The sequence below is a fragment of the Sarcophilus harrisii genome, chromosome 1 (genome assembly GCF_902635505.1).
Source record: "Sarcophilus harrisii chromosome 1, mSarHar1.11, whole genome shotgun sequence".
Lineage (NCBI taxonomy): Eukaryota > Metazoa > Chordata > Mammalia > Dasyuromorphia > Dasyuridae > Sarcophilus > Sarcophilus harrisii.
In genome coordinates, this window is record NC_045426.1 from 388909219 (window position 1) to 389053397 (window position 144179).

Consider the following 144179-nt stretch of genomic DNA (forward strand, 5'->3'; position numbering starts at 1 on the left):
CATTTAAAGTGTAATCTAAATAATTCATTCCCATTTAAACATTTTGCTTTAATAAGGGAGACATGGGAATTTGAAAGGGGAGGATACCAGTTACCTTCTTCTTGTACTTTTTTTTTTTTGAGTGGAAGAAGAAAATAGAAAATTCTCCAATATTTCTTGATTTTTTTTTCTTTTTTCCTCTCTCTCTTTCATTTAGTGGTGATCTTGATGGTAATTTTCCTGTCCAATTTGCTTGGTTGCCTAAGAACACATGCAGTTGTCTTTAAAAAAAAAAAAAAAAAGGAAAAGGAAAGGGAAAAGATAAATGATATAGATAATGATAGATGTAACCCCAGAATCTTCCACACCACTTATTAATTTATTAACTTATTAATTTAATCTCAAATTCATTTTCTTAGTCTAGAAGTCCAAAGAGCTCAATCTGCTTTTCCATATGGATGAAAAATTAAATATATTTGGAAAGTTTGGCCACTGGTGCTGTCTTCATGGGCTGCCATATCTCAGCCTACTGAATTAATGAATGATTTTAGTTTGGCTTGAAATTTAAGTTCATGTCCTTGCTAGCAAGCCATTCCCCTCATTTTCAAATTAAACTTATGTTTGATTCCTGATTCTCCTGTCTCTAGCTTGCTCTATTTGGCTCTGGCCATCCACATGTTAGAGGCTGGATAGATCTGGTTGACAGTTAAAAAAAAAAAAACACTTTCCAAATAGGAGTTAGAAAAGGTATACGTGATACAATTTTGAGCTTCCATTTGGACGTCATACCGTTATTGTTAATGTTATTAATGTTTTATTAGGTATTGATAATAATATCGAAGAAAAAAGCCACATGTCTTATCCTTTAATTGATATTTTCTAACCATAAGAGGAAGATATCCTTACTACCCAATTTTAAAATGTTAAATAATACAAAACCATTTGTATTCTAAAATGATTAGTAAGATGAATGACCAAGAAAAAAATGGAGTTGGGGGGACAATGGGTAGGAAAGAAGATTCTTCTTGACATTCTTCAATTGAGGATCCTTTCTGGTCCACATTCCACTTAGATTTTGAAGGTTTCAGTGCTGTGTTGGGTAGTTATTATATGAGTGGAGTGTGTGTGTGTGTTGTGCAAAACAATGTGTTTACCTCACCTTTAGTTATTTATCATCTGGTAATGGGACACGTCACTTTACTAAATCCATTAGTGATTTTTTTAGAACCTTTCTCCGTATTAATATTAGTCCCCTCTCCTTTTTTTGAGAAAAGAGTTGTCACTAATGGGGCTTTGATGGTCCAGAGAGAAATATGGGAAGGGATGGGTGTGAAAGAAGAGAAAGCATTTCTCTTTGGGATTGAGTGGGAGAATAGGTTTACTTCCCCTCTTGAGAACTATTCCGATTACAAGAAAGAATTTGTGTCAGTTTCAGGGGATTTCTGAAGATTGAAGGGAGGGGGGGGTAATAGATTAATTGGAACTATGAGAAAACAAAAACAATCCAGAAGAAGACACTCCTCAGATCAGAGAAATTAAAGCCCGATTATACCACTAGCAATTAGTAATTACTATTATGGACGTTATTATTGCTAATTACAGGAGGTGGATCCATGTATATCCTCCAGCCACAGAACAGGAATTGGGTGCTTTAATTATTCACCATAGAATCACCAATAAGCTGGAACAGACTACTTAGGTCTTTAAAATATAACTGCTCACAGTTGTTTTGGGAAATTAGCATGACTTGAAATTTACATCAAGATCTCGTTATTTAAATCTCGTCAGTCAAACAAAGATTGAATGAATTAGGAAATTCACCCTCAGAAACTGAAGATCATTTGTCCTGCCTTAAAAGTTAGTCTTCCTTTGAGAAAAACAATCATGCTAGATGCAGTTTTTTAGAAAGAATACAAAATAAAGGGACACGATTTTTCGGTTTGTTTCGGCTCACCTCACACTAGCACATGTAGTATAGACTAAAATGCCCTGGTGGTTGGGCAAAGGAGTGGATTCCTAATGATTGTGTCTTTTCTGCTCTTCTTGATAGAGGAGCAACTTGGTACAAGTTGCCAGAAACTAATGCAGGTGAGGAAACGGCCTGGGGCACCACATGGTATTAATTCAAATTTTGGACACTGTGTGCACACTCCCGGACGCAGGGGGGAAAGATAGTTAAACTAAAAAAAATCCCACAATGTTTTCAACTTAAACTTACGAAAGTATTGCAGCTGGTGAGGAATGCGAGGAAGCAGTCAAACGAGAATGGGAATGAATTCAGCTAGTTTTCTTCTCCCTTTAACTTTATCAATAGAAAGTCATAGTTATGAAGTGAAGTATATTTTTTCCCCCATTCCTCCGACCCCTCCCCAGGCCAGTTATTGACAAAAATAAGGATCTCCCCTCCTTTTTTCGAAAAAAAAATACCGTGCTCAAATGTAGTCCTTTCTATGACAATCAGAATTGTAAGGATTCTACGAAGCAGAAGGGGGGGGGGGGGGGGGGGGGGGGGGAGGGAGGGGGAGAGAGAGAGAGAGAGAGAGAGAGAGAGAGAGAGAGAGAGAGAGAGAGAGAGAGAGAGAGAGAATTGTCCGCACTTCTCTAGATCCGGTTCAACAGCTTGGAGCAAACCCCCAAAATTAGTTTCTCTGATGAAGCCAAGGTTGATCTAGTCAGTTCACTAGAGAGATGACAAAAAAGAAAGGAGTAAGGGGAGGAGGGAGAAACTCGAGAGAGTGGAAGGGGGAGGGGAAAGGACTAGGTAGGATTTCGAAGGGGAAGAAAAAGAGAGAACTTGAATAAAGAAGAGGATAAAAGAATGGAGTAAGATGAAAGAAAGAACCAAAAAAAAAAAAAAAAGAAGAGGAAAGAAGGCAAGAAGACTAGAGGATATTAGAGGAGACAGGAGGAGGAGAAAAGATGAAAGGAGAAAGGAGAGGAGAGAAAAGAAGAGAAGAGGAGAGAAGAGGAGAGGAGAGGAGAGGAAAGGAGAGCAGAGGAGAGGAAAGGAGAGGAGAGGAGAGGAGAGGAGAGGAGAGGAGAGGAGAGGAGAGGAGAGGAGAGGAGAGGAGAGAGAGAGAAGGTTCTGGTAGACTTCCTGAGTCTTGCAAGGCTTAGACTGGAAATTCCAAAACTTTGTTAAGCAGGCAAATTCATTTTTAAAATACCGAAAATAAAAGAGATAAATAATAGTCCCAGCTTTAACGAACACACAAGGCTGAAATCACAAACTCAAAAGAAAGGGGAAGGAAATCATACTGTTTTCTCCTATGTTGAAATTTTGTTTTCTCTACAAATAACAGGTTAAAAGGTAATTTAAGTATAAAAAGTATTCAATTTGAATTAGAAATTCCAGAAGCACTTTCAAAGTTTTGACAATTTGAAAAAAAACATTTCCTCATCCCAAACTACAGCAACTTGTTTATTTACAAGATTATCTATTAGTGATGTTTTGAATGTTATTGAAATGCTGCCGATTCTCACCCTGGTGTTTATCAGGGGATATCAATTTATTCGCACGATGATCGAGGTCTACGTATACTAAAGATTTCTGGGAAATGCCATAAGAAGAATTTTGTCTCTCTCTCTCTCTCTCTCTCTCTCTCTCTCTCTCTCTCTCTCTCTCTCTCTCTCTCCTCTCTCCTCTCCCCCCCCCCTTCCCCCCCCCCCCCCCTTTTTTGGTAGCAAGTTGTTACCAGTGAAGAGACTGTAAAGCCTCCTCTTCCTCCGACGACCATTCTCATTTGTTCCCGAGCCGATCGACGACAAGGGGGACTCAGTGTTAAAGGTGGAAAAAATAGCAGCACAGTTGTTTTTGTTTAAAGGGGACACACTAAGGCTGCAAAACAGCAAAACCCCAATGTTGGACAGCTGTAAAATCGTGTAGACAGGTTGTCATACAGCAGTGGGGGCTTTTCTGAAAGGAGCCCATTGCTAAACATTAGATACACACTCACAGTGGAAAGTGGCCCAGTCAGGGCTGTACACCACGTGTTTCACCCAGGGAGAAAGGAGGGAGGGGGGAAGAGGAGGAAAGGGAGGGTGAGAAAAGGGGGAGGAGGGGAGAGGAAGGGGGGGAGAGAGAGACAGAGGGAGAAAGAGACAGAGAGAAAGAGACGAAGAAAAGAAGGAGGAGGAGGAGGAAGTAAAGGAGGAGAAAGAGGAGGAGGAGGAGGAGGAAGAGGAGGAAGAGAAGTTAGAAGAGAAGGAGGAGGAGGAAGAAGAAGAAGAGGAGGAGGAGGAAGAAGAGGAGGAGGAGGAGGAGGAGGAGGAGGAGGAGGAGGAGGGAAAGCGAGCCCGGGGCGGGGCTTGCAGCTCAAGTGGATGCCAATCAAAGCATCAACTTCAAATTGTATCTGAAAGATCAGCCTAGGACCTAAGGGCAGACACATCAGTTGGAGCTCAATTGTTGATCAGATCACATCTAAGGGATTTAGGAGCACAGAAGAGCCGAGATTTGAGGAAAGACACCCCATTGAATCCATCCACTCCTCCACGTATAGATCGCAACACAGACCTTTTGACTGAAAAAAATAAGAACGAAAAAGAAAAAAAAAATCTCTCCAAATCTCTCGTCTAGATTTGACTTCTATTACAAAAGCAAAATACGTTTTTTCTTATTTTCTTCTCTCCCCCCCCCCCCTTTCCATTGCTTTCCCCACACCTTCTTGGGCTTTTTCTCCTCCCCCATCCTCTTTTATTATTTGTCCCCCTCCCCTTTCCTCCTCCTTCCCTCCCTCCCTCCCCCCTCCCCCCCTTTAATACTTCGACTTCTGCTGCCTCCTCCGCCGTTGCCGCCGTCGCTGCTGTGTTTGCGCCTTGGAGATGTCCTTCCCCCAACTGGGCTACCCGCAGTATCTCAGCGCCAGCCAGGCTGTGTACGGGAGCGACCGGCCTGGGGTCCTGGCCGCAGCCGCAGCCGCTGCAGCAGCGGCAGCCGCCTCGGGCCGGCCCGGGGGCGCGGAACTCGGGAGCGGCTCAGCCGCTGTCACCTCTGTGCTAGGCATGTATGCCAGCCCCTACAGCGCGCCCAACTACAGCGCTTTTTTGCCCTACACCGCCGACCTCAGCCTTTTTTCCCAGATGGTAAGCCTAACTCACACACTCTCTCTCTCTCTCTCTCTCTCTCTCTCTCTCTCTCTCTCTCTCTCTCTCAACTTGCAGCTTTAATTTACTTTTTCTCTTTTTCTTGTCTTTGCTCCTTTTCTGTGAGTCTATAATTTTTTCTTTGCTTTGGGGATTGTCCGGGTGAAAAAGGAGAGAAAGGGAAGGGGGTGAGGAGAGAAGAGAGTAGGTGATGTGTGTGTGTGTGTGTGTTGTCTTTGGAGTTGGGTTGAGAACTAGAAGAGAGAAGATGATGATAAGCGGCTGGCTTTTGGGTAGCTGGATTGTTGCAGCAGCTTGGACCCCACTTAGCAGATTGTTCAGAGCGATTGCGGCAACAGCCAAAGGGTAAAGAGGGGGGAAAATCGAGAATCGCAGTAGGTAACCTCCTGCACTCAATGCGATTAGATTCCGTCTCCATTTCTAGCTATGGAGAACCCTAGAGGAAAGTGAGGTTTGTTAAAGGCTCGAGGTGCCAGTGTGGTGAAGGAAGGGGGGTGTGTGTGGGAGGGAGTGAGGGTTGTCTGCTCCCAGGACCCAAAGCGCAGGAGTGGGAAAGAGAGTGAGGGGGATGGGAATCTCTAAAACGGATCGGGGAGTGGTTGTTGTGTGTCTGGGTCTGGACATGAGACTCATCAACCGATCCTTCCGGGGGGGCTGTGGCTACCAGGAACAAACTTCAGTCTTTCTCTTGGTAACTGAGCTAGTGCTTCTTATTCTTATTTTCCTGTCAATCTCGCTTTCTGTTTAAAAACACTTTTATATTTCTCCTCCTTTTCCCCAAATTTGCTTTCTGCGTTTCGCTCTGTTTTTTTTTTTTTTTTTCTTCTCTCTTTCCTGGGTCGTCTTTGCTCACCTTTTAGAAATCTAGTTTTATTTTATGTGAACTTAATCACGCTAGACTTTTATCTGACTAAAACCGTCACAAAATAAGAGAAAAAACTAGGAGAACTGCTAAGCATGTAAGAAGCTTGATAAGGTACCTTTGCGAACTTGAAATACTTTTGAATTTGGGATTAATATGCCTTATTCCGTCTCGTGAACTTTGTTTACATTGGCTTCTCTAAGTTGCTAAAGTTTTCATTTGAATCTTATGAAAAAAACAGTTCATATTGTATTGCATAGAGAGGGAGAGGTGAAAAAAGTATAACTTGTTCTAAAATAAATTGATCTTTCCTTAGGTTTTTTTTTTTTTTGAGGGGAGGGAGTTTAGAAATTTAATTTATGGTTGTGGTTGTTTTTTTTGGGGGGGGGCAAGAGAAATAGGCCAATCTTATCTAACACATCTATTTTCATTTCTGAATAGCTAGTAAGGTAGAGGTTTAAAAGTGTATATGTGTGTGTGTGTGTGTGTGTGTCTCTACTCCAGCACTTGTATTTAAAATGCTCGGACCAATGGATAATAAATAGGAAGTTTAGACTACCGCAACTACTGGATTTAATTTTTAAAAAAAGATCTCTGGGGGTTAAACCTATCCTCCTAAAATGTCAAAAATAAATATGTGCATAGTGACACTGTTGATAGTTCTATTCCTTTAATTATTGTTGTGTCAAGTTATGAAACTAAAAAATCTTCGTTTGCACACAGACAGCCCTTCAAATTTCTCATTACAAAAGCAAAACAAACAAACAAACAACAACAACAACAAAAAAAAAACCCGCGAAACTTACCTTTTTTCCCTTGCAGAAAAGTTGCGGCAGAAAACGATAAGAAATTGACAAGTAGTCTCTTCAAAAGATAACTCGGGAAAGATGAGGCAGAAATAGCATTTTTAAACAACCCAAGCTAGAGGATAAAGAAAGTGCTTGGAACTTCATTCCTGTAATAAAGTATTATAAAAAAACAATGTAGTTTAGCTCTGAAATACCTTTCTGGGTGTTTTCTGCCCAAACCTCTAGTAAAATATTTTGGGGGAAAAATGCATCTCTTTGAAACTTTTTCAAAGTCTAGAAGCTTCCTTTACCAGTAAAGTTATTTTTAATTGACAAATGTTTGCTGAGTGAATGAATGTCATTAATTTTCCCTCTTAAATTAAAGCCTGATTCAAATGTATATCATTTAAGGAAATGCTATGGGCATTGGGTGATCAGTAATCCAGTGTACTGCTCTATTCTAAATCTGGTGAACTGATCAAAGCAGCATAATTATATTTGGGGTTAAATGAAAGTCTTCCTCTAAACACTGTATCCCTATCTCTGTGTATTGTGTAGATTGTTTCATAGTCCTCAGAAAGTGTGTTTCATATTCTGATTCAGTGTCTGTGCTTTTATTATCAGGTATTTAGAAATCAGAGGATAAAGTTGTTTTAGAACGTCTGGACAATTTGCAGTAATAATGAGGCCTAATGAGGTTGTTAGAAAGATAAAATGTTATTTACCAAAACACCTGATGAGATAATTTGACTTGCTGTGTTTTACTACTGATGATAAAAAGAATATTGATTGCAAATAAATCATGGTCTCTAAAAGCTTGCAAATGGTTTGTGTTTGCTCTTCCAGATCAAAGCCAAACTTAAAAGATAAAGTATCCAAATAGCATTTCTAGTAAGACTGAGTCAGCTTTTATTTCTTGAAGCTTATTTTCTCTTTCTTAGAGTTAATGTTTTACCATATACTTTCTGTTTATATAAAAAATCTGTAGATTGGATTTTGTGGAATTTTTAAAATTTATTTTTGTTTGTTTATTGGGGGAATTTGGGGAGAGGATTATAATGTAAAAGTATCTGTCTTCTTTAGAATCTTATTTAAATACTTGTTAACTAATTCCACCAAGATTATTTTTAAGCTAAAAGGAACATGCTTTCTTTTTTAATTTGGACTGGATTTAAAAGATATATAAAGAGGAGTCTGGCATTTGTCTTCCATCCTTAGGGTAAAATGGATATTGAGGGGGAGGGTATGAACTGTTTGTTTTGTTGCTTGATTAAAAGAAAAAAAAAACTTTCAGTTTTATAATTTCAGGATATTCACTTTAGTTGAAGATGAACTCAACACTCATCTATGATTAAGTACTTTGATTCTTTTTAGGTGGGAAGGAGCTGAGGGTAAAAGGGAAGGGAAGATAGGTGTAGTGGGCTGGCTTTTCCCCCACCTTAAAAGTGTAGAGGATCTTCAGGAACAATTCTAATAATGTATCACGATTAGTAGGATTCCTCCCCCTTCACACACACCTCAGAGGTTTTTGTCTCCCCCCAATTTCAAAAAGAGTTAAAGAGGTAAAATGGAGGAGGAAGGGAGGGAGTAGGGGGATGCTAAATGCTTCCGAAAAATCTAAGGGTATGCTGAGTGACATTGAATACATATAACCTAACCTATGAGATGGAAAGAACTGCAACCTGGTTATACTTATACAGACTCAAAGTCTCTCTCTCTCTCTCTCTCTCTCTCTCTCTCTCTCTCTCTCTCTCTCTCTCTCTCTCTCTCTCCTCTCTCCTTTCCTCCAGGGTTCTCAGTATGAACTTAAGGACAATCCAGGAGTCCATCCTGCAACCTTTGCAGCTCATACCGCCCCTGGCTATTACCCTTATGGACAGTTCCAATATGGGGACCCGGGGAGGCCCAAGAACGCCACTCGGGAAAGCACCAGCACCTTGAAGGCCTGGTTGAATGAACATCGCAAGAATCCTTATCCCACGAAAGGGGAGAAGATCATGTTGGCCATCATCACTAAGATGACCCTTACTCAGGTCTCCACCTGGTTTGCTAACGCCCGCCGAAGGCTAAAGAAGGAAAACAAAGTGACTTGGGGGGCAAGAAGCAAAGACCAGGAGGACGGCAACCTTTTCGGTAGCGACAACGAAGGGGATCCAGAAAAGACAGAAGATGATGAGGAGATAGACTTGGAGAGCATAGATATTGACAAGATTGATGAGAACGACGGAGAACAGAGCAACGAAGAGGAGGAGGATAAATCTGAAAATCTCAGGACCAGTGAAGAAGACAGTCTGGACAAGGAGAAAGAGTTGCCCTTGTCAGGATCTGAAGGACTTAAACCCAAAGACTCTCTGTCCCTGTCGAAAGACATCTCTGACAGTAGCACACGGATCTTGAGCCCTAGCGGACAAAGCAATTTGCAGGGGCCACCTCACAATAAACCCAAGATCTGGTCTCTGGCGGAGACTGCCACCAGCCCTGATGGCGCCCTTAAGTCCTCCCCGCCTCCTCCACCCCCTCCTTCTTCCCAGGTCAATCACACTTCCCAGCTCCAGCACCCCGCTTTCTTGCCCAGCCACGGACTCTACACGTGCCAAATTGGCAAATTTCACAACTGGACAAACGGGGCTTTTCTCACTCAGAGCTCTCTCTTGAATGTTAGGTCCTTCTTAGGAGTAAATCACCACCACGCAGCACACCACAACCACCACCTCCAGGCCCAGCAAGCGCCTTCCGTCCTCACAGCCACTCTGGGAGCGCTCAATAGCGACAAAGCCTCCGAAAGAATCAGTCCTAAACACACAGGTAAAATGGTTATCTAGTTTAGCATGGTGATTAATAGTTCTCTAGTTCAGTATGAACTTTGCCTCTTTTTGCCTCTGACTCTTCCTCACCCAGAACTTTAGCCAGTAAGACTGGGAGCTCTCCTGATTCAGGAGGGAAAATCCTTTCCAATTCAAAGTCCATACTTCTGTGGACCTTAAGGGGATCCATTTGGAGACTCCAGAGATGAGGATAAGGCACCAGGACCCTGGGTTTAACAAAGCACTCTAGGCCATTGTTTTCTGATATTTCCTAAATCATTTCGGAGAAAATCATTGTCGCTGGATAATCTGGGCTAACCACTCATTTTGAAAATACGGGGGAGTAGTATAAACTTACTCAGTTGGGAGAGGAGGTTCTTGAAAACTGTCTCTGCTTGGGGTTGTGGGATTGTGGCCTTCTCTTTTGAGTTTTAAAAAGGTCTGCTTTTGTTTTCCTCCTCCTAGAAAGAGAAAATGTACCCAGGACGGATTCTCCTCCTCAGCAGTTAAAATCGCCCTTTCAACCTGTCCGCGACAAGTGAGTTGTTGTTTTATTATCCTAAAGTAATGTTAAATCTGATGGGAAAAAAAGAAGGTGAAGGGGAGAATTCGGAGGATAATTAGAGCTAATCATAAAGATTGCGCCAAAAGCGCGTTACAATAGCCCGCCCTCATCGAGTCGTAATCATTTGGAATAGACTCTAGGGAACTGGTAACTTGGGGGCAAACTTAGTACAGAGGAGCTTCAAGGGCACTGCTGCTGCTGCTGCTGCTGCTTCTGCTCACACGCTCTGTCAGTTCCTTCCTTGTTTAAAAGGGGGATGTTGCTCCCCAGTCGTTTTAATAGCCAAACAAGCTGAGGTAATACTTTTCAGTTGGTCTTTTTACTGACAAATTGTTACGTCTATTTTTTCCCCTACAGTTCTTTGGCTCAGCAAGAGGGAACACCGCGAATTTTAGCAGCTCTCCCTTCCGCTTGATTAAATGTTTTTGTTTGTTTGTTTGGTTTTTGTTTTGTTTTGCTTTGTTTTTTGAGGGGGCTTAGGGGAGGAAAAGGGGGTGGGTGGGAGGGGACACGGGGGAGTAATAAAAAATATTTCAGAGGCTGGTGTAAAGGACAAAAATGGAAATGATATAAACGATTCCCATCAATCACTTTTTTGCAATAAGGTGCAAACCCATAAAAGCGATTCTTCTACATCCTAGTTGGATCCCTTCTTCTTTGTACCATTTCAGATCGTGTTATTCTAACCATTCTTCGATTATTTGTTTGGTAAATGTTCCTCTTGTGTTTGTACGTTTTTTTTTTTTTTTTTTTTTTTTTTTTTTTTTTTTTTTTTTTTGGTTATTTGTTTTAATTTTTTTTTTTGGTTTTTTTTTCCTTTTTCTTTCTGTATATAGTGATTTCGGATTGTAAATAGCGGGTCAGCGAAACTTGTTTAAATCATATATTTTTGTCTAATAAACTAAATGAAATTATGGACTCTTCTCTTTCTGATGTATTTTGTGTATGAAAAATCTAGAGCTGAATTTTGAATCCCTGTTCAAAGCTTCTCATTTTCCTTTATTATACCTTAAGAGAAGTCTTTAATGACTTCTTAAGGTGCTTGTAGTTTAAAAGTTGCCAAACTATGTGCTTGGCTTATTGTTACTGTCATATGTGAAGGGAACAAACATAGGGAATTTTATAGTATAGATGTTTGAATTTTAAACATAGGCTTTTTTTAAAAAGAGTTTTTCTTGTTGGCAGTTAGATTAAAGTTACTCTTTTAAACTCTTACACTACAGAAATTTCTCTGGTGCATTACTTTCTCACAGCATAAGTGAGTTCGATTTCTAGAGTTTATAAAAATGATTTTTTAAGTGAGAAAAAAATGAAAAAGGCAATTTTCTATCACTGCCCCCAAACTATAACTTCGGTTTCTAAATCAATTTATAACTAGTTGGCTCGACAGTGAATTGTGGCGCTAGTCCGTTTTGTGGGCAGAGTGGAAAAATAATGGAGTATGAAATTGTATTTTGAATGTATTTTTTAGTTATTTAGTTAAGCTAAACGTTGAAGAATTGGAAGGTTCTTTTAAACCCTAGTAATAGGCCAGTAGGAATAAAATTTGCCAGCAAGCTTTTCTCGGGGTTTAAGACAAGAGGTGCTGTGGAGATTTCTGAAATGATGAGAAAGAAGTGGGGGGAGGGTGGTAGAGGAAAAGCAACCAGCTTATAAACGTCATGGTTTTATATAGGCATTAATCTTCCAAAGACAATCCGTTAAAACTTCTAATATTTTTGAATGTTTCCTTTTCTCCCCTCCCAAATGAGAACACTAAATGAGCATTGAGGTGCTAATAAGATACCAGATGGTTGTTGATGGTGGAAAATGGAAAGAAGCATCTGGGAAAGTCATTAAGAAATAATGTGGGGACGCCCAGTCCAAAGTGAACCGACCTCAAAAGAGCACTTGTCGGAAACAAGACGAGAGTTTCAAATAAAATATTAATAAAATCTCTATCAAGGTTACAGTTATTGGTTTTAATTTTAGCCACAATATTACTAAATAGAGAAAGATTTTTTTCTTATGTCCTTCAAATGAATGGAGAGAATTGATTTTTAAAATAACTTAGTATTTTTAAATGGTCACAGAAGACTTATACTGTTCTTTTTAATTTTTAAAATATTTTTCTAGGTTTTTCTCAAAAGAAGTGTAGTTTCCTTAGTTGTCAGTATTTAGAAAGATAGAATATATAGTAATGTATCTCACAAGAATTCACATTTCTAATAAACTTTTCCAACTTCAAATAAAATAATTATTCCAAAGATACTTGGAAACTTAAAAGGAGATGTCTTGAAATAAAAATCTGAGAACACTTAAAGTTTCATAGAATCAAAACTGCTACCAACTGTTAGCAACTTGTCCGTATAAAATACTTCCCCGTTAGCGGTTAAGAGAATCAGAAATAGCCTCAGCTGGGACAACTACAGTTTCCGAAGATTTTCTCGTTTCTTCGGTCACGCCCCTTCCCCTTTACCTCCCCCCCCCGCCTCATTTTCCTTTGCTGCCCACATGGCGTTCATAAACTGGCATCTTTCGTTTAAAAGGAAAGATTACATTTTAAAAGCATACAATGCTGTTCTGTGAGGCTAAGCAAACAAAGTGGTGCCAAATTGGCTTAAAAGAAAAGGGTTTGGATGGGGGATGGAAAGGAGAAGAGTGGAGGGAGGAGGGAAAAGGATTACGAGACACTTTAAAGGAGACCTTAATTGTTGAAAGTAATCTTGTGTAGGAGAGAGGCAGTGCGTGTGTTTGTGTGTGGCGTTAAAGGTGTGCCTGAAAGTGAGCAAGGGTTTGTAGTAGAAGAGAGCGTGGCTGTTGGTGCACTTGAGTGGCAGCGAACCCATTTAGAAAGGCTTGCAGCGCCCTCTGTGGATCTAAAGTAGAATAGGAAATTTGTTACAGTTTATATTCCCGTGGTAGACTATTGAAATCTGGGAATCCTTTGACTTCATCAAAGATTTGGAAGAGGCTGGGGGAGGGGAATAAGGAACAGAGAAAGGAAGTCTGTAAGAGTCTTACGCTTTCTCCTCTCTCACCCCCCAAGAAAGTTTTACCGTAGCGTTTGCTCCTGAAACTACCCATCCCACTAGGGGGAAAGTGTGTGGTTTGGGAACGAGGAGACTTTTAGTTCAAAATATTAAGATTAAAAGTTGTTTCATTTCATCGTCTTGATCTTGAGCTGGTGACGGAACCTACTAATTCTGTGAGCGTAGGTCAAATTTAGTTGCAGGGAAAGGATAGAATCTCTGCAGGAAGTGAGAATGGAGTCATTGATGTCCCGGAATGATTTGTAACTAAACCATTTTCGCGTGCTAATAAAAGAGGGGCATAAAACTCCGTTCTTGATGTTCTTGTTCATTTGTGTCCAAAGTCTCATGGTATTTATCTGTTTTACTGAAGACTAATTTGTTGTATGACACCATTCATTTATGAAAAGAGTCGTACTTTTCCACCCTAAACGGCTTAATCAACCTTGTTTTTAAAGATTTGGATACACAATCACTTACAAATACTGCTTTACAGGTCAAAAAAAAAAAAGCATTAAAGGTTTTTTTTTTTTTTTTTTTTTTCTTTTATCCTACCATGTGAAATTCTGAGGATTTCACAGAGCTAAAAGAAACAGGTATAGTCAGGGCAAATGAATTAACGTATCCTAGTGAAAGAGAAATCAACAATACCTCTATTGGTATACAATTTTCACAGAACATAAGTGCTTCCTGTCTGCTTTTTGTTTTATTTTTATGTCCTATACTTCGATTCATTTCCATTTTCTGTAAGATTTTGATGCAACACGTTTGAGAAAAGTGGACATGCATGCAGCCAGATTTAGTTTGGAATAAAAATGTATTGCATGGAGATGTTTACAATAGGAAGAACCTAGATGAGAATTTAAAGTTTTTTTTTTCAATTTTTCATTCAAGGTGTCCTATTTTTAATAAATGAATTCCCTCATGGGAAAAAAAAAAAGCAAAGCCAGTGAGTCTGTATATGTGCATGTGTTGTGTATATATATGTAAAGATACAAATATTTATGTATATTATCTATATGTACGATATAGATAATATATATGAATAAAACCATATATAATATACATTATGTATACATATATTTCATATATTTAAATGTGTATGTATATATGTCTCTGTGTACATACACATATATATGTATATATGTACACATATACACACATGTTCTTCAGGATAATGACACTGAAATTGAAAATTTATTCCACTATTTCTGAAAAACCTGGATTAATCTGTTCACATCTAACATGCTGCAGCCACATTTGGATTAACAACCAATAAAAAAGGGGATACAAATCCTTTTGGACAAATGTGTCAAACAAAAACTTATCCTACTAAGGCTTCCAGCTCTTTTGATGCTTAGTCTAGAAAAGTAGCATTCTCCTGCAAGGGACAAAAAGGTTGGTGCTATTCTAGCTAACCCTTCACATTTCCAAATGTACAAATGTGCTATCTTCCATCTTCTTTTCTCTTTTAGTAGTTAAAGAAAGATCAGAAATAGGAGGCAGCTGTGTGAAATGGACACTGACACTCTAAGAGAAAAAAAATTAAATGCAACCACACATAAGGATCAGCAACTTGCTGCAGGGCTTAACCTTTTCAGATGGGAAAATATGCCTGAAATGAAGAGATGCACAATTTTCTCTGTGTATACTTATAGCATATCTATCTGCATGAGATTTTAGTCTCTATTCTGCCTTTGGCATGGGTGATTATTATTCCCCTGAAAGGCTTTACAAGGCATAGGGAAAGGGTGTTTGCATAAGTTAAAATCAATCTGCTTTTCCCATGATTTTTGTATCTTTTTAAAAAATTTCACCTTCACTTGGATAGGATTTATTTATATTTGTTTTGGGGAAGGAAACAACCATTACTACAACTTTCATGATTTCTTCACTTCCAGAACCAAGAGATAGTAGTGATGAGGTAACTTACAATCCTTATGGAAGTACAATACTTAGTCCATTTCTTCACAATCCCCTCTGGTCCACCTTGTTGTCTGGTATTAATTGACTTCAGTTCTTTCCTGAATCAGCTGTCTAAGGGGTAGAAAGGTTAGAGGTTCATTCTTTCAAAGGTGTTAATGTCCAGCTTCAATCATTGATCCGATTAAGCTTTCCCCTTTCCCTCTTCTCTTCCCTCCTGTCCTCTCTCTTTCTCTCTTTCCTTGTCTCTTTTTCTCTCCTCTTTTTTCCTTCTCTTCTTCCCTGTCCTTTCTTTCTTCTCCTCTGTTCTCTTCTCCTCTCTTCAATGAACAATTATTCACAAGCGAATTTATCTCCTCTGCAATACAGAAAATTCATATTCATATCTCTTTTTTTTTTTTTTTACTGCCCTGACACTGATTAATGTAATATGCACCATGACTCCAAGTACAGCGCCACTCTATGAATCATGCACTATAAAGTTTCAATCGTCCTTGTAGATGAGACTATTACAAAGAGGGAGGAAAGTGTGAGAGTAAGGAGGGAGGGAAGAAAGCGAAAGGGAAATCAGAGAGAGACAGAAAAGGGGGAAAAAGAGAGGGTCCCTCCTGGCTTTTGCATGGAATTGCTTCTTTTCCCATCATCTCCATTAGAACAAGAATGAACAACAATGGAACTATAATGAATCCATTGGGGATTTTGGTCTCTGGGTGTCCCCCTGTCCTAAACTGAGAGAAATGTGTTATTTGGGACCAGAGTCTGGTTGTTTTCACCTGAACTTTTTAGGAAAATACAGTTTGCATGCCTCAGAGATCTAGCAGTTCCTTCTCTTTTCCTAGTGCTCTTGTTTTTTTCCTCCTGTTTCTCTGTCCTTTCCCTATGCCTGGAGTGGGAGTAGGTCTGGGGCTGCCTAATCCAAAGAGATTGGGGAGGGATGGTTAGTGGCTATGATTTATATATCTGTGCTTAATGTAGATTAAATTAATTTTGAGAAATGAATCTGGTCGGGAAATGGTTTAGAATGAAAGTACAGTTTGTATGCCTGGGTGCTCATGGGATGGTTTAATCTACTGTGGTCTTTCAACTATTGGGTAAGTGAGTAGGGGAGAAGGCAAGAGTCTTGATGAAAGCCCCACTACATGTTTTGATTAGAAGGCCAACCTTCGAACTATCCATGAAAGGGTTGTATGGCAGGTTAGTGAATCTTGAGCACAGTGCTGGGAAGAGTTTAGAGTGTGTCTGTTTGATGTGATCCGGGAAGTGTGGAGGAGTGGGGTAAGGGACCCATACCGGCAGCTGAGTAAGAAAGACCGTATGAGACATCTCTCCAAGACGATTCTCAGAAAGCGTGGAAGGATTGAATTCAAACACTGTATATTTTTAACAATCACATTTCTTTTTCCTTACTTTACAGAAGGGGAGTTCGATGAGATTGGCTCAAAAAACAAAACAAAACCTTTTTTCTTATTTAAATGAAGGGACTTTTTAACAAAGTCTCAACCTTGAGGTTTAAGGCAGGGCACCACCATACCATACGGTCTCTCATGTTCTTCTAGTCCCCTGGTTTTGGGTTGGCTGTTCTGCAGCCTTACAGCCTTACAGGATTGGAGGATCAGAAGCAACTCCGACCTGGCCTATATATTCACTTAGTCTTTTGACTCTAGGGAAAAGCAAAGAGGACTGACTCAGGAATCTGGCTTAACTACAAGACAAAGCCAGAGGGAACTGCACTTAGTTCTTGAGGAGACTCTGGGATCCTCAAGAGGGAGGAGGTCTGGGAGAAAAGAGGTGCAAGTGGGACTGAAAAAAAAAAAAAATGGGATAGCTGATAAGTTTGTTAGGATCTAAATCTAAAGGGTTAGTCTCCCACGCCTGCTCCCATTTCTCTCCAGAGATGCACCAAACCTTTGGGCCTAGGGGACTGGGGTGGAGGTGGGGAATCCACAAAAGGTTCTGCTTGTCTCACGTAGGAGGAGCTGAGCAGTGAAGTACTCTGCTAGTGCGACCCTAAACTACGGAGTCCGGACATCTCGTTTTGAAGGAGAGGCAATGAGAAACGAGAGTCGAACCTGGAGGGCTCCAGATGGGGGAGGTAGGGAAAGAGGGAGGCAGGGAGGGAGGGAGACAAAGACAGAGACAAAGAGAGAGACCTACAGAGAGAATCTTTTAACCTGTATATATATATATATATATATGGATATGAAGAACATGACGCCTTTGGCAAGAAATTCTCACCCTGATTAGATCACTGAACATGGCCTGGTTGGGACATCTTGGCTCTTCTCCTGCCCTGTTCTGTCCTGTCCTGTCCTTTCCTCACCTCTCCTCATTTCTGCCTGAAGCAGACTGGTACTCAGTTAAATGGTTCTTGAGAAGGTGAAGGGTGCTGCCCCAGGGAGTGATGGTGACATTTGGGCAGAAGGGCAGAAGACTGCCTTAAGGAGTTAAAATTGCAGTCGATCCTATAGTAAAATGAAACCTCGGGAGAATCCTCTGCTTCATTCTTTTACCTCTTGTACCTGGAAGTTATCTTGGGGATAATAGACAGGTGAAAATTCTCCTGTAGCTAAATCCATTGAGAATGGGAGAAGGCCTCTAAAACATAAGTAGAAGTGGTGGTGGGGAGAGGGGAGGGAACAGTATCCTAAAAGCGTGTGTGTGTGTGTGTGTGTGTGTGTGTGTGTGTGTGTGTGTGGAGAGAGACAGAGACAGAGAGAAATCATATAGGGGACAGGACGATTGTCCATTTATCAACTTTTAAAAAAATGATTATGGTATTTCTTCTACCTAACTTCCTTATTTACTTACTTATCTATCTACCTACTTATTTATTTTAACTCAAAGAGTGCTTTAGAACTAAGTGTCTGACTTAAAGAGATTTCTTGGAAACTAAAAAATAGTTGTCTGGAGGACAGCTAGCTCTTTTTAGATATAACATGGAAAAGAGAATATCTGAAGCACCCCCTTTCCACTGTTGTGTGGGAGTGCCTCTCAGCTTAGAAGGACACTAGAGTAAACTTCATGCGGAATTAAACCCAATTTTTTTTTTTATAGTAACATTTATTTTTGTTCCTTATTCTCGGTGTATTGTTGAGCCATAGATAATTAAAGGCTTTACTTTGAGTTGTTGGCCCCACACAATACATTGTCCTTTTGTGGCTGCCCAAGAAGGGAAAGCCCTGTGCTGCCTAGGGTTCAAAAACAATGAAGCACAATCCATTTATTTTGTTGGTGAATTGCCGCACAAAGTGAGGTGGTCAGTGTTGAAAGTTTATCACTGTCTTGTCCCTTTGGCGGAGGCAGAGCATTCACACACCCTCTGCCCCAGTACACAAATGTCAGTCTCTTTGCAGACTGCTGTTTTTCTTTTGAAGATGCCGATAGTATCTCTGATCCATTAATCCATTTATCCAGTTTCATGAGTGCATTGGCTGAATGAGTACACAATAGCCTTGCCCAGTTGGAAACAACAAGTCAGTGAGCAGAGACGGCACACCCACTAACACTAGACACTTTCAGTTGTGTTTTGCTACTTGTTTCAGAAATATAATGTGTACATGATATCTTGAGATTTTAGTCCTTTTAAGGCATTTTTAAAAAAAACTTCCATTTTTAAAGTTTTTTTTTTTTTTTTTTTTTAACACACCAGAAATCTATTTTATGTAGAGAGAATAAATAAGGGGGGAGGAGGGAGGGAGGGAGGGAGGGATATCTTCAGTGACTTAAAAAAAATCAATGCTAATAATGATTCTAATAGTAATAATGAAAATGATGGTGATAATGACAATGGTAAGAAAAACCAGCCATTTCTAAATTTGAAAAAGAGTCCTACAATGTTAGTTGTCCTTTGGTTATTATTTGCCATTGTTGTATTTTAAAAGTATGCTTAATTCCGAGCTCCTTCAGTAATAGCAGAATGTTTGAAAATATTAAATACATCTGTGAGATGGTGGGCAAGAGAAGTTAAAAGGTGCTTGGTGCAGTGAATGTTAAAAAGATCTCACAATGAAGTGATTAACATTTTTATGAATAAAATTAATCACGCATTAACTCTGCAGCTCAATACATCTGAATGCCAAATGTTGCACAGCAGTCCCAGTTCTTACACCCAAGAATTCTTGATGTGTTATTGGCTTACATCAAACATTCATCTATTAGGAATTCTGGAATATTTATGAGGAAATCAGTTTAATAATATATATTTAAATTGGAGACATGAGGAAAACCTCCAAAATGCCATCACCACTTACCAGCCTTCCCCAACTTTTTCTTTTTCTTTCTCTTTCATGTTCACAGAGATAGTTTAAAAAAAAAATCTACAGATATGTCCAAGGAGCATGTTAGAAAAGTTGTCAAGAAGAAGAACTATAGAAGAAAGCAAAAGAAGCTGATGAAGAACTCTGGGAAATAGAAAAGTCACCAATATATGTAGTTTTTAGAGAATGATGCTTTGACATTCTTGGGTACTTATTAGTGCTCTCATTTTGCTGGGCAAAGCTTATTGGGTTGTAAGATGAAATCTTAGCCATTATTAAAAATTTCCCTGTGTCAGATAAGGAAATTTGATTTGCTTTTTGTCTCTCTATCTCTCTCTGTCTTTGTCTCTGTCCCTCTGTCTCTGTCTGTTTGTCTCTCTCTCTCTCTCTCTCTCTCTCTCTCTCTCTCAGCTTTTTTCTAATCTCTTGCCACTGTGGTTTTGGGATTATTCCAGCAGGCTGTACAAAGGGAAGCGAAGGCATCTGAAGTGTCACTCTACAGCTGTGGCAAAGTAACAGAATTTCCATTTTGTTGATGCTCCCAGCACATGTGTGCAGCAGAAGGTGATATCAAAGGAGCCGTTCTTCCTCAGTTCTGCACATTATTTTTCACTGCTGTGGCGAATCTCTCTGAGCTCCGTGAACCAATAAAACAACGGTCCCTGTTTGAGTTGATATATTAATATTTACTGAGGATTTGCAAGGTCGGGGCTAAATGTCAGCAGATTGCTGGGGCAGTACTGTGGGGAATAATTAAACAAATCTCACAGCAGTTCAGCCTCCTAACATCTTTATTAATCTTCCTCCCCCAAAACAGTTACACTGAAATATTGCTTTTGCAACCTTAGAGAAGATTCAGAAGAAGTTTAATAATAAAATACTGTATTGGAAATTTTTGGTTTTTGACAGTTTCTTGGCCAATTTGTGGGCAGATGTTAGCTAGTTGGGAAGGCTATGATGTGTGAATTATCACCAAGCTGTTGGGATTCTCACCTGCCTCTCTATCAAATTCATCCTGGCCAATTTGCCAAACACAATAATATCATTCCTATGAATTGATCCCAAAACTGGAGATCTGTTTATGTAGTCAATGCACTTTGCTAGAGGAGTGACTTCTGGATGCCTATTCAATAGGCATCCTTTCTTTAACGTGATTATAGCATGCATTTTAGTACAAGTTATACAATTCTCTTTAATAAGCTTCATAATTAGTGTTGGGATGCCTCATTACAAGTCATTGCCTGTAGCACTCCTAGGCCAAACAGCCCTTCTCAATCTGATTTATTTTTTATCAGGCAGCAGGAGCTGTCTGGAGTTTTTGTTTGTATAATGGGGACCTGCATTAAGCCCCTAGTGTAAAAATACCACAAGGAAATTAATTGCTTCTGTGTGGATTCACCACAGATGTGTTCTGTTGATCAGAATGGTATATTTTTGACATTGGTATCCTGCGGTGAGTTGTAAAAAAAATAAAATGAAAAGCCAGCAATGCAAACATATTAGCATCAATATAGATTCAGTATAGCATAATTGAAAACACTGGGATTAAAATAAGGATGTGTAATGAAAGTTCAAGATTTCTGCTAACATTTTTCTCCATTTCTTTTTTTATGCAGTTTTTTTTAACCTCCTAATAAAATACACATGGCTAGAAACTCAGTTTTGGTTCTGGCCGAGAGATAAACTACTTAAAATAACACACCCTCCCAGTGTGGTGACTCAACATAAGGAGGTTGACACACAAAGTCACCCCCAAGGTCAGTAGTTTGATATCTATCACTACTGGTCAGGCCGGGATTCACAGCTGCAAGCCTCAGCAAGTTAAGAGGGCTGTTTAGATTGCTTGCCCTCAGAGTACATCGAAAAGAGAATCCAGGTCGATTATAAGTAGTCAACTTTTAAATAACTCTCTACAGTTTATAGATACTATTCATTTCTGTATCCCTGAAACTTGAAGAAAATTACTTCCATCTCATGCTCCTCTACCTTGCACTCTGAATACAGTCACAATACAGCGCTGTGGTGAAAAATCGCTCCTCTGCATTTCTTTTCCTACCCTCCTAACCTACTTCTCCTTAAATTCTATTTAGATTTAGATTTCTGTTTTTTTTTTAATGACATCCTTCTCAGACTGCAAGTCCGTGGGCAGTATTTCACCTAATTTTATTATTATAGTTTAGACATTATATAAAAGTACCAAAAAAAAAAAAAAAAAACCCTCTTAAGATAATGATATACAAAGTCATTCAACAGTAAAATGAAAAAAAAAAATCTAAACAACCCCTCAAAAAGTAATGATTTTAGTGACCCTTTAATATATAACCTAACAATTGTAAATGATCCTGAAGTCTGTTCAGAAAAAAATTAGTTCTTAGAACTAGAAGACAGATTTAGAAATAGAAAGGATCTCAGAAGTCATTTAATATACCAACTCCATTTTACATATGAGGAAACTGAGGACTAAAGAGGTTAAATGCTATCTGGGGATCAAGTGCCAGGGCTAAAATTTGAATCAAGGTCTTCAGACTCTAAATCCAGTAATCTTCCCACTAGAACTAGCATAGTGTAACTATATATTCCATGTTTTTGGTAGCCTATATTATAAACATTTCAAGCTGCATTGGTTAAAAACCATCAATGGGGAAAATGAAGGAAGACTCATCTGTGATTAAATACCATGGTTAGTATGTTTCTTCAAAAACATATTCAAGCTTTTGTAACTTACTGCTATGTTTGAGTTTGAGTTCTCTACATGAGATATACTTGCAGTGAAAGGCTGGTTACCTTGAAATCCTTCATTATAAAAAGAGGTATAGTTGAATGAATTCAACAGTAGATATACTATTTCATCAGAATTGGACATTATAGAAAAGTACATTTAGACTAACTCACTATATTTTGTTAAGATAATTATAAGGTTTTGGGGACCTTTATTTTGACGGCTGGGACTGTAGTCTGGGAGACTCATCATCCAGAATTTAAATATAGTCTTAATCACTTACTGTGTGATCTAAGAATGTCACTTAAGCTAGTTAGTTTAAATTTCTCATCTGTACAATGAGTTGGAGAAGGAAAAAGCAAACTACTCCAATATTTTTGCCAAGAAAACTCCAAATCAGGTCAGGAAGAGTCCAACATGACTGAACAAAAAGAGAAAGACAAAATGAGAGAGAGAGAGAGAGAGAGAGAGAGAGAGAGAGAGAGAGGGAGAGAGAGAGAGATGTGTCTTTAATATCAATTTAATGAACAGAGAAGGAAGAAGATAAACAGCCTTGCATCAGATATTCAATACACCTAGAACCTTGCTTTATAATAAGTGAATCCAAATTAATGTATTTGTTGGTGTTTCTTCATGGGATGGGAGGAGTATGGGAGAGCATTAATATATTAGCAGAGAATAGAATACTGAAAAGTCTTCAGGACACCAAGAAATGTTTCTTAAACTAGAATTTAATCAGTCAACACAAGTAATGATGAAGACATTTTAGTTTGAGGGGGACTTCCCAAAATTTATGAAATAAATCATGTAGGCAAAAGATCCATCCTATTCCTAAGTCCCTGTTTATTTTAGAGCCTCATAGTTAAAGTTGGGCTTACAATTTTAAAAAATATACTTTTTTGGTTGCCTCTAAAATCTACTGTAATTGTGCAGACGTTCTCAGTCAATAAATGTTGGTTTCATTCCCTATTTCATCTGTGACTCACTAAATCATTTACTAATTCTGGGTCCTAATTTCCTTGCCCATTAAAATTAAAAATCTTTTTTGCTCCAGAACCAATGGTGAAAGATTAATTTCTAAATTAGACAAGAATTTGTTAAAAAAAAAAAAACATTTTTTTCCCTAGTATACTGCCTTGAGAAATGCCTGTTATATATTGTGAGGAGTCCTAATAACTTGAAGTCCCTAGAAATTGTTTGATATGAACACTGTCCTGGAAGTACTCTGAACCTCGAATATTTTGCATATGCTCAAGGTGTTCCTTAAAACACTCTCTTTCAATATAACATGGTATTAACTATTTATCTTGATCCATATACTCTTCCTAAGTTATTTGCTAATTGCTATCAACTTTATTTCTGTGCTTCTATCACCTATTTTTTCCCCAATCAAAAAGCATTTGATGTATACCACGAGAAAATTTTAGATGGCCTTTACTTTTTTTTTTTTTTATTATAGCTTTTTGTTTACAAGATGTATGCATGGGTAATTTTTCAGCATTGACAATTGCAAAACCTTTTGTTCCAATTTTTCCCCTCTTTCCCTCCAACCCCTCCCCAGATGGCAGATTGACCCATACATGTTAAATATGTTAAAGTATATATTAAATACAATATATGTATACATGTCCATGCAGTTATTTTGCTGTACAAAAAGAATCAGACTTTGAAATAGTGTACAATTAGCCTATGAAGAAAATCAAAAATGCAGGCAGACAAAAATGGTGGAATTGGGAATTCTATGTAGTGGTTTTTACTCATTTCCCAGAGTTCTTTTGCTGGGTGTAGCTGGTTCAGTTTATTACTGTTCTATTGGAACTGATTTGGTTCATCTCATTGTTGAAGAGGGCCCCGTCCATCAGAATTGATCATCATATAGTATTGTTATTGAAGTGTATAATGAATTCCTGGTCTCGCTCATTTCACTCAGCATCAGTTCATGTAAGTCTCTCCAGGCCTTTCTGAAATCATCCTGCTGATCATTTCTTACAGAACAACAATATTCCATAACATTTATATACCACAATTTATTCAGCCATCCTCCAATTGATGGGCATCCACTCAGTTTCCAGTTTCTGGGATGGCCTTTACTTTTTGAGGCAGAGGAGTATAGTGGGAAGGTCCTTGAATAAGGAATCAAGAGACATATTTTGGGCTCTCAGTTCTGCCATTTGTATAATCTAGCCAATTACTTGACCTTTTCAGATATCAGTTTCCTTCTTCATAAAATAAAGGGATTGGACTAGAAAATCTCTAAGATCTAGTCTAGCTCTAATATTCTATGGATCCTTTGGGACTGCATTTTATCTTCCCAGGAGCAAGTGACTGAAAGTTGCTGATATCATGGATGCTTTCCTAGTTCAACATGTAAAGAAGAGAGGTGAAAGATAAAGTGTTCTCTTTCTTTTCAGTCAATATTTTACCTGAGTCATGAGATGATGTTGAATAGTCAAACAAAGGTGCTGACCAAGACAACTGTTTATACATTTTCCCCTGATTATTAACATGTCTACGATAGACAAATCCTAGTCTTGAATTACCCTTTCTTGTAGAAATCCCCAAACTGGTTTTTAAAGGGAAGCCAATGAAAGGAAAACTAGTTATAATGAAATGCCAGGAAGGGGGGAAAATAGCACAGTAGTAGCAATGGAGACTTATTCTTAATTTTTTCAATGCATAGATTTTTGTTTGTTTTTTTGTTGTTTTTAATAGCCAAGTTTTAAACCTGCTTAGGCCTTGTGGTTTCTTGGTTTTGTATTAGGCTCAAATCTGAAGGAAGTTGAGTTCATTTTGCCTTGGAAAATATTCCTTCCTGTTTCGAAGAATGAAGGTTTTAAAAAGGTTTATTAAGAAAGACTCGAAAACTTCTTGGACATCAAATAGCTGTTACAAAACAAACAACATTTTGATGAGCTCAGTGTAAATGAATCAAGAACATATGGATTGCATTTCCCTTAAAACACTCATGTTGAACTTGAACATTTTAAAAAATAGTTTGAGGTGTTCAAACCCAAGACACAGCTGGGCATGCCCATCCCTAATTTTAGCAGGATCAATTTAATCCATATGTTTCTGATTCATTTGCAATTATCACAGTCAAATGTGCATTTTGAAAAGTTGTATGATGCTGAAGAAATCCTCTGAGACTTTTAAAAGAATTTTAAATCTCCTCCCCTTTAAACATAGTGAGTTACATCTTGCTAATATTAAACCAATAGGCAACATTTAAAATTTGCTGCAAACTTTTAAGCTTGAGAGATCTGGGGAATTTGAATTTTGCAAAATGCTTTTTTTAAAAATGTAGATATAGGCTCAGAAAGAGATATTAGAAATAGTAGGCCAGATTGGTTAAATTACCTCTTTGGCATATGGGAGGGGACTAACAATATTCCTGCCCTCTTCCACCTTCCATGCTTCAGTGCATCTGGCCTTACATTTAGATAAGGTTGTGGAACTATATAAATATTATCTGGACCTGAAGAAGTGTGAGTGGGGGTAATAGTTTTTGTTTTGTAAGGGAGCTCCAGCTTTGATGCAATATGACAAAAATAGATTCTTAATATAAATAATTAAAACATTATAATTGCAAAACTTAACAGGAATTGACTTTCTCACCTTATATAGTCATAGAGTATGTATGTGTGTAGGTGTATATGGATTTGTATACTTTAATACTTTATTTCACTGATACCATGATTTCACTGGTTTGGACACTTTATCCACCGATGTAGGATGTAATCCTTCTACATTTAATCAAATACCATTACTTTGAAATTCATCATTTAGCAGACAAGTTCCTCGTGATGAACCTCTAAATACCCATTTGGCTGTTCTTCATATAGCAACAAACTATTTTTTCCTTGGCTTCTAAAAACGTCCTTTCTCTCTTGTTTTCTACTGGTCTGACCTTTAGGAACTCCAGGTTATCTCCAACTAGCGAGGATATAGCTAAAGACTTCAATGTGATATGTAAATAGGCACATCAACATGTGCAGATATATACAATACAACATAACATAAATGAAAGACATTCATATACAATATGTAACCTACATATATATTCAAAAAGTATAACATATTTAATGCAATAAAAACACAAGTTTTAATCACTATTTAATCTCAGCTAGAGAACACATAATACCCCCTCCCCCCATCATTTCTCTTATCATTAAGATATCACACTTGGAATAAATGCTCACTCTATCATTTTATACATTTAAAAATCATTTTATTCTGAACTCAAGAAATAAAGCAAGCATTTCCATAATATAATAGAATGGGGAGGGAAAAAAAGATTGCACATGAAACTTCAAATTGATTATTAATCACTTGCTATTCCTTTTAAATATATAATAAAGTTATCATGTAACTTTCTTTTCCCTTCCTTTTTTCTCCTCATCCCCCAAGGCCACCATTATACACAAATATGTATGTAGTAATGTATATATATATATATATTCCTAAAATCATCCTATACATTCTTCTAGTTAATAAATTCTTTCCCTGGATGCAATAGTGTCATATGTCCTTTGTAGCTAATTTGGGTGTTTATAATAATCAAAATGATTTAATCACTCAAAGGTGTTCTTAAAGCAATGTTGTTATTACTATGTACAACATTTTCTTGGTTCTGCTCATTTTGTTCTTCATTATTTTTTGCAAGTATTCATATTTTTCTCAGATCATCCAATATACTTCTTAAAGTACAGTAGTATTTCATCATGATCATATATCACAACTTGTTGTGAAAGCACATAATACAAACCTATCCTTTATATTCCAATATTCTCATTCTCTTCTTGAACCAGGATTTATATTTATCATAAATTTCTCTAAGATATAATCAACATTTTATGCATATTTTTTATTATGACATTTCCCTGTGTGTGTGTCAAAATGAGAATTTTGCTCCACTTCTCAAAGAATGTCCATAGCCATATGTTTTCTCTCTCTTAATGGGAGTAAAAACCTACATTAGAATCACTTCATTTCTGGAGAGAAATTTGTAAATTCTTTATCTGTGTCTAAGAGAATGTGTTTGAGTGTGGAACATAAATAATACTTAGTATAAAATTAAATATAGTTGGGATTTTTCTTAAAACATTTTTATGCTATACCAAAAGAAATTAAAACAAACGTAAACAAAAGCAATTCAGAATTTTTTTTGTTGTTATTGTTTAGTCCTGCATAATATTTTGTAACTGACACTTGGAGTTTTCTTAATCAAGACAGTAGAATGGTTGTCATTTCCTTTTCTAATTCATTTGATAGATTTTGCTTATAGAAGTAAACAGCATTAAGTAATTTCCTCAGTGTCATACAACTAGTAAGTGTCTAATGCCAGATTTGACTTTCTTCCTGATTCCAGGTCTTGTAATCTATACACTGTTCCACTTAGTTGCCCCAGAAAGATAGCTCTTTTTTTTAGCAGTTTTATACTGTGAATGAAGAAAACTTGTACAACTATTTCTTAAAAAACAAACAAACAAAAAAAGCAGTGACTTGACCTGGTTGATAGTAAACTGGATTCATAGTCAAGAAAACTGGGTTCAAGTCCTACTATTCACACATTCTGGCTGTGTGATCCCTGGAAAATCATTTAACTTTAACTGCTCAGTGCCCTATGACTCAGTAAGAATATTTAAGTTGTAGAGGAGGTGTCAATCTGCATTAGTGGAGGAAATTTTTTCTTTAGGAAATCCCTCACACCAGTGAAATAGCAAGTCATCCTTGTTGCTTCTTTACAACCAAACCAAAGCAAAACAATAACTGAGAGCTAGTTTCTGTGTGTGGTATTTGATCTAATATCCTCACTAGAATAACATAAACTATAAGTAGCTGAATAAATAGGTCCAAATTCCTAGGTATTTTACCTGTCTGGAAAATTTTTAATTTCAGTTATGTGTGACACCATCTTTTTTTGATTTCCAGACAGAACCAACTCTAAAGTTTTCATAGCTTGTGAAGTTTGGTAGGCTAGAATGCTGACATGTTAATGACATTAAAAAAAAAAGTATTCAAAAGTAGGCTTTTACTTTTTGCTAAATTCCCATCTATTAGACATCTGCCTTTTTGACCCTTTATAGATACCACATACATGATCGCCATTTATCTAGTTCTTTTGTTAATCTTAGATGACGTCTTCATTATACAAAGTAAGATGGTAGAAATGATTACATCTGAAACATGATATAATTAGGAATTATAACTGGGGACATTTAAATTGAAAAAGAGAAGGCTGAGAGGATACATTTTAGCAGTCTTCAAATATTTTAAAGATTTTTTTGGTGTAAATCACAGAATATAAAACTGCAGACTTAGGATAAATCATCTTGTTCAATGCCCTCAGTTTGGAGAATAGAATATTGAGGCCTAGAGAGGTTAAAGGACATGTTCAAGTTCAAACAGAGTCAGGGGAAAGATTGGAATGAGAACCTTAGTTTCTGAACTCTTAGTTTAATGTTTCTTCTGTGTTTCTCCAAAAGAGACCAGAACCAGTGAGGAAGAACTATCAGAGTTTAACATATAAGAATTATATTACTTTTAGGTAGTTTACTATTACTAAATAATATTTGAGAATTATCAATGATTGAATAGCTTATTTTATAAAATAGAAAAATACTTGTAATTTAGGTGCTAAATAAACTCTTTGGTAAAAATACTATTGAAAAGAAATCACGTCCTGGGTTAGAGGTTGGACTAGATGATTTCTCAAGTTCCATTCAACTTTAAAATTTATGAATTAAAAATTTATAAAAGTTAATTTAGATATATTGGCTTTGGTTTTTCAAATTGTCTAATATTTATACCAATTAACTTTTAGTTCTCAACTTAATACTGATATTAGAGTATTTGCAAAGTAATAGTTCTTTTGCAATATATACCAGCCCCAAATTGATTAAGATGATGTTAAAAACATTCTGTCCATCTAATATCCCTTACCTTGTCTTTCTTCTTTTCCTCTTCCCTCTTTCCCTCTCTCCTTCCCTTTTCCCTTCCTTCTTTCCTTCTTTCCTTCTCTCCTCTGTTCTTTCTTTCCTTCCTTCTTTCTTTCCTAAGTGTCTTAGACACTAAGACACTTCCTAAGTGTCTTAGAAAATAGGAAACATAGTAATAATAAGAGAATCCATGGAGAGATTTAGGATTAATTATAAAGGGTTTTTGGGATGAACTTAGAGAAAAGTTGACCAAAGAATATAAGCAAAAATTAAGACAGGAGAAAAAGTCAATTCTAATCAAACAGCATTTATTAAATGCCTAATATGTGTTGGGCACTCTGCTAAATAATGGGGATACCAAAAAAAAAAAAAAAAAAAAAAAAGGCAAAAACAATTCCTGCTCTCAACAATCACAGTCTAATGAAAATCCCAAGAGGAAAAGGAAGAGACAAATATGGTCAACTTTCAAACACTTTCTTGTAAGAAATAAGTATTTTTTTTTTATTTTTAGCATTTTAATTTTATACATTTTTGTTGTTGTGGGGTCATTTTTTTCAGTAGTGTCTGCCTTTTCATGCCTCATTTGGGTTTTTCTTGGTGTAGATACTAAAATATTTTGCCATTTCACCTGTCAACCAAGGTGGCAAACCAAGTTAAGTGACTTGTCCAAGATCACACAGCTGTTAAGTATTTGCAGCCAGATTATACTGAGGAAGACTAGTTTTCAGATTCCAGGCCTAGTGCTCTGTGCTATATGGCACCACCTAGTTATTGTATTACATACTAGTGGGAAGCATACTGATACTAATTCTATGTATTATTTTGGGATGCACAGTAGAACTTTAATTCGAACGAAGTCTTTATAGTATTTGAAATGAATAAGTGAAGTAGGGTAGTTGGCAATTATTTAGTTGTAATGGTCTGAAGCTCGAATTGATGCACTGAGGTCCCAAGCACGTGAGGCTAAATAGTAATTGGATTATGCTCTATTAATATATATGCTTGGAGAAAGAATGGCCCCCGCCCACTCTTTGTGCAAGTCCTGATGTGTTGTATAGGAAATGGCGATTTTGGTGGGTGGAGGCAGAGGGGCGGAGAGATTGCTGGCTGGCTTCTGGTCTGATGACTTCTGGGCTGACTTCTTGATGCAGCTGCTGACATTGCTAATCTCCCTTTACCTCCGATCCGCCTTTACCTCGTATCCTTCTTCACCTCTACTGAGAATAAAGATTGAAGATTTTCCCTTAACCTGAATTCCTGACTCAGGCTGATTTTAAAATACATGGTTATCATATTTAGTGAATTTAGTTTGTGGGGTTAGCTATGGTTTAGGCTGTCCAAGCCTATTTTTAACTCTTCTAGACAGTCTATATATGCAAGGAAAGGCCTATATGAATTCTTTTTCATCTACCTATGGACTATCAAACTTATAATATTTTTAATTCTGAGAGAGATATTAGAGATCATTTTATTAAACTTCATTTTATGTTCAAGGACCCTGAGTCTAAGAGGCAGGTTAGGTAACTTTTCTACATTGACATAGTTTATTGTCTATATGAAGTGGGGAAAATGTTTAAAAAAAAAAAGAAGAAAAAGAAAAAGTTATTCTTGGGAACAACAGTAGCTGAACAGATCAATTTTGCCTAAATTCAGTAGTAGTTTTATGGGGAAATTAGTTAGCATCAAAACTCCTGATTAACATTATGCTGTTGAACTTTGTTCAAATGGAGAAGGGAATATTGAGTGAAAGAAGGGCATAAAAGGTGGAAGAAAAAAGATGGGGAGAATATCTGACTGGGCCTAAGAATTCATCTAAAAATTGCTGAGTAACTCAGTTGACATATCCTTCTTATCTTCAATGCTACTAGCCCTTTTATACCTATTTCAGGTCCCATCTCTACTCCCATGGAACTCCCATCTCCACATTTTGTTTTCTTATAGTCAAAAATTCATCCATGAGTTCCAGGACTCTTCCTTTAAAGATTAACTGTCAAAATTGATTGTAGGCAAAAGCAGATTTTCATTGTAAGTTAAAATGTAGACAAAGTTCCTGCTAAGGCCAAAAGGTGCATTCTTTTTTACAACTGTGTCTGAATAGCTGATATTTTGCAGCAGTCTCTCCAAAATGTCTTGCTAGGCCAAATTAGTTTTGCTTTTAGAACAGTGAAACTTATGACCTTAAGCCCACTCAATATAAACATAAAATGAACAATCTGAATTATCTTGATATTGGGGCAGGATCAATTTGATCATCACCTCTTTCTCAGAATGTGACTTCTTCTAGGTGATATTGCATTGATAGACTTCAGATGAGACTATGGACTATGGATTTTTTTGTTGTTGTTCTTTACTTTTCCAAAGTATATTGAAATTTATTCTTTCAGAAAGCAAGCTCTGTGACTGAACTTCATTTTCCCTCCTTAAGACTGAAATCTCTTGGAATATGGAGCCACATTTTCTCAGAAGTCCTTAAACAGGACCATGAGCAAGTGGATATTCCACAAATACTGTTGGCGACAGTTTGATTTTCTCTGCATTATATCTGTTTTAAAGTTGTACTTTTAATGTTGCAAAATCATTTTTCTATGGCTTTCCATAAAACAATTATAGACATTAGGTCTTCTTAAATTTTACACAATTCCCTTTTATTACAAGGAGCTTTTTATGAGACATTTTAAAACAACATTATCCTAATTATTTGAATTATAGATTTCTGTAGTAAGAAGCATCTTGGGATACATAGTATGAAAGGGTGGTGTACTTAAGTGGTGACTAATAATTTTGGCTAAAAAAAGGTGCATGCAGTTAACTAGCTAATAACGTTTTCTCTTGTAACATTTCCCCACTTATAATGTTTACCTTTCAAATAGTCTACTGTGCACATGTGCAGTGTTTCCCACTTAAAACCGTTTCCTTCTTAGAGTATTTTGCTTTTTTTTTTTTTTGGTCTGTTGGAAAAGCATTATAAAGGGATTTCCCTGAATTATAAATATGAACACATGACTTAATAGTCTGCATTTGCGGACTTTATTTCAGCAGAATTGATCTGTTCCACATTTCAGCAGATGTGGAGCATTCTATGGTAACTTTCCAAGAGTGTGTGGTGGTTTGTCTTCTCTTCTTTTGGTGGGGGAAAACAAATTAAACAAGATTATTTGCCTTTGGCCTATTAGTCCGTCATGATAACATTAGTTGGCTGAGTAACTGCCATCCCCTGGGGCCTGGGAAAGAGTGTGGCTTAGAATGAGATTTTGGAGGGTTCATAGTGATATATCACTCTTTGTAGGATCATTCCCTATTTTCTTCAGATGAAATGTTTAAAAAAAAAAAAACAAACCGGTTACACGGGCTGTTCACTGTTCCTGGTTCAAATCCCTTCTGGTTAATGCTGTCACTGAGAACAATGGACTTGTGTATATTTCAAGTTACAGGCAGAACCTTGTAGGAATCTTATTTAATTATGTGATATATTAATGTTATATTGATTATGTTATTGCCTGTAAATCCAGTTGCTTAATAAAGTTGCAGTCATTTTGCAATAAAGTTGTGTTTGCAGTCAATTAATGAGTGTCTGGGGGCAATGGTTTCTGCAGTGGGGGCTCTGGTGTTCCGTAATCTATAAGGAGAGGTACAACATGAATTGAATAATGAAACTGAGAAAATAAAAATTATATAAAAGTCTGGATTAAAGAAAAGGGTATGGGGAGGTAAGGAAATCCCCAAACATTTATTTTTAGCATATCAGACTCCAGAACGAGAACATTTATATATGGTTTTCTTTAAGATCCAACTAAAAAGCAGCATTGTATGAAGCATCTGCACACAAACACAGGAGAGGATAATATTTGATTTAAAAAATACAAGTAAACGATAACTGCCAATATTGAGACCATGTGAAGGCAAAGGAACAAAGCATACTTTCATTGCTAATCATGTTAACATCAAAGTTTGAAGAATACATTCGCCCATTCAGAGGAAATGCCATCACACTTCTGATGATCACATCTGCCACTAATATCATCCGGCATGTGGTCTTACTTTTATCTCTTTACCAAAATTTCATGTCATGATTTTAACATCTGATGCTAAATTCAGGTCACTACAAAATAAGTACAACTTTTTATTCATTTTCCACTTTCATGATGTATGCAAGATGTGTGTTCTAACATCAGAACATGTAATATGAATTAAATATTAAAGTTTTTTCATGATTACTATTATTTTTAAATAATGCTCCAAGGCAAATTGAAAGTAAAGCATTCTCTAATTCAAATAGGGTATTGATCCTTTCCATAAATGAAAATCAATTGAAAATTCATATACTGATTTCTGGGAGAGTTATATTTTAAGTGACCTTAATGACATAAACTTTAAAATATTGGGATAGTATTAAGAAACTCTTGAAAGGGCATAGTGCTAAATATTTCTTTAGTTATATGGGAATAATTTCTAAGAATACACTTTCTAATGATGTGTGAACCTTTACAACCATGTCCATTATGTGTTTATGTCATATAGATTTGATCCTCAATTTATGCTTTCAAGTTATTGCTTTTTCTCCATCCCAATCTGTCAATAAGATCCAGAGAAGATTAGTTTAATTTCTTTGTGGTAAACATATTAGGTTTAAGATAATAATAATAATGATTGAAAATGTGAAATAGATACACTTTTAGATGATTCTTTTAAGTATTAAACTAAAAGCAGCCTAGTTCATATATTTGGAACTGAAAAGGACCTCAGAAATTAATCTCCTTCTTTTATGATGGGGAGGAGCAGAAAGGACAAGTGATTTGTTTAATGTCAGTCTGGTAATAATTGTCAAATACAGGATCTGAATACAGATTCTCTGGTAGCCAAATCCACAGTAGAGGTAAGCCAGTTGTTTTCTTGGTCAACATCATCTTTGAAAAATTAGACAGTAATGCTCAGGGTCTACTTCACATGTGGTTGTACTTTTGAGATATGTATTAACCAATGCTCCTGAAAATGACCTTTATTTGATCATTTGGTCCTGAAACATTTGGTCAATGCTCCTGAAAATGACCTTTATTTATCCTGTATGACCTTTGTTTGGATTTCTTCTTCTTTTTTAATATTTCATTCACACATATCCCTGTTTGTGTAAAAATATTTTTTAACATTTGGTTGTTGTTTTTTATTTTGAGTTACAAACTGATGATCTTTTTTTTCTCCTCTCTTTTTCTCCTCTTCTCCCTCTTTGAGAAGACAGACAATTTAATTTGTTTTATGTGTGCTGTCATACAAAACATATTTCCATATTAGTCATGGTATGAATGAAAACAAACAAAAAGCATCTGAAAAATAAAGGAAAGAAAAAAATAGTATGCTTTTATCTGTAGTCAGACTCCATAAATTCTTTCTCTGGAAATGGATAACATTTTTCATCATAAGTCCTTAGAATTGTCTTGAATCTTTGTATTGGTATGAATAACTAAGTCATTTACATATACTTATCATAAAATTCTGCATTATTGTGTACAATGTTGTCCCAGTTCTGCTCACTTCCCTTTGCATCAGTTCATGTAAGTCTTTACAGGTTTTTCTGAAAACATCATGCTTATCATTTCTTATAGCACAATAGTATTACATCACAATCATAAATCACAACTTGGTTAGCCATTCCCTGATTGATGGGCATCCCTTCAATTTCCAATTCTTTGCCAGCACAAAAAGATTTGTACCATATATATTTTTTGTACATGTAAGGGCAGAGGATCACTTTGGCATACAGATCTAATACTGATATTGATGGATCAAAGATTGTGGAGTTTTATGGCTCTTTAGGTGTGGTTTCAAATTGCTCTCCAGAATGGTTGGATTAGTTCTGTTATATTAGCTAATTTGATAGATTGTAAGATGGTACCTCAAATTTGTTTTAATTTGCATTTGTCTAACCAATACTGTCAGAGCATTTTTATATGGCTATAGATAGTTTTGATTCCTTCTGAAATTATTGTTTGAATTTCAATTGTAAATATATTATAGAGACTAGCAATAGCCCATGTAGTTTAGTGGAAAGAACTCTGGATTTGGGATCAGAGAAATTTAATTTACTTCTGCACTCTTCTAAACACTGGGTTGACCCCTATCTTCTTAGCAGCCAGTACCATGCAAACCATCATTATTCCTAAGAAAAGGACTGCCATAATGACTGTGACCACACTGCTGGTATACAGGACCCCAATATGGGATAATTCAAAAAATTTTTTTTTTGTCTAGAGATGGCTTTTAAGTCAAGGGCAGCAACAGCAGCCAATAGATCTTTACATGTGATCTACAGGAGGATCAGAGCAAGATTACTATAGATAATATTTTGCTGTTGCCTGTGGATTTCAATATTAGTGACTGCGTTACCCATCTGTAAAATAACAACATTGTACAAGGTGATTCCTGAGATCTACTCTAGTTCTAAATATATGACTGAACACTTAATAATGTAATAATGACTGAGTACTTAATTTATAATAATATTGTAATAAAATTAATAATAATATAACAAACATGTAAAGAGTTTGTAGAATCCATAGTTTTCTACTATGAGATCATAGAATCCATAGGAAGAAAATAAAAGCTTAGAAATATATCTTAGCATCTACTATGTGCAAAGCACTGTGCAAAATATAAAAAATAGCTAAGGTCCTATTTTCAAGAATTGTGTAGTCTAGTTGGACAGAAAAGACAGATACATGTAACAAACTAATTAATAATTCAAGATTTAAATAATTTTTTTTACAATAAGATGTCACAAAGCAGTATAGCATGATAACTCTTTGAATGATATCAATAATGAATGTTATCCAAAAATGCCTTGAGGAACGACTATTTCCTTTTTTATTGGTCTTTGCATTCCTAATAAGCAGCCTACTGCTAGGTAGGCACATAGTAAACTTTTAAATATCCCTTGAATTGAATTGACTAATAATTTGGAATATTACCCAAGAGTTTCTGGGAAAATCAAGTTAATTTAGTATGCAGTCATAGGCAGTTAGGTGGCAGAGTGTATGGAGTGCTGGGCTTGAAGTAAGTAGATTAATTTTCTTGAGTTCAAATCCAGTCTCAGACGCTTACAGGTGTGTGACCCTAGACAAATCAGTTAATTCTGGTTGCTTCAGTTCCTCACCAGCAAAATAATTTGGAGAAGGAGATAGCAAACCACTTCAGTATCTTTGCCAAGAAAACCCTAAATGGGGTCATGAAGAATAAGACATGACTGAATAACAATAGTATGCATTTGTAGGTCATGTTATTGTACATATATGCATGCATGTCTATACCACATAAAATGATAAAGTCAGGGTTAGGGTTTATTATTAGAAAGTAATTTTTTAAATAAATTTTTTTATTTGTTATAAACCTAATAATCAGCATCAAAACAATCATTTCCATAGAAAAAAGAATAAGAAATGATTGTTCAAGAAATTATATAAATAATTATATTTTCCTATTATTTTCCCTAATTATGGTAAAAAAAAACTGAACTTAGCATCTTTCAAAGTCTTTTTTAAATAAAAATTCCTTAAATTTAGAAGAAAAAGCATTTTATGCATAATATCTTTTCAAAACAATTTCTCACAATTTTGCAAATATCTCTCTTATGCACAATTATAATTGTCACAGCAGTGAAAACTTTATCCAAGTATCTCAGTGAGGCTTACAGGTGACAACAATACCAAGATAACATTATTTCACTGAAAAAAATTAGTTTTAAGGAAAAACAAAACTTATTATTATAATGTTTGTATTTCAAGTCTGAATTTTATTTAGATGAATAAAGAATTTTCTAGAAGTTTTTGCTCATAGCTACCGAGTCTGGATAAGCAGACTCAGAGAAAACTCCACCCCACTTTGTGTTTCATTAGATGTCCCCAAATATCTTAATCCCATATTCTCTGGTCCACTATCTCTCTAGTTTCAGTTCTTTTTTTTGCAATCTCCCAGAAATGTCATCACAATGTAAATAAGCACTTCATTTGTTCCTCCCTTTACCCCTTCCCCCAGTTATGAAACCCTTATGGAATGTTTAATATTTGAAAAGTGATTTATTCTGAAACATCTTAATAGCCTGATTGGGAACTCAGAAGCTCCAAATTGTATTTCTCTGCCGCGGGTTTGGAGGTGACCTTAATTGAATAATCACATCCTGGGCCTCAGTTTATCCAACTGAGAAAACAGGGCTTTCATCCTAGCTCAATAGAGGTATTGTTAAGATTAATGAATGAGTTAATGACTGTCAAGTGCTTTGTGCTTCTAGTGAAAGGTACTCAGCCTAGAGAAAGAGCACTAGTGTAGTTGCCTCTTAAAAGAGACACTGATCTTAAGTAAATGAAGCATAATATTCAAAAACACAATGAGACCCAGATGTTAGCAATGAAATGGGAATATAAATCTTAAATTTAAGTTTAATGGGGTACATGTCTAACTCAGTAACTTTGAAGTGCTCCTCAAAAAATGTTTTCTCTCCTTCTTCTATTCCTCTTGTAGAACTGAGGGTGCTTGGTAGTTGTTTCTAAAGATCAGTCTTGCCACATTCCTTTAAAGTAAGATTAATTTTACCTTACAGTATTTATCAAGTGTTAATATATAAGGATTTAGGTATTTTTATTTATATTTTTAAAGATATCTAGATCTTTAGATCTCTATTTATTTATTAGACATGCTTGGGTCCTTCTTTTGTATTATAAGTTCAGTCCAGTGATTCTTGTAGTTGAAAGTTGGGATGGTAAACAGGAGAAAAATGTGAAACCCTTAAGAAGCACCAGCCTAATCATTTTATTCTCTCCCCACTCCTCTAAAGATATATATATGCATTGGATCTTTCAAAATATGTAGCAAACCTATTAATGTGTCAGAAATGAATATTAAGAAAGCAGCAATGGATAGCAATTAGTAAGTAGTAGGTGACCACTTCTTGTTTAGTTATTTCTATGATCAGACTCCAAAATATAATTTTTAAATAAAAGTTACACTACACTGTAGTGATTGCTTTTTCTTTTTTTATGAAACCTTGCTCAATATATATATATATATATATATATATATATAACTGTACATAGCCTTTGACGTAGGAGTGTTTCTACTGGACTTGTATGCCAAAGAGATCGTATAGGAGAAAAAGGGACCCACATGTAATTTTTTTTTTTTTTTTTTTAGCATACAGAGGATAAAATCAGATTTTGCAGCTGTACTAACATAGGTACAGACCATTTTCTGTCTATATTAAATATAAAACACTACATTAAAATAACACTAAGTGTCTGACTTGGCTGACAAAAATCCTTCTAACTCTCCCCACCAAATCACACACAGAAACAAAAACAACCTAAGAATCATGCCAAAAGAAAAATAAAATCACTTCTCAGAGAAATGGCATAAGATTCACGCTTTGTTGGGATATACTAGAAGGTGGCTGGAGGCCTTTATGACATTCCTGTGATGTAGGTGTGTTATGGTGAGTTGACTGGAGATTTCCATTAAAACTGATCAGTGAATTCCTCACACATTGTCCTGATGAGTTGGTCACTTAGATATAAAATTCCAATGAAGTCATCCTTTCTTTGTTTATTATATTTTTTAGAACACTAAATATAATGTGGGAGAAATGAGGTTACAGAGAAATAACTACATGATGTTGATAATCAGTTTGAGAAGCAAAACTTGAAAATCAAAGCAAATAATTCAGGACTTTTAAATTCTAGATCTCTGTTTTCACTCAGCTTCTGCTCAATTCAATGGAAATTTTCTAGCTGATTCAAGAATTCCTAATTATTCATATAAAATATCCTTATCTTAACTTACTTTTGTATCTATTTCCAGAAAAGGACAAGAATTTCCAAAATTTTATTTTTCTTCTTGTATTTGTTCTTGAAGGGGGAGGGGGGGAAAACCCAGTCATTTAAAGACAAAATAGTCAAACTATAGACTTATCAAACATTTAATTTATTTTAAGGTTGAAATCTTTGCAAATTTGAATTTGAAATATTTGGGATGTAGTTCTACTACATAAGAAAAAGGACATCCGCAAAAATTCAAAAACAGAATTTGTAGTTGAGGGTCATTTGGACACCTTCTGATATGTTGTACTCTTGAGTTTCAGCAGACATTTAGTAGCTAGACAAGGGAATAAAGGTCTGGTGTGCAATTCACTGTTATCATACAGTGATTGACCTTTCAAAATGCATGAGAAGTCAACAGCTTTCTAATCATCTATCAATATGATTTCAGCTTTGAATTCTCTCCCAGACTTCAGGAATTGCATTTTAGCTTCTGTCTTCTAATCCTGCAGAAATGGCCTTTCCCCTAAGGCAACAACACTAATTTTGACTTTCAAACCCAAGGGCAACCCAGGGGCATTTTTCCTATTTATAAAAAAGAAAGAGAAGAAAAGTAACTTTTAGCTTAATATTTTTCTAAGGTCTGCTTGACATGCTCATCTGTGGGTAACTATATTTAACAGATAGAAAATGATACATAGGGAATAAAAGTAGAGATAAATATCAAATCAATGCACACCAGTTACATGATACTTCAACTGCTATTAATTCTAAAGGTTTATTCTCAGTAGGTTTAGGTGAGAGCCACATAGAAATTTAGTATGTTAAATTCATTATGTAAATCTTTTTTTTTCTATTTACATTAAGAGAATTCACTGCTACTCATTCATATTATATTGACTTCAAGAATGACAAAATAGATAAATATGGGGTCAATGATAGCTCACAACAGATGCAATTGTGAACTTATTCTTCATAATCTTTTACTTTTGACACAAACATTATTTTATGATTTTAAATTGTTGCTGTAGAGCAATCTGGTTAAAATATAAAATGGTTCTTAAAAATTTTATAATGCCTTTTTTTAAAAAAAAGTACAGCACAAAGGTCAATTCTATGGAATGGAATGGAGAATTCTAATGAATATGATGAGATCAGAAAACATCATTTATGAACATTCAAGGAAAAGGATTGCACTGTGTGTGATGTGGCCTCAACTGCAAAGCAAAATTTCTTTCTTTGGAGTTCTTTAAAAATTGGGCAAATTCTCATCTGAAGAGGAACCATGCTCCCTCCACCCCCATGTTCTTTCTGAAGATAATAATGTAATGATGCGTAACTCCTCAAAATCTTTTCTTGTCTACATATGCCAAACCATTATCCTATCTTCTTTCAACAACAACAACAACAACAACAACAACAACAACAACAGCAACAACAACTGAATAAAATGTAATCTATTGCTTTTGAAATGGAGAAGGGCTATTATGAAATCTATATATTCTATTCTGTACATTGAATGAAATCAGGTCATTTTCTGTTTGGTTTGAAAGGTTCATTTCTGCTCTACTTCTAATACTCAGTCTTTCTTGTCTTCCCTCATTTTACTGCAATTATTTTTGAAGAGATAAGAATGCAGAGGGAGAGTGTGTTTGATTTTAATCCACACAGACAACTTCCAATAGAATTGAGGATTGTCTATTTATGTGTGAGATTAATTGACTTGCCCAAGTTTTCATAGCTGACAAGTGTCAGTAACAGGAATAGATTCCAGTTCTTTTTGATCCAAAGGTCAGTTAAATTTTGTCTATTACATCATTGCTATTGAGATGATAGATGTAAAATTTTTTTTGGAAAAATTTAAATCACTATACAAGACATAACTTGATTATGTCTACAATGGTGGTAGTGGTAATAATAATGTCTCCTCATCCTACCTGCTTCTTCTCCCAAATACCAAAGTGATAGTTATATGTCGGTTTATGGTCAAGGTTGAAAAACACTGGAACACTGAAGGGGAATTATCCTTACCCTGGTAAGAAGTGACAGGTCCCTTCTGTGAAACCGTTGTGAAGAAGGAAAGAAAATTTGTTTGGATGGTAGATACTGGGAGAGCATATTTCAAAAGACCCAGAGAAAAGATTAATAGGATCCTATGCACATGCTACAACGGAAGTCAGCCCAGGAGATTTAAGAGATTTTCAAGAATAAAATTATGAAGACTTAAAAAGAAAAAAAAAATATCATAAGAAAGAAATGGAATTTGTCTATGAGAACATTGTGGATACACAGGAAATTTAGCAATAAACAGATTTTAAAAGAAGAAATGCACAAAAGAGAAAAGCAACAACATGTAACAGAAGATAGCTATAACGATATGTAAAAATAATATTAGGAATGTTAGATCTCAGATTGTGCTGATATTGAATGGTGCAGTGGTTAGACAATGGTCCTGGAGTCTGGAGGACTAGTGTCAAATCTTAGCCTCAAAGACTTGACACTTACTAGATGTGTGACCCTGAGCAAACAATTTAACCCTTATTGTCTTGATCAAAAACAATAACAACATCAACAACATGAGCAAACAAACAAAAAAACCCAATAAGAATTGATGAGGAGGAGGGAAGCTATGAGTAATTTAATTTTTTCCCTATTTGTTTGGATAGGACCTTTGCTTGGTCAGAACTGGTCAATTCTGAATTTGATTCTGTTGTCTCTGCCAAGTACAATAATGTTTGAATTAGATATGACAAAATAAAAATGACTAATAGGGAACTGATAGTCAGAATCAGAAAGCAAATAATAAGGAGACCCTTTACTGCTCTTCATGAATTCAAGTCACCTGGCCTGGATAAACTACTGCTTACATCCTACTGATAGAACTTGTAATAGTAATTTTGAAGTTGATATTAGTGGCATTTGTAAGAGCAGAGAAAATGAGAGAGGTGAGATTTTCTAGGTTTCAAAACATGAAAAAGGATAGAATCTGAAAATTAAAGGTAAATGGGCTTCTTTGATTCCTGAAAAAAATTCTAGAGTTCTAGAATGATTCTTTATGAGATGATTTGCAAATATGAAGAAAGGGAATCGGTGATTACAAAGATCAAAAATGGCAACATCAAAAATAGGTCATTCCAGTCTCACCTCATTTTCATTTTATAATAGTGGATAAAAAAATATAGATGTAGTTAATAATTGGCCTCAATTATAGCAAAACTTTAGACAGTATCTCATCCTATTTTTATAGAGAAGATGGGGAGATAGATATCAAATACAAATACATTTAGGTGGATTCAGCACTAGTTGAATGGCCAGCCTCATAAATTAGTTATTAATGGTTCCATGTACATGTAGCAGAAAGTTCTGGATTATTAAACATTTTTATCAATGAGTTGGATAAAGGCATATGTGACATGCATCTTTGTGCAGATGACATAATGTTGAGAGGGATAGGTAACAGAGTGGATGATAAGGTCAGGATCCAAAATAACTCGACTTGTTTAGAGCATTGGCTGAATTTTATAAGATGAAATTCATTAGAGATAGCAAAGTCTCACAGCAGAAGTTGCTCTGAAAGGCATATGAAAAATTAAGTGAATTGTAAGCTCAACAAGATTCAGGAGGGTGATGTGGCAGACAAAAAATTCAACACAATCTTGGGCTATATTAGAAAGGGAACAATTTACAAGAATTGGAAACTCAGAGTGCCATTGTATTCTGACCCTGTCATATTACATTGGAAATTCTGTATTTAATTTCTGGGCCTCACAGTTTAAGAACATTGATAATTTAGAATGTCCAGAAATGCATAACTAGGACAGTTAAAGGGCTTTTGATTTCATGACATATAAGGATTGACTGCAGGAACTGGGCACATTTATCCTGGAGAAGAGTAGGCCCCTAGGGGGGACGTGATATTCTCACTGAAGTATTTAAAAGGCTGTCATGTGAAAGAGGGACTAGACTCATTCAGTTTGGCTTCAGAGGGCAGAACCAGGAACAATGGGTAGATGCCACAGAGAGAGGCAAATTTTGGCTCAACATCAGGAAAAACTTCCTAACAATTTATATCTGTCCAAAAGCAGTATGATGTGCCCCCAAGGGATGGTCATGTCCTGACTTTGGAGATCCTTGAGCAGGAATGTAACAACAAGCATATGTTACACTGGGGACACCCTTATGGGTTGGACCAGATGACCATTTCCTAAGCTAAGATCCTGTGACTGGCTGGGGGAAAGGAGAAGATGAGGACAAACTATTTCCTTTTTATCACTTAAGTCACCTTAGCCTGGAATTTTTTCTCCCTTGGCTTTGAAAAATAAGTTCTCACCCCCACTTTTATTTAATTAAAATTCACATAAAACAGTGTATTAAGGTTGTAACTCAAACCTATAAAACTAAAACCATACACAATTAGGGAAACAATACAACACATACCTTCCAAAAAGCAGACAATATGTTGGTACCTCTATAGTTAACTATTTCCCCCCCCTCCCCATTATTTAAATATTACATACCTTTATATCTAATTTAGGAGAGTTTAATAGTTTTTGATACTTTACAGAGAATAAAGTATATAGTCTGATTGAAAAATTGCTATTTCATGGTTAAAAAAAAGTCAAATCTATAAAGCATTTTGTATAGACCTGGTATCTTCCCAGAGGTTTTTTTTTCCCTTTAAATATACATGCCTAATTAAACAACTCCCTAAGAAAAAATCCCCAGGACCAGATGGATTTACATGTGAATTTTACCAAACATTTAAAGAACAATTGGCCCCAATGCTATATAAATTATTTGATAAAATAGGGAATGAAGGAGTCCTACCAAATTCCTTCTATGACACAGACATGGTACTGATACCTAAACCAGGTAGGCTGAAAACAGAGAAAGAAAATTATAGACCAATCTCCCTAATGAATATTGATGCTAAAATCTTAAATAAGATATTAGCAAAAAGACTACAGAAAATCATCTCCAAGATAATACACTATGATCAAGTAGGATTTATACCAGGAATGCAGGCTGGTTCAATATTAGGAAAACTATCAATATAATTGGCCATGTTAATAACCATTAACAAAAACCATATGATCATCTCAATAGATGCAGAAAAAGCATTTGATAAAATCCAACATCCATTCCTATTAAAAACACTTGAGAGTATAGGAATAAATGGACTTTTCCTTAAAATAATCAGCAGCATCTATTTAAAACCATCAGTAAGCATCATATGTAATGGAGACAAACTGCAACCATTCCCAATAAGATCTGGAGTGAAACAAGGTTGCCCACTATCACCGTTACTATTTAATATTGTATTAGAAACGCTAGCTATAGCAATAAGAGCTGAGAAAGAGATTAAAGGAATAAGAATAGGCAATGAGGAAGCCAAATTATCACTCTTTGCCGATGACATGATGGTATACTTAGAGAACCCCAGAGATTCTGCTAAAAAGTTATTAGAAATAATCCACAACTTTAGCAAAGTTGCTGGTTATAAAATAAACCCACATAAGTCATCAGCATTCTTATATATCACTAACAAAATCCAACAGTCAGAGTTACAAAGAGAAATTCCATTTAAAGTAACTACTGATAATATAAAATATTTAGGAATCTATCTGCCAAGGGAAAATCAGAAACTTTATGAGCAAAATTACAGACCACTTTTCACACAAATTAAGTCTGATCTAACCAATTGGAAAAATATTAAATGCTCTTGGATAGGGCGAGCAAATATAATAAAGATGACAATATTACCTAAACTAATCTATTTATTTAGCGCTATACCAATCAGACTCCCAAAAAACTATTTTAATGACCTAGAAAAAATAACAACAAAGTTCATATGGAAAAACAAAAGGTCAAGAATTTCAAGGGAATTAATGAAAAAAAAATCAAATGATGGTGGCTTAGCTGTACCAGATCTAAAATTATATTATAGAGCAGCAGTTACCAAAACTATTTGGTATTGGCTAAGGAATAGATTAGTTGATCAGTGGAATAGATTAGGTTCAAGGGATAAAACAGTCAACAAATATAGCAACCTAGTCTTTGACAAACCCAAAGATCCCAGCTTTTGGGATAAGAACTTACTGTTTGATAAAAATTGCTGGGAAAATTGGAAACTAATATGGCAGAAACTAGGCATTGATCCATACTTAACGCCGTACACCAAGATAAGGTCAAAATGGGTTCATGACCTAGGCATAAAGAATGAAATTATTAATAAATTAGAGGAACATAGGATAGTTTACCTCTCAGACCTGTGGAAGGGGAAGGTCTTTATGACCAAAGCAGAACTAGAGATCATTACTGATCACAAAATAGAAAATTTCGATTATACCAAACTGAAAAGTTTTTGTACAAACAAAACTAATGCAGACAAGATTAGAAGGGAAGCAATAAACTGGGAAAATATTTTTACAGTCAAAGGTTCTGATAAAGGCCTCATTTCCAAAATATATAGAGAATTAACTCTAATTTATAAAAAATCAAGCCATTCTCCAATTGAAAAATGGTCAAAGGATATGAACAGACAATTCTCAGATGAAGAAATTGAAACTATTTCTAGTCATATGAAAAGATGCTCCAAGTCATTATTAATCAGAGAAATGCAAATTAAGACAACTCTAAGATACCACTACACACCTGTCAGATTGGCTAAGATGACAGGAAAAAATAATGATGATTGTTGGAGGGGATGCGGGAAAACTGGGACATTGATGCATTGTTGGTGGAGTTGTGAACGAATCCAACCATTTTGGAGAGTAGTTTGGAACTATGCTCAAAAAGTTATCAAACTGTGCATACCCTTTGATCCAGCAGTGTTACTACTGGGATTATATCCCAAAGAGATTATAAAGAAGGGAAAGGGACCTGTATGTGCACGAATGTTTGTGGCAGCCCTTTTTGTAGTGGCTAAAAACTGGAAACTGAATGGATGTCCATCAGTTGGAGAATGGCTGAATAAATTGTGGTATATGAAAATTATGGAATATTACTGTTCTGTAAGAAATGACCAACAGGATGATTTCAGAAAGGCCTGGAGAGACTTACACGAACTGATGCTGAGTGAAATGAGCAGGACCAGGAGATCATTATATACTTCAACAACAATACTATATGATGACCAGTTCCGATGGATCAGGCCATCCTCAGCAACGAGATCAACCAAATCATTTCTAATGGAGCAGTAATGAACTGAACTAGCTATGCCCAGAAAAAGAACTCTGGGAGATGACTAAAAACCATTACATTGAATTCCCAATCCCTATATTTATGCACACCTGCATTTTTGATTTCCCTCACAAGCTAATTGTACAATATTTCAGAGTCTGATTCTTTTTGTACAGCAAAATAACGTTTTGGTCATGTATACTTATTGTGTATCTAATTTATATTTTAATATATTTAACATCTACTGGTCATCCTGCCATCTAGGGGAGGGGGAGGGGGGGGTAAGAGGTGAAAAATTGGAACAAGAGGTTTGGCAATTGTTAATGCTGTAAAGTTAGCCATGTATATATCCTGTAAATAAAAGGCTATTAAATTAAAAAAAAAATTAACAGATTGAAAAAAAAAATAAATAAATATACATGCCTAGATATTCCATGGGCACATGTAATGAAATGGGCACGTGCATTCCAAAGCTGCTCACATACTGCATTCTGTAGAGAATTCAAACTTAAATGTCTGTCAGTAACCTGTTCTGTAGCAAATCACAGGAAACGCATGAAATTCTTAGGTAAGTATACATACATACATGTACACATTATTAAAGGCAATAAGAAACAAACCATAGCAAGGCCTCACATAGACCTATATACACATGTGTATATATCAAGGACTATATATTTGGAAACTAAAAAAATGAATTTCTTATTGTTAATGAATACCATTAAATACTTTCATGCTTTCCCCCAACAGAATCCTCACAATAACAATTGCCTGTGTCCTAACTGTTCAAAAATTTTAGCTGCCAGTCAGCAGATTTATGTTTTAGATAAAAATCACCTAATTGCATTCCTCGGTTTGTAAAAATAAACTTACCAAAAAACTCATGTGTTGACTACAAAGTGAATTTTTAAAAGTGCTTTAGCAAGAAAGAAAAAAAATTACTGAGGATGATAAAAAGTCTTATTACTATAGTATTTATATGATAGACTACTTTTTTTTTTTTAAATCACAAAGGCCTTTTGTTTCCTTGATTTAATTGTATTAAGACTCCTATTGATGCTAATGAAACTATTGTGGTTATATGGAAAAGAACAATGACCTTTTAGAGATTATGTCACAAATACTGAAGAGCAGGAAAATATGCCAATAAAAATTGCTGGTGGAAATTGTAAACAATGATATCAATTAAAATTTGATTTGAAAAATTCCTTTAAATTTAAGAATACAAATTCATCTTCCTCTCTGTACTTTTTTGGGACTACTAAATTGGGAACTCCATCTTTGCAAAGTTAATTAAATATATAAGCCACATCACATTTGAGAATTAGTTGAAAGTCTCAAGAAGAGAAAGGAGAGAAAGTTGCATAATTATTTTCTTAAAATTTTTAAAGCTTATCATTTGGAAATGGGATTAGATGTATTCTACTTTTCATCATAAAACCAAAATTAATGGATAGAAGTTTAAAAAAAAAGAGTAAGATTTGAGCTCAGAAGAGGAAAGAACTTTTTAAAAATCATGTTCATTAATACCTTTTATTTCTACATAACATTAATTTCCAAAAGCATTCCTCTCTTTTTTCCTCTTTTTTATAGCAAAGACTATACAAGAGAAAGAGTAATGAAGAAAATGTAGTTCAGCTAAAGTACAGATCAGTTGGAAGTATATACAATGTTCCACATTCATACTTTCCCGACTAGTCAAATTTCCACTTAAGGGGTTGGGGAAAGTGTGGAGCTGAGTGAGATAAGCATTTATTAAGTATTTACTGTGTCCCAAGACTTCTGCTACATGTTTTTAAAGTATTTCTCATTTGATATTCACCACAACTCTGACAAAAGTCGGTCCCCAACTGAAGAATGGTAGTCCTAAGCATTCACAATTAAAGGTGCTGTCCATATGAATTGCTCTAGGCACAGTTTTTGGCACCTAAAGGCAAAAAAATTCCCAACAGAATAGTGTGTGTGTGTGTGTGTGTGTGTGTGTGTGTGTGTGAAATGGCTGACTGAGCACCATGTATGCAATCTTGCGTCCATCAAAAAGAAGAAATATAAAAAAGACACAAACCTGAACTTGGATGGGTTAACTTGATTAAAAATTAGATGAGGTGGGTGTTCACTAAAGTTTTCTTTGTTTTCTCTACAATTTCTTCCATTACAGTTACATTCATTCTCATAGTTTCAGGCATTACTTAAGTGCAGATGAACACCAAATCTGTGTCTTTAGCTCTGATTTTTTTTCTTGAGTTCCTGACCTTCATGTCAATTTGCCTTTAGGACCTCTTTACCTGTATCTCCAAAGCAGTTTAAATTTAATTTGTTCAAAACTTTAGTATTATCTTTCCTCTTAAACTTGACTTTCCTATCTTTTCATTGGCACTGTCATATACCATATGAGAGAACACTCTCATATGTAAAACATTATTGCTAACTTTGATTCTTTCTTCTCCCACACCTTTCATATTCTGTCATATTCATGACAGTTACCAACTTCTGTCAATTTTAACCCTATGGTAGAATTGTCTCATAAATACAGAGGAGATTTTCTATTCCCACTCAATTATAAGACCTAATTACCATTATATCTCCCTTTCTTCTTGGTATGATTGATCCATATTATGATGATGATGATGATGATGGCATCTTTCTACTTCTCTTAAAGAATTCCTTATTTTATTGTGCCTGTTCAGGATCACGATGGGCCTTCACATTGCTCTTTGGATAAACCTCAATTTAGAGGATGCATAATTCTGTGATTCACATTTATCTACCTCCAGAAGAATATTAGAGTTGAAAAGAACTGTCCAAATTCTCAAAGAATCTCTAATCTTTCTGGTCAGTTCTCAGTCCAGTATCCTTGTTCATTTCCAGCACCTGTCCTGGATTATTCATGTTCACAGTCATATTCACATTTATATCTATATCTGTACTTACATCTATATTAACATCTACATTCATGCTTATTTCTATATATAACATGTGTCTATATTTATCTATTTATATCAACTTGTTTGTGTCTATATTTATATCAACTTCATCTATATCAATGTTTATGTCTATACATAAAGCTGTAAGTCCATTTCTCTATCTCTATCACCTATTCGACTAGATGGTGCAGAGAGTTGCATTCAAATCAGGGCTCAGACACTAGCTGCATGAACCTAGATAAATGACTTGTCTAGGGTCATGAATCTAGTGTCTGAGGCTCAATTTGTCTACTTCAGTTGCCTTAATTGTAAAATGGTGATAGAAGAGTATCTATGTCCCAGGGTTGTTGTGAGGATGAAATTAGATCATATTTGTAAAGCATCTTACTCAATGTTTGGCATGTTGTAGTTGCATTTTATATATGCTTCCTTCCTTTGTCCTATCTGTAGCTCTACTAATGGATGAACTTTGTGGTTTATCTATCTATCCATTGATATGCCAGTGTTTAAGCCAAAGGTGGTTAAAAAAATATATATATCTATATATCTATATATATATCTATATATATATCTATATATATATATATGGCTATCCCTCTTATTTGGGAAAATACTCTGTTATGTATTAATAAATTTACCTCTAAATCTTGTGGCAGGAGAGAAAGAGAGAGGGCGAGAAGGGAGAAAAGAGAGGGAGAGGGAGAGAGAGAAATGATTAGATTAATTTACTCTTGAGTTCAAAGCTTTGTCATGGATATATTGGACTGTTTGTTGAATCCTGTGACTTCCTTTGGGAATAATGTTTTAAGTGCATCAGGTAAAAAAACATAAGATTTAAAAGGAAATCAAAGATTAGTGAAAATATTTTTTTTTTCATCCACGTTCACAGGCCCTCTGAAATCTACCCATAGACTTATTGGAGTCCACGGACCCCAAGTTAAAAGCCCTTGTTCTATCCCCTCACAAGACAAGGAATAATAATTCTCCTGAAATCCTTCCATTCTTCCCCTCTATTTTATTTAACAATATCATCCCTCCCCCCGAGGATTTAAAACATTTTTTCTACATAATTAATTTTCACAGTTCCTTTTTAGAATAGAGACAAATCCTATCCCAACAACAACAAGAACAACAACAAAAAAAAACAACAATAAAAACAATTTGATTCCTGAAAGGGTAAGTTACTTGTTCAAATAACTATTAAGAAATGCAAAAATCAATCTATCGACTACCTTCTGGAACAATATGTCCCCCCTCTTCATTTTATTTAGCATTGTAACTTCCTCCTCTCTTGTCCCCAGAAAGACTTAAGTCTTAAGGAGAGATAATATAGCTCTGATACAGTTTCCATTTAAAGAGACATCATTGATAAACAGTATTTTTATGCAAATTAATCATTTTAAGATCATATTGATTTGTATTTTTTTTTATATTAGACACCCTATTTTTTCTCCTTTTTAAAACTGTGAGAATGAAGATTCCACCTACCCCTTCTTATAACATTAAAAGAAACAGATTGACTCTCCCCACTCCCTTTATCCAGGAATTTTAAGGATTTCTAAGGAAAACTGAAAAGTGAGATTAGATCTTTGGGGGTAAAGCAGCATTATCTGGAGAATAACGACTTCTTCTCTTGATTAGATGGATTTAAGTTTCCTGTGGTCATGCCCAAGGCTGTTTTTGTCTGCCTTTCATGAAAAACACTGTTATCTGTGCCTGTGGAAGGGGAGAAGATAATACAAGAGGTTAAAAGGAATAAAGAGAAAAATTGATTGTTCATTTGAAAACATCATTGATAACAGACTGTTTTTGTTTATAACGTTTCACCTATTTGTGTCCACTACAGCAAAATGATGTTTGTTTTTTTTTCTAATGAAAATATCAAGTTAATAGCTAGCTAAACACATATACACATGCATATGCATACATGCAAACAAAAATTGGGTTTTGTGTTACTATAAATGGTTAATTACTTCAGTTTATAATTTTGGCTTAGGCAAAAACAACATAAGCAAATTAAATGGAAAGCTTTAGCTAATAAACATTTATGAATTTAAAATAGATCTTTACTTAATGACATTTCTTTCCCCTTTCTAATATAGATGTTTTAATGTCTGATAAAGGCTGATAAGGCTTTTTCTTATTTTCTTAGCAGTGTAGGCTTCATTTTAATATTTTAAGGGATTGTAATAGTTTATATTGTGGTTTATCTAGGAAGAGGACAAATTCAAATTTATGTAATTTGATATTTATAAGTATAGATTAACTAGTTGTAAATACAGAGTTTCCTAAAAGTCTTAGTGCAGCTTTAAGTGCTTTATGTTTTAAAGTTTTTAGTTTTTAAAGCTTTAAGTTTAAAGCTGCACTAAGACTTTTTTGAACACTTTGTATTCATATCCTTCAGATGTACTGTAGAAAGGACTCAAAAAAATTTTTTTTGACAGTTCACTCTAGGTCTTCACTCTCTAGGTCTAGTTTTCACTCTAGGTCTTCAATATTATTACTAACTAAAATATATAACTGTATACACTTATACATTTTTTTTGACTCTATAACTTTAAAAAAGGATCCTCTTATTTATTCAAATTAATGTGATTAAGATACTGAAATTATTATTTTTAGAGATAACTCTTCTTCTACTAAACTATCTTTACCAAAGTAATGATGAGTTATTTTCATCGTGGATCAAATTTTTTCCAGGCTAAAACATCCTTCAATAACGATTAGGCTTTGAGTGCCTATCTCCTTAAACATCTGGATTGACTTATTTGTTCTGTAGCTAATTATCAGTGAGATAGCCCCCATATACTAAAGTTAGCCTTTATTTTTTCTATCTTTGTCCTTGTTTTATCAAGTGACTCTGAAACTGGAAATACAACCCTATGAGGTCAGAGACTAAAAGAAAGGTCCCATATAAAAAATAAAGTATTTATAATTGTACATTTGTGATAGCAAAAAAGTTGGAAACAAAGTGGGAACTCATTTATAATAGAACAATTGAACAAATTGTAGCATAGGGATATAATGCAATATCATTGTAACATAATACATTATGCGTGTGAGAAATTAAAAAAAAAACTTGGAAAGGATTGTATGTAATGCTTGATAAAGTAAAAGGAAGTAAGTGGAAATATACACAACGAAAAAACCAATGTAAATGAAAAGGAAGTTGAACTAAGATTAATTGCAATGCCCAGTCTTAGTTGTTGATGACATATGATGAAATACATTTCCCTCCCTTAGGTAGAAAGGGGGCTATGGACATAGAACATTGAATATACTGTCAAGTATACTCATTTTATTGGCTGGTTTTTCTAAATTGTTTTTCTTTTTATAAGAAAAGATTTGTTTGTTGGTGTGATATGGGAAATTACTATTGATTAAATAAGATACATCCTCAATAAAAGAGAAGTTAAATTGGTGGAGTGAATAGGGACCCAGAGTCAGGAAGAAGTGTGTTCAAATCCACAGAGAAGAAATTTTCCAATTTTGCTTTGCAAAAATCAAAAATCTAAATCTTTACTGTTTAGGAAGCACTGTGTGGATATTGTCCTCTACAGAAATTCTAAGTTTTGTCTTTTTAGCTGTAGCTCTTAGCTATTGGATTTACATTCTTTCAGTCACATGTCAAAGTAAATACTGTCTGATGGTTAAAAAATACCTTTATCTTCCTTCATTGCTCACTGACTTCATAGAAACCCATACCTTTAGTCTTCACAAGAAAAAAGGAGACTGTGATCTCAATATTTCAGCACTTTTATTTACCTTATCTGTAATATAATTAATAGATGGCTGCATAAAGATCAAGGTGGCTATCAAAGAAAATGAGACAGCTTCATATGAAACTTGCTCTTTTGAATCAGTCTAGGACTCTATCAAAGCATGTGTGATAATTTCATGTAAATCCCAGTGTTCAGAACCTGTATCTTTTAACCTGTACATACCATTTTTTACACACTCCATTTCAAAGGCATTCAAAGCTGATCTAATTTGTATTACAGAATTACATTATAATCTGCAAGCAGCACATCATACCGATTTCTTAAAATTAATATGGAAGCTCATTATAAAGATGTCTGCAAAGGCCTCATATAGCCATCTCTAAAGTACTTTGGCAAGCAAGAGCTACATTCTAAATTTAAAACCTTCTGGTTGGTTTTAGCCAGTTAAATCCTGCCTCTGATGGATGTGTTTTCAAGTTGAATTTTGGACAGGATCAGAATTTTCTCTGGATATCATTTATGAAAGATATTTAACTTTTTTTTTGATAGCGTTTGAATCTCGAACTCATTTTCCTTTCACTTTGACTTTGGCCACATGAGCTACTTTCAAGGATAGATGCATATATTCACCAGTCTCATTGAATTTACATAAAGTTTTTACTGTGTTATAAGAAAATGGTACCACTAGATACTACATTAACAAATTAGATACTGATGTACCAAGTGACTCTGAAGTGGTTTCTTAGTAAAATGTAGGAATTCTATATGAAAGGGCCTTTAGAAATGATGTAATAGAACCTCTTTCTCTAGGAGATAACACAGGCCCAGAAAGATTCTATAGTTAATCTGTTTAATAAATAGTCAATCTGGATTTGAACCTAAAACACAGCTCATGGATATAAAAAATCTAAGAGGAGGAAATGGCCAGATGACTCAGAGGCCATCTACATTAACCTAGAATGGTGAATAGAAGTTGCATCTGTAATATCTCCATTGAAGGGTCTTAATACTTTTGTGAGATTGGAAGAGACTTCCAATGAAGACCCCATACAAGTCTGTAAGTTGACCCATTTTACTTCCTATGGAAGATTTTATTTACAATAAACCTAACTCAGACTTTCTAATCCACATATAGTTCCTAAATTCTGCCTTCTGTGGCTAAATAGAACAATCTAATAGCTCTTCTCCAAGGCATCTTTTCATATGCTTGATAATGGCTATTTTATGATATTTTCCCTCAATCTATGATAAACATTGTCAGTATTTTCAACTGATTCTCACATAGCACACCCTCCAAGCTTCTTGCCATCTCTATTGTTTTCTTCTAGAACTATACATGATATGCTAGATGTGAAACAGAGGAGGGCAAATGAACTACCTCTTCCTGTATTATCCCTGTCATTTCATCATATTCATGTTTTTGTTTCTGCCTCCAGATCCAGGGACTTTCCAACTGTGCCATGTCTGTTCCACAACCATAAAATATAAAGACATTTGTATGAATTGTAAACATACAAATACTTTAAAAAACAACAACTACCACCAGGATTTCACTATAGCCTTTGTATTGTCCTCAAGATTTATTTTGGAACTAGCATGGAAAATAGTCTTATTAAAAAAAAAAGACAACAGAATTAAGGCTATGGATTTTTCATTATTATCAGAGTACCTTATGTATTGTGCTTTCTAGAGCCCCATGGGGGGAGGTGCCAAAATGTATCGACCAGACTTGCTCTCTGGAGGATCTTGGGAGTCCTTGGTCTTAGAGGAGGAGTGATGAGGTAGGGACCCTAGTAGATGGTCAAATATGGAGTCCATATATTTCAAGTTCTCTCAGCCTTACTTTAGTACAATTACATCACTATGAACACTGGGCATGTGCCAATTATAGTACAATTACATCACCAGAGCACACTGAGCATGTGATAACTATAAGCACCTTGCTTTTATCATGTAAATGTCTCTTTACTCAAGTATCTGCTTCAAATAGCTCCCCTGACTTTTCAGAAAGGCTGAAATGACCCCCAAGGGGAGATGAGAGCAGAACCAGACATTGTCAGCAGGTTCCCTTTGGGTTAAAGGGTCTTATACCTCACTGAGAATTCCTCCACTGTCTGTGGCCTTCTACAGCCTTATATCAGTCACTCATACTTACTCTTGGATTCCTATTATGGTACTGCAAAGACACATTTTTTATAACATGTTTATAGCTTCATTTGACAACCTGAAAAGAGGGTGAATAGCTTAGTGTCTCCTTGTAGTTCCTCCTTCACTTTCTCTCACATAAAAAAGATAGCCCCTTTTCCTTGCCAAGGGCAAATCCCTCCATGTGTATGAAATCCCATTGTTTTATCTAGAAGTTTATTGCTTCTATCTTCCCTATTCTCTCACTGATCTTCAATATTTTCTATCTACTGGTTATTTCCTTGATGCCTACAAACATGATTATTTCTCCCTGTTCCTCAAAACATCTCTTATTTGATTTCCTCATTCCATATACATAAACACATATAAACACATATATGCATATATACATATTTATAGCCAGATTTTGTGTGTGTGTGTGTGTGTGTGTGTGTGTGTGTGTGTTTAGGCTTCTCAAGAAGGCAATCTACCATCAATAATTATACTTATATTCCTTTTACTCTCTTAATTCTCTACAGAATGCTTCTTATCTTGTTAAATAGATAATGATTTCTTCAAAGTCCCAATGATCTCTCAATTGTCAATGGCCCTTTTTTAATCCTTACCTTTCTTAGCCTCTCTGAATTCTTTGATATTATCTTCTTTCTTATATTTTCTTTCTAGATTTTCTCAATGCTATTTTTTTCTTGATTTGTCTTCTCCCTATATAACTGTTCTTTCTCAGTCTCCTTTGCTAGATCTTCATCAAAGTCATGCTTGTTCACTATAGGTGACTTTCAAGGCTTTATTCTGGGCCATTTTCTATCTCTATGCCATTTTGCTTGGTGAACTCATTGGTTCTCCATGTAGATAATTCTCTTATCCATTTATCTAGGCCTAACCTCTCTCCTGATCTCTAGTCTCATATCTTTAATTTATTATTGGGTATCTTGAATTGGGATTTCTCAAAAACATTTTAAACTCAACATGTCTAAAACTGAATTTATCTTTCTCCTCAAACTTTTCCTCTGCCTAACTTCACTATTTACTGTTGAGTTCATCCCCATCTTTCCAATTATTCAGGATGAAAACCTAGATGTCATCTTCAACTCTTTCCTCATCATCTCATACCTAGACTATTAAAATAGACTGATGTTTGTCCTCCCTGATTTGAATAACTCTTCTGACTCCAGTCCAGTTATCAAAGTGATCTTCCTAAAGTGAAGGCCTGAACACATCAGTTTCCTATTAAATGAATTCCATTGGTTCCTCACTACCTCCAGGATCAAACAGAAAATCCTCTGTTTGATTTTTAAAGCCCTTTATAATCTGATCCCACCTTACTTTTTAAATTTTTGCATAGGTCTAATTTTTAAGAACTTTAACTTGATAACAGGCATAAATCTATGTCTTTGAAACTGTCCTTCCTCCTGCTCCTACTGTAGCTTTTCATTCTTAGGTTAAGAAAAAAAAAGTTAAATGCTTTTTTTTCCTCTAGGTGAGAGTCTTCAAATACATAAATCTCATTTCTTGTCACCCCATCCTTTTCTTTTTTTCTTTTCCAGATTATAATTTTTCAAGCATTATTTCCTCATTTAAGAGGAAAAAAAAAACCCAAAACCCTTGAAACAGATATAAATAGCTAAGCAAAAATAGCTAAGCTATAAATGTCTACCTAATTAAGCACTCTAGAACCTTACCTTTCTATCAGAATGATGTGGGCAACATTATTTGTCACCATTCCTTTGAAATCATGGTTGGTCATTGTGTCAATCAGAGTTCTTAAATCTTTCAAAGTTGTTTACTTCTATGATACTATTGTCATTTTATAAAATTGCTCTATTTCTGCACATTTTATAATACTTCAGTTACATGTCTTCACAGATTTCACTGAAATTGTACCTTTCATAATTTCTTATGGCACAATTGTATTACATTTCCTTCATGTACTTTAATTTGTTTAGCCATTCTGCCACTGAGGAGCCTTAGTTTCCAGTTCTTTGTTACCACAAAAATAGTGATAATCATTATTATTTTTTTTTTTGGTATGGATGAAAAATAGAGAGATAGACCAGTGAACTATAGAAGCACATGAACCTAGTATATACTCTTCTTGTCCTGGTTAAACATCCCCACTTCCTTCAACCAATTCTTATATGACATGGATTCAAGTAGCTTCACCATCTTGGTTGATTTCCTCTGGATGCTCTCCAGCTTTTCTATGTATTTTCAAATATAATGTGTAGGATATCAATGCTAAAGCTAGAGAACATATAGGGCTAGGAATTGGACCTTTGATTTTATTGATAAAGGGAGTTCTTGAATGAAGAAATATCCTCTCTCAATAGAGGAATTTGTTCTCTCTGCAGCTTAATGAGAGCTAGCTAGAAAATTGAGAGGCTCAGTGAGTAGATCAAGTGTCAGCAGTGAAATTTGAATACAGGTCTTCCTGCCTCAAGGCCCACTCTGTGTTCAAATCATACGGCCTTTATGAAAGAAATTATAATAAAAGGAAATTCGGGGAGTACAGATCCATTATTTTGTCTAGTCTAGGAATACATATGATAGATTACAATCTGGACATATAGGGAATTCTCTCTTTTGGCAAAAATCTCAATAGCTATATTCTGTTCAGTTTATGCCTTCTGAGCCTGTGAGTACTGAAAAAGAACTTTTAAATACTAAAAGACTTAGACAAAAGTCCATGATTATGACAGGAATTCTATCTCCCTTCCTCAGCCCCTTTTGAAACTTAGTATATATGGTATCTAAGCTGCCAAAATTGGAAGTGAAGAACATAGTAGAGACATACTTAGCACCACTTTCTAGCAGGATTTATGAGAAGAGGCAGGGCAAAAGAAAATATCTATAATTTGGACTTTATTTTTTGTATCTTTCATGTAATTGTATTAGAAAGTCCTGCTGCTTCTGTTTTAGAATTTTAGTTAAGTCTTGTAAAATATATAATATGAAAGTCTCTCATCTTCAGGCATTGCCACTGGCATATGTAAATTCTTTATGAGAGAAATAAAATGTATAGAAATGAAGGGCTTTAGCCAAATTGCATTTTAAAGTCTTTCTTCCATGTGGCAAAATCTTGCAAATAGTTGTGGAGTTCCTGTTGGCCAGAATTCATAGTTCTCCACAGTTCATCCAGCCTGAAAGAGTGAAGATTCCATATCTTTGATTAGAATGTTCTGAGACCACCTCCAATCCCTTTGACTTCTCTAAGAAGAGTCTCATCTAATTTTTTTTTTTACTTCTTAATCTTTTCTGAGTACTAGAAATTCAATTGGGATTAATTTTAGACACAACATACACATTTAGAAAAGAAATGGTTTCACTATACTTATCCTGTAATCAGAGGTAACATGACATAATTGATGTAGTAGTGTCCTTGGAGTCAAGAAGACTTGTGTTCAAATCTTGCCTTGGACACTTTTTGGTTCCATGACCTTCGGCAAGAAACCTGAGTTCTCTAATGTTTAATTTCTTCATATGCAAATTACCTATTGCTTTGTCACATGGTTGTAAGAATACAAAAATATTGTAGGTAAATTGCTTTGCAAATTTTAAAGCACTATATAAAGTTAAGGTATTATGATAGTAGAGAATGACAAAATTTGGAGTTGTGGATTGTGGCTACCTACTAACCATGTGATCTTTTATAAATCGAATAATTAATCTGTTTTAAATTTTTCTTGAGGAAAATGGGAATAGTTTGGGCAGTGAAGTGATAGAATCAAAAGGATCTAAGTTCATATTTGGTCTCTTACTTGCTAGCTATGGGCAGGTCACTTAACTTTGCCTCCTTCGCTTCCCTCATCTATAAAATGAGTATAATAATAACATCTCCCCCCTAGGGATATTGTGAGGAAGAAATAAGATAACATTCATAAAGAATCATATATACCTTATGGTGCTATATAAGTTCTAGCTGTTGTTACTATCTTGGTTGCTTTGAGGACCAAATGAGATATGAAAGGACTTCAAAAAGAAAATTCATATACTGATATGCAGTGAAAACGTTAAGTGCCAAACCAGACTAATCAGATGATTTATAATGGTGATTTAATCTTGACCTATAGTATATAAATGATGACTTTCCAACTGGTGAACCCATAGAATATTAATTTCTATTCTAGTATTTCCCTTTATTGTACTATTAAGAATCGCAGGCACTTGTGATAAAAATTGCAATAGTACAAGCATTAATTTAAACAAGTTAGTTATTATGAAGTTAATAAAGCTCTCCCAAAGCACTGGGGAATCCCAACTTATCATTCAGGATCTTTTTTTTTTAATTTTAGGGCACAGTTCTCTAGAAGATACATGGCTTAATAAATTCTGTAAGTACATGTGTATCCAAGAGCAAAATGTGGCCATTAACTTGAAAGAGGGCACTGACTAACAATGGAGAGTGTCAAATACAAAAATTAAAAACTATAAAAGCCAACCCTTGAAGGAAAGGAGCTTGTTAATAGTTAATTTGCCTTGCACTAAAACATAATAATCCTTATAAATGTTAACTGTGCACTAAAAGTACAATAAGTTAACCTGTTAAAGAAACAGACTTGTTAAAAGAAACAATTTTTTTCTGCTATTTGCCAAAGCATACTTAAGTACACCAGTGAGTCCTTTTAAAACAAAAACAAGCCAAATGAATGATTTCTACTATCTGAATACTTTCTGAAAAACTCTGGCACTTCTTGTACTTTTGAGAAGACTGGAACAAGAGAACAAACTGGGACATGAGTTGAGTTTTTTTTTTTTTGTTTAATTTACTTACTTTTAGTCAAAGTCAAGCTTCACAATTTCATTGTTATTTCAGTTGTGAATATATTTTTATAACTCAGGATGTAACTATACAAATTGTTCTTCATTGTCTGTTTATTCCAATTCAATTCAATAAGCATTTTGAAAAGTTTGATATATTTAAAGGAGCTAGCCTCTAGTCTGACTCCCTTGCCTTCTTGGAATTTGTAGTTGGGGTAGCAGGGTGCAGAACACATATATTACACAAATCCAATAAATTCAACAACCATTTATAAAATATATACTATATTTCAGGAAGTGATGAAGGCTTCAATTCTATTAAATGAACCGCAGAACAATTTTAAGGGCAAGAATTGCATAGGTTGGGTAGACATGGAAAAGTTTCAATCTGTATCTTTCCAAATTGAAAAGATCACAAGTCCTTTAAGAATTTGAGCTATAAGGTCTCAAGTATTGAATGAAGAAAACCAAATCTGAAGGGTTCCCTATTTGCTAAAAGCTTACATTACTATAGCAAAGAATAACAGATGGAAAGTGCTCTTGGGTGGTTTAGTCAAACAAAAATTGTCTTTCTCAATAATGGGAACCACTGCCATCAATTAGTGAAATCCACCAAATATTCATAAGTGAAAATGCAACCAGTTGTTTGTAAAAGTTTATAATAGTGTTGAAAATCACCCTACTTTGAAGTTACAGCCAATATTCATATTCTTCTTTTGAAGTTCATAATTGTTCATTTTGACAGACAGTTAATTTTTCTGGGAATTATATTAATAAACATATCTTTCTTAGAATTACATAGGAACATGATTATATAAGAGAGAAAGTAAATATTCGCTATCTCAAACATTTTAGGCAAATAGTTGTTGCAAAATTGCCTGTAACATTTACTCTCTCGGAAAAGCATAAAACAAAAGTCCAGGAATCTCTGAGATTAGATGTGAATCTGAGTGGTTCCAAGGTACCTATAAAAGGGCATCATGAGTTGCAGTAGATTTGATTCTTTTTAATGAGAATCTTGGAATCATCTAAATCTGACTTCTGTCTCAGAGGTTGCTGGATTTTTGTTATTATTATTATTATTATTGTTGTTGTTGTTAAAATGAGTTTGCTTTACATATGTGCTCTGGATACAGTTACAGGAATATAAGACACAGTTTGTACCCTCCTCTGTTGATAAATGCTTTTTTGAAACCTGTGGAAGCTCTGGAGTAGTTTGTATTATTCTGGCACTATTAGGGGGAGCTAAGCTATTGAGGAGAGAAGAGCTTTATCTAGTTAGATCTTTTCTGTGCTGGTTAGATGTGGCTATGTTCAACTCACAAAAGAGCCAAAATAGTCCTAATTATGAAGCGTCTCCCCAACAAACAAACAAATAAATGGATAGCCCTTTTAAAGATAAAAGACTTACTAGGTAAATAACACTCCAAAAGAAGGCAGTAATATCATCCAAAAAGAAGCAGCCCATCATCACATGACAGTGTTAGCCATTCTGGAAAGTATCCATAAGCAACTCCCAAAGCAGAAAATATGGCAACTGTTGAAATGGAATAGAAAAGCTACCATTGGTAAAGATTAGTCAGCTATTGTAGATGAAGTCATAAGAGATGTTTTAGTTGAGCACAAATCTAATATTATGAGTTCTCTAGGGAAAAATTATTATGGGATTCTGAGGGAGATTGCATTCCTTTGTGGACTGGGCATGGTTTCATTTCTTATTATGACCTAAATTAAAGCTTTTCTGTTTGATTCACATATCTTCATCTGTTGGTATAGTTTGCTTAAGTCTTACTGACATGATGCCAATTTTGCAAAACATTCTCACCCTGAACCTTGAAAGTAATGAACCAATCTATATAATATTCATAGCAACACTATACACAGAGGTATATGGTGCAGTAGACAGGTTGTCAGACTTGGAGTCAGATTTATCTGATTCTTCTTCCTTAGTTCAAATCTGCTCAGACACTAATTAGTTGTATGACTCTGGACAAGTCACTTAAATTTCTTTCAGTTTCATTATCTGTAAAATGAACTGGAGAAGGAAATGGCCAACTACTCTACTATCTTTGCCAAGAAAACACCAAAATGGGTCATGAGGAATCTGATACAACTGAAAATGACCAAACAGCAACAAAAATAGTTATAGTGTTTGCTATGTGCCAAGCACTGTGCTAAGTATTTTTACAATTATTACTTCATTTAATCCTCACAAAACTGTAAGATATTTTAATCTATAATTCATTTTAATCTTTTTTTTTTTTTTTGCTATTGCTATTCTCTCTCTCTTTTTTCCCCCCCCGAGACAATTGGGATTAAGTGACTTACCCAAGGTCATACAAGGTTATATTAAGTGTCTGAGACCAGATTTGAACTGAGATCCTCTTGACTTCAGGGCTAGTACTCTATCCACTGTGCTACCTAGCTGCCCATTGCTATTACTATTCTTATTTTACAGATAAGGAAACTGAGACAAACATATGTTAAATGACTTGCGAAGGGTCACACAGCTAAGTGTCTGAAGCCAGATTTAAATTGAATTCTCCTTGACTCCAAGATTCATGCTCTAATTATTGCTTCACCTAGACTTTATATAAAAGTAAAGGTTTTCCCCCCAATTCTTCATTCAGAAAAAAAAATCAATGTTTCTGTATTGGAGATATGATATATTATGAAACCCTAACAGTTTACTTAGCTGATGTAACCTCTCTATATGAAGAATACTAGGAAGAACCATGCTGACATGTAAGGTAAGGATGCACTTTAGAGAAACTGTGGATCATGTTTAGAAAGTTTATGACTGCTTCAGGCTGGCTGACTGCGTGATAAATCAGAAACATTGTTATAATTTACTTATGAAAAATCTTTGTCCTTTGTCCTTGGCATTCAGTAATGGAAGTGGAATCTACAACCTTGTGAGTTTTGAAAAACTAAGAAAACAAGTCATGGAAATCTGGAAGCCAGAGTCCCAGATGTTGTAAACAGTCCATAATTAAGGAATGACCTTTCCAATAGAAGGCTGAAATAAGGATTCTACTAGCAGTGAGACTGCTTTTGGACATGAAACTCAATGTAGAAGATGTTATGTGAGAAATGAGATGTTTTGAGACTGTGTTCCTAGAGACTGAGCTTGTATAAGGGAAATGATGCTTTGGAGTTACAGGGGGAAAATATTTGTAACTTTTTCTGATTATATCTTTGAATATCCTTTTATGTAATTTATGTCAAGTGACTAAATGAACCTGTGGTACTATTCTCAGTTTATTAAGAAATGGAGGAGAATGTAGTCAGCAGGTACTTAAGCTGATGGCTGCATATGTGCTAACTTTTCAGTGTATGTTAGCTCCTTCAGGGGAAATGGAACTTGACTCATCTGGAAAAGCAGGTCTATGGCATACATACTAAAGCTGAAAAAAATTTCTCACTATTTTTTCTTCCCCAAACTTATTGCTCTTTCCTCAAGTTCACAATATTTTCTCTTCCTTCCACTAAAAATAGATGACCTGATATAATACTTTACTAAGAAAATTTGACATAGCACTTCTTAACTTTTTTCTTTAGCATATTAACACATTTTAATGTCTACACTCATGATTTTGAGGAAGAAGTGAAGTGTCCCTGATCCTTGCTAAAGATCCTTCTTTCACCTCTCATTCCTCCTTGCTTTCTCTAAGGCTTTGCTCCTTTAGTTATTCCCATTGTATCATACATCTTGAATTTCTATTTTCTCCTTCTCTTCTACCTACAAATACGCTAGAATTTCTCCAGTTTTCAAAAATAAAAGTCTAAATTTTTCTTGGTCCTTTAATAACCTTGAACTATCATTTTGCTTTTCATCTCTCTTTCACTAACACATTTCTTGAAAAAAAGGGGGGAAAAAACCTAACACTAACCAATGCTTCCATTTCTTTACCTCTTCCAATCTTTATAATACAGTTTCTTTATCACTAACTACATTGAAATTTCTTTCAGCAATTAGCTTGCAATCGCTAAATTCAATATTCTCTTCTCAATCCTCTCCAAGCTTTGAAGGTTAGGCCTCATAGGCTTCTGCTGAAATCTTCTTGTCCTCATTCTTTCTATGTCTCCTTTGAGGACATATTCCCTAATTCTCCTTCTATCTCTTCAATGACTCCTTTAAATTGCTCTGCTCCATTACTGTTGGTTTTCTCTGAAACCCTTTTCATGGCCTTTTTCTACTATTTTTCTGCATTTTCCTTTGACAATCAAAATAATTCCCATGATTTTGACTGTAATCTTCATATGCAGATGGGTTCTCATATCTGTATCTTTAGACTTGAATTCTAAATATGTATTCATTTTTCTTATTTCTAGTATCATCTGGTTGTAATCACCAGCAAGTTAGGTGCAGCTAATTTAGGAGAAGCTGGGTGGTAGAGTAGATACAACTCCAGGCCTGGAATCAGAGAGACTAAAATTCAAATTCAGCTCACACACTTATTAGCTGTATGATATTGAACAAATCATTTAACCACCATTTACTTTGGTTTTCCATATTGTGTTAATAATAACAGTAATTCTCAGAATTATTGTGAGCATGAAGTGAGATAATTGTAAAGCTTTTAGCACAGTGCCTGGCACACAATAACCTCCACATAATTATTAGCTATTTATTACCTGTATGTATCTTACTCTTTTAGGTGTTTGTTCTTAATATTCTATATTCCTTGACTCCTGTCTCGGCTACCTTCTCTTTCAATTGCCCCATAATTAAAATTGCCCCACCCCACTAACCACTGTCAATGTCCAATTAAATTATACTTCCCTACTCAGATCTCACTCGGCCCTTTGTAATTCTCTTATAAATTGATCATGAGAAGAGAGCCGATCTCATATGTAAGTAATTATACATTTCTTTTAGCATCTAGCATAGTGTTTTACACATTTTAGGTACTTAATAAATATTTATTAGATGGAATCTTTAATTTTTGAAAACAGTTAAAAATGGTTTGCAGGTACCTGAATAGGAGTCTATGAAGAATCATCAATCTTGTCTACTAGAAATAAAACTTCTAATAAACTGTCTAAAGGAATGATTAAAGCCTTGCCACCAAATTTATATAATTCATTTCTAATGTCACATTTTTTACTGTCATAAGGACATGGAAAGAAAACTTGGTCTTTTGAATGATTTTAACCTGGATCATATCAAAGTGGATATTACACATACTTGGGGTTTATCTGAATTAATTCTTATGAACTTTTATATATGTGTAAATGTGTATACATATACACATGTGTGATTTGTGTATTTTCCATATCTTTATATGATTTAATAGATATCATTGAACATTTCAAAATTAATGATCAAGTTGCAGTTTTAATTGCTTTCATTCTTTCAATTATATAACACTTCTATTTATGAAGGAAAACTTAGTACATTATAGTGTAGTATGAAAATCAAAATGACAAGTGAGAAGAAAGCCTGATATTGAACTGTCTTTATCTTGAAAGCTTAATAGTATAACCTATGTCAAAGAATCACTTCAGTATTCTGCATTTTTCTGGACTGGCCAAGGCAATTTTCATTACATATGAAAAGGGATAACTGGATCATGCACATGCAAGGAGGTTTCAAACTCACATTTTCCACTCAAGCAGAGTATTGCTTACCAAATCATTGTTTTAGAGTTGAATTGGAATTACAAATGATAAAAGGAGAGGAGTATAGAGTTGAAAGACGAGGAAAAGATTATACAGTTCTGGAAGAGAGAAGAACAAAATTAGATTGATGAAGGATAGAGTCAAGATTAGAACATTTTATGAACAACTACTAAAACTGAGCAGCTATTGAAAATTAGGCAAATTGTTTTCCCACAGCTTCCAAGTTAGAATTCCTTTGTATGAGAACTCATTTCTCTAGTGTTACTTTATTTACATTATGATCCTTTCAAAGAAGAAATGATAAAACCATTGATACTTTTTTTAGTAATATTATTTTGATGACTGATATCACATTTTTGAGATGATGCCCATTTTCAAGTCCTTGGTTGGTGATCCTAAGTTTCCTCAAAAAGGTCCAACTTTTGCTTCTCTGCTCCTCTTAATCTCAAAATATACTTCCTATCTGTCTAAGCAACTTTTGCTGTGTTTGGTGGCACATAAAAGCAGGGACAGTAAGATAGAATTGAAATCTTTTTACAAATTTTTCCTTTTAAATTTATGCTTTTCCTCTTAAAGTTACAGATGTAGAAATGGGTCTTCACTATCTTTCATGTCATCAGGATGCTTAGCAGGTGATTCCAGAACTAACATTAAAAATTGTGTCCCAATATGTAGCAAAAATACCTGAGTGATGCCCTCAATCTAAGTTTCATAACAAATTTGATTAAAAAATTTGACAGTTGGTTAAACCTTATCTCTCTCTCTCTCTCTCTTTTTTATTTAATAGCCTTTTATTTACAGGTTATATGTATGGGTAACTTTACAGCATTAACAGTTGCCAAACCTCTTGTTCCAATTTTTCACCTCTTACCCCCCACCCCCTCCCTCAGATGGCAGGATGACCAGTAGATGTTAAATATATTAAAATATAAATTAGATACACAATAAGTATGCATGACCAAACCGCTTTTTGCTGTACAAAAAGAATCAGACTCTGAAATATTGTACAATTAGCTTGTGAAGGAAATCAAAAATGCAGGTGGGCATAAATATAGGGATTGGGAATTCAATGTAATGTAAACCTTATATCTCATGAAACAAGGCTCCATGGGGAGAGAGAGACCTCACTGCATGGAGGCCATTGTTGGAGAGGTAAGGACCAAGGGGGAGAAAGCCATAGAACAACTCACCAGGAATATGCTCTGGGAAAAGGGGTAGAATTGTCGTCTTATAGAAAAAATTAATTATTTTTTCCTAATTAGGAGATAAGTTTAATTGTTTTTGCCCACTGTTTTTGCCCACTGTTGTAAGAACCCTCTAAGTTTTATCAACTAGGAGAAAATTCATTTTCAACTCCTTCTCCACCCCTAGTTAATAACTTTAAGTGATTCATTCTCTCCTGGGATAAGGACCTTGTTCTCTTCCCCCCATCTTCCATATATGCTTCTTTATTCTACCAGTTCAGTGTGCATTTGGAATTATTATTGTCTCTCCTGCCAGTGGGATGCTGGGCTGTTGGTCAGATCTATGATTTGAGTAGGGCTGGATGTACTTGGAGTTCCCTTTCTATTCTATACCTTGATAATTATGCAATTCTCAGACTAGCCAATGTGCACCTGGGGGAAAAAAGATCTGGGAAACATGGACTGAGGCAGAAGCATATCCACCAGCTCTGGCTCCAGTGGCTGGGCTGCTGTCAGCAGATGCTCAGCTATTATCTAAGCTTTACTTCACATTAGCCTAATTACTCAACAGATGGAGCACTGTAAATTTTAAGCCTTGCTCAGTTACAAAGGGGGCAAAGCAGCAGGAGATAATCTCAAGAAATAGGCATGGTAAAGATTGAGTTCACATGATGATTCCAGGGTGGAATTTAGTTCTTCTGCTGAAAACTTTGGCATGTAATGTCTTTACTGATGGAGAGACCAGAAAGAATTCTATTGCTATTTGCACTGGGGAGCTCCTTGGTACAGTTATGAGCCTGGGATGCTGAGAACTCTTTCACCAGACTCAAGTGGCTGTTAGATGCCATTCATAGGATCAAAGAGTTTAGAGAAGGAAGACATTAGAGACAATCTCAACTCCCTGATTTTGCAGATGAAGAATCAAGTAAAATGACTTAATCCCATTTGAAAGAGACAGTAAAAAAGCAAACTAGAGCCAGACCTCAATTCTCTTAAGTCCCAGTATAGTCCATTTCCAACTTTTTTTTTTGTTGATCTATTTATCTTTCCAGGATTATTGTGCATTATTCCCCTTCACACACTCTATTTTCCAACCAAATTGGCTTACTTTCTCTTCCCTGTATACAACACTCTCTCTCCCATGCCTAGAATTCACTCTCTCCTTGTCTCTTAGAATCCCTACCCTTCTTCAAAGCTCAGCTCAAGCACCACTTTCTACCACTACTTGTGACAAGGCCTTTTTTTTAATCTCAGTTGCTAGTGTTTTACTCTCTCTCCAATTGGTACTTACTAAATATATATTTTATATTTATCCCCCCCACAATAACCAGTATTACTTTCATGTATGTTTTATATTTGATTATGTTCTCCTCTTCTCCTACATTGTAATATAAGACTATTGCATACTTAATACCTTTTCCAGTGCCTGGTACAAAGTAAGTGTTTAATTGAATGAAGCCTGTTGAAGGAAATTCTCTCATTTTAACTCACACAAGAATGGTAACAAAATACGTTTTTTACATTGTTGAAAAAGAAGGTATAATTGTAATGGGCATCTCTGATTTTGAAACCTAAGGGTGTAGCAACATAGGGACAAAGTGAAGACAAATGAAGTCCCCCAACATTTTAATGATACTGACTACTGATAGAAGTAAAATTAAAGAATGATGTCACTATATATATGTTTGATTGACATCATTTTCCATTTCCCATATCAGACAAGAATACTAAGTCAGCTTTCTCCTACCTCTGTTTTTGTTATTGCCAGATGCAGAGAACTCATAGCAAAGAACTGAGGTTAGGGAACACCCCAGCAGGAGTTCTAGACTGCATAAAGATTTCTCCACTGAGAAAGTTTATTTACCAGGCAAATGTCTGCCTTGGGCGTCTGGGCAACTTTGGCTGAATGTGAAATAAAGTCAGCCTTCAAAAAGCCTAGGCCTCCCAACCCAACATAATTATCACCAGATAGCTTGGCACATTGATGCTTAGACATGGTGCTCTTGAAAATGATTAGACATTTCTCATGGCATTTGAGTAAAGAACATTTTTTTATAGGTTTGAAAAAGGGAATGGGAGAAAGGAGGAATGTGTTTTATTTTTCTGTGGTGAAATTAATTCTAATTTCTATAGCAATTTACAACAAATTCTTGGACACTAAAATAATCCCAACTAAAAGTTAAAGCCATGCCTTACTATTTTGGGAAAGAAAATTAAATAGTGCTGCTGCTTTTGCACAGTCCAAGCCATTATGTTTTATGACTTTGGTTAACATTGTGTGATTTAATCCAGTAAATAACTGTTAAAAGCAGAGTCATTTGCTCAGAAATATTATGAGCTTAATTTCTGGAATGGTTGAACTTTCCACAAGATTTTTTTTCTTCTCTGTTTGTACATGGAAACTTTCTGCATTTTACAATTCTGCTCGTTAACAATGCTCTGCTATCCTGATTGAGGGGATAGTGTCAGGGTGAAGAATGAAGAATTGCATTCTGGTCCCCAAATGACTCAGCAGTCATTGTTAATTGGTTCTACTGTTGTCATAGAAGGAAACCACTGTTGAAATCAGCAGATAGGCCTCCACAATCTGAGCCTGTCCTCTGCCTGACTGGGTTATTTCTAAATACTTGCAGCTGAGAACTCAGAGCAAATTCATACAATTGTTGTGAAAGCTCAATAGGATGAAAGCAAGGTTGATGGCTGTGGCAAACTGGCCATATCCACTGTAGTTTTTGATTGTATCGTCAAATATATAAATTGGACAGGGCAGCTAGGTGGTGCAATGGATAGAGTGCCTGGCCTGGAAATCAGGACATCTAAGCTTAAATCTGGCCTTAGCCATTTACTAGCTATGTGACCCTTGGCAAATCATGTCATTGTGTTTTCCTCAGTTTCCTCATCTGTAAAATGAACTGGAGAAGGAAATGGCAAATGATTCCATTATCTTCACCAAGAAAAACCCAAATGCGCTTATGAAGAGTCAGACATGATAAATAAGCAAATGTAAATTGGGCATACTAAGAATATTTTATTTCTTTTTTACTCTAAGTTCACTGTCATGTTTTGTTGTTGTTGTTGTTTTTTGTCTTTTTCCTTTGTGAATATAACTTTGGGATTCCATTTGAGCCTGTTTTTTAGTGGAGGAAAATGGACTTTTTGGTAAGAAATAGCACAAAATAGTATTTGAAATAACTATGGGATTTGAATTACTCCAGAAGATAAAAGAACAATTCCTATGTTACCACTGGACCCAGATATCTTTATTGCTGAAGTCTCATAGATTCTTTTTCCTTAGCATAGTATTAAAACGTATCAGCACCAGGTTTTTTTTTTTTATTTCAGCAGCTACAATGTTGTGTTGGTAATTTTTTTTTAACAACAGCCTCTTTGAAAATAGACACACTTTTAATTTTAATGTGCATCATTAACATTTTCTCCATCACTTTATTAAGTCTATAAATCAATAAAACAATAAAGCAACCCCTGATTTATATTATCTGACAATTTCTAAGGTATAAATACTTTCATTGAAAATTTAATAATTGACTATCATCCAGTTTGAGCTGGCTCCAGCACACCCCTGCATATGCCCCAGCCTATAATTTATTATATTCATTCATTTATTCATTTGTTCATTCATTCATTCACCAGACAAGCAGGAAGGTGTCCTATAAACATTTATTAAAGTTATGTTCCTGCTAATGTGCTAAAGTTCTGGGGATGTTCAAAGAAATATCCAAATAGTCTTCTTCTTCAAGGAATTCACATTTTAAAAGGGAATACAATTTGTAAATAATGAGGTGAATATAAGATATATAATAATGTTGCTTTTTATTATTTCAGTTGTGACTGACTGTGATTCCATTTTAGATTTTCTTGGCAAAGATAGTGAATTATCATTTCTTTCTCCCACTCATTTTATAGATGAGAGAACTGAGGCAAAGAGGATTAACCAACTTGCTTAGTTAATGACGGTAATAATAGTTAATAAATGCCTGAGGAAAGATTTTCAGTTAGAAAGATAAGACTTTCTAACTTTAATCCCAACACTGTATCTATTGTGCCATCCAACTGTTTCATAATAACTACCATTTGAATACTTTATAAATATTATCTCATGTGATACTTATAAGTGCTATCATTATCCCCATTTTACCAACAAGGAAACTGAAGTTAAGTGATTTGTACAGTGAGACATACAGTTCATGTCTCAATGTCTCAATGTTGGATTTGAACTCAGGCATATTCTTATTCCAGATCATGATAAGCCATACCACCTAGCTGCCTCAGCTTGAGAATATGTAAGTGTAGATAGTTATCTAAAAGGGAAGATATTGTGGGGAGTGGAGGGTAGGAGGTGAGGATGGATCAAGAAAAGACTCTCCTGAAGGCAACCATCTAACTAAGACTTGAAGTAGCTAAGAGAAACCAAGAAGTAGAAGAAAGAGGGTTGAGTGTTCCAGGCATGGGGAACAGGAAGAGCAAAATAAAGTGGTGGGAAATAGCACATCTTGTTAAAGGAGCTTCAAATAGGCTAGAACAGCTGAATGGTAAAGTTTGTGGAGGGGAGAAAAATTGTAAGAAGAAGCCAGATTTTGAAGAACTTCAAATTCCAGATAGAAGAATTTATAGCTGATTCTGGAGGGAAGAAGATCGATCGGTAGAGCTCAATGAGAAAGTGGGTGATGTGGTTACACTTACACTTCAGAGAAATCAGTCTGGTTGCTGAGGTAAGGATAGGTGAAATGGAGAGGTTTTTGAGGCTGGGAGAGAAGTTAGGAGTAACTCGTCATGGATATGAGTGTTTTAACTAGGGTTGTGGCTCATGAGTGGAAAGAAGGGCATCTACATGAGAAATGTCATTAAGGAAGGAATAAATGGATTGAATATATAGTACAAGTGAGAGTTACAACTTAAGGATGACATTGAGCTTTTGTAACTGAGAGGATAAGATGTCCACAACAAAGAGAGAGAGAGAGAGAGAGAGAGAGAGAGAGAGAGAGAGAGAGAGAGAGAGAAAGAAATAGAGAGAGAGAGAAACACACACAGAGAGAGAAACACAGAGAGACAGAGACAGAGAGACAGAGAGAAACAGACAGAGACAGAGAGAGACAGAGACAGAGAGAGACAGAGAGACAGAGACAGAAAGACAGAGACAGCGAGAGAGAAACAGAGAGAGAGAGAGAGAGAGAGAAAGACACAGAGAGAGAAACACACACAGAGAGAGAAACACAGAGAGAAAGAGACAGAGAGACAGAGAGAAAGAGAGAGAGAGAGAGAGAGAGAGAGAGAGAGAGAGAAAGAAGGAAGGAGAGACAGAAAGAGAGAGAGAGAGGAGAGAAGAGACAGGGAAGAGACAGAGACAGAAAGAGGGAGGGAGGAGGGAGAGAAGGAGAGACAGAGAAAAAGTTGAACATATGCATACATAAAAAATGCCTACATACATGTATACATATGCCAATCAGAGTTAAATGACTAGTCCAGAGTCACATAACTAGTTACTTTCTGAGATTAGATTTGAACTCAGGTCTTTTTGAGTCTAAGTCCTGTGATCCATCCACTACACCATCTAGCTGCTGCCCAGAAATAATAAACATAGAGGTAAATATTGATTGAATCCATTTGAGCTGATAAGATTACTAAGGGTGTTGTAGAGTGAAAAGAGTAGTTCATCTAAGAGAGAGATGGGCACACATGATTAGCAGGAGTGAAAAATGAAGAATAGGAAGACAAATAAGAAAATTAGCAGAGAACAATGACCTGAAAACCTAGAGAGAAGAGAGTATTCAGAAGGAGAATATGATTAAAAGTGTCAGAAATTTTAGAGAAGATGATGATCAAGAAAAGGCCATTGAATTTGGAAAGTAGGATATTACTGGTAACCTCAGAGAAAGTGATTTCAGTTCAATAGTGAGGTCAGAATCAATTTATAGGGGATTTAAAAGACAAAAAGAGAAAATGAAGAGGAAGCCTTGGGTGTAGAATATTTTTTCTCAAAGAATTTATCTAATAAGAATGGAAAGAAGGAGATAGGACCACTTAAAGATATTTCAAATATAGGACAGACATGAATATTTTTGTAGGTAGTAGGGAAAGTAGTCAGTAGACTGGAAGAGATTAAAGAACTTTAAATGTCAAACAATGGAGAATGCTAGTTGATCCTGGAACTTATAGGGAGACCTTGGAGTTTAGTGAGCATGTGAGTAATTAATTGAATCAGAGAGAATGGGAAAGGGTGTGAGAATAGTCTGCTGTACAAATTTATCAAATGGGATTAAAGAGGCATGTAGAAGAATAGTTCTGAGAACAGCTAAAGAGAAAAACCCTTACTCAAGGCCATCTTCAGTTTGAGGCTCTACACCAGGAAATCAACGTTACCATATGTACTGAAAGGTGCCATGTTGGCACCATTGGAACCATTTTATTTAAAAGGTTTTAATATCTTTCTAAGTATTCAAGAATACTTATGATGGCTTGAACTGCTTTATGCTATTAGGAAGCATTTGAATTCTTGCCAAGGAAACTTTCTTGAACCTGTGATATGTCTCCTTACCATTCAGCGTCATGAAACTTAGCTTAATTTCCTTCATAGGCAGGACTCTACTTGAAAAGTTTGTAGAAATGGAACCTCTATAAGTAGGATCATAGGACTGAGATCTAGAAAGGACCTTAGAGATCATTTAATGTCACCTTCTTTTTACTGATAAGATAAATGAGGTCTAGAGATCATATAGTTATGCCACCTAATAAAAATGTGTGATCAATCAAAAATATGTTATAATTCATGTATGTGAATTTTTATTTTGGGGTTCCTTTCAGATTTTGACCATTGAGGTCTTATTATCACTTCGCCCTCTGATTCTAATAGGGTTGGGGAGTTTTTCCTTATGATTTCTTGAAATACAGTATTTAGGGTATTTTTTCAGTTATGATTTACAAGTAATTCAATGATTCTTAGGTTATCTCTCCTTGATCTATTTTCCAGGTCAGTTTCCAGATTTGAAACCCTTATGGTATGTTTCTTCTTCTTATCTCCCTGCCTCCCTTAAGGTTTTGATTTTGCTTTAATAGTTTTTATTTTCTCTTGGGATCATTGTTTTCCATTTGGCCCAGGGGTGTGCCAGAAGCAACTTGAACTGCTCCCTAGTACCAATGGTTAAAATTTTCAGTGTGAGCAGTTATACCTCAGAAATTGGTAAATTCTTAAAGATTGAGGCTTGATTTATTGTTTTATTGACTGTCTAAATCTAAGAGAATAATGGGGAATAGTTGAAACCATCATTTAAACTTAAAAATATTCTCTTCCACCTCCTTCCTGAAGAACTGTTGTTTTTTTCTTAATTATATTAGATTAATTCTTTTTTGGTTACATTTTAATGTCTGAACTATCTCCTGCCATCCCTATCCTGCTTTAGAGGAGGCTACCATGTGACATAAATTTATAAATATATATAAAATCATACTATGCATACTTCTATTTATTTGTTCTTTCTTTGAAGATGAATAGTATCTTCCTTCATAGATCCTTTGTAGTTTTGAGTATTTATAATATTCAGAAGAACTTGATTGTTCACAATTATTCTTTGAACAATATTGCTATTGCTGAACATAATCTTCTCTTAGTTCTGTTTGTTTCATTTTTCATTATCTTGGGAAGAATAAAGTGAAGAGAATGAGTTGTTAAACATTTACCACCATAGCTCTAGTTTGTCCCATTCTAAGTCTCAGTGAGTTTAATTTTTAGTCAAATCAACAAGACTTTAATAAGCCCTGTACACCAAAAATACAAAGAAATACAAAAGAAAGTTCATGCTTTCAAGAAAGCAATTCATGGTCATTAGGGAGACAATATACAAAAAACTATGCATAAAAAAGGATAAACTGAAGATGATACTAGGACAAAGCACTAGTTTTAGGTAGAATCAGGAAAGATTTCTTTCAGAAAGGGAGATTTTAGCTGAGGAAGAAATTCAGAGAAGCCAAGAGATGGAAATGAAGAAAGGAGTTCCAGGCATGGGGGACAGTCAGTGAAAATTCCTGAAGATGGAGTGTTGGGTATGATTAATAAACAGTAAAAGAGGAGATGAGGCAGGGAGAACTATCAGAAGTCTTTTGAGATGATCTGCATGAAGTGATGAGTAACTGTACCAGGGTGATGGAGATGCTGGGGGGGACATAAATGAGAAGTGTTATGCAGGTAAAAATGTCAGATTGTGGCAACTGATTGCATAAGGTGGGGATGGCGGGGGGTGGGGGGGAGAGTTAAGTTTTGAGGATGAAATCTAAGTTGTAATCATGGGTGACTGAGAGCAGATGTTGGTGTTGATAGTAACAGAGAAATTGCCAGGACAGTAAGGTTTTGGGGATAAGAAAATGAGGTCAGTTTTGGGCACGTTGAGTTTAAGATTTCTATTAGATACCTAAATCAACATATTAGAATAAGAGTCTAGAGAAGTTAGGGATGGACAAATAGGTCTGGAAATCAGGTCCTTAAAAAACATAGTTGAATCCTTAGGGGAGGGGATGATATTACCAAGTGAAATACTAGGTAGTGCTTAGGTATAGTTTACTACTACTGTCTTGTTGTTGAGTTATTTTTGTTCTGCTGAGTCTTTGCAGTTTCATTTGGAGCTTTCTTTGCAGAGAAGTGGAGTTGTTTATTGTTTCTTTCTCCAGCTCATTTTATAGATTTATCTATCCATCCATTTATCTCATTACAACTGACAGGTACTTTAAACCTGAAACTCATTCTTACCTTATAAAATAGAATACTATCTTAAGGTTACCTCTCTTTCTGTGGTTTCCATATAGTTACTAGAAAGGTACAGAGATGTATACATTACAAGATGCAATAGTAAATAAAGCTACTCTCTCAATTGAGAGGCTAACTCAATACTTCCTTATTAACTGTGGTCATAAAGCTTCAGATGGCTCTACTGCCCTAGTCGGGGCTGTATTGGGTATTGCTTTTCTTGGGAACAAAGTTTTCCAAAATTTCCCCCTTACTTAGAAAGATGTATGTTTCTTCTTGTTTGTAAGCAAGAACCTTTTACCTTAGCTGAAAAGACTTAGAGCTACTCAGTATATTCTTTAACTCTATTCAAAAGCTGAGATTCAGGAAAGATCTGGATTCAAATACTGTCTCTCATGCTTGTAATCTGCAGCAAATTACAGCTTCCTTGAGCTTGTTCTATTATGTATAAAATGGGAATGATTATAACTGTAGTTCACATTTCACAAGACTGTTTTTAGGCTTAAATGTAATAATATATGTAGAGTGCTTTGTAAAACTTCAAGCACTATATATAACTATGAACTGCTATCATTATTTGCCTACTTTTATCATGTCCATGTATTTCTGTAGGTTAGTGCCACATATGGATTCAGAATAACTTTTATATATGGATTGCTAATATTTAAAACCACTTCCTGGAAAGAGATAATAACCACTGTTGCTCACATTGCTATCCCTATATGTTCTCTTCTGTAACATTTATTATTGTACTTGACTAAAGAGTTGCTTCGACTTTAAAAAGGCTGTTTCATTTAGGAACTGTTCACCCTTCAAAGAAGTTATTTAAGAAGAATATTGAAGCATCAAGAGAATTCATTGATTGGTGTAAAAGAAAACCCTGGAGTGATGAAACAACTTAATGTCTCAATCTGTAACTCCCAATACCACATTTTTCTGCCAGGATCATGAATTGTAACATTTTAATTAGGTTTTCTGCTGCCTTCTTTCTAATTTAAAACTTCCCAGAATTCATAGCCTGTGATAGAAAATATTTTTAATATATACTTTAGAAAGAAAGAAAGGGAAGAAGGAATAAAGAAAGAAGAAAAGGAGAGAAAGAAGGAAAAAAGGAGAATATTTAAAATGTACTTTGGAAAGAAAGAAAGAAAGGAAGGGAAGAAGGAATAAAGAAAGAAGAAAAGAAGGAAAGAAGGGAGAAAAAAGGAGAAAGAAGGCAAAAAAGAAAAACAATATGGAAGAGAGGTAAAAAGGAGAGGAAGGTATACAAAAAAGGGAGGAGGCAGGAAAAATGGCATTTTAATCCTCTGAAAAGCTCATCGGTAATCTTCCCCTAGACACAGTAACTCAGACCAAGATGACCTCTAAAGTATTTTTTTAAAGTGGTAAAAATATAATTCTGGGTAAAACCTAGAATTTTTAAGGTACAAAGAATAATTTTAAGTAATACCTAGAATTATTAATAAATCAGCTATGATGTATCCCAACACCAATATTTATTGGGATTATTTTGATACAGTGATTATTTTGGAAAATTTTGGTTCAAATATAAGTTATATTAGTATTCTGAAAAATCTGAAATATGTGTTCCAAATATATCTAGCTAATAATAAATTATACTGTAAGAAATATGAGCTGCTGTCTAATTGAGTATAAACATATACCCATCTATCTGATGTTGGTTATAGTTATAAAATACAATGCATTTATATGTCATGTTGATGATCATGTGTCAAGTACTTCACTAAATTTCAGTATACAGTGATATTGTCAATGTTCTTCCATCCATTCTCCATTAGCTGCCAAGTCATAATTGTGTCCCTCAATTCTCAAAATGGGCATGAACACATTGGAATTATTTAAAGTCTATTCAACAAGTAAATCTTATTACCTTTCTAACTGAGATGTCTGAATTTGTACATTTTTCATGGTCTTCATCCGAATCCTGATTGTAAATGCTATGTCAAGTTTTAAAACCCAGGAAATGAGTCCATTACCCTTCTCAGTGGGAGCTACTTACATGCCTCTCTACAGCATCTGCCAAAATGAAATGGCAATCCTAGATAGATTTGACTTCATCTGGTGGTGTAGTATTTGCTACAAGAGAATCAAGCATTAGGTCAAAGCAATAAACCAGAACAGTGAATTAGTTGTGCTAAGTGTTACTCTCAGAGAAGAGACTTGAAGTCATGTGCCCTGCCATTTCTTGGGCCCTAGAGTCATTTTTTCTACCTTTTATTCACTGAAGTCTTCTTAATTGTGAATTGGATGATTGGTTCTATGATAAATGATAAGGTCTTGGATGCCTTGCAAATACTAACCAGATTCACAGATGACTTAGAGTTATATAATTTTAAAATTGAAAGGGACATTAGGTATCATACAATTGCCTTATTTTATGGTCAAGCAAATAGAAACTTAGAAAAATTGTGACTTTCCTGGAATCAAATAGCTGAGTTGTAAGGGGAAAAAATCTTTCCTTTTTTTTCCCTGAAATCACTTAAGAAAATTTGTGATGAGAAATATGAAAGTCAGTATGACACAATAGAAAGAATGATGGAACTGGAGATAGGAAGAGCTCTATCCTATCCTAACTCAGACATTTAGGAGCTAAGGGATTATAGGTAAATTTTGAGCCTCATTTTCCCTGTTTATAAAATTGATCTAATGATAGCATTCATTCCCATAGAGTAGTTGTGAGGATCAAATCAGATACTACACATTATAATTTAGGTAAAGTGCTTTGAAAACCTTACAGCAACTACATTTATAAGAACTGTTATGCATCAAGACAACTAATATAGTAGATAGGTCTTCTTGAAAAAGCCAAAATAATTATTAGAATATTACTTTCATAAATATAGAATTAGAAACGAAGGTTGTCTAAATCACTAATTACATCTATTTTACTGTATGGTTTGCTTCTCAAAGTTGTCAAAGAAATAAAACACATAGTCTCCCAGTTACAATATTGGATGAAATGAGTTGGCTTTTCCAACTTCTTTCTCCTTTCCAAGCCATTACTTTCTTAGTCAAAGTCTCTAGAATAGAAAGAATTGGAATTGGAGTGTTATGCTGTGACAGTTCAAAGGCTAGGAATTGGCAGTGACTCAGAGCCAGGCAAGTGTGGAAGGGGGGTATGTGTGGTGATAGTAAATCACATGTATCCAATAAGTTTTATAAAATTATTTTTTTCCACAACCCCATGGACAAAGTAATGATAATAATAATTATTATTTTTTTAATTCTTAAAGGTTTACAAAATATTTCCCTTTCCTTACTACCACATACCCCAGGATGTGTTCCAGGATGACCTTGTTCCCCCAGATTCTCACTTAAACTTTTTATATCTAATTAGCTGTCAAAGCAACCATTTTTTCCTTTGTAACATCTCATAGGTTCTTCTCTTCCTTTTCATTTCCACTTCAAGTCTTTTTACCATTAGTTTCTTTTGTATGATTCTCTTGCATATTGTTTCCAACTTAATTTCCCAGAAACACAACATGGACAGAGGAGATGTTATACTGATATGCTAAAAAATTTTTTTTAAAGAGATACATAGAAAAATTTTTCTAATATAGGATCTATTGTTGTTGTCTGTCCTTCAGTCTTGAAGAAGATCATAGGATCAGGGAGGTGATGCCATGACATGCAAGTGGATTGAATTTAAGTAAGGGAGAACTGCAAAAGGTCATCAAGCCTCATTTTCACCTCTGGAGTCATCTGGGTCCAGGGGCAAGAGATAGATCAGGATGACCAGTGATAGCCTTGGATTTAGACTTTTTAAACTAAGATCTTTAAGAGGTCTCAGTTTGGCTGTGGCAACATCCAATCAGTAACTGAGATTAGGTAAGAAAGGAGGCAGAGAATGGCCAATTTTTCTTAGTAAAAAAACAATCTGGGAGGGAAAGGCCCATGGAATTTTTGGCCAAAACAGAAAAGATTGCTATTTACTTTCACTGTGAGCCACTCAGGGCTCATAGAATGCCCAAGTGGGATTTGGCTTAGGACTTGTTGGTCAAGCAATGAGAGCCAGAGTGATTTGGATTTAAGTCTAGGTCCTAGCCTGTAAACTCCAAGATATCTTTTAAGATTTCAGAGATCAAAATTTACACTTCTTTGAGCAAAGTACCCGTAGTAAGGGTATGCTACCTTTGTAGACAGAAGGAAGGAAAGGGAAAGAAGGAAAAAAAAGAAAAGAATTAAAAAAGCAAAAAAAAAAAAAAAAAAAGGGAAAAAAGGGGGGGGGGAAAGAATGCATTACCTGACTGGCCAAATTCAGCTGGGTCCCTAGTGATGCAATTCCTATCCTTACTCACAGAGGTTGCCCTTAATCCTTATGATATATCCAAATCAGAAATGATGCTTTGGGCTATTATCTGCCCTAGTAGCTGGAGGGGACCACAACTACATTTGTTCTTGATCCTTGTATCTAAGCTCTAAATAGATTAATCAGTGTATATAAAGAGTTTCAATAGCTAGGTGACAAAGTGGGTAGAGCTCTGGGAACGGAGTCAGGAAAACTTGACTCTGGGCAGATAACTTACCCCTATTTGCCATCACTTTCTTCAACTGTAAAATGAGTTGGAGGAGGAAAAGGAATTTTTTTCCTTTGCCAAAGTACTCCAAATGGGGGCATGAAGAGTCAGAAACGACTGAACAGCTCAACAGTTTCAAACTAACCTGGTACAAGAGGGAGGTTATTTTCTGGAATTTCTAACAAAAAGTGTCTAGATATTTTCATGTTCGTTCATGTGGGACACATCCCTGGAAAATGAAATTTCTTAATTTAACTGCAGATATCACAAGATTATGGGAGTCCTGCAGCTAGCTTGCTATATTTATTGGTGAAGTTTATTGGTTTTGTGTCTTCAACTTTTTCTGAACTTCAGATATGCTGCTCCAGTGAGCAATTGTTTAAAATTTAAATCAATTTACATTAAGTGCAGTACATGTTCTCAATAAACACATTCTATTGGATAATAAAAAAATTCAGACAAATTAAAAATAGGATTTATTAAAAAAATACACTGTCATAGATAAGTTTGGTGATAAAAATAGGAAAATCAGGAAAGACTAATTGAAGACAATGTACCTCAAAGGTGAGTTATTTTTCATCAGGATGGAGTGAAGGGATATTCTGAATTCTCAGAGGTGGAAAAGAAGAAATTCCTAGGAAGACAATTTGCACAAAGGTCCAAAAAAAAAAAAAAGATGTAACACTGCTTGCTAAATAGTAAATAGAGAAGTATGGCTATAACCTTTGCATGAGGAAGAGTAGCATCTGAATTGATGTAAAATATAGAGGGCTTTAAGTGTCAAACATAAGAATTCTATCTTAACCTAAAAACATGGGTATGCATTGAAATTTCTTGAACAGGAGATTATCATAGTTAGATGAGCACTTTAGCTCATCTAGCTCTTTGGTGACTGGATTGGAGATAGGAAAGCACTGATCATAGAAACCAATTACTTTAGTCCTGATAAGAAGAAATATAGGGTGGTTGTAGTTTGAGAAGGAAGAAGGGACAGATATTGATGATATAGAATTGATAAGATTTTACAAGTGATTGAACATGGAGTATGAATGAGAGTGTAGAGCAAAAAATGAATTCTGGAAATAAGATATGTTATGTCCAGAACATCTGAGGTTGAGGTGCCTTTGAGATATTCAGGTAGAGATTGTTGAAGATAACACTAGAACTCAGGAGAGACTAAGGATGAATATGGAGAATTGCATAGTCAATGCAAACTGACTCACATGAATAGAGATGATGGTTGAGACCAAGGGAAATAATATTATGAGAGAAGGAGAGAAGGAGAAGAGGAGAGAGAGAGAGAGAGAGAGAGAGAGAGAGAGAGAGAGAAGAAGAAGAGGAAGAAGAAGGAAAAGAGGAAGAAGAAGAAGAAGAAGAAGAAGAAGAAGAAAAGGAAAGAGAGAGATGGAGGCAGGGAGAGATGGAGACAGATAGAAACAGAGACACAGATAAACAGACACACAGATAGACTGGCAGGCAGACACAGAGAGAGAAAAAGAAAGCGCTTTTATGAAAGTACAATATGGCTCTGGAGGCAATCTTTCTTTAATGCTTGCTCTTTATTGGACCTTGAACATGCTATGTAAACTCTATAAAGTTTCCTTATTGGTAAAATAGGAAGTTTTGCTTGACTCACACCTCAATTTAGGAACCAAATTAGGTATTATTGAAGAAGATTAACACCTAATTCATCAGGCAAGGCTCCAAATAAGTTTTAACTATTTTGACAAATTCAAATATACCTTTTGGAGACTTGCTACTATCAAAGATTGCCTAAAAAATGAAATGTCAACCTGTGTTATTGTTTTATTGTTCAGTTGTTTCTGATTTTACATAATCTCATTTGGATATGTAAAACCCCATTTGGGATTTTCTTGGCAAAGATGATGGAGTGGTTTGCCTTTTCTTTTTCCAGCTCATTTTACAGATGAGAAAATGAGACAACCAGTGTTAAGGTACATGTCCAGGGTCTCACAGTAAGTATTTGAGGCCAAATTTGAACTCAGGTCTTGTTGACTCTATCCAGTGCACCATCTAATGCACCTTCACAGGTAAATAAGAAGCAGAACTGTATTCAAAGACAACTCCAAGAGAGAATTTCCAAAAAATGATGTTTTGAACAATGACATCACTGAAATAAGTGTATTGCCCCTTGTGGTGACTACTTTAAAGGGGACAACATTCAATTCAAGTATAAATGAAGAGATAATACCACTTCCTCCAAAAAGTATCACTTTTCAATCTCATAAACTATAGCCTATGTAGTATGTAGTCCTATTTGTAAAAGGGTACTTGGACTCAGTAGCTTTAGCTCCATAATATTCTTTTGTTCTTTGCCTTTTCTTTAAGCTTATAGAGTATAGAGAAAGGAAGCATGATAGAATAATTAGAATTCTGGCCTCAGAATAAATAAGATTAATAAATGTTAATAAGTAAATAAAGTAAAGCTGTAAATCCTATCTCTGACACATGCAATTGTGTGACCCTTTCACTGCCTCTCTAAAATTATAAATTGCAAAGCAAGTTACTGGTAGAGAAGATTTCTTCATCAAGTGTTCCCTATAACAATAAAATCGTGGGATAGATATCTACTTACCCTACTCCTCAGAATAACGTTATATAAAACTGCTAAGGAGAAGAGAGTGATTTTTTTCTTTTCTCTCCTCAAAATGAGAGAATGAACTTCTTGAAATGGGCTTGAATAACAATGGCAGAAAGGACAAGAAAGGAGGGCAGAGGAAGAATCTGGAATGCTGCATACTTCTGCCATCTGTTATAATTTTGTATAGCCATCAAAAAGGCCCTCATTTTTTTCCCTCTTTACTCACATACAAAGTGGGATAGTTACTACTTGGCTTCCTCTCGAGTGTAATCATGAGAATAAATTGGTTAATTTTGCAGAGTGCTTTGAAAATGAAAAGTGGTGTAGGCGTTTTATATTGCTAGTAGGCCTTACCAGGGTAAGTCAAGGGAGGACACACAAAGGTGGCTGCAGCCGGGAGCTTGCAGAGTGAATTTGATGATTGCTTTTGCAAATTATACATTCTTATTTATAAATCTTGTCAATGAAATAAATTGAATGGAATCACCAGCTGGTCCTAAATATCATCTTTATTACCTAGAACTGGTCTTTAGAGAGCTTTTGTAAAAGATACTGAAAGCCTTGAGGCTGTCATATATGTTGGGTATATATTACATAATTGTAATAATTGCAATGATCATCTATTTATTTACTTAGTGAGGTGAGGGAAGACCAATACATTTAGTCTTATAAAAAGGGCCAAAAGTATAACATTATTAAAAATAGCCAGCCATAAATACATCACAGATAATATTTCATAGAGTTTATGTGAAAGAAAATTGAAGCTTCCTGAAAATAAAACTGAATCTTGTCCAAACAACTCGAGGTATACCACTCTCATTTTATTGTTATTATGTATAACATTCTACTTTATCCTAGCCTGTTATCATTAACCCTACCCTATGAAACTTATGTTTTCATAAAGTTTGTACATTTTACTATTCATAGGTCTTAGAATTTTTCCTCCTACCAAGTAGGATTGGATTTATTTATTTTTTGAAGGAGAACCAAAGACTCCTCCAACTGAATAAAGAGGAAACAAAGGAAGAAACATTTATTCAGCACCTATTGTGTGTCAAGTATTGTGCTAACCACTTTCCAAATGTCTCATCTGATAGGTACTATTATTAAACCTCATTTTATAATTAAGTGCATTAAGTAGGCAATGACTTGCTCAAGGTCACACAGTAAGTATCTGAGATTGGTTTGGAACTCAAGTCTTCTTGGCTCCTGGGCCAGTGTGTTGCCTATCCTTTAAGTTGTGAGAGGTGAAAGAGCAGGACAATAACAAGGTGACAAAATGGGCACTGAAGAACAATCCATAAACAATGTTTGATTTTCCTTATGTTACTTGGAATAGTTTTAGTTCTTTGGTGGTGGTGTTTTTTTTAATATGTCTTTTATTTGGTTTTTTGTTTGTTTGTTTGTTTGTTTTTTGGTCTATATCTACAAGGTCATCTGTCTGGAAAGGACCCTCTTTAAGAAAACTTCCTTTAATTGCAGATATACAATTTATAAAGTCTTAGACATTTGCCTGGGCCCTCCTGAGAAAACAAGTGACTTGGTCAAGATCATGAAACCTGGATTTGATGTGTTGGGATTAGGGCTTAAATCTGAGTCTTTCTGATTCTTATCCTAGCTAACTATCCTTTTTTCTGGACTTGACTAATTATTTGGAGAGTTAAGTGCAAATGCCCTTTAGAGACTGAATTATCCAACCTGCTTATTGCTTAAGTTAATAGGATAATAGCTAATACCAAAACCTTTACAAATGTTTAACTACAGTTAAAAAAATAAAACAGCCAGGTGGGAAAGATTCATTTCACTGAAGGTTGAACTCAACATCAACAGCAAAAATTTCTTGTTCTTAAGGGCAACAGATTGTTGCCCAGTTGGATCAGACAGGTGGAGAGCTTGAAAAATGGGTCCTCCTTAGAGAACACATTTAATCCTACAAAGATTTTAAATCTTGAAACTAATAGCATGAACTCCTTGGTTGATCTCATGAATTATTTGAATATCAAGGAAGAAAGATTGTTTCAAAATAAACAAGAACTAGCATTTATGTAATGCTTTAAGATTTGGGAGATGATTACATATATTATCTCATTTGATCTTTATAATAACTCCAAGGAAATAGATGATACTATTATCATTTTATAATATGTGATAATTTGAGGTAATAATATGAGGACACAGAGGTACAGAGTAAAATGTCTTACACAAGATTATGTAGCTATTAAGTATTTTAGGCAAGTCTTCCTGATTTCATATATGGTACTAAATCTATTACAATCCTAAATGACTGTAGAATAATCCAATAATAACTTGCATAAGTACTAGAGGACTAGTATTTGACTCTAATATGTTAGAGTCCATCAATGAATGTAGTGCGATCATTTATAGCCTTAGCCTTATTCACTCAGAATTCTATTCTTAATAAAGGAAAGACGTTTTAGGTTTTCAAAGCAAACTGTTGAGGGGAGGAAAGGCTCACTTCTTATATTCAAAGATGCCAGTAAAATCAGTTTTGACTGAGGAGAGCCTACAGTCAATTTTAAGATAAGCATTTTTCTCTATGGAAGTTCTTTTGTACAACTTACTTCAGAGAACAGTAAAGCAGCTCAAATGAAGTAGAGTTTTTATTTGTTTTGTGCAAGGATTGGGGAGCAGGAGTAAAGACTGATAAGATGTAACAATATATTTTAGAAGTAGGTATGATTTTGACCTTGCAAAGTGATCATAAATAATAGATGACATTTATCTAACACATTATGTTCCAGGCACTGTGAAAACACTTTATAAATGTCATCTCATTTGATGCTCACAATAACTCTAGAATGTAGGGGCTATTTTTATCCCCATTTTACAGATGAAGAACTTGAGGCAGACAGAGATTAAGTGATTTAGTGTTTGAAACTGGATTTGAACTCAGATATTCCTGACTCCAGGCTACTTTCTTTCTTTCTTTCTTTCTTTCTTTCTTTCTTTCTTTCTTTCTTTCTTTCTTTCTTTCTTTCTTTCTTTCTTTCTTTCTTTCTTTCTTTCTTTCTTTCTTCCTTTCAAGATTTGCTAATTTACACCAATCAAAAAAATGAGCTTTTATTTTGGACAAGGAAGTGTCCTAGGCACTCTGGGGTACAAAATCTGAAGACTTAATCTTTCTGCCTCCAATAATTTAAGATCTCTCTGGAATGATAATAGATGAATGTGTGTAATATTTATGTAACTATTGTGCAGTTAATAATTTATATTATATTTAAATGTGTAATAAATAAATGTAAATATAAATAAATAAAAAATCTAATTGATATTTTAAGATAAAATTGTAAAGATTATATGAAATTGAGAACTAGAAGGGAGTTTGGAGACAATTTAATTCAAATCTTCATTTTGTAGATGTTAAAAGTGAAGCCCTAAAATAATAGATGGTTCAGTCATCATCATTTTGGTTTTAGAGGCAAGATTTGAATCCAGGTCTTCTGGACTCTGAATTCATCGATGTCACCATGCTGCAGAAGGAAGGAAATACAATTTTTACCCCTGAGGCAATTGGGGTTAAGTGACTTGCCAAGGGTCACACAGCTAGGAAGAATTAAGTGTCTGAGGTCAGGTTTTCCTGACTTCAGAACTGGTGCTCTATCCATTGTGCCATCTAGCTGCCCCGGTACAAAGCATTTTTGAGAATACTTTACTAGAAAGGAGAATACAGGTAGGGAAGAAATGATCTGTGCTAACAGTGAGTATATTTTTGAATTTAATTCAGGTTTTCTGTTTCCTTCTTTCTTTCCAAATTAGAAATGCTTTCCTCCTGAAACTCCTATATGTACATGCATTCTGCAAACTTTTTTTGATTTTAGGGACATTTCTTTTCTGTCTATGTATTTCCAGTATCTGATATAGTGTTGATTTGAATGTCAAATTAAGGTCTTTAGCACATTATTTGGAAGGCAGTAAAGAACATTGAAGATTTTTCAGCAGAAGCTTATTCCCCCAGGATTTTCTGCTGGACTAGCTGCTGTACTCACTCTGGATTCCTGACCTATAGGATCTCTGTGGTTTGAGTACCAGGATAGAGACTCTATTTCCTATACCTAGAACTAGAAAGAAATGAAGAGGACCCAAACCCCAAACCACATGCTCTTAAGGCTTCTTCTCTTATTCCATGTAATGAGTGAAGGAGTCTGTCACATTCAGATAAGGATATAGATAAATAACAAAACTGAGATCAGTAAAGTAGTTCAAAAGACACAGATAGTTCAGTTTAAGCTGCTTCCAATTGCTTGGGAAGCCAATGCATAATAGCTATTCATGCCCATGTTTTAATGATAGTGATATATAGGACATGAACTAGGCAGTGAAATTAAAATACACAAGGGATATCAATCAAAGGAGAGTTTAAAATTAAGGGAGAAAAAACATTTAGCTGATATGGTGTTGCTGGTAAATACCAGGATTAATTAAATTGCTCATGGTGGTCAAACTGATAATTAACTCAGAGATTTCTTATGCTTAAATATCTAAGGGACTCTCCTTAGCTTGACATCCCTTGTGTTTTCAGTTTCACTGCCTAATGATAAATATATCACTTGTCTCATTTTTTTCTGTTCACTTATTTTAATTGGTAAAATGCAGGTAAATTAGACTTTATGTCCTGTAAGTTCTTTGTAAAAAAAAAATTCATTGGTAGTTGTCTTTTTTATTTTATTTTATTTTATTTATTTATTTATTTTTTTGCCAATCACAAAATAATGGTATTTCCAAGGTGAAAGATCATGGGAGAATCCCAGAGACTAGACTGCCTTATCTTTTCTTGTTATCTTCCATTAACCTTTAATATTTTAAATGACAAAGCAAACTACCAAAGGAAATCACAACTAAACTAGGAAAAATTTTATTTTATTTTGGTAGATAAGGAATACAAGAAGAGTGGAAAAGAAGAACTATGGGAGAGGAAGAAGATGAGGGTGAATGAGATTTTACTTCATTGTGTGTCTTCTCACCTGTTTGAAGACTCCTTCTGTACATGTCACTGCTATGCTGTTAGAAGTTAAGTCTTTTGTTAAATTATTTAAAGCTTTGGGGCTCTGCCAATCAGGGCAGGATTAAAGCTGCATTTTCCTTTTGGGTTCCTGTTGGTGTGCCGCTGTCTGCTTTTCCTAACAAAATAGCAAAGAGAAAAGCAAATAGAAAGAGGAAAGAAATTAACATTGATTACACATTAATCCTGCTGAATTGGACTATCTCTGAAAGTTGATAAAGGGTCAGAATCTTATCAGGAATTAGATCTTATAATTCCTTGTGAAAGAAAATTTTCTATTAAACCACATCAAGATTTGTTAATGCCTTTTTCTTGCCCACTTTCTTCCTTATATTTATTTATAAATTTGAAAGCCAAATGTGCTTCTTATTAATCTATGTAAAATAGAATTCTTTTGAGGTTAGAATCTTTTGAGGATAAATTGAATTGAAAATAATATGTAATGATCATGGAAATTTGTGGATTTCTTTTTCTTAATGTTTGAAGCAGTGTTTTATGAAGCCTATTACTTTAGGCAGAAGAGAATAAAGCTAGCTGAACATTACTGACATACTTCAAAAAATATCAAATAAAATACATCCAGCTGGCACAATTATCTTTCAAGTACTTTAGTGGAATTAGGATACTGAGAAAAAGAACCTGAAATGACAGATTATCTTTGTGAAACCTAGAAAAAGTCACAGGAAATCTCGTGATTCATTCAGAGACTGCTTCATTCTATACTCAATGTAAGTGGAGGAGCCTATAATGGTTTCTCTTACTCATCTCTTATAATAATAAACATAATTATTACATTTAAATCATTTGGTTCAAAGGGTTATGAATCTGCTCATGGAGATTTTGATCTTAATATTATCAACACAGCCAGGGACTTCTTACGAAATTGATAAATCTTGTCTGTTAGGCAAACATTTAACCTTTTGGTATCTATTCTTTCTTCACCTATGAAATGAGAGCAGTGCTTCTAATGAGTAAATTGTAGTGAACAATAAAGGGAATTAATAGAAAAACCCAGCAATCCTGTGTAAGTTAAGCATACAGAAAGTAACTTCAGGGAATGCCTTGACTTATGATATAAAGGGAATTATAGAAGTGACTGTTATATACTGAAGATATTTAGGAAACTCCCAAATTCTTTATTCATTCAAGGAAACAAATTAACGAATCACTTATTTCTGCTTAGCTGTAGCTCTGAGGTTTTGGGGAAAATTAGGAGATAAATCTCCCCTTTTTCTTTTCAACATGGAAGAGGGCACTTGAGAACCCTGTCAGCAGCTCTCGGATTTCAGCCAGTCGGGTTGTGGTTGCACAAGGTGCCTTCCAGCTGGGAGTCTTAAAAGTCTTAAGTGCCTGGCAGCTGGCACAAAGATTGTCTCACCAGGTGATTTTTATGCATCATTGCCCTATGCTTCCTTTCCTTTGAAAGAGAAAGTAAATAAATATATTTATGTTTCAAGGGGGAAAGATCATAACTGTCATAGTTGTCACAGACAGACAACAGCAATGTGTGGAAGCTGCACATTCCTTTGAGCCACATGCAGGGGTTGTTCCTTGAGGTATGTTACAACAACCATGTAAAATTCAAGTGCTTAGCAACAGGCTAGGTTAAGGGATCCTGGTTTATCCAAAGCAATTGCCTTGTTACCCAGGCATGATTTCAGAAAATAGGGACTAATTGCCTAGAATTTTCTTTCTGTCTCTGTCTCTGCTTGCTTTCAACACTTAGGGAAAAATATGCTTTTTGCAAGAATGCTGTTAAGGTGATCCTGTGTTGTTTTCCTGCCCTTGTGATATCTCCAAACCCCCAGACCTTCTTTGTCATTTGAAATCATCACTAATTTTTTTTGAGGGGGATCCATTAATTTCAAAGGAAGAATACTTCATTTTGTAAACCAATAAAAGGGTTTCAAATCAATGCAGAGAAAATATGAACTGGCAAAGTATTCCCTTCCCAAGATTTCTGTGGTTTCTTTAAATTTCATCCCCTTTATGTTATTATTTGCCTTAGAAAGCCAGGATCTGACTGTTAATTTTCTTTGAAAGATCACATCCACAGTAATGCTTTTTGGTGCCTATTTGGTACAAAGAAGACTGCATTTCCCTGTAGCTTCTTTGGGGAGCAATATTTGCATGGGGTAAGACTGAAAGAAAAAGGAGAGATTCAGAATTCTGGTGAGAGAAGTTGGAAATGAAGACAAATTTTAAGTCTTATTTGGACCTGAAGAGCAGCCCGTATGCTATAACAATACAACCCCAGAAAGGAAGAAAGAATGATACTACATAAAGTCATGTGAATTGAGAAACACTGAGGACCTGTTGTTTCACCTGTAATGTAAATCATGCAGGCTCTATAGTTTTAGCAGGCTCAGTGAGATGCATAATAAGGAAGGATTGCTTCACAATGACTAAAATGGAAGAGTTTTTCTAAAAATCTAAGGTCTCTGTTTTGCATATTTTCTTGAAATAAGTAATGCCCATTCTATAGCTCATGTCTTGTTAGTATGAAAGCTGTAGGGACCTTTGGGGAATAATCTCTAGCAAATTTTCATATTTTCAGAGCAAATTGTGATTGGAAACAAAATGAATCGTAAAGATCATAATTGAGAAAGTTCCCCTAAAGCTGATTATGTCCATCCTATCAGATCTCAGGCACAATTGGTTCATTTACAGAATGAATATCTAATTTAATATATAATAGTAGATTATATTTTGGATAATCAATGGTTAATATAATTAGTTACTCTATTGGATTAAAATGTAAAAACCAAAACCATTTGTATATTATTATATAGAAAATCTCCTTAATTAGAAGAATTATTTTCAGTTTTCAGAATGTTCACAAAACAAATACCAGAATTCTTGCATGGTGTTTCACTAACATTTAGTAGATGATAGAGCAGTCACTAATCTGGTAGAATAATATTCAGGCAAAATATAATCTAACCCAGTTGAGGCTTAAAGTAATGTTAAAGACAACATGGGGAGAGAATTGTGATTCCTCCAGAAAATTATCTTACTTTTCTGTGCATTAACCTGACATAGAGCTTACTTGAACTTTTGGTTGAATTTTTGAAGCCCCTACTAGCCATAGGTTTCTTGCCTCAGCAGTGGGAGGACCTTAGAATGGCCTCCCCTTCTCTTATTCCTTAGTTGTAATATTCTTCTCTAAAATATAATGTTCTCTGGGAGCAGGTTTCTTGGGGGGTTTTTGGAGGCAGCCTTAGTTTCAGTTCAATTTAATAATCACCTCAAATGCAGCCAGGGAGTTAAAGTCCAAATCCTTTATTGTTTCATTTTAAGTCTTGTTTCCTTCCTTGGGCCCGGTTAGCTTTTTTAGAGGCCTATCTCTCTCCTTGGTTCCTGCCGCTTGTCCTTTGCCTCTGCCAGCTTCAGCCTTTAGCTCCCTCCGAGTCTCCAGCCAGCACAAAGGTGGAATATGGAATGAATCTGACTCTGACTCTGAGAGTGGGCTTGTGGGCTTCTGTCTTGTGAATTTCCTGGACTGAATCCTGTTTGAAGCTCCTAGCTTATATGTGCTCTCTTAAAGGTGTGAATCTTGGTGGAACTGTTTTAAGTACTAAGTACATCTAGAGAACTGTTAATCACCCTCCTAAACAACCATTGTCTCTATCAATTCCACTGACTTAGCACCTTGCAAGAATTCTAACACGTAATCATGGGACATGACTCCCTTATGTGTTTTAGCAAGGAATTTCCTGCAAAATAATTCAGGAAAAACATAATGGGAGGATAGAAAAGGGAAGTTAGTACCACACCACAGTAACAGATGAAAATGATTATAATTTAAACTTTGCAAAACTTCTTATTATTTCATTTTAGTGTTCATCATTGTCTAAAGAATATTTTACTCATAATTCATAGTATCTATTTCCTGACTTCCTATGTATTCTTGAACTTGCAAAGAATTCAATACTAGTTTTCCTACCACAGATTTGGCTGTCTCAGCCCAGGATATATCCAACCCTTTGATTTCAAATGGGGATGGGAATGTTAGAATTTAGGCAGGTAACTTTGGCAAGCTTAGTTTGTCCTCAATATATCTTACCCCAACCATTGGTGAATGTATTGTGACCTAAGAAAATATTTCCTAACCCCTGTCTTTTAATAAGAAAAAGTTTCCTATCTGGATCACACAATTATCTTTACTTCTGACATTCAAAAGTATGCTTTTTGAGAAAACAGAAATGGTATAAAATTGGGGAAAAGATCTAGACCAATACATGTAGAAGAAAATGATGCTTGGAATTAAACAGTCTTTTAAAAATAATAGCTTTTTATTTTTCTCCAAATACATGCAAAGATAGTTTTCAACATTTACCTTTGCAAAACTTTGTGTTCCAAATTTTTCTCCCTACCTCCTCCTTTCCCTCCTCCCCTAGACAGGAAACAATTCACTATAGGTTAGACATATGCAATTCTTCTAGACATTTTTCCATATTAATAATGATGCACAAGAAAAATCAGATTAAAAGGAGAAAAAATACAGAAAAGAAAAAAAGAACAAGCAAACAAACAACATCACTACAAAAAGATGGAAATACTATACTATAATCTATATTCAGTCTCCACACTTCTGTCTCTGGATGCAGATGACTCTTTGTATCACAGATCTATTGGAATTGTCTTGAATCGCCTCATTGTTGAAAAAAATCAGGACCATCACAGTGGTTCATCATATAAAATTGTCGTTGCTGTGTACAATGTTCTCTTCGTTCTACTTGAGGATGTTGAAAGATCTATTTTCAAAGTATCTGACGAAGAGGAAAATTCTAGAAGGTGTTGAATAATTCTCAAACTTTATTACCTCTTTCCCACTGGTCCAAAGTGACAAGAGTAACAATAAGTACTGACCCCTGTGCCTACTTTCCCATCTATATAAAGCATTTTTAAGAATAGTCTACATATGTATCAGGTGACATCCTTGAAGAAGGTGTGAAAGCAAAATAGGCAGCTTTGAATAAATGACATTATATATTGTATGATTTTACTGTCACACAAGTGATATAAAATATAGAGAATACAAGATCCCTTTGAGCTTATTATGATTTGTTGACTGTGAAAAAGCATCTGATTTCATAGAACAAAATGCATCTTTAATGCAACAACAAGAAATCTCTTATGCATTCATCAAAGTTGTACAAGATTTCTTGAAAGAATAGTAACAGAGACAATCTTGTTCAATGGATTTTTAATGATTGATATTAAATAAAGTGTAAGGGAATAAAGATGATTTCTCAACAAAAATATTAACCAGTACAATAGACGTAGCCAGTGCAGAACCCAATCAAAGATTGGGTTCACTCACTCACTCACTACTCACTCAGTAGTGAGACAATCAATCAACATTATTAAGCATCTTTTACCTCTTTCTGTTTGAGAATGACATTGGGTTGCTAATATCAAATCTTGAAACAAAATAGAACCTCCTAAATGGAATCCATAATCACTCAGAAGGATTTTAATTTATCTATTCATACAAGAGATAACTGCCACCACTGCTATGACCACCATAATTTTACCACCAATTAAATGGATGAATAATGTCTATTTTTCAGACCATTGTATGCAATTGGATCTACAAGATCTACAACCTGTGGCTTGTTCTTCAGTGCATAAATTCTGAACAGAAATGGTAAAGACATAATGAGCTGGTCTCAGAATTGACAAGGAGCAGGGTGGTGAACAGGAATTGCCTTTGGGAGATTATAGAATTCTTTTAATGCCCCAAGCTTCTCCCTTAAATAGATTCACTTTTTGTGAATCTTTTAAAAAAATAATAATATCTTTTTATTTTCCAAAATACATGCAATAGTTTTCAACATTCACCCTTGGAAAATCTTGTGTTCCACATTTTCATCCTTCCCTCCACCTATTCACCTCCCCTGGACAGCAAGTAATCCAATATAGGGTAAATGTGTGCAGTTCTTTTAAACATAGTTCCACATTTATCAAACATCACTATTCTTTTTTATTGAAGCTGTTTATTTTCAAGACATATGTAGAGATAATTTTCAGAATTCACCTTTGCAAAACCTTGTGCTCCAGATTTTTTTCTTCCCTTTCCCCACCCCTCCCATAGACAGTAAGTAATCCAAACAGGTTAAACATGTGCAATTCTTCTATATGTATTTCCACAGTTATCATGCTGCGCAAGAAAAATCAGATCAAAAAAGGAAAAAAATGAGGAAGAGAACAAAATGTAAACAAACAACAATAAAAAAGGTAAAAATACTATGCTGTGATCTACAGTCAGTCCCTACAATCCTCTCTCTGGTTGCCGATAGCTCTCTTCATCACAAGACCATTGCAATGGGCCTGAATCACCTCACTATGGAAAAGAGCCACATCCATCAGAATTAATCACTGTGTAATCTTGTTGTGTACAACGATTTTATGGTTCTGCTCATCTCACATTTCACTGCATCAGTTCACGTAAGTCTTTCCAGGCCTTTCTGAAATCATCCTGCTGATCATTTCTTATGGAACAATAATATTTCATAACATTCATATACCATAATTTATTCAGTCATTCTCCAGCTGATAGGCTCAATATCCACTCAGTTTCCAATTTTTTGCCATTACAAAAAGGGCTGCTACAAATATTTTTGCACACATAGGTCCTTTTCTTTTTTCCTTCTTTTTTTTTATGATCTCTATGGGATACAGGCCCAATAGAGACAATGCTAGATCAAAGGGTATGCACAATTTCATAGCCATTTGGGCATAGTTCCAAATAAGCCTCACTATTTTTCAGATGCTTTTTCTTTATAGATAATAGCCATGGGAGACTCTAGTCTCAAAATAATTGAAATTGAAGATCATCTGATGGGCAGTGAAGAAGAGTATGGCAAGTGTGAGCTGGCTGTAAAGAATGACAAATCATTGTGTATTTCTAAAATGTTTTCTAAAATTTATTTGTGAATCTTATTCTATTCCCTTAGTATAATGTAAAAACCTTTATGATAGGAATTATCCCACATTTATACTTATTTCATTAATGTCTGGAACAGAATAAGAGCTTAATAAGCTAAGATGTACTAAGGAAATAGTGAATTATCCTGTTTTGATTAAGCATTGAGACTGTGATTTGAATGATTATGGGATAAAAATTGAAATTTCAACTGGAGCCAGAATATGAAAGCCAGTGGATGTGATTTTTCAATTTATTTGGTAGGCAAAGGAATCATTGAAGGTTTTTGAACAGTAAGGTGATGTGATAAGCCAGCTCAGGGTGGCCCATAATGGACTACTGAAGTCATTTTTCAAAATGATTTCACTAAGATTAACTCTCTGAAAATGATAACATAGGGACTGTTGTGTTCAGAATGTAAAATTATTATAACAATAATATTTTCTATTTAGTTCAGTAACATTTATTAAATATCTTTTACATGTTAGGTGATGTGGATACAAAAAATGAAAACTGGGACAGACCATGCCCTCAAAGAGCTTACAATTTGATAGAGGAAACAAAGTGACAACTACCTAATAACAAAATGATTTGAACATGTAAGATGTAGGAGAGTAGTTTGGAAAAGCCACATCTAGATAGGGGAAGGAGATTGAATTAGGAAAAGTTTCCAGGAGAAGATACTGTCCAAACTGAACCTTGAAGGAAGGAATGGTGGCAGAGAGGAGTATGTAAATAATATTGGAAAACATTTGGAGCATGGAGAAGGTAAAAGAGAGTAGTATGGAATATTATTAGAAGGGGTAGCTAAATAGCATAGTGGATAGAGCACTGGCCCTGAAGTTAGGAAAAACTGAGTTCAAATTCAGTCTCAGACATTTAATACTTCCTAGCTGTGTGACATTGGGCAAGTCACTTACCCACAATTGCCTCAGCAAAAAAATAATATTGAAGAGTCATTTGGAAGAATCAGATTGTGAAGAAAATTTCAAAAAATTAAAAATATCATTTTAAGTTTTTGCAAAGTTTTTTTTTTACAAATATAATCCCATTTTATCCTTGTGAAAACTCTGGGAGGTAGGTACTATTATAATTTCCATTTTACAGATGAGGAAATTGAAGCAGAAAAGTAACTTGCCCAGTCAATAAAAGTCCAAGTCTATATTGAAGTCATAGTTTCATGACTTTAAGTCCAGTATTTTATTCACTACACTGCCTACCAGACAGTGCTAATGTAAGGCATTCAACAGGCAATAGGGAGTTATAGAATGTTTGAAGCAAGAAAATGATATGAACAGAGCTGTGTAAAACAAAAATAAAGTAGACAATAGACATTTTATTGCTAAGACTTTTCCTTTCCACTCAAGATGCTGGATTTTTCTTTCCTTTGAATGAGTGAACTATGTATATAAAAATTCTGACTATCAAATAGACATTACACTTCTGAATTGCTGACTAGAAAGGAAGAAGTCTGCTATGTTCAGTGGAACTAGATGTTGTTATCAGGGGTAAGATTCTGTACTATGACATACCTCTTCTGAAAGTGGCATTTTAGGTGTCACAAACATAAACTTGTCATAATTGACATGAAGGAAATGGCCTGAGGCTCTAGGCCAGAGAAAACTGACAGGAAGTCAACAGATCCACATATAGTGGGTAGAAGCTCTGTCTACCATGCAATTACAGCCAGTGGAAAGATGGAGACTGTGCAGGCTCAGATGTTTAGGAAAGGGAGAAAAGCTGTTCAGGTACCACTTCTGAAGTAGGTGCTTTTGAATTCTGAATCCATTGGAGATTGTGGCTCCTTCCCTATACTTTCTAACCACTGGTCCTCCTCTCTTCCCTTCCCTTGCTTCTCCCTCTCTCCCTCACCATAAATATTTAGTTCATTGTTCACTGGTACTTCCTTCAGGTTTCAAACCAAGCCTATTTTCCTCCATTTCTTTTTTTTTCCCTTTTTGATGTCTTATGGATGTTCTTTTTTGCACATTGCTATTTTTCTCAATGACTCCTCCTTCTTCTGTTGCCAACATCTTTAGAACCTTTTCTTTTTTATAAAGAAATTCAATTAAACAAAATAAACCAAGAGATTTATCATGAATTATGTCATTCATTTGATATCTACAGTCTACTGACTCCCAATTTGCTGAGTGGGTGAAGGCATGTTTTACTGTTTGTCCTCTAAAGTTGCAATTGATCATTACATTGGCCAGAGTTCTGATATCTTGAATGGACTTTTCCTTTGAATTTTTGGGACCTTATATTTTTATTTTTCTGGTTCTGCAGAGTTTCCCTCTGCTTCACTTCATTTAAAGCTTCCCAAATATTTCAGAATATGTTTATTGATTCTAATTGTGTGGTAATAATTTCATTACATAGATAGATAACATTTTGTTCAACTATTCAGTCTCATCCTTCTCCATCCCACAAACACCATGCTACTTTATGCTCCTCAAAGGCAGAAATAACAGATCATCTAACTTGAAGCTCCTCTTCTCTCAAGAACAAAAGCAAAGATCTGGTTCCCTTGGAACAGTCCCTAACAATTCAGCCCAGAAAAAGAAACAACTGTCTAAAAAGGATTCCAAATATGGAAAAAGGGAAATTCCCTGAGTTATACAGCATAGATAGGGGTTATAATATGTTGAAAAATTTTGTGATTTACAATTAATCTTACTTACTTGTGACTTACTAAGTCACAAAAGTTCTCAATATGTTATAACCCTCTATGCTGAGAAAGATAAGAATTAAAGAAGTTCTTTTATTATGCACTGATTATATGAACCAAAAAATTATATAAACATAATCTATACAGCCAAAACTTAAAGAGATAGTGGGGGAGAGAGAAAGAAACAGGGCCAAACAGAGGGGGAGAAAGAAAGGGGGAAAGGTAGACAGATAGACACAGAGAAACAGCAGGAAGAGACAGAGTCAGAGACAGACAGAGACAGAGAAACAGAAATAGAGAGAAAGAGACACAGAGAGAAAAGAGCCAGAGAGAAACAGAGACAAAGAGAAAATCAGAGAGACAGAGACAGGGGGACTGTTAATTGATAATGGTTAAATTCACTCAGGTGGATTTAAAGAAAAGGGCATTTCATTCATCAATGGAAAGTAATTGCTTCCAGCCACCTAGTAAGAAATATAGAAAGTCCATTCCTGTACTAGCCCTATCTCCTAAGAGTAGGTTCCAAGTATCTCCCATGTGAATGTGCAACTTTTAATTAGTTTAAGTATGTGTATATAAGACCATATATATATATGTGTATGTGTGTGTGTGTGTAAATATGTATGTGTACATACATATATGTACAAGGTATATGTCTGTGTAGGTAGATACACATGTGTGTATTTGTGTGTTCACATGTATTGAACACATTTGTATGTATATTGTGCCTATACATAAATGTATGTTCAGATATATGTATATATATACATATACAGATAGATAGATAATATATAAATACATAAATACATAATCTTAAAACTGATGCCAAATGAAAATAAAGTCTTTGGATAAATATTCTATCTTTATACATTGAATTTAATCTTATTCCCTCTTTTTCCACCTAGATAGTCATCCCAATTATAGAATTTTGTTATCATTCCCAGATTTCTTCTTTAAAAAATCAGAAAAAAACATATACTTAGACTAAATTGAATTAACCTAAATTATGCCTAGTTAAACCATAAGGGTGATTCCCTTAAGATAATTTTCAGTCTCCCTGTCTCTGTCTCTCTGATTTTCTTTTTGTCTCTGTTTCTCTCTGGCACTTTTCTCTCTGTGTCTCTTTCCATTTCTGTTTCTCTGGCTCTGTCTCTCTCTGACTCTTGTCTCTTTCTTTCTGCTCTGTCTCTTTGTCTCTGTCTATCTGTCTGTCTGTCCCCCTTTCTCTCTCTCCCTCTGTTTGGCCCTATTTCTTTCTCTCTCCCCCTCATTATCTAGGGGTGAAGGACTCATTTACTCACAGGAGAGGTACCATACAATAAGCTAAAAGTAATCTTGAGGGCCACCTTCCCTTCTCCACCTTAGATTCTATGACACTGAGAAATGGGTTTGGGGTTCTGTTTATTTTAGTTTCTCCTTTTTTGTTTTAAATGTGGTAGTAGAGTCTCCAACTTGGAAACCTGAGCCAAAGGGATTTTAGAACCCAAGAGGTCAGATGTTGTGATCAGAGCAAAAGGCATGGCCTAAGAAAACAAGGTCTTGAGATGAAAGGTAATGGGGTACTTTGTGGGACTAATGTCATGTAGGAACTAAGCTAATCATAACTAAATCCCCCTCCTTTCCTCTCCCCGAAACTGAGGTGGTGGTGGTGGTAGTAGTGGATTAGGACCCTGAGTTATTGGAAATAGAAATTTTTATTTTTATGTGTTTGCTTTTGCTATATCTTTGAATTAAATATTTCTTAGGAAGCACTGTTCTGTGATTAAGTGGAAGTGTAGATCTACTATTGAAAACAGTTAATGAGGACTTGATCCAATATCCTTTATACTCCCCACCTCCTATCTATGATTACTACATAGCTCTGGGGGAGGGTAAAATGTAACATAGCTGTCTTTCAGGCAATAGGGACCTACACATACACACACACACACACACACACACACACGTGTGTGTGTGTGTGTGTGTGTGTGTATTCACATACATGAGATATCTGGGAATGGCTCTTTTTATTTTTTTAAATTTTTTTTTAATTTTTAAATTTTTTTTATTTAATAGCCTTTTATTTACAGGTTATATGCATGGCAGCTTTTTTAGAAACTAAAGCGATCTACTACACATTATTTCTAGTTCTTCAGCCATTTTTTTTTTTTTTTTGGTGAACTGAGGCTTTGATAAATTGGGATTATTTTCTTCCATATTTTTATAGTAGGAATCAGTTTAGACTGGTTTCTGGATGCCTTCCAACCCAGTGACCGTTTCTTTTCCTGATCACTTAATCCATCAATGGAAAGAGTGAACAATATAAAAAAGCATCACGCTTTACAAGTGTTTCCCAAATCTTGGATGTTTCTCATAATGTGTGTGTGTGTGTGTGTGTGTGTGTGTGTGTGTGTGTGTGTGTATCAGATCTCTAAAATACAGAATGCAAACTAATGCCAAATGAAGAGCCATAGGGAACCAGTCAACCTCCCCTTATTCCCAGTCTTGGGCTTTCTTTGAATTACCCTATTAATCTGTGTGTAGGAATTATATTTTTAACAAATAGCTATCTTTCTTTAGTTAAATCCTTAAGAAGATTGACCTTTCATTTTTTTTTAAACTTGATAACTTTCCTTTCCTTCCCTTTCCCTCCCTTCCATTCTGTTTCCTTCTTCCTTTTCCTGCTCTTCTTCCCTCCTTCTTCCCCTCTCTAGTCCTCTCCTTTTTTTTTTTTTAATGAAAGTGATATTCTAGTTCATTTTGTGGTCTCTATATTTATGTCTTGTGTATTATATACTGTTAAGGGCCATAAACTGTAGGTATACCTCCAAGCTCACAGAGAGTATTTGCTTTAAAAAAGTGAGCCCTTTGAGTTTGCTGACTTAAAGATAGGGCAAATCTAAACCAATTTAAAGTAAGGGGGTTAGAAAAAGATTATCTTGTATTTTGGTCCTTTTTGACGGGCATTGATGAGAAATCCTTTAAGGATACCAAAATGTCAAGTTTTTCTCCTTGCCATCTGGTCACTTGGAGCAAGTTAGAAATAGTCAGAATTCTTGCAGCAGATAAGTGATGTTTCCAGGTTCATTTTGGCAGGAAGAAAGTTGTTTCAGTTTTATTCTTACTGATAGGATGTTTCTCAAATGGATCAAGCTGAGCAGAGGTGGGTCAAGCTGAAAACTAATTAATTAATGATCTTTGATCTTGCAAATTTATTTATTTTTAAAAATAGCTAATATCATTTTTAACTTTAATTTTAGACTATAGTGCTATTCTGAGTTGTGCTCTTTGCTTTGTTTTAAGAAACTTTATTGTTTCAGATCTTTTTGTTCCTTCAAATTTAAACGATTGCCCTTGTAAACAGGGACCATATACATGCATGTATATAAACATATACACATACATATACAAATATGATTTCATATGTGTAAAGAACTAGTAATATAGAAATCCCATTCACTAATTCATACTAGTCATGAGTACCTTGGCATATATGCATGTATTTTATGTATGTATTGAAAATACAACTACATTAATAATATATATGCATAGATGAATGGATGGATTATGTTATATATATGTGTGTGGATGGATAGTTATACCTAAGGATATGATTTCATTGGTTTCAGGAGCTTCCCACTGAAGAAACTTATTCAATTTACAATCTTAAAGATACATATGATGGGGCACTGAGAAGTTAAGAGACTTGAACAGAATCACACAGCATATATGTGTCAGGGATCAGCTTTGACCCTAGGTTATCCTGACATCAATATTATCCTTTACTATCCAGTTTCATGTTGCTTTTCTTATACTAACGGCCAGAATGTTATCATATTTTATTCAGTACTATAGATGAGTAGAAATAAAGTAAATATGCTCATTAGCTCAATCAGTACTACCATTAAGAAATATTATTCCAGAGTCCTTACTGGCATTCTAATATCTTCAAAGTATTCATGAACTGGCCAAGTGGTTTTTTATACTCATTAGCAGGATCTGGCTCATTATCTTTACTGTGAATAGAGAAACTAATAAGTATCTGATGTCAGATTTGAATTGAAGTCTTCCTGATGTCAAATCTAGAGCTCTACATATCATGCCACATCTGAAGAATGCTTATAGTAGTAAGTACAAATGGAGGTGTAAGTACAAGTGGAGGTGGAGGGTGAAGTGACACTGTAGGTGAGGATAGTTTAAGAAGTGTTGCTTAGGTTTTGTTTCTTCTAGGAAAAGATATCCACAAAAAGAAAAAATAAATCTGAGAAATTTGAAATACTTTTATGTTGTAGGGATTAATTATGCTTAAAGAGATCAATGTAATAAAAATATGCTATTATTACAATGAAATTGCCTCAATTCAGTCATAAGGAGGAGATATACTCCTTCCATATCACTTCAACACATACAAGTCCCAGCTGAGATTGAAACATACATTAAGCAGAGGAAACCAATATTCAAATGCAGAAAAACCCAGTCATCTGTATATGCTGTGTACCTAATCCTAGACATTTAATGTGTTTTTGTGCACCACTAACCAGCTTTCACCTTTTCCCTTGAGATGATTCTTAGGATGTCCTATTAGGAAGTTTCTGGGTATTTATGCTGAAATTTGAGATGTTTCACTCTCCTATGTGTTAATAGGTGTTGCTGGTGTAAATCCTAGCACATTAAATGTGGACAGTATCACTTATGGTTTTCAATTCTGACCATGGGAAATGTCAACTTTTTTTATTCTCAGGGAGTCTTTTAATAGATTTTTGCCATTAGACCTTAGGTCACAGAAATAAATAAGGGGCAGAAAGATTAAACTGATACCTTCATTCAGCTTTGCTGAAATGGGTTGGCTATACCTTATAAATGTCACCTTAAGACCATTGGAATGCAAGCACTCACTTCACTCTGAGGGCTTAGAAAATGTTTTTGATAATAACAGTCTTAGTTTTTTTTTTAATTAAGAGCTGATATGAAAAATCTTATCATCTTATTTTTGCATAATATTAAATTATTTTTTATTAATTTTCACAAACTAAATTAACACTTTTTTGAAAAATCAATTTTTAGCATTGTCAAAATTATCATTACTTCTCATCATATTAGGACTGACCCATGGGTTAGGTCTACTATTTCAGGTTAAATGACCAGTATCCTCAGATGTGATTTTATGTTTTCCTTCCAAATCTGTTCCTCTTTTTTCCTTTATTATCACTGTCAGTGGGCCCATCATTCAATCAATTCTTACTTTAAGCCCATTGTTTTCCTTAACTCTTTCCTCTCTCTCACCTGACACCTCCAATCCCTGGCTAAATCTAGCTCATAAAATCTAGAATAATGGATTTAGAAGTTAGTCTAACATCATTTTATTAATTAAGAAATTGAGGTCCAGAGGAATTAATTGACTAATTCTGAAGGTCTTCTAGGTATTGAGTGGCAAAAGCAAGACTATACCTCTTTATTGTCTTATATAAATCTCTTTTTTTCCCAGTGGCCTTGCTTCCACCCTCAAAAAGATCTAAATAACTATTTCTTTGGATCTTATTATAAATTATCAGGTTTTCATACTTTCCCTGCTCGCAACATATACTCCAAACTTGTTCTTCATGCTACCACGAAATTAATTTCACTGATACTGAAATGGAGTCTTTTCAGTTCAAAACTCTTTAAAGATTCTTTATCATTTAGTGAATAAAATATAAATTCTTTAGCCTGATATTTAAGATCCTCTACAATTGGGCATCATTTACCTCCCCAGATTTTTTCCTATTTTCTTTCTCCACATGATCTACATTCTACTCAAAATGGATCACTTGCCTTTCCCTGAATATGTCCCAAATATCCATACTTCCATGTCTTTCCTTGTGTCATTGCCAAGACCTACTAATATTTTCTTCCTCCTCTAACTTATGAAACATTATTAGTCCTTTAATGCCCAAATCAAAAATCTTGTTTGTGAAATTTCCCAGCCTCCCCATTTGTTAGCATATTTTTCCCCTTTCAAGATGATAACATTTTATACTTCTTTTATAATCTTCTATATTTTAAAATTATAATTATTTTTGTGTACATAATGTTCTTATATATTACACTGTAAGTTCAGTGAGGATAGAAATGATATATTCTTAAATTTCTCCTAGTGTCTAGGGCATTTGTATTCATACTTAAAAATTTTTATACTATGAATGAATCTTTGCAAATTACTGACAGGTAAAGAAAAGTGGAGGAAACAGATTTCCTTACTCTCAGTAGAGAGGTATGGGGCAACAGTTTGGAATGATGTTCCAATATCAGGCAAAGTTGGTTGTCTTTTTGTTTAATTATTTATTTGTTTTAAGGAAGAATAAGATATTATTCTAATATAAAATGCACAAATAAAAGTTTTTAAGTGGGGAAGGGAAAAAATAAAGATAATTCTGTGCTTCCTACACTAAGGGAAATAGATGATTATCCGCTATAATAGAAGTAGTTAATATATTTAAATATTTAAAGTTCTGTACTTAAATCATCCTACCTACAAACTATGATGTTCCAAGTTCTGACCATTTAGAATCACAGAGCTAAAAAAATCCAAGAAGATTGCTTACAGCTTTATTTTAGAATGAGGTTCAGAGATATAGTAATGTCTTGCTTTAGGTCACATAGCCAGTTAGTGATCAAGTTGGCACCAAAGTGCAGCTCTTTTGAGGTTTATTCCATTATAGAACATTAACTGTTCTAGTCCATGCAAACCTCTTTGAATTGAATTTCACCTATAGCTTTGCATACCCTTCTATGTGGCAAGATTCTTACCAAACATATTTTTCCTACTGGAAATGATATATTTTCTTAAATATCTAGTTGTTCTTATTTGTATGATCAGCTGGCTTCCAAGGAAAACTTCTCTGCTAATCCAATATCAGAGATCTTTGGTCCTCTTGGTCATCTATTAGTTCAATTAGGACCCAGTCTGGCAGTTATAAGCAGGCTCTTGAGTATTCTATTCTACAAACCTGCATAACTAGCTCAGGAGACAGAATTCCCTGATGTAAACAAGTGTTTTACAATCTTCTCTGTTGCATTCTAAAATGTTGCTTCCATTCTAAAATCCTTAACTATTCTACTATGGATATAAGTTGAAATTTTCTCTTATTTAATTAAAAAGCTACAATATAACTATGGCCTCAACACTACCATTAAAAGGAATGGCTACTTAGTTATAGTACTATCTTCCTCTCTTTGGAATATATTTCCTCCTTTATGTCTGACTCTGCTCATATTCTATCTCCTACCTTGTGGCTTTTCCAGGTCTCCTTAGCTAATAGTAAATTTTCTCTGTCACCTCCTTTCTCCTCTCCCATAAATATGACCATGTGCTTCATATTCTGTATCTCCTCTGATACATATAAGTGTATAAGGAAATTAAGGGTAGGAATTGTTTTATTTCTATCTGTATCTCCAGTACTTATCATAGTGTCTGGCATATAGTAGATACTTGGTAGATTCTTGGTGATTGATTGATTTCCTAAGTGATTCATGGTAAAAAAAAATTATTTTTTCTTTTCTGATATCACAAAACACTGAAGACAGTAAAAAGGTTTGCATATCACCTCTGACTTGACTTTTTTGTTTAATCTATTTGAGAGATACTACATTCCATTCACTTTTGATACTGTCTTGCACATAGAATCCATGATTCTAGGTATTAATTTCATTTAGTAGCAATGAGTCATGAATCTCCTTCACTTCTCTCCCATTTTCAGAATGTTTAAGGAAAAACACCTTAAAGAGCTGATTCTTCTGTGTGTGTGTGTCTATATAATGTCTTAAATGTTTGGATGGCATAACTAAAAGATTCTTGGGGAAAAAAACAATTTATGAGGGTAAGAAAATGTCGTTTGCAAAGCATTTTCTTATACAAAGTGATATTATCCACTGCTGTCTCCTCCTCCTCCTCTTTCTCTTCCTTCTCCTCTTCTTTCTTCTTTTCCTCTTCCTCTTCCTCCTCTTTCTCCATATCATAGTGATATTTCAATCCAATCCATTTTGAGGGCTTGTCTATGAATTTCTTCCAAACTGGCCAATGAAAGTGGCCAAAATTTGGCCACACAATTTTATTTATATGCTCTCATCTTATAATATGATTTAAATTCATATATTACTGAATCTAGTTCCTTCACATCTTTCCCCCCTGATTTCCTTGAAGTTCCTGACCCTCTGCTCTATTTTTTTAATAACTCAGTCAAATAATATTTTAGTAATTTAATTGGTATTGGCTTGACACAAATAGATTAGTTGGCTAAAATTGTCATTTAAAAATGATATTGCCTTTACCTATCCATAAATGATACTTCAATTATTTAGATCTAACTTTATTTGTATAAAAAGTATTTTGTAGTTATATCATATAGTTTCTGTTTGTTTTGGCAGGTATACTCAGATTTTTTTTTATATTGTCTACTGATTTTATATGGTCCAAAACAATATTGTTTAATATGACTGACATATAGTATAGTTTCCTTATTTTTTCATTTGTCTATTTTAACTTTAACTTTGTCTGAGATCAATCAAAAGCAGACACTACCCTGCTTTTTTCCCTAATAAATCTATTCCTGATTGTTATTATTATATTTGTATACATCTCTTATGATAAACCCTAATCTTCTCTATTTCCATGGTAACTGTCAGTAGTTGAGTTCTTTCTCTTTTGCCTGCTCATTTTTATTTTGTTTATTTTTAGCAGCTTAGTCATTGCTAGTCCTGGACTATGGGGGATAGTGCCTCTGGCCTTAGATCCTTCTTACAATTTTTTTTGAGCTTTGTCTTGGTCAAAGTACTGCAGTCCTTTCCCTCTTCAAGCTACACACACACACACACACACACAATGCTGAACTTCCCTCTGGTCTGGTACCAAAATCAAGAACTCAGCAGTTCTTTAAACACCTACAACCAGCCAAGTCCTGCCCTACCATTTTTGTATTCACTGTTGTATGTTGGTTCCTTCTTACCTTCTTACCAGGCAGCTCAGCTAGTTCTGATATCCCTCAGCAGCAAAGGATTCATTAATCTTCCCTACTCAGATGTCCATCCCCCCACATTAACTTTGAAGAGAAATTTTCTTTTGCTGGGTCTGAGGCTACCTCTCAATCCAGGTACCCTCAGGACTTGTTGCTTATTGTTTTAGTCAAGATTGCCTTCAGGTATTTATACCACTCAGGGTGAACTTCTGTCCTGGGATCTTTCTTCAGATCATCTTCTGTTGTTCCAAGAAGATCTCTGCTCTGCCTATACTCTTGTTTATTTTTGCTTCTCTGTGTTCTCTGAGGCACTATTTTGTCTCATTTGTGCAGAAATATGGAGAGCTTGGAATTTCCTGACGTACTCTGCTATCTTCCCAGAATCTTCTCTATTTCCTTCTGAGTCCTTCAGATACCCCAGGAAAGCAAAGCTCCAGTTACTTTCTCTGTCATCCTACATTGTCTCAAAGTCATTAAAAAGTGTGGTGAAAACTTTCTCTGAGTTTTAGTCCCAGTTCTACCATAAATTAGCTAGGTGAATTTTGGCAAAATATCCTATGTTCCTCATCTGTATGATTAAGGTGTAGAATTATATTATGTATAAAGCCCTGTCAAATTATGTCTTTCTATATAGGATGTGAGATTGGGATAACAGATGATCAGTGGTTTGCCAAGGAAGGCAGTTAACCTCCAACATGAGATCTGAACTTAGGTCCATTGGCTCTAGAGCCAGTATTTCTATCTAACTGTTGCCTGTCAGTCAGGGAATGGTAGTTTTTCTCCATGATTGGCTTGGTCAATGATATATTAAAAAAGATGAGGGAGAATGGAAGTAACATCAATTAGAGGCTTTTTATCCCTCCATTCCATACAGAGAGCAAAGAGGCTTATTGATGACTCCTAGAAGTACAAATTGGTAACTTGAAATTGGCAGTTTATGTATTGTTTTTGGCAGAATGTTGTGGTCAATGAATGGAAGGAAATTAGTAGATAAGAACTATGTTTTCCATATTTTTTTTTTACCAGCAGGGGCATAGTGTTTACTCAGGAACTCCTTGCAAGACATAGGGGGCAAAGGAATAAAAAGACTAAAGGAGAAAATCCTAGTGTACTCGTATCCCAGGTTGTGGCTTATTTAATAAGATCTGTTGAAGTATCAGAAAACTCCAGAGCTGCATCAAACAATTACATGTAAAACAGAAAAATAAAAGATCCAATTTACTATTCTAATTTGTAGAAGTATAGAAGTTACACAAATATTTTGCACATCACTGAATTTATAAACATCAATTCTACCCCCTAAAAATACCTTCAACAAAACAGAACAAAACAAATACCCTAAGAAAAATAAACTCATTTTCACCATTTCAGGAGACTCTGGGCATGTTAAAGATTTTTGTAACCTCACATTCTTGTTCTGTCAATCATGATGAACACAAATCTTCAAGGTTGAATTTTGAGTGGCATTGAAATGATTCATTTATCAAGGATTTCTTCTATTCCTTCTACACATTTTATCTGGGAAAGAGTGGACAGTAGAGAGAAAGAGTTATTAATTTCTGGCTCCTCATTTATATGCTTTTAAATGTCTTTCAGAGGAGGAATTTTAGCTGATATGTAGATAGCTGTCAACAATCAGATCTATTTTCCTGACACTAAAGGTTATTGTCTGCTTTTAATTCAATCTAGGTTCTCTTAATACATTATCCAGTGTAGAAGTCATTTGTTGCTTATTTATAATCTGCAAATCTAGGATCTCTAAACTGGGCTTGGTCTTGACTTGCAAATTCTTCTGTTTTGATGTCAGTTTTATATTACTGTCAGGTCATAAAGAGCTTAAGAGCAAGGATGTAAGGGCATGAATAGGAAGTGCTTTGGAGAAAATGTTATGGATATAAAACAAATTCTATCCTTGTACAAATGCCTTTTCTGTTGTTTCATTCCTCTTTTCTCTCTTTTTATTCCGTCATTCCTTTCTCTCTCCTGATTTTTTCTTTTTTGAAACAGTATGTTTAATGAAAGCTGAATTATATCATTCAATAATGTTGCATCTTTCAGTCAGAGAAAAGAGAGACATTATTCTAGAATGTAAAAAAAAAATTAATTATCTTAACTGTTCAAGAAAACATAGCAAAGAGTAGTAATAGTAGTACCATGTCACCGTCTCATACATATGGTGCATTATGGCCTTATAATAAGATAGAAGGTTGAAAAAGATAGCAATGTATAGGAGATATGTTATCAAGGAACATGCAATGTCAAGATCTCAGGATAAAGCTTTAGAATTGGAATGCTGAAATAATCAGATAATTTCCTTCTGAGAACATAGCATTTATTACATGTCTAATTGGTATTATGTAAGCCCATATTTGGGTTACTTGCTTATCAGGGTCCTGTGAAATAAAAAAAGATACCCAAAGTGTTTGTGTGTCTGCTTTGATTGACATCACCTGCAAACGAAGTAATTGAGGTATAGTTTTTTTTTTCCAGCCAATATTGACTACATTTATCATGCATTGAATGAAAACTTAAGAATAACTGTTTAGATAATTGGGCATTGGGGATTCTTAGAAGTCTTTATTATGTGAAAATGCCTAAATAACATCTGTTCCAACATTCCTGTTACTCAGGGTTGCTTTGTAGTTACCATGTCTTCTGGGACCCTCAAAACAAGAAACAAAGAAATTCAATATAAACTGCACTTCATGCAAAGCCCTTAAAACCCATCTAGTGAGTGTGGCCTGGATTTGGGTTAGCTGAAGTCTTAGTGGAAAAACAAAGGACTTGTCCAACAAAATGGGTTTTGAAAAAACAAGTTACTTTTATTTTCCATGTTCTAAAATAATATAGATGTCAATATAGAACCATATGTAAGTCCTTCAAATTCAGATGTTTTTCTGTCTTCTCAGAATAAAAAAATAAATATCATCTAATTCAAGACTATTTTATTTGTTGAGAACAGTTCTATGTAGTTCATTTTCCCAAGGATGTCTAGCCCTGGTTTTTTGATGCTCTTTTCATCTATTTGACAATTGGTACAATAATTTCCTAAGAGCTTGAATTTTGTTAGTTTTTAGGAATACCAAAAAAAAAAAAACCTAAAAAGGAGTTTATATACTATCAGTAGAACATTATACATATGTAGAAAATAAAATACCAAGTAGATACAAAGAAATTGGTTAGCCTCCACTATTTCTAATGCAGTAGAAGAATTATATGAAAAATTGAACTCAAATTTTCTTAAGGCCTACTAAGTACTAAGTATTGTGCTTGATGCTTGGTAGACATAACACATACCCATATCTGAAGGAGAGACTACCAAAAACTAAAAGGATCATAAAAGAAGCTAAGATTCTCAAAAGGATGTTTTTGGCAAAGGAAATCAGCTTGATCTAGGATACAAGATTGTTTTTCCTTTTATTTTTGTGTCCATAGTGCTTACTATAATGCTTTGAATATAGCAGGTACTTAAAAATACTAGTTGGAACAGAGGGGAACCATCAAAGATTCTTGAGTAGGAGAGTACCATGTTTATGTTTTATTTTACTTTATTTTTCTTTTTGCTGAAGCATTTGGAGTTAAATGATTTGCCCAGGGTCACACAGCTAGAAAGTGTTAAGTGTCTGAGGCTGAATTTGAACTCCTGACTTCAGGGCCAGCACTCTATTACTGTACCATCTAGCTTCCCCTTATGTTTATGTTTTAAGAAAATTATTATGGCAACTCTGTGGAATCTAGATTGTTAAAAGGAAAAGATAGGAAGCAAGGAGATCGATTAATAAGCTATTGCAGTAGCCCAGATGATAAATGATGTGGATTTAAACTAAGATGGTGGCCCTGTAAGAGGAGAAAAAAGAATGGATATGAGAAATGTTGTGGGGTTAGATTTGACAAGACTTGTCAACTGCTTTAGAAATTTAGTAGGAGGTAAGAAAGAGAGATGAACTGAAAATCATTCATAGTTCATGAATCTAAGTGACTAGACAGATTATGGCTCTCTTTCTGTCTCTCTCAAAAAAGGAAGCTTGCAGGAAAAGTGAGTTTAAGAGCTTAATGTGAAAGAGAAGATATTTCATTTGAAACATGTTCTTGAGATATTTGATTAAATATGTAGGTGGAGATATCCACTTAGAAATTTGTGAGATGATTGGAATTCAGTAGTAGTTCCTTCTAGCTTTCAATTAATCAATTTTTCAACATGCATTAATTAAATGATCCATATATTCTGACTACTGTTTTAGTAAAGAGAAATAGATGAAGGAAAAGGAGAAGAAAAAGGAAGAGAAGGAAGAAAAGAAGAGGAAGAAGGAGGAGGAGAAGAAGAAAAAAGAAGAGGAAGAAGAAGGAGGAGGAGGAGGAGGAAGAGGAAAAGAAGAAGAAGAAGAAGAAGAAGAAGAAGCAGAAGAAGAAGAAGAAGAAGAAGACGACAACGACGACAAGGATAATCTCAAGCATGCTACATTCTATAAAGGAAGGCAGTGTGAATGTACATGGAATAAATAAGAATATAAAAATATGCATAATAGATAAATGTTATAATAAATAGGGTATTAGGAACTAGAATAGGACTAGGAATCTAGCATATTTTGCTTGATTAGAATTTTGAAGGAAACAAGGAGAGACATACAACACAAGAACTACTTGTTAAATTTTCAGTGAGTATTTCCACTTCAGAAATCTGATTCTACAAATGTTAGAAGTATATTCCAGGTACAAAGACACTGAGAAAAGAGTTTAGTATATGGGAGGTAAAAAAGAGCCAATTTTATTGGAACACAGAGTGCAAGAAAGTGAAAAATGTATAATGACTTTGGATAGGTATAGTAGGATCAGATTATAAAGGGTGTTTAAAGTTAAACAAAGAAATTTAATCCTAGAGGCAATAGGGAGTCATTGAAAAATTGAGTGAGGAGTGACATGATGGGGCCCGAATTTTAAAGTCATTGGTAGTTATGGGGTAGATGGATTTTAAAAAGGGGGAGAGACTTGGGGCAGGAAAACCAATTAAACTATTGTTCTTTTACAGGAGAGAAGGAATAAGGGACCTTGAAGTAGAAATTACCTTTTGCCTCTTTGTATCCTCTGTGATTAGCATAATACCTAGCACATAGTAGGTACTTACTACATTTTTTTTTTGACTGACTGATTAAATGATGATTTAAATGGCTATGGGAGTAGACATGAGAAGACAGATTCAAGAGACATTATAGTGGTAGAAATGACAAGATCTGGCAGCTGATTGCTTATTTAGGGTAGAAGACAGAGAGAATAATGGCAAGGTTGTTATTCTTTGCTGTTGCTGGGCAACCCTGACACATAACATTGAACCCAACTAATATTAGCATCACATTTACATAGCTCTATGAACTCAGATCCTCATAAAAAAAATGGAAGGGGAAAAGTGTAGTGTGCAACAAGTGCTTTAGGTCATCTGCTGATTTTCATTGTCCTTTCACTATTCTGTTGCCATCTAGGTCATGGAAATAGGCTACTTTTCAGTCCTGTACAAGAGAAGGAACTGGATTCAGCTGATCAAGAGAAAGTTTGAGATCAATGTGAGCTACTCTCCTATTTCCAGATGCCCTGCCTCCAAGTACATTTCTTATCTGTGCCTACCAAAGGAGACACCAAGAAAACTTAATCTCCTGTCAGGAGGCATAAGCCATCTTGGGTCAGATGAGGCACACGAAGATGTTGGCACTACCCATGCTCCCTTGAGGGGAATCAGAAATTGTAGGTTATAGTATGCACTTTCCTGACATGATGCATGTGAAATGATCCCAGAATTGATTTTAAATGGGGGTTATTTATGATTGACAGTACCATGCTCTGGAGAATTTATAGAGCCTTTGCATCTGTGGTCAAGAAAGAAACAAGCAGGCTGCTATTTGCCTTTATGCTATTTAATTTTGGAGATGTTTCCCCAGTGCGCTGTTCTGGAAAAAAATTTCCACATAAACAAATTATTAGGTTTACCAGTCCTCCTCATAAATGCTTTTGCATTCTCCCCCCAATGCCTTATTGGATGAAGCAGGGAGAAGTTTTGATTTTTGTGAAGGGATGTTGCCAATTGAATTTCTTTTTAAAATTCAGTAACAAGTGAATTGATTCTTATCATGCTGACATGTACTGAGGTCCTAGCTTCCACTATGTTTTTTTTTTCCTCTTTGTATGGTAGGAGAATTTAGAAACTTTCAACCATTGGCATGCCTTCAGAATTGTTCTTCTTCCTATGTCATATTTATCTATTTGCCAGTCTAATGTTTTTCAGTGCATTTATTGAAAGTTCTAATATTCCCAAAACAATTTTCTTCCAGGGATGCCAGAGCAAGGAACCCATTACCCGGTAGTGTAACAATATTCCAGGAATCATTGCTTTCTGTTATCAATATTTCTGGTACTGGAAATGCAAAGTTGCTAGCAGGATAACATTTTGGGAACATCTTTAATTTGATGATTTTCCGATTGCTATTTTCCTTTTCCTATTTAGTTTCATAAAATCAAGAGTCTCTAATGAGGAAATGCAGAGATAGCTAAGCGGCATAATTTGTAACTTGGCAAACAGATTGGAAGAAAAATTTGGAAATTATAACTGAAAGCAACTATTTTTTTCATAAATATTCTTTATTCTCTCTTTTCTTTCTCCTAGGCCCAGATTCTAAATTTTGTTTCACTGAGAAAGAACTCATTTATTTTCACATTTTTCTTTTATTTTTTCAGGAGAGGTTTTTAAACATGGACAAATTCTTCCTTAGTTACTTCCTAGACAATATGTTACAACTAAAGATGAGAACAATCCCTGTCCATTGTAGATTGTATCATTTAATTTATTACACCCCATTTCACTTTCAATCATTTACATTTTATGTGGTCTCTCTGTGTAATCATAAAAGATGAATAGAAGATTTAAAGAATAAATAAAATCAAGAAGTGTCTTGATGTTTTAAACAATGGGGAAAAATTCAATTCAGTTGAAATGTATTTTAAAAAATGCAATCGGAATTTATCCACATTTACTTAAAGACAAATTGTGTTCCAGCTTTCAGCCAGGGTGATGATATAGATAAAATAGCAAGACCCAAATGAATACTGTTGAACCTATTGTTGTCCAAGTATCGAATCTTTTGTCTTTTATATTACATTTTTGTCATATTTCTCAATTTAAAAAAAAGTTCTGATGATCTCTAGCTTTCCTATTTGTTGCATATTTTAAAAATAGGTACATTGATAGTTTCTTAGTGTTTTGAAATTAGATGGAATTGTGTAATTCCACTTGTAAATATCAAACCACTAATACCAACTTTCAGCTCCTGGTATTTCTCTGGCTAGCCCCCATTTCTGGATGTTCTGTCTTTTCATCTCTGCCTTCCTTTAAGATCCAAACTAATTTATTTTCTACAGAGAGCCTTTCTCAATGCCTCTAAATTCTAATGCTGCCTCTCTTTTAATTATTTTCTATTTATTCTATATGTAGTTTATACATATTTATGTGCTTGTTATCTCCCCCATTAAATTGTGAGCTCCTTGAGGTCAGGGGCTGTCTTTTGCCTCTCTTTCTATCTTCAATGCTTTGTACAATACCTAGCATGGAGCTACTGTTAATAATGATTTATTGATTGACTAATAGAAAAATAGATGTTTTTAGGGCTCTTAAGAAGTCTATGGTTGCTTTTAAATTGTCACAGATTATGAAACTCATTTCCCATCCTCAGAACTAATCACACAGAATTAAGAAATAACATAAATAGAATAAAATGGTTATTGTAGGTGCTGCACATAAAATAGGTAAACTTCCTCTTGGAGGACTTTAGTTACAATATCATCCATGGAGTTTTAGCTTTGATACTTTTAATCACAATATTTCCATATATTTTTTCAAAGCTTGGATGAGTATCAGTCCTCTTTTGTAGAGAAGGAGGATAGTAAAATTTGAAAACTGATTTGCTGATATTAGCTAAACTCCACTTTTCTAATCTGAAATATCATAAATGTACTGATGAGGTTGGAGGTTTCTAAAGCATAAAGACAGTGGAGCCATTTCTATTGACCAGTTTTATGCAGTATTCCATACTGGACTTAAAAGGGCTTAACATTCTATAGAGCATCATGTTTTGCTCTTTATGTAGTTTTACCATATTTGAAGTGATGAATTTTTTTTTTATTAAGGCTTTCCATTTTAACTCATCTTACTGATCATTAATCTTAAGTGCGTTATATGAATCTGTGTTGCACTTTCAAAAATAAACAGATCTTAAATAAGATAGGGTTTAATGGTCTTAGGCCCTAATTTTTTTTTTCATTCCCTTTCTTCTTTTTATTTTCTTTTATCCAATTTTTTTGAGACAGTAGGAATTTGGGAATCAGAAATAGAACAACAATATTGAGAGAAAGGGAACATAGAATTCCTTTTTGACTATTAGATTCCTTAAAAAGAGTAAAACAGAGACTCAAAAAATCACAACTTCATGAAAAAGTACTTAATTTTAATACAACCTTAATATCTGCTTTTAGCTAATAGTAAAGTATATGAATAACTGGGATTTGTTTAACAAATTGAACTCAAAATTATAAGGGTAACAAGATCTCTAAGTATTAAATGATAAAAATCATAATATAGATAATAATAGTCCTAAAATTCAGTTTTATGAAAAGTTTCTGTTTCTGGTATAATTTCATAGCTATTCTTTGAAAATTGTTAATGGGACGTACTAGACAGCTTTTAAGGGCCCTATTCTAATTAGTTGTGCAGAATGGTAGCTATCTGAAAAGTTTAATTTTAAATTTCATGCTGAATTATCAGAGTATATGTTTTGATATTCTATTGTGGTCTAGGAAAGTATTTTTGGCCCTCTTTTTGGCAAAGGGATGTTTCACTTTGTGTCTTTTTTTGTTTGTTTTCGCCTGACTTGGAAAAGTAGGACAACTTTTGTTTTTGACAATGTCTTTTTTGTCACTTTGAGTGGGCTGATATTCTGTTAAGGGCTTTTCACTCAGCCTCTGCTTTTGACTCTATTCCTTTGTGACTCTGAAACAAGGTTTGTAAGGAGCACTTACTCTGAGATTTTAGGCTCTGGTTAGCCTTGGATGGATGCAAATAGCTTAAAATACTGAAATATTCAAATCAATACAGCAGCAGCATGACTTTCTCTCATTGGCGGAGGCACCTGTGGTATCTGAGATCTGCAAACCTTACATTTTGAAAACTGTCATTAAGCCCTGGAATATTCTCTGACAGCTAGCATAGCTTTCATATTACATATTTATAGCATGCAGGAAAACCTCTTCTTTGCTTTCAAATGGGTGGGAGGAATGAAAAATACACATAAATGAAGTGAATCCCTGCTAAAGCAGTGGGTCAAGCAGAAATAACCTGCTGTAATCAGAAAAATATGGGATGCTTCTAATATTATCAATTAAATCTCTCCTCCAATCCTTCCTAATCATATTTTAAAAGAAATACTGAAAGTAAGGTAGCATGACATTATGTGAACTTCGATGCTGGATGCAACTAGCAGGGTCTTGAGTTTAATTGCCAAGATAATTAGTGAACTTTAGGCTTACCCACATGACAAGAAGAGATTGTCTAGTTGAGGATTAGAAATTTTTTATTTTTCCTCATTTTTAATAAAACCAGTTTAAGTGAAAAGTGCCTGGTTAATGTGACTAGAAATAAAAATCTTTTGTTCACTTTCAGAGCTGCAACCTTAGGACTGTCTCTGTAAAAGCAGCTTTCCCAACATATTTGAATGTGATTCTGCAGAAGCAAGAACCTTGAAAGGTTACTGGGGAGTCAAATCTTTGTGTCCATTCATTCCTTATTCCCTCTACTGGGACTCAAGCACTAGGTAATGATGGAGGGGCTTTCGTGATACAACTAGGAATTGGACCCAAACCACAAAATCATTTCTTATAGGTGAATGAACAGGTGATGGATAGAACCAACTCTATAATTACCTAACAGGCATAGTTAAAGCATCTACCTTGACTGAAAATTAGATAAAGGTCTGGGCCCATGTTCTTCCCCAGTGTTGGTATTTCAGTGTAACGTTATTTCTCTTACCTTTACAGAGGTAACAATGTTCACAGTTCAACTGACTGGCATGTTTGATTTGAGACTAATAAATGATGTAAACTAACTAGGCGGCATGGCTGGCTAAACAGAGTGTTAATTCTATCATTAAATAGGTGAGTTAGCCAGTTACCTAATGCATTTCTTCATTGGGAAGGGGGGTGATAAATGCCAACTGCTTGCCTTAGAGAACCAGTTGTTGTGAGAAGTAAGGTATTGATGGTTTTAAATTTTAAGTGCTGAGGATAAAAACTATGATGTAAGAACTATATTAAAAATTGCTTGTATTTTCTTTTGCAATAAATTAGGTACTTAAAATAGTCATTTTGTTATTGAATTTTCTTATTTTACATCTTTTGAGAATACTTGGATTTAATTATAAGTATTATGAAAAAAAGTGGTCATTATAAGGGGCAAATAATATAGTAAATAAATTCTGGGCTTGGCATCAGGAAAACTCAGGTTACTTTGACACTTCTCAGTTGTGATCCTGACTTAACCTCCATGGGCCTCAGGAAATGCTCTAGAACTGATCTGGATTGCTTTAAAATGAGATGGGTGATTTCTTCTGGTGGTGGAAACTCCCACAATCAGAATGGAATTTTTCACTTTGATAAAATCACCAAGTTTTCATGTGTTTAATAAGCAAAGTCTTTTGCTTCAAATAGAGTAACTTCTTTGGATCAAACGTGGGAGTCGAGAGTCACTTTTTAAACTCTTCCATTTCCTTTCCCTCACCACATTTTTTAGTCCTGTTGAATCTACCTCTGTATAGTTCTTTCACGGGTCTCTTCCTTTTTAGTTCCACATAACTCATTATTATTAACTCATATATCAGTATGATTTAATTGTCTTGGTATGCTTATTTTACTTATCTCTATCACATCCCCTTTCTGATCCAGCCTTCATATCACTTCCAAAAAAGTTTTCTAAAGCATTTTTCTAAATATATCTCTTTCATTCCAAAACTTTCAGTGGCTCCCTTCCTAAAAAACACAAGACAATGGAAATGATTTATTTTGATATTGGGGCCCATCACTATTTGCCCAACTTGTCTTTGAATCTTCATTTTGCACAATTCTCCTAGGTATACTTTATGATGTAGATAAACCTCATTGTTCCTTATCCATGTGCTTATCCTTTCCTCTACCAATTTTATGCCATTATTCTTACTATTTTATGTCCCATGTCTGCCTGTTGGATTTCTTCATGATGCATTCCATGATTTTGGTCATCTAGAAGTAATTTATTACTCTTCAAAAAAATCAGAATTTTATTCAATTCTTTATTTTTCATATTTAGGTCCTAATGTCATATATTTGTATATAATTTATCTTCTCTATCTATTTATAAACTAGGTAAGTCCAAAGAATTCTCTCTGGCTTATCTCTATAGCTGTAGTACACAGAACACTGATAGCTTAAGCATTTAATAAATACTCAATGAAATGAATTGAAACTATTTCTAATGTCCTTTAATATATATCTAGTGTCTCACTAATGTTTGGACTCTTTTGATTGGTATGGATAAGGGTTCATCCATGCTTTCTGATCATGTATCACTCTCAGTCATTTCTTTCCATAGTTCACACAGAGAGAATCTATTTAATAAACTGACGCCCTTCCTTAGATTATTCTAATGTGTAATGTAGCACCACAACCCTTGAGCTCTCCCTCTGCTATTCTGCCACCTTGTATGCTCAGTCTACCTTTTTGAAAGAGATTTAAAGTGTCCTTTATGATGTCTAATACTATCTATATGTATAATTCATTATGGTAGTATTCTATTGTCTATAATCCAAAAGAAAATGTATAGTATAGTGGATAGAAAGAAGACTTCAAAGACAAGAGAACTTGATTGTAGGTTCTGCCTTTGATACATATTGCTTGTATGAGGCTGCACAAATTATTTAACCTCTCAGTGATATAGGCTGTGTTCAGAGGCCGCAAATTACAGAGGAGGTGACACCCTTCATTGATCAAGAGAGTTTCCTCATCTGAGAGTTCCATCTTTCACTAAAATTTTAAATCTAGTCTCCTTCCTTAGTTATAGTGACTTTGCATTTTTCTGTTGCCTTCTGGAAAGCCTTTAACCTATACTCTTCTCATTGTCTTCTCAATCCCTTGGAATATTGTTCTTCTAAAAAGGTGTACTCCAGGATTCATAGTAGTATAGCATCATCAGAAGAATGTTAGTGTTTAAATTTCAAGATTTTGTGGCAATGAGTAGCTTGGGATGAAAAGGTCTACTCTAATAAATCATTATATGTGAAGGCTGAGCTGGGTTCTCTAACATGGTAATAGAGCAAAAGTTCTTATTAGTTCTATTGAGTAAGCAAAACTTCAAGTTTGGCTCTAGCGACAGGATGTCCAAAGATAAACCTAATTAAATGCAGAAAGGATCATCCCAAGAAAGTTAGCTGCTGGGTGATAGATTTTTTTTTTTTGGCCAAAATCTAATTCTATTTCTATCAGTGAATAAAAATGTTATTTTGATTTTACCTTTGATTTGTGGACCAATGGAAAAAAAAAAAAAACCTAAGTCTGATTATGTATAGAAGTCCCCTTGAATTGAACTGATTCATTCTTTTTCATGAAGGAATAAGGCTGAGGATAGGACAGCATCCTGTGCCCTTAATAAAAAAGGAACATATTTAGTTTTACATCTTAAATGATCATTTTCTTTATTAATTTTTACTGCATTACTTTTATCATGTCACATCATAATCACACTTTAGGTAGGACATTGATAAGCTAACTCCTTGTGGTTATGATTTGTGTTAGCTCATCACAAAGAAATGATAACTACTGCTTTATGTCTCTCTGTAAACCAGTCAACTGTGATTTATATTTTAATCAACAATTGCCCTTTGATCACTACCTACCATGGGCTAGGACTCTATGAACTAATTTTTAGATCAAGGAACCAAAAAAACTGCCATCAAAATTTAAGTTCAAGGTCTGCCTTGAATTTCCAATTTTGTTGTTCTTCAGTAATTCATTCATGTCTGACTCTTCATGACCCCCCGAACCTTCTGTCTTCTGGATCCAGTATCTTGTGAAGTCTGTCTAATCTTATCTTCATTGCTTCCATGACACTATCTATCTCCTCTGCCATATCTTTTTGTTTTCAGTCATTCCCAATATCAGGGATTTTTCCAATGAGTCCTATTTTCTCATTATGTAGCCTAAGTATTTAAACTTCAGTTTCAATATTTGTTCTTTCAATTAATAGTTTGCATTAATTTCATTCAGTATTGACTTTAAGAAGTCCTAAAAATTAGCCTTCTCAAATTTAACTTGACACCCTTTTAGAGATGACAACCTAAAATTATGGATGGAAATGTTCAATCCCAGAAGATTCAGTGTTCTCTTCAAAGTCACACAAGTAGTAATGTCAAAAAAAAAAAAAAAAAAAAAAAAGAATTTGAACCCAAGTCTTCAGACTCCCATTTCAGTGCTCTTTGCATTATAACAAATGTACTAATATTATTGGTGAAGCCTTGTGCTACTTCAGTGCTTGATATGTTGGTCATTATAAAGATTCCCTTGGCATCCTAGGATTCCCAGAGTGCTTCAAGGTTACTGGAGGCAAGAGAACCCAAATATTTGTATATTCTTCTAAGGGCCTAAAGACTAATGTGAACTATAGGACTCTGGAGCCCAATTAATTTCAAGAATAAATCACTGGAGGTCTTCAAAAAATATTCCTAGACCTCAAAGATTCCTGTGGCAAAGGAAAAAAACAAAACAAAACCCTGTATACTTGACATCACAGAGTCTATATTTTCTGAGCACTTTCCTAATAGTTTGGGGAGAAAATTTGAGCTTGTTTCTATTCAAGAAATATTGAAGTAGCTTATTAGCAAGTAGACAATTAACTTCTTTATTGCATACAGCCAAATGAGTTTCTTCCCCTATATCCTTATTCTTCACAATGGTGTGATATGGTTTGTTGGTCATATTGAATGCATAATGATTTAATTTCCACTTTTCTTTTGTCTGTGTTCTTACTATTCTATCATCTTGTTTCTTACAGTATAAATGTTTCAAATAGAAAAAAAAAATCTAAAAAAAATGTGCTTTTGATGCTGCTGTTACTAAGAACATTTTAAGCAGGCGCTTTTTTGACTAGCCAACCAAGACAGTTTAAAAGCTGACTAAGAAAATCATTCTTATTCTTTGATCCTTATCCTTTATTTTCCTCCTGAGTGTTCACACAACTTGTTCATGAATGCCTTTGGGCTAATTCCCAAATCTAAATCCTCTCCCAAGGAGGAGGATTTGCACAACTGAATGTACTTAAAACCACACAGACTAGTTTTGCATTTTATTGTGTTCCTAGAGCCTTACCACAGGTCCCAGCACATAGAAAGCACTCAATAAGTGTTTGTTGATTGACTGACTGGTTGATTGATTGAATAGGATATAGAAACTGAAGGCACTTTTTAAAGAAAAGTTCACAAAGTTGTGGCATATTAATGTGAAAAAGTACTACTATATATGTGTGTGTTTATATATATACATAATATACATATATGTTATGTGTATAAATATATGTATTCTATATAAGAAGTGGAGAAATAGATGTCAAGGAGATATTGAAAAACCTAGATAAACAGATACAGAATGAAACAATCATAACCAAGAGAACAGTTTTTACTAGAGTAGTAATTTCATAAAATAAATAATTTTAAGGACTTTTATAAATTGTTGAATAACAGAATGAGTAGAATCCAGAGAACAATTTATACAATAATAGTACTGTAAAAAAAAAAAAAGACATAATAGACAACTTTGATAGCTATAATAATTATCAGTACAATGGCCAGCCTTGATTCCAGAAAACTGATAACGAGATATGTTATTCCTTACAGAGACATAACAATAACAACATAAATAGCAACATTTATAAAGCACTTACTATATACCAATCACTGTACTAAGTGCTTTTCAAATATTATGTCATTTGATCCTCACAACAACCTTAGGATGTAGGAGCTATCATTACAGCAATTGTTCAGATGAGGAAACTTAGAGAAACAGAGAATAAGTTATCCAAGATCACATAAATGGTAAGTATCTGAGGCTAGATTTGGACTCAAATCTTGTAACTTCTAGACTTAATCATCTATTCACTGTTCTACCTTAGTGTTACTGTTTGTCCTTTGTTTTTTTTTGAAAAGGACTAATGACATCATGGGGTGATGTCTTGATTTGTGAGTGAATTGGATTTAAATGAGGTAGAGTTGCACAAAGTTATCTGCTTTATGTTCTCTTTCAGAATCATTGAAGTCCAACAGAAAGACAAAAGTCTGGATCACCAGTGATGGGCCAGGATGCAGAGGATGACATTCATATCTTTAATGTCTGACCAAGCTATAGGAGCTCTATAATGCCTGCTTCAGCTGTCTTCATGGCCATTGGAACAATTTGTTCTAATTAGCCCATTCTGCAAGGAGAAATCTTCATATGCTTGGAGTAGACATCCATCCTCAATCATTGACAGTGACCTTCAACTTGGCTTAGCTGATCAGCTGAGATGGTTTTATTGGGATGTGACCACTATATATGCTACAGCTTCCTGGAGCCAAAAATTAGTTAGGTTACAAGTAGACACTAAAGGTAGATGAGCAGCCCTAAAAAAGACTTGATAAGCCTTCATACCAGAGGTATTAGTTCTCCCAGAGCACCTTATACACCCCCTACTACACAGACACAAATAGAATATTACCTAGTTTTCTTCTGATATAACAGAATTAGAGTGCAGAGACATGTTACATATAATACATGCATGTGTAATAGAATCCACATGTATACTTATATGTATTCACATATCAGGTGCACATGTACCTGATATATAGCTAATGCATATGATAAAGAACATATTTTCTCTGGCATAATGTATATAAATGTGAACATGCATGCATATTAATGGTATGTAGAGGGAATTTGTCTTATTTGCCTGTGAATATTTAGTACAAGAAAGTTGTCTTTCTTTTCTTTTTCCCATGAGGCTGATGAGGAGATGAGGAGAGAAAAAAATGTATTAATTAAAAGAAATAAAAAGTTGAAGAGATTGTACAGATATGAAATATATTTTCAGATGAAGTCATTATATTGTTAATTTTACTTTAATGATTTACTTTTTTGCAAGAGACTTCTCATGAAGTAGGAGTAATGTGTAAATGTTGGTAACACAAGAATAAAATACATAAATAAAACTTAAAATTTCAAGGAATCACAAAGTAATTTGAATAATGGTTCAAGTTCTTATTTCAACACAAGTTTTCTGACTACAGATCTATTGCTTCTACTGTATCACTACCATATATCCTTCTATTGTAACTATTTTGAGAGTCAAGATTCATTTGAATGCTTATTTATTAAATATTGTTTTGAAAAATAGTTGTTACTTTCTGTTTTTACTCATATTTACATATATGCCATATGTAGCAATTAATGTTCAATAAGAGGCTAATGCCTAAACACAGTGTGTCGTAGGAGACAGAGGACTGGATTTGGAATCAGGAAGATCTGGATGTGAATTCTGTGCCTGACAATTATTAAATGTATGACCCAGGGCAAATTAACAATTTTGACCTTTAATTTCTTCACATCTAAAATGAGGACAATAATACCATCTACCTCTAAAGGTTATTGTGATAATGGGATAAGATAATATGCATAGGGAACATGGCAGACCTCAAAGTAATATTAAGAGAATTTTTGAGCCATTGATGTTATTTTAACATTATTTGGAAGGACTGACTAATATAAATTTAAACTGAAAAGGGGCACTCATCTGCTTGAACTATGAAATTTTTGATTATTAGTTCAATCAGGAAGGATGCAGTTATGAAATTAGAAGGGCATTTAAAATTTAAGTGAATATATTCTGCTCTTTTGATTTACATTAATTATTCACCTCATGCTAATGTTGTCCATTGGCCAATTGTTGAAAATGAAATAGCCACTCACTGACATGTCTCTATATATGCACATTTTCTGCTTAATTTATGTAAAACACACATCTCAAAATAGTCAGGATAACTCAACATGTTTTCTATAAAACACTATTTCCTTCAAAGTAGGACAAATCATTTTCTGCCCAGTGATACTCAATAAGGACTTGAATAGCACACTGAATAAAATGCAAATGAAAGGAATGTTTGTGATTCATATTTTAATATGGGAAAATGTATAAAAATGATTACAGGAAAGGTTTCTATGCAGTATAAAACAAAATAAACTTATTTATATACATATTAACATAAAGTAAAATTTTCTGTAGAAATTTTTAAGCCTTTCAGTTAATAAGCTCCTTTCTCTGAGTCAGTCACCTAGACTTGGGAGCCCCTTTTAGTTTTTATGAATATTTTGTGCATCAAAACAATGTATTTGTAATAGTGCTGGTCTTGTTCTCAGAGATTTACTAGATTATATTCTATTAATACTTTCCCCTTATAATAATTTTAATTTCTCCATAAAATTGCAATAAACATAAGCAAAGTGGAAGGAACAAGAGCTGTCAAGAAGCCAATACCTCAAAATATGTAATTTTTAAAAATATGAACATACTTGGGATACAGTTGAATGTTCTTAATTCAATATGTTTTATTGTTGCCTTTAGCCTCTTATTCAATAGTAGCTTCCAAGATTTTAAATGTCTCCATTGAAAGGGGCAAGTTGCTTCACATTTGATGAAATATTGCCATTGCCTCTAAGATACTTTAAAAATTTTACAATAATGTGTCTCAATGAATCATATTAAAGACAGAGTTTACAGTTGGCAGCTCTTGTCTCACTTTAGAAGGTCATTACCATATGCCATAAAAGCCCTTTAAATTTATGTTTGAAAACCTGTTAAGTTTTTTTTTTTTTTAAGTTATGTTTTCATCTAAGCTTGGATTATAATTGGCAACTCTATAAAAGGTTTATATTTGAAACAAATTTGTGATTTGAAGCTGCTGTTGATGAAACTGGTTGAGAGGTTGTTTAATATGAAAACTTTATTATTTTATGTAGATTTAGCTTTCATTGAGCTATGGGTACAAGGTGATAAGCTAACCATAATGGTGTTTCTTTGTTCTTTCTCCCAAAACAATTGAGTGGAGGAACATCTGATTGGGGAAAATTATCCTATAGTGTCACTCAATGTGAATATTTTTCTCTCTTTGATTCTTCTTAAAAACAAGAAAATTAGAAAGCATAAAAGGTTTTATTTTTCTTTCTCTAATTAATATAGTGCTTGTATAATAAATACACATATTCACTAGCAAATTAAGATAGTGCCTCCCTATCCCCATAATGTAGGGGTCTTGATAGCACTTAAAAAATGAAACCTAACCAAGAAATCCCTCCTCCCCCCAAATCAAACAGATCAAAAATCCTTTTATCATATTCAAAATAATATACCAATACTTAAACATGGTAAATATTTTTGAGTATTTCATTTTAAAAACTTTTAATTTAGAAGTTATTGACATATTTTTGAAATATATAATTTAGCCATTATTACTACTTTTTTTTAAAAAAATTCCTAAACATAACAGAGATGTTGAAAGGTTGTAAAATTAAAACTGGATTCAGAAGGTTTTATATATTAATTGAGAATTAAGTGAATTGATTAAAAAAATCAAAGAAAGGGAGTATGAAAAAAGCTACTAAATTTTAGGTGAAATAGAAAAAAATGAATGAATATTATATTTTCCCCCAAATAATATGAGATAAGCAGTCTCATTAATTGTAACAACACATAAAATGATAACAACTTTTCCTTTAAACTTATGGGTGGTAATAAATATTTGACCCAAATAATTTACTATGAATTAGTTGTAGGTTCATGTAGTCATTCTATAAAGTCATAAATGTAATTTTATATTCTTGTGGTTCAAATATGAAAATTATTTGAAATATTGTAAATGCTTTCCCCAATTTAAAAATAACTTACAATCTTTTAAATATGACTAAAAGTTGAAAATTTCACAGGAATTATAGTAAAATTATATCTCAAAGCTTTTCTTACTAGGGGAGCATATAAACAACCTGTTCAGTAAGAGTTAATGAATGATGTGCTTGGAAAACATTGCAGATTGTGTATAGAACTGTGACATAGTTAAAATATTCCCAGCACTATCTAGAAATCTTCAGCAAATGATGTCTGCTAAAACATAATGATAGGCAAATCATTGCTCTTTTAAATTCATATTTTCATTCCCCAAAGATTTTCTGGTCCTAATTCTGTCCAATAAAAAAAGAATTGTTTTCTTCTTGTTGGTGGTTGTTGATTGTTACGAAACAATGGAGACCTTGTGAAGAAGTGATTGCTTCAGCTTAGATTTTGTGATAGATAAGGAAGAAAAGTAAGGTAAACTTTAAAATCCTAAATTTTCCTATAATGAATTTAATGAGAGTAAAAGTAAAATTCCACAGACTAAAACTCTAAAGGTGATCAGACTACAAAAAGATGTAATTATTTTAATATAGACATTTTGACAATAATATACTTAAGGGGAGAGGGAAAATAAGCTGTATAAGAAGACAGTCTAATTAAAATTAGTTTTTTTTTTTTTTAAGAAATGCAGATTGGATGAAAGCAAGAAAACAGGGTTGACACACAAGTTGGAAAAAAATAGAATGTAAAACTAGTGTCTAAAATGAAAAAAAGAGATTGAGGTTAGTGCTTAATACTAATGACAAGAAAATGGGCATTAAAAAAATTGAGGGAGTGAAATAAAATGGTCAAAGAAAGAATAAATCCATTGTAACAAGATGATGAAATAATGATAACAAATGACTTCAAGAGATGGTAGAACTATGTATCTTAATTTTTTTGACTGTTTTCTCTACCAAAGATAAGAAAATTTATAATGAGAATGAAAGAAACTGTTTAACATGAACCATAAACCAAGTAATAAAAAAAAAACAAGTGGGTATGATTGTTGGTGTTCTTTTCTGATATGTTTCTATATATATAGAATAGGAGAATTCAATAAGCATAAAATACAAAATTATAGATACATTACCTAATATAGTTTTAAATAATGAAATATAAAATATTTAATGTTTTAATTGTTGTCTTAATTTCCTTCCTTGTAGTAAAAAATTTAATATCCCATGAGCATATCTTTTGACCTTCCTCTTTGTCTCCTGGCCTCTCACTTTTTCTACTGTGCCACCTAACTGTCTTCAATTTCTGTAGACAATACTTAATCTCAAAGATGAAAATCAATTGCTAGAAATATCTAAGTCCTTTGGAAGATTAGAAAGCAATTCCTTTCCTTTCTTCCCCTTTGGAAAAAAAACATTCCATCACACAAACACACATACACACACTCACACACGTATATATGTATATATGTATATATGGCATGTTTTTCAGTAATGCAAGATGATTTCTGAGAATATTGTATAAGTGACCCAATTAAGGCATCTCTACTATAGAAATATGGCAGCTAGTTAGTGCCAAAGTGTTCCAGACTCAGAGTCAGTTATTTCATGAGTTTGAATCTGACTTTGATGCTCAACAACTGTGTGACCTTAGGCAAGTGACTTAACCCTATTTGCCTCAGTTTCCTCATCTAGAAAATGAACTGGAGAAAGAAATGGTAAGTAACTCTAGTATCTTTGCCAAGAAAGTCCCAAATGGGGTTACAAAGAATTGGACACAGTTGAAAAACAACTGAAAAGCTATAGATATAAAAATATAAGTATGAATGAGACATTAGTAATTATCCAGCTTGCTTGGACAAATTCTTTAATTTTTCAGTTCCTCAGTCACCTCTTCAAGACAAAATTATAAACAAGTGACTGAGGTGGTTTAGTGGAGGAAATTTCCTTATCTGGAATTCCCTAAATTGATTAAATGCATGTTTAGATGCCTTTATTTCTTCCCAAATGCCTCACCAAAATATGTTAACAGGCTTTCATTAATATATGAATTGTTGGTAAAAACCAAATGGCTATCTGGGAATAGATTTTTGTATAGCTCTGGAAAATATCATACTTTCTTTTTTCCCCCATATTTGTATAGCAACAGACAATATTTCTGGGTCAGTGGGTAAGACACCACTTCTTACTGTGGATATTTCCTACTTATGTCACTTCATCTTTTTGCCTTTAATTTTCTCATCTGAAATTGGCAGTTAGACTTCCTAAGATCTCTCCTCACTTAAAAATCTATGATTCTAGGAGTTGGGGATACTAGGAAGGGAAAAGAAAGAGAAAGGATGATCTCAATACTGAAGTTCTGCTGTAAGGTACAACACTTGTCCTAACCAACAAGGAAAAAAGCCCTTTCTTTGTGTCCCAGCTTCTTACAGGCATCTTTCAAACATCTTTCCCATTACTTTAGTAACTGAATGATTTATTGATTTGAAACTTTACTTCCGGACAAATTAACCAGGGTAGAAACTGGACATTAGGAGACCTCACTTTTAATTCTGTCTCTGACCTTTATCTTGGTTTATCTCGGTGATCTAAGTAAGTTGATTACCCCTTTTAAAGCCTCAGTTTCCTTAAACATGAACTGGGCATAAAAATACATTATACTACTGACCTCATACTGTTGTAAAGAAATCAGTTTGCATGTCAAAAATTTCCATATAAATAGGAGTTAATAGTAGTGCTATATTAACTTTGAATTTTATTTCATGATCCTTTGGTAAAGGATATATTATGTATTACAATGTCCTATCTATGACTATTCCATATTCCATAAAGTGAGTGTATCCCATTCCAAACCATCTGTGTTGTCTTCTCTCCAGGCTCTCCTTTCTATTACATGTACTTATTTCTCAATGTTTTCTTATCATTTCCCTAAAATGGGGAATGGGAGGGAGAAGTAATAAGCATTTATATAGTATCTGCTAGGTGCCAACCACTTTAAATACATACATGTGTGTATATTTATATGCACATATACACATATATAGACATAAATGCATATATACACATAAGTGTAGATAGGTGTAGGTATATATACATATAATATATATAATCTCATTTGCTCCTCACAGCCACTTTGAAAGGTATAATATTATTATCATCACCCCACTTAAAACAGAAACATTTCCTTCCTTTTCCTCTTGCCCCCAACTAATCTTCATCTAAAGGAGATTTTCTTAAGAACATCTACACTTGATTCTTTCTCCCTTGCCATCACTTTGGTTTGGCAGGAACCAGATGGGGAGAAAAGATTCATACATGTACTACAATGAAATAGCACAGTGTCAAAACAAAGTAGATCAAGTCCTTTTATCTAAAGGTTTAACATGAATTCTTGAATCTGTATAAAATTCTCAGAGCTACTCTATATTCTCATCTATGGGTCTCTTCTATTTTTTGATTTGAGTTGTGAGAATGGAAAAGTCCCTTTATCTGTAGCAAATAAGTTCTGTATATTGGAAATGCAGGAAACTCTAAACTTTGACTTTTTTGAGAGAAAGGAGGACATTTGATGACACTGGTTATTCTGAAACTGGAGTCCCAGGTTTGCATTTCCTTAACCAGTAGCAAATTGCTCTTTTAAAAATTATTAGACAAAGCAACTTGGATGTTAAATTTGATGTTGGTAAACTGCTAAAATAGCTTCTCTCCTCTCTGCTCTGCCATGGAACTACTAATAACAGTTTCATTGTGAGGTGAATTTATTTAGCAATTAGGGAATTTAACTGCATGGGTATATTAGGTAGTCACTTTGCACAGTCTCCAGCCAGCATTAGGTTTGAGAACAATGCCATAATTAATTACTCTACAGAGTGTTGAAAAGAGTAAGGGAAATTTTAGATTTGAGGAAACTGTAAACAGAATTTTTATAAAGTGGAGGCAATAAGAATAAGTAAAACATGCATTGATTAATTGTGAAAATTATTCTAAATTGAGTCCGGTAAAAATCTGGATGAAGCAAACAACTGTAAAATGACTTGCCATCCCTTTCTTTGCTTTAGACCTAAGAAAACATTGTAGCATATATTTATTTCTAATAATGTTAAATGTAAATGAGAGAGAACTTTTCCCTTGCATATTTTGTTTTAGAGTATTTCCAGAGAACATACAGAAAAAATCCCTAATTTTCCATGTTGTTTTTTTAAATTTCTTTGAAAACTTGAAAACAATCAGGTTTTCTTCTTTTTTCCTATCTCTGTCTTGTTTTCTTGCTTCAATTTCATTGGTTGAAGCTTTTGTCATAGTTATTGGCTTGTTAAGTGGTTCAAGGGGAGAAAGTCAGACTGTCCTTTTAATTTGCTATTTCATCTGATGCATTTGCCATGTAGGCTACCAAGACCAGAAGCTGAAGAATATCACTGGCAGTGTGTGAACTAAGCAATTATTATCTTCAGGCTTGACTTGCTGTCTCATAATTTTGGTTGTGCCTGGTGTCATTTTCTCATAAGACTATCTACATATAAACAGAGGGATATGTGATGGAGAACCATGAGATTTGAATATGAATTATCCTTTTGTTGTGTATTATATCTTATGCATAAATTCATGGCTATACCATTTGTGAGTTATCAGAAGATTTTTTTTAAAAGAACATTTCATGGATAAAAATTATCATTCCACATCTTAAATTATTTCCCTCCCAAGTGGCTGTTAGTTTACAATGTTTTGTTTATAATTTATTTCTAAATAAGTGTTTCCATTATGGATTCAATAGCCATTTTTAGACCATTTGGTCTAGCATTTAAGGGGTTATGTATTCTGAGGGACCGTGACTGATTGTTTTTTAGTTTAGGATCATTTGTACAGAAATAGACTGACATGGAAGAGTGTTAGCAATTATTTTGAAATTTTACTTCTCATGCTACTTCCATACATGCCAGATTTGGGTAGCATTTATAGAGTCATAAAAAACATAAAAAATGATGTCCACATTTAGATGTAGCCAAAAATAAGAATTCTGGTAGCTTGACAAAAAAATCATTGCATAAATATGGTGCTGTTGTCTATATGAACTAAGAAATATGCTCATTCCCTTGTCAGGATCTTGAGTTTTTTTTATTTTGCACTTGTTTTGCAAAAAATCAATTTTGATAAAGATAATGTTTATTTTACTAATGAACAACTTAATGAAGAGAAACACCAAAGAGACTCAAAGTCTGTGACTTTGACACTTTCTGTGAGAAAAACATATATAAATCTCTGTGAAAAAAACCTGTATGTACTTTGCCTAAAAAAATACTGGTGATGATTGGTGGCTATCTCTATGTGATACTCAAAATGTGTAAATAAAAAAAGAGGGAAAGCAAAATAATGATAATTCCTTACCAATAATCTAATAAAAATGTACTTTGCCTTAAGAAAATTCTGCAGAGAGATTTTAGGAATGATGGCTATATCTATGTAATACTCAAAACGTACAAAACAAAACAAAAAACCTGAGAAAAAGTAAAATGGTCATATTTTCTTATCCAATAATTTTTAGACTTGATCAAAACCAATTTATACTTTGTTCATTCCTTCTCCCTTAATTCACTAGCTCATTTAATTTTTAGCCCTATCAAATCATACAGACACACAAAGACATTTTACTCTCCCCCTCCTTCTTTTTCTGTCTGGACCAGTCAGTTATGAATATTCCCTGATTGACTCTTTGCAAGTAAGATTGACATTGTGTAGCAGCATTGCAAAAACTATGCATAGATCATTACCAAAAATCCTCTATTAAAATGCATATTGTAACTAAAGAATATTTCCATTAAGCAATGCACTTATTTATGTTCTTCATAGTTCTAACAATACTGAGTTTTTTTTAAACCATTTTCTTCACAAAGGTGCAATGAGGCAGGCATTAAACATTATTGTACAAAACAATTAATTGGCTACCTTTTAGAAGTACAATAGAAAGTTATTGTTGATCACAAATCTATCAGAGTTATTGAGGGCAGTGACTATATCTTAATTATCATTATCATTTCATTTTTCTCAATATCTAATAAAAAACTTTGATCACAGTATTTCTTAATGAGTTGTCTAATACAGGAATTAATGAATAAATAAATATTTGATTTTGTAGTAATGTTTATTGTAGATATAAAAATGAATAAGTACTTTCTGACTACCAAACCCATGAGATTGATAGTTTCTACCAAAGGAAGTTATTGGGGTTACTTTTGGAAGGTGTTGTGACCCATCTTTGTTAGTGACTTCATGAAATTTACATATTTTCTTGGCCACTTAAAACATATTTGTGTTTTTAAACATACTTTGTTAGATCTCATCATCTCTGAAAAAGTCCTATGTCTCTCCTCTCCTTTTCAGCCCACTTTTGATGATCTTTTGATCATGTATACTCTTTTTTCCACTTCCTCAGTTCTCAAGTTTTATTCTAAAATTATTTACCTTCTAACTTCTTAGCAGAATCTGCTTTCTTCAAAATTATTATTGTTTTTTTTTTAAATTAACAAATCTGCTAGTCTTTTATATTTTATTCTCCTTCAGCATTCATTTTTCTTGAGCAACTGTGTTTCAGACATACTGTTTTTATCCAGGTCTTTCTGAATCTAAGGCAGTCCTATTACCTCTATGCCACAGTTCCTTCTCTAATGTTACATTAGGTTATAGTGTCCAGAGTGAGGGAGGTTATGTTCGTGAATTACTTTCCTTATTACACTGTGAAGTCTTTGTCATCGACTGTCTTTTTTTTTTTTTTTTTTGTAATACCCTCAGAGCTTACCATGGCATCTTTATTGTAGATGCTTAATAAATATTTATTAATTGAGTGATGGACTAGTTAGATCATATTCTCTCAATTTCAAACATCTTGATTTGCTTTTACATTTTTTTTATTTTAAAATTATCACTCATTTTTGATCATTGTGAGTTGATGATCAACAAATCAATTATACATCTGAAGTCATGCAAAATACATGTATATGTTAGCCATGTTGCAGAAAAAAGCAAGAAAAGTAAAGTACATGAAAAAAAGGGTGCATCAATCTGCACTAAGAATTCATTGGTTCTCTCTCTGGAGATGAATAACACTTTTCATTGTAAATCTTTTGTAATTATTTTGGGTCATCATATTTATTAGAGTAGGTAAATCTTTAACAATTTATAATTATTACAATATAGCTATTACTGTGAACAGTGTTTTCCTGGTTCTATTAACTGTACTTTGCATCATTTCATACATGTCTTCTCAGGTTTTTCTGAAACCTTTCTATTCATCATTTCATACATATTCCATTCCAGTATGTACCATGATCTCCTGTAACTTCATTTTTTCCCACTGAAGGATTATATTTGTTTTTTTTTTAATTTTCTTGAATTATTATATGTAGGTTCTTTTTGAAATCATGGTTTTCAGGTTGTCTAATAATTTTTTAAATAATTTTCCTTACATCTAGTTTCTAGATGTTATTTTTCCAATGAGACATATCTTCTTTTCTTTTCTTTCTTTTTCATTCTTTTGACTTTGTTTAGTTTTTTTTCGATGCCTCATAAAATCATTAGTTTCCATTTACCCAATTGCAGCTTTTAAGAAATTCTTTTCTCAGTGAGGTTTTGTGGATTTTTTGTTTTTTACCATTTATCCAAATATGGTTTTTAAGGTGTTATTTTCTTCAATCTTTTTTGTAACTCTTTTATTAAGCTGATAAATCTCTTTTCATAGTTCCTTGCATCACTCTCATTTCTTTATCCAATTTTCTTCTACCACTCATTTTATTTTGAAAATTATTTTTACTTTTTTAGTTCTTCAAGAAATGTTTTTGAACTTATGCCTAATATGCATTTTTCTTTAAAATGTTTTCTCATCATTGTTTTCTTCTGAGTTTCTGTCTTGATCTTTTCTCCCACCATAGGATCTTTTGATAATACAAATTTTTATTATTGTTGTGGTTAGTTCATTTGCCCCCCCCCTTTTGACCCTTTTCTTGCTTCATAACCTGACTAACATGATCATATTTTATATGATTGTGTATATATAACCCATGTAAAATTATTTAACGTTTTAGGGGAGGGTAAGGGAAAAGGAGGGAGAAAAATTTGGAATTCAAAATTTTAAAAAAAGAATGTTAAAATTATTTTTACTTGTAATTGGGAAAAATACCATTTAAAAAGTAAAATGTGAATTAGCTCAAGGTCCAGTGTTTTTATCTTTCTTTGTATCATCATCATTTAGAACAGTTTTTGGCACAGGGAAAACACTTAGTAAATGCTTGTTAATTCACTGTTGACCATAATACTGTTTTCGATTTCAGATATCAAATTTTAAAAGAGATATTGTCAAGCCTATAGTATGTCTAGAAGGCAACTACACTAAAATTAGTAGATTCATAATCATTACCATAAGATAATGTTTTGGAAATATAGATAGAATTGACTCTAATTTATAAGAAATCAAGCCATTCTCCAGTTGATAAATGGTCAAAGGATATGAACAGACAATTCTCAGATGAAGAAATTGAAACTATTTCTAGCCATATGAAAAGATGCTCCAAGTCATTATTAAAGAGAGAAATCAAATTAAGACAACTCTGAGATAACACTACACACCTGTCAGATTGGCTAGAATGACAGGGAAAGATAATGTGGAATGTTGGAGGGGATGTGGGAAAACAGGGACACTAATACATTGTTGGCGGAATTATGAATATATCCAGCCATTCTGGAGAGCGATTTGGAACTATGCTTGAAAAGTTATCAATCTATGCATACCCTTTGATCCAGCAGTGTTATTGCTGGGCTTATATGCCAAAGAGATAATAAAGGAGGGAAAGGGATCTGTATGTGCAAGAATGTTTGTGGCAGCCCTCTTTGTAGTGGCTAGAATGGAAACTGAGTGAATGCCCATCAATTGGAGAATGGCTGAATAAATTGTGGTATATGAATGTTATGGAATATTTTTGTTCACTAAGAAAAGACCAACAGTATGATTTCAGAAAGGCCTGGAGAGACTTACATGAACTGATGCTGAGTGAAATGAGCAGGACCAGGAGATCATTATATACTTCAACAACAATACTATATGATGATCAATTCTAATGGACATGGTTCTCTTCAACAATGAGATGAACCAAATCAGTTCCAATAGAGCAGTAATGAATTGAACCAGTTACACCCAGTAAAAGAACTCTGAGAAATGAGTATGAACCACTACATAGAATTCTCAATCCCTCTATTTTTGACCACCCACATTTTTTATTTCTTTTACAGGTTAATTGTACACTATTTCAAAGTCCGATTCTTTTTATACAGCAAAATAACTGTATGGACATATATACATATAGTGTATTTAACATATACTTTAATATATTTAACATGTATTAATCAACCTGCCATCTGGGGGAGGGGATGTGGGGTAAAAGGGGAAAAACAAGAACAAAAGGTTTGGCAATTGTCAATGCTGAAAAATTAACCATGCATATATCTTGTAAATAAAAGGCTATAATAAAAAAAAAGATAATGTTTTGGAGTTATTGGGGATTTTTTAGCATTAGGAAAAGAAGGCTTGGGGGGACATAATAAAAATTTTCAAATAAGTGAAGGGTCATTATATAGAAAATGAATAGGCTTGTTATGCTTGGTAAAAATGAAAGTGACAAGAAAATAAATTTCAACTTAATAAGCAACAACAACACCAACAATAACAACAAATTCTTAATATATGGACCCATCCAAAATAGATATCCTCAGTGGAAAATAAGCTACCCTTTAATAAAGGATTTTAAAGCAGAAGCTAAAGAATTACTGTTCAGGAATATTGTAGATGCTATTTCTGATTTGAATGGTAACTAAATTAGATAACTTTTGGAGACCCTTATCAGTCAGAAAATTATAGAATCACAGAATTTGAGAATTGGAAATGGACCTTAGGGGCGATTTATTCCATTGCAAACATGAAGGAATCCTCACTATCTAAGAGTCTATAATTCTATGATTCTAATTCTTTCTACCTGGGGCATAGATTTGATGACATCTGCAGGAAATTTCTACCTCTATAATTTTTGTTAATCGAATAGTCCATTATATGTTATATAGAATGTTATACCTTTAAAGTTTCAATCAATAAACCCTGTGCAGAAAGTAGTAAGACAATATTAGACAGTTTAAACTTTGTTTCATATAGGTAAGCAATAAAAAATTTCTTAGTTCAAAAAGAAGACCCAGTAAATGATTTGGTTGAATTTGTGTCTAGCATTCAGCATAGTGCTTTGCACACTAAATGTAACTTAAAAAAAACACACCTTTTTTTTTTTTTTGATCAGCAAAACTGATATTCACTCCTCCCTTCTGTATAGTCAATCTAGTATAAAACTGTTATATTGTCAGACAAAACAAATTTGCTCATTGGTCATGTTTAAATATATACACACAGAATTGGTAGCATTTGTATCTCTAGCACCTAGCTTAGTATCTTACACATTACACGTAATTTGAAAAATTGTGGAGGGAGGTTTTTTCTTTCCTACTCCCAACAAGAAAACAAGACAAAACCCCTGTGCAATCCAAGACAATTTATTCATTTGTCATGTTTAAATATATACACATATATACATATAAATATATGTATATATGTGTACACACATCATATATATATATATATATATATATATATATATATATATGCTTTGTTGTTGTTCAGCCATTTCAGTTGTTCATTCTTTGAGACTCTATTTGGAGTTTTCTTGGTGTGCTATTTGCAAACAGAGTTAAGTGACTTGCCTGGGGTCACATAGCTAGTTAGTGTTTGAGGTTAGATTTGAACTCAAGAAGATGAGTTTTCCTGATTCAGGAAGTCATTTTATTCATTGAGCTACCTAACTCCACCCATTCACCCTCCTGTCCCTACCATACTTAAAAATATGTGTGTATGTATGTGAGAAAGAAACAGAGAGAGACAAAAAAGAAAGAAACAGAAGGGGAAGAGAGAGGGGAGAAAGAGAGAGAGAGAGAGAGAGAGAGAGAGAGAGAGAGAGAGAGAGAGAGATTATGTGTGTATCAGAGTAAAAGACCCCGAGTCTTACCTCTCTATCAGCAAGAGTGTAGCATTCTTAGCTCTCTGGAATTGTACCTGGTCATTGTACTTATTAGAGTTCCTCTTTCAAAGTTGTTTATCTTTACAATATTGTTGTCGTTATATAAATTATTTCCATCATTCTATTTCATTCTTTATCATTTTAAACAATCTATATGACATTATATTTGAATACAATAATTTTTTATACCTTAATTTATGGATGCCATCTCAAATTACTACGTTTTATCATTTCAAAAAAAGGTGTAAGTACTTTTGTGTATTTTCAGTTTATTTTGCTTAAGACTAAGCCCTCTTACAATCTATCTTTCCTCTAATTCTTCCTTCTTTCTTTTTAATTAGTGAGTCAATAAATATATGTTGCATGTCTACTATGTGCCAGGTATTGTGCTAAGCCCGAGGTTACAAGAAGAGATAAAAGTGAAAACGTGCCCTCAAGAAGCTCACAATCAAATTGTGGAGACAATAAACAAATATGTTCAAACAAGGTATATAGAGGACAAGAAGGAAATAATTAACTGAAGAAAAGTCCTATAAATGAGGTTTCTGAAAATCTTACTGGTGCAGGTAGGATTTTAGTTGGGATTTGAAAAAAGCATGGAAGTCAGGAGGGGCAATGAGAAAGAAGAGTGTTTTAGGAATTGGATACAGTAAGAGAAGATGCCCAGACCTAAGAAGTGAAGTATCTCTTTATGGAATAGGAAGGAGATCACTGCTACTTAATTGAAAAGAGAGTAAAGTATTAGAAAACTGCAAAGACAGAACAGGTTTGAGTTATGAAGAACTTTGAATGGCAAATATAAGATTTTGTATTTGTTCCTGGAAGCAATAGGGAACTTTTGGAGATTTATTGAGAAGGAGAAATAACATGGTAGAATAAAGGGCAGGAATTTTGGAGAAATATACTTAAGGCTCAATGTGATTGATTTATAAATTTGATTGAGTTCTTTATATATTTTAGAAATGAGACTTTTATCAGAAACATTGACTTTAAATTTTCCCCCCAGCTTTCTTTGTACTTCCTTTTTAATCTTGTTTATGTTGGTTTTGTTTGTGCAAAAGCTTTTTAACTTAATGTAATCAAAGTTGTTCATTTTGCCTTTTATAATGTTTTCTAGTACTTCTTTGGTCATAAATTCCTCCCCTCTCCAAAGATTTGATAAGTAAACTATCCCTCACTCTCCTAATTTGTTTATAGTATCATCCTTTAAGGATGGACATCTTTTAGCAAAATATGATTTCCTGATTATTTCTTGCAATTTAGGTCTCTTTTTTACTTTTGCTTGGTCTGAGATTATGATTGTTGTTGTTCCTCAATTATTCTCATTGTGCCTGACTCTTTGGAGTTTTCTTGACAAAGATACTGAAGTCGTTTGCCATTTCTTTCTCCAGTTCATTTTATAGATGAAGAAACTGAGGCAAACAGGGTCAAGTGACTTGCCCAGGATTGTACAGCTAGTAAGTGTCTAAGCCACATTTGAATTTATTGTTCCTGACTCCAGGAGAGGCATTCAATTCCCTTACCTTTTTTACTTGAGCTAAAGTATAAAAAATTCTGCTTGATCCCCTTATTTAAACTCTTTCTGTGTATCTTTCTGTTTCAGTGTATCTCTAATAAGTGAGATATTGTTGGATTCTGATTTCTAATTCATTTTGCTATCTGTTTACATTTTATAGTGAATTTATCACAGTTATGAATACTAAATGTCTATTTTCCTCCCTCCCACTTGTTTATCTTTTTTTTTATCCTGTCCTTCCTCAAAAGCATGTTTTGTTTCTGATCACTACCTTCCTTAATCTGCCCTTCTTTTTATCATCCTCCTTTTTTTGTTTTTCTCTTTCTCCTTCTATTTTTCTATTGGGTAAAATAGATTTCTATGCCCAACTCTAAGTTTGTATACATATGTATACATAACTATATGTAAATCTACACAGATGTATGACATACATATTGTATGTAGATATATATATATATATTGTTTTTTGAACTAATTATCTTTGTACCAATTCTTATGAGAATGAAATTTGTGAATTACATACTACTACCCCATTTCTTCCCTTTCACTGTAAAAGTTCTTCCCTATACTCTTTTGTTAGATTTTTTTTCCTATCATCTTTTTTCTTCCCCCTTATCCTATTGCAGTTCTCTTTTTCACTCTTTTTTTTTGGGGGGGGGAATCATTCTAACATAATCATCTCACATCCCTGACCCCTGTCTATGTAGACTCTAATTGTCTTACTAATGATAAAGTTCTTTGGAGTTAAAGGTATCATCTTCCCATATAGGAACATAATTAGTTTAATTGAGTTGCTTATATATCTCTTCCATTTTTACATTTTTATGCTTCTTTTAAGTCATGTTTAAATGTCAGATTTTCAGATCAGCTTTTGTCTTTTCATAAGGAATGCTTGAAAATTCTTTATTCCATTAAATATCTATTCTCTCCCTCCTGATTTTGTTGTATAGATTGTTCTTGGTTGAAATCCCAGATCCTTTGCCTTCTGGAATATAATATTCCAAGTCCTGTGCTCCTTTAAGGTACAAATGACTAAATCTTATGTGATTCTCACTGTGCGACCATAATATTTGAATTGGTTTTTTGGGTTGCTTTCAAAATTTTCCCTTTGACTTGGATCTTCTGACTTAAGTGTATATATATATATATATATATATATATATATATATATATATATATATCTGACTCGTGTGTGTGTGTGTATATATATATGTATGTGTGTGTGTGTATATATGTATGTATGTATGTATATAATATACTTAGTAAATAGTGATTAGGCTCAGACTTGTGCTCTGTCAGGCAAACTCACATTTCTAGGTTACTGGAACTCCTTCTCTTCTACCCCACTTCTTAGAATCTTCATGATGCACTTTTTAAAAGTTTTGGCATGTCCATGTTCTTGTAGAATCCTGAAGCTTACTTTTCTCAGTGTATCTTCAGCCATTTCTTTTGTTGTATGATGCTACCAATGTCTGGATGCTGGTTCTTATGCTGTTCATAGGTCTCCTCCTCTCAAGTGGTTTTTTCTCTCTGAAGCTTGACTAGAATTCCTTCAACACTAGATTTTCTTAGGACTTGAACGTGTGATTTAAAACTAGCTGGTTGTGCTTTCCTTAGGCCCGTGGGTATTTCTGATTGATTTCTGCTAATCCTGTTTCTGGTGTGTCATCATACTATAATCAGAGTACATTACATTTCTCTTAAGTTGATTGAGAATTTGTTCATACCTAGTTCATGTTCTTGATTGGTTGATTAATGTAACTATTTGAGTCTTCTGTAATCATATTAATCAGGGCAGAATTAGAAGCATGTAGCATTACAAAAACAAAAACCAACTAGCAAACAAAAACCAACCAATTTTAAAAATACAGATATATTTTTAAGCTCCTCCTGTTGTAGCCAGCACTCAATTAGATGCCATGTGGATATGGCATGGATCTTCTATATGTGAAATCACAAGTGCATATTTTTTCAGTCTAACTGACATCATAGAGTTGACCTGTGAATTCATTAATGAAGGAACTCCAAGTGAGAGAACTACTACTACCAATACAAATTAGCAACTATTGTGCAACTTAAGAATCTTAAAGAGCTGTTTATCACAATGAGAGATAAGTGACTTCTTCATGGTCACCTTTGACTTGAAATGAGGTCTTCCTGACCCTGAGGAAAGTTTTCTATCATATCATCCTGCCTCTTGAGACATTGCCTAGAAGAATTTTATAAACACTATTGAATACATATACCTATATCTCAATATTTTATAATGATATTTTCCCAAAAAGAAGTGCTATGCTAAAGATAGAGGATAGAGAGCTAACTTTAAAGTCAGGAAGATCTAGGTTCAAGTCTCTTTTTTTTATGTCATCATTCTTTCTTTCTTTCTTTTTTTTATTCATTTAATAGCCTTTTATTTACAGGTTATATGCATGGGTAACTTTACAGCATTAACAATTGCCAAACCTCTTGTTCTAATTTTTCACCTCTTACCCCCCCACCCCCTCCCTCAGATGGCAAGATGACCAGTAGATGTTAAATATATTAAAATATAAATTAGATACACAATAAGTATACATGATCAAACCATTATTTTGCTGTACAAAAAGAATCAGACTCTGAAATATTGTACAATTAGCTTGTGAAGGAAATCAAAAATGCAGGTGAGCATAAATATAGGGATTGGGAATTCAATGTAATGGTTTTTAGTCATCTCCCAGAATTCTTTCTCTGGGCGTAGCTGGTTCAGTTCATTACTGCTCCATTGGAAATGATTTAGTTGATCTCGTTGCTGAGGATGGCCAGGTCCATCAGAACTGGTCATCATATAGCATTGTTGTTGAAGTATATAATGATCTCCTGGTAGGTTCAAGTCTCACTTTTGACTTATCCTGACTGCATGTTCCTGGGAAAGTCATAAACTCCTTTAGGTTTTAGAAAACCTATAAGACTTATAGTTGAAAAAAAGGTTCTAACCTGTATTGGTAAAGGAAGTTTTCTCATTTAAGAGTTCTCTATACTAATAAAGTCATAGGTCCAGTTTTCTATTCCTACAGTCATAATTATAATAATAAAATAGTACTACTTGACCAAAATAGGTTTAAAAAGAGTTAACAAAGACTTAGATCAATCTCAGCTAGAGTGATGAAAGGATACTTTCTGGAGAAGGTGAAATGAGCCAGTATAAGTAACAAGAAAATATGGAAGTCACATGATGCACTACATGCTGGAAATATCTTGACACACTAATACTGTCATTACATTCATTAGACAAAGCTTTATTTGAGGAATTTCAGTAACCATTTACAAAGCACCTGTTTATTTTATAGGAAAGGAAGAAATGACTAAGAGAGGGGAATGCCTATTATATGCATACAAACAAATGTACACAAATTTGGTCTTTTAAAATATAAAACAATAAAAATTTATTCATGCGCAAAAATAAATAACTTTGCTAAACTAAAAGCTCACAAAAACTTCTTTCAGAACTAACTCTAACTCATAACAGTTAGTTTGCTGACTTAAAAAAATGCTTTGCTTATCCAAAGCTACATAGCAGATTCAGAATGGATCTTTTCTTCCTTAAACCAATCTCAAAAATAAATAGAGGGGACAAAGATAACTAAGGAAGAGAGAATGGGATTCCAAAGTGAAGTCAATGAAAATATAAACAAAATATTCTTACATTAATGCTACCCATGTGCTTGTTCTTTCTTTTCAATGAAATCAACATTGTCAATAACTTGTTTTAGCTGTTTATTCCACACTGCTAAAGAACTAGCTGAAATAACACTTATGAAATAACTCTTAAGCTATTAAAATGCAGGTTTAAGGACTGAATGGGGAAGAATCCTTATAACACATGGGTAGGTGGGAAACGGCCAAGATTTATCATAAAAAATGCAGTTACTTTTTGTAAACCACAAATTGTCTGCTAAAAATAGGTCATAACAAAAAATTGCAGTTGTACATTCGCAAGCCTTTCCAAAAAAAAAAAAAAAAAAAAAAAAAAAGGAGTGTCAGGGAAACTTCTCAATTACAGCATTAAACTGTCTTTATGGATCTTCTGAAATTACCATCACTGTGAAAACTGTGTCAGGTTGTGGCCCTTTTCACAGCCTCTATTCTGTGATAACATCACAACTATTTTCAGTTTCTTGGGCTAATTGGAAACATCAAATCTTCTTTGTTAGAATTTAGTCATGCTTCATTTAAAAGTTAAAAGCTGGTCCTGGGAGGAGGGAGCATCATTATTTAAACCTCCTTTTATAATCAGTGTGGTTTAGAACTGGAATATTTCAAGATTTGTTCTTTGGCTGAATGTTTAGGCTTGGTCCCCTTTGTAAGGAAAAGGGAGCATTATAGCAGGAAGGGGTGGAGCAGCCTGCAGGGTTATAGAGACTAGCAAGATTATGTTCAACTTTCTAAAGAATAAGATTTGTTGTTGCTGTTGTTATTACTGTTGTTGCTCAGGATGGGTGTTAACTTTGTAGTCACTGTGGTGTGAGATGAAATAATTTTCATCAGCCTGACACATGGAGGCAAATTATTTCAGTACTGTTGTAGTCTTTCCCCCAGGAATCAGTCCTTGGCATGATATTGTCTGTTAAAAGACTTAGTTTGTTCCAAAATCCACAGTTCTGCCAATAAACCTGCATCTGCTTTTAAGTGATGGACATGTTTTCTAGGGTTATTCTGGTTCCACTAATTATATGTTACTAAAGATGAAGTCTTCTCAATTGTATGATTATTACAAAGCCCTATAAACGTATTGCTGACTGGGTGAGCTCAAGTTCAAAGACAGGCCAAAAAAGAAAGAAAGAAAGAAAGAAAAAAACAAACCCAAACCTCCAAGGGAAAAAAAAAACTTGAATACTTCAGTCTTTTATAAGATGTGCAAAAGAAAATGCAAACTGAAAAGTGTCCTGTCATCCAGCAATGAGTTCATGAAGAAAAGATTTCTTTCACATAGGATGGAGTCTGGTCAATAGTTGGATTGGAAACTTCCAAGTAAAGCTGAGAACTGGAGGAATAGTCTTGGCAGTTTGACAAGTGGCACTCTTCCTGCTAAATAATTGCTGAAACACTTTTACAGTATCATATTGGGAGTTCTGGGATAGGAAATTTATTAAATAAGACTTGGAAGATGGAAACAAAAATAAGAGGTTCAATACTTACCACTAGAAAAGTATGGGCTATGGCTCCCATGTTCTGAACAAATTTCATTTTCTTTTTTCTACTGAAACTTTTTCTGCAGTTTCAAGGGGAAATACAATTGACCTCTTTAAAAACCCTGGTCTTTGGGGCAGGAGATAGGGAACATTTTTAATGTTCAACATTGTGTATTATGTTATACTAGTATATGTTTCATTGACCACTGTATCTAAAAATCATAATGATGAAAATTTCTCTGAACTTGGCTAAGATAGTCTTTAGTCAGTCAAAGTTTGGCCTGGTTTGTTGACATGGCTAAAATAAAAACATCCATAGCTTGGTAGAATCTGCCAGTGTTTGCCATTCATTGACATAAGTTTTGAGAACCCAGGATCACTTGACTATGAGTATGATGAGATGAAACTAGTTCTTTGTAAAAGACAAAGGTGAGCACAGGAGAAGAAAGCAAAAAAAAATATGCTGGAAAATATGACTTGCTATTATGAAATGGAATAGAATGAAAACTAACCTACTCAGAAAATTATTACAAATACTTCCTTTAATAAAGAGTTGGAAAAGTTGAAAGGTACTTGACTTAGCACTGAACTACCTATGTATCTATATATCTATGTATCTATCCATCTATCCATCCATCCATCCATCTATCCAACTATCTATCTATCTTATGTGTGCATGAAATGACTATCAATACAGTACCCATTTTAGAATTAGCTATCTGCATTCAGTCATATTATTGACAGATTAAAGCAAAAGTCAAAATTGAAACCATACTAGATAAAGGCTTATAATAAGACTAGTGCAAGGGAATTCAAATGAAAAGCATCAGCTCACACACACACACACACACACACACACAAAACCCTTTAATAACTTTTATTGCTACTCATATGGGGAGAAGAAGAGCTCCTGTCAGGGACAAGCTCAATGTGTGGCTTCTAAGACTTCAGCAAGCAGCATATGGGAGAGGGGTGAATTAGGAATGCTTCAGATGAAGGTTCAGAGTCTTTCAAGATAAAAATATTTACCTTGGGACAAAGGGACAAAGACCAAATATGATACCAACTAGGGACTGTGCTATTATTTATAGGACAAGTAAAATGAGACTATTTTCTTCAGTCTGCTACAGATTGAAGAATGAAGAGCAGAGAAGTACCATTTACCATTCTGGAACCAAGCTCAAAAAAAAATACTCCAATTGATTTTCCTTTTCTCATAGACACTGAAGACAGTTATAGTAGCTCCAAACAAATGTATTTAAAACAGTTACAGAGTCACTGAACCTGACCTAAAATATCCATATATATACATATATATATATTATGTTGTAGGTGACATGACTTTAAAAAAATATGAGAATCATTTTTTAAATTATTTTAATAGCATTTTATGTTTCCAAAACATACAAAGATAGTTTTCAACATTCACCTTTGCAAAACATTGTGTTCCAAATTTTTCTCCCTATCTCTCCCTTTCCCCTCCCCAAGACAGAAAGCAATCTGATGTAGGTTAAATATATGCAATACTTCTAAATATATTACTTCTAAATTATTTCTAAATATATTTCTAAATAAATTACTTCTAAATATATTTGTCATGCTGCACAAATAAAATCAGATTAAAATAGTAAAAACATGAGAAAGAAAGAAAAAACAAGGTAATAAAAAACAAAAATA

At 34.4% G+C, this 144179-nt stretch overlaps 1 protein-coding gene and 1 long non-coding RNA gene across 3 annotated transcripts in view; one reads left to right on the plus strand and one right to left on the minus strand.

Annotated features, from left to right (window-relative positions):
• The window catches only part of LOC105749285, a 4673-nt gene extending 673 nt beyond the window's left edge, over nucleotides 1-4000 (minus strand). Inside the window, exons 1-3 of the long non-coding RNA XR_001120452.2 lie at nucleotides 3675-4000; nucleotides 2198-2281; nucleotides 1-260 (exon numbers count right to left, since the gene is read on the minus strand). The exon at nucleotides 1-260 is cut by the window's left edge and continues 673 nt beyond it. This is a non-coding gene — a long non-coding RNA (uncharacterized LOC105749285). The remainder of the gene's footprint in view (nucleotides 261-2197; nucleotides 2282-3674) is intronic.
• Nucleotides 4001-4701: 701 nt separating this feature from the next.
• Nucleotides 4702-90392, plus strand: IRX1 (iroquois homeobox 1). 2 transcript variants are annotated; one of them, XM_031946106.1, is made up of 4 exons: nucleotides 4702-5064; nucleotides 8526-9540; nucleotides 10005-10077; nucleotides 87065-90392. In XM_031946106.1, exons 1-4 carry the CDS (start codon nucleotides 4804-4806, stop codon nucleotides 87066-87068), a joined length of 1353 nt encoding a protein of 450 aa, XP_031801966.1. In that variant the 5' UTR covers nucleotides 4702-4803; the 3' UTR covers nucleotides 87069-90392. The 2 variants fall into 2 exon arrangements, with proteins under 2 accessions (XP_031801966.1, XP_031801965.1); XM_031946105.1 differs by lacking the exon at nucleotides 87065-90392 and adding an exon at nucleotides 10462-10591.
• The last annotated feature ends 53787 nt before the right edge of the window (nucleotides 90393-144179 follow it).

Excerpts from the sequence above, each read along its gene's own strand:
- IRX1 (XM_031946105.1), top strand. The coding sequence starts at position 4,804 with ATGTCCTTCCCCCAACTGGGCTACCCGCAGTATCTCAGCGCCAGCCAG. Across the intron at positions 5,065-8,525 it reads TCAGCCTTTTTTCCCAGATG|GGTTCTCAGTATGAACTTAA; the intron begins GTAAGCCTAACT and ends CCTTTCCTCCAG. Across the intron at positions 9,541-10,004 it reads AATCAGTCCTAAACACACAG|AAAGAGAAAATGTACCCAGG; the intron begins GTAAAATGGTTA and ends TCCTCCTCCTAG.